Raw genomic sequence first — 144,179 nt, 5'->3', positions numbered from 1 at the left:
TAGATGCTTTCAGCAACATCCAGATAAAAATATTTGCAACATACGTCTAGACCAGATAAAACATTTGGAACATACACTTGAAACATATGTGTATAACAATTGCAACATATGTAACATCCATCTGAAACGCTTGCAACATAACTCTAAAACATCTGAAACACTTGAAACATACGCTTTCAGCAAAACCTAGCAAGCAGGCGAGCAGAGCACTTCACAGCGGGATCCGGTTATGCAGTCATGGTGGAGAACGAGGATGGCAACGGGCGGGCGGCTGCGCGGCCCATGGTGAGCGGCTGCGCTGCCCTCGGCGGTAGGGGGGTGTGCAGTGCCCTCGGCGAGCGGTGCCCGCGGTAGAGGCGACAACAACAGTCAGGTGGGTGCGGCCTCGCGCGGCGAGGCGACAACGCTGTGTGGTCATGGGGGGAGCATGCCGCGGTGATGCGGGCGCGATGGTGGTGGAGAGGAAGGCCGGCAGGAGGCGCAGTGGAGAGGAAGGCCGGCGGGAGGCACAGTGGAGAGGAAGGCGTATGGGAGGTGCGGTGTAGCCTGGTCGCGGCTATGCGCTGCGGTGACTGGAGGGGAGCGGATAGGAACGAACAGAAAGGATAGCCTTTTGGACGTCGGGGTCCAGCAGCAGGGATGTCCACGCGCGGACGGACGTCTGGGTCCTAGCATTACCGCAACTAAAAGGCCTTCATTTATTCCTCGTTCTCATGCAACTCTTGCTCATTAGTGGGTTCAAAGCCCAATTCAGGTCAAAACCAGTAGCCCAATTGTTTTTCTAGGTAAAGCCTCAGCCACTGGCGGAACAAGGGGGCCAGCAGGAGTAGTGGCCCCCAACACTGTAGAAAAAAATTTAATACCCTTAAAAAATTTCAATTTATAGCACATAAAATCATCAATTCACCTATTTTTCATCACGAGATTATGATTTTTCATTATTAATACTAACTGCACATGTAAAAACACTTGAAAAGTTCTTGAAACATACACTTATACGTATATTTATCATACTTAGAGGTGTCATCATATTTGTTCAGCTCCACTTAATCAAAATCGTTGGTTCCACCTCTGGCAGCACTTGGTGGTTGTGGCCTTGTAGGCTCGCTTGCTGCCCAACAAGCCTCAACCCTTCTTTTCTTCTAGTAATTTTTTGAATACACCCTTGTGAATGTAAGTATTCCTAAACGAGCCCTAACCATTGTCTCTGAACAACTCAGGAAGTCAGGATCCAACCTTTGAACAAAATAATTATCATCAAGTGCAATGATTTGCGTCAAAGAGAAAATACATGCTTACAAAGTAATGTAATTTAGTTGATTCCTTTATATTAACTATAAGGACTTCGACCATAGTCGCGTCCCCTAAAAATGTCAAATAATATATCACGTCACGTCATTTATATAAATAAAAAAGGTATTGTTAATACTCATGTGACCTACTCAAAGTGGACACTTTCCATTAACACTGGAGTAGGCAAAATGTATACACATGTTTTTGGAGAAAAAATATCATGTATTTTTAATTTAACATTGTTCCTTTCAACCCACACCATCTATAGATTGCACCAATGATAATATCATCCACATTAGTAGGCTATCAATGATATATTCCGATAATAGTGAATAAGGTCATTTACAAACATATATTCATCCTTAGCCAAATAATACATCGGTTACAAGGTTAATTACCGAGGGAAAATATAATAAAACTAGTAGCCATGTTAGCTATCATGGCATGCCACAATTTGGTTATGCCATATATTCTGCAATGTGATAAAGTCGTATCGACTAGAGATCTAGCAAGCCAAGATGAAAGACTAGACAAGGTGTTTGGCTTGCATTGCAATGTGCAACAGTCACCTTGATTAGTGACTTTTCGCGAAGTGGGAGTAGCTTGTAGAAGTAACGTATGCTTGTTTTGAGTTTCGACAAAAAACAGGAACGCCCATCTAAGCACATATTGTGGTCAGAAGCTACGATATGTGACAGGTCTGGACCACGGGAGTCTCTTACGAAGAGAGATGAATGGGAGTTAGCAGAAGGCACTTTTGTAATTTTGTTTGGGGCGAAGAACCATATGCCCATGTAGCGACATGAGATATGTTTTTGTGTTGGATGAGATATTTTTTCGTGTCGGATGATCAATGGCTTCACAACTCCCCTAGCTACATGGCATGCCACTCTATTTGGAGACAAATATTTTAATTATCGCCTTGCATGAGAGAAAATGTGCTAGAACTTAGTGGTTGCTTGATTTAGTTTTTCACAGTACCTCTCTCATGGACAAAGAACTGTGTGGTGAATGAGCCCAAATATTATTGTATCCTTACCCTATCTCAAGTCAAAATGTTGCTAATATATTATGAATTAGCGGTGGGAGATAACATATAAGAAATGATACAAATGTAATTTAGTACACGTACGCATATGTTTCGATGTGCTCCCTTATAATTCTTATAGTTGGAAATGACTTTATCCAGAGCTTTTGTTTTATTCTCATGAATTTTCATGTCTTTCTATGACCATAACACACACCATGTTTATAAATTTAAAGTAAGTGTAACCATAGGATATATTTATACCTTCAGACAAAATATAAGATGACTACGAACGATTAGTGGTGAAAAAAAGAGTGACATATCTTGTCACTTTTTTTTCTAACGACTAGTGGTAAGAAATTGACATATCTTGTCAAATTTTTTTCCTTTTCTTTTCTACCGTCCATGACAAGCTCTTTGAATATGATCTCTACGTGATTCTAGCATGACTCAACTTTTAACATATAACCAAAAATAGCATGGCGAGAGCTAACCACGCCTTATAAATCTCAACTTTAAAGATTTGATTTGAAATCATATTTTGAGTTATTGACCATACTACCAAACTGGCAAACTCAACCTTGATGATGAAGGAAGCTCCCTCCATCCCTTGATTAGAGGAGGAAGTTTTGGGCGTGGTTAAACTTAAATTAAACCCCCACACCTCACCTTGGTAGCGAAGGAACTCGATTGAGAGTATCAAAGACACGAGGAAATTAGCGGAATAATGGAGGAGTAATGAGCTAAAGCATCGTGTCCACATGGGACGCCCACTAAACTAAATTCCCCGGCGTCTCGTGCTCTCTTCTTTTTCCCTTCCCCGCACCGCTGGCTGTGCTGGTTCGTTCCGTCGCGGCCCCTCCTCAGATCAGATCTCTCCCTCTCCCTCTCCCTCTCCTTGTCCACCGAGCGGAGGCACCGCGCGACGCCGCCTCCGCGCTCCAGACTAGCCGGGAGAGATCTCGTCACCGCCGCCCGTCGCCATGGCGGCGGCCAACGCCCCCATCGCCATGAGCGAGGCGCTCACGGTAACACCACCACCCCCTCCCTCTCATGCAGATCTCTCCCGCTTCGCCTCCACTGATCATTCGTTGCTTGTCCTCCGCAGCTCACCAGCCTGGGCATCGCGCCGCAGTTCGTCACCTTCACCCACGTCACCATGGAGTCGGAGAAGTACATCTGCGTCCGCGAGACCTCCCCGCAGAACAGCGTCGTCATCATCGACATGGCCATGCCCATGCAGCCGCTCCGACGCCCCATCACCGCCGACTCCGCCCTCATGAACCCCAACACCAGGATCCTCGCCCTCAAAGGTTCGGACTTGCTCTACCTACCGCCCGCACCTCCTGGATCTAGCCCATTCGCCTCACTCCACTGCGCGGGATCTCATCATGCCATACCAAGCTTCTGCTGCCCACATGAGATTTCCCCTTGCGCCCATACTAGTCAAAGTCCTTGTTGAATAGTCGCCTCCCTATGAACTGGGCAGCGATCTAAGCTTCTGGTTCCTTACTAGGCATCTGAATTTGCACTAGTGAGTGACATCAAGCCTTTGCTTGAGATCTGTGCAGTAACTGCTTACAGAGTTTTGTGTATACTGCCCTGTTTGTCTGATCTTGTGCAAGTCATGTATGTGGTGCTATAATTCTAGCCTCATATATGCCATTCATATATATAATCATCACTGCAACGAGTCAAATTCACTTCAGTTCAGCATACATGAAACCATTAGGATTCTAAAACCCATGTCTGTTTTAGTCTTCAGTGTTGCTGCTCATATTGGATTGATGGCTTTCTACCTGCTTATTACTGGGCATTGCTTGCTTAACTTATGTTCGAGTATATATTTTGTTAAATAAAGTTCTTACTTGTCAGCATTGCTGTTGGCTGGGGTACTTTACTGAATTGGGATTTAGTTCACTCACTTCATCTTTTACATAACATGCTTTGTTACCACCTTCAGATTGATGCTAGTACTTGCAATTGCAAATCAAATGACTGGGTCAGACATTGAGTTGCTATATATAGCCGCTTAACGTGTAGTTTGAGAATAGTTGAAACAATGTTAAACATCTGCTGTTTTTGCAGCCCAAATACCTGGAACAACACAGGATCACCTTCAAATATTTAATATTGAGGCTAAGACTAAGATCAAGTCTCATCAGATGCCCGAGCAGGTACAAAACACTTTACAATATTGTTGCATATGACGTTTTTTTCCTAGCTGTCAATGAGATGTATTTGAAGTAGCATGTTCCATATATTTACTTTTCAACTGCAGGTTGTATTTTGGAAATGGATCACTCCCAAATTGCTGGGTTTGGTGACACAAACATCTGTTTACCACTGGTCGATTGAAGGTGATTCTGAGCCCACCAAGATGTTTGATAGGACAGCTAATTTGGCAAACAATCAGGTCATCAACTATCGATGTGACCCAGCGGAGAAGTGGCTTGTACTTATTGGAATTGCACCTGGAGCCCCAGAGGTATGCTCTTACCGAAATTTATTTCTAGTTACATCATTAGACAGATCGCATGTCAAATGAGTGTTGAAAACTAATATTACCGTTGCCCCCCTTCTTGCTGATTTTGTTCCAAATTCCAATCCTCTTATGATAAAAAACACTGTCTCTGTAAAACTCAGTCATTCTGTACTTGAACAAAGAGCAGTTTCTGTAGGTAGTAATTAGTTCTTACATAGTACTTTGTCGTATGTGCTTCTCATATTGTTGTGCCCTCCTTTTCATGCAATCAGAGGCCACAACTGGTGAAGGGAAATATGCAACTTTTTTCTGTTGATCAACAGCGTAGCCAGGCACTTGAAGCCCATGCAGCATCTTTTGCAACATTTAAGGTACCCTTTCAGTTACTTATACCTTATATTCTTGTTTTATTTCTAGTATTTAGTAATTTACCAACCTTTCTTTGTCTAATCTGTCCAGGTTGTTGGTAATGAGAATCCATCAACCCTTATTTGTTTCGCCTCAAAGACAATCTAATGCTGGACAGATCACTTCAAAGTTGCATGTTATTGAACTGGGTGCACAGCCAGGTTTGTATTTAAAAATCATCAAATTGATTTGTGTTTTCTATTCTTTCTAGTGCTACATCTCAAACTTCTCGTATTGCAGTGGCTATGTTTCTCTGTGGGCTTCATTTTTCTTTTGAAAGACATTGCAGTATACTGGTATCACCATTGTTCTTATTGATTGTTTGGTTGTAGGGAAACCTGGTTTTTCTAAGAAACAAGCCGACCTCTTCTTCCCCCCAGATTTCCAGGATGATTTTCCTGTAGCTATGCAGGTGAGCATCTTATGGAAAAAATGTGCACTTTGTAGGGGAAAGATGTGCAATTGTTAGAACATCACATGATGGATCTAATATGTTTTTATTCCATTTTTGCTGCAGGTTTCACAAAAGTATGGGCTTATCTATGTAATTACAAAGCTTGGCCTTTTGTTTGTATATGACTTGGAAACTGCCGCGGCAGTTTACAGAAATAGAATCAGTTCAGATCCTATATTCTTGACGGCAGAATCTTCTTCTACTGGTGGATTTTATGCCATCAACAGAAGAGGGCAGGTTTTACATGCCACAGTTAATGATGCAACTGTTGTACCTTTTGTCAGCGGCCAAGTATGTTCTTCGACACTTTCTGGACTTCCTTTCCTGATCTATACATTAGGTAATTCTTTTAACACAACTTCGATATGCAGTTAAACAACCTTGAGCTTGCTGTGAATCTGGCCAAGAGAGCTAACCTTCCTGGTGCAGAGAACTTGGTAAGCTCTATTACTAATGACTTACTTGGATGCTGTTATGTTGGTGGTATGCCTTGGCTGCATTGATGCTTGTTTGCTTGCTTAGTTTCTCTGCGCCGCCTTTTTTCTGTCTACTAATACATTTTCTCCTGTAAACTACAGTACTGTTCCTTGCTTTTTTTTTCCTAAAAAAACACAGGAGAGCTGAGCATCATTATATTAAGAAGTAACTTGCTATACCACTGAACCTATGTGGCCCTAATTTTCTTGAGAGTCAGGAGGGGCAAGTCTCTATTGATTGATTATTATATATTTATAATGAAAAAGTGGAAGCAAACTAACAAAGTTTTGTGCAGTAAGGCAAAAGTAGCAACTGGAACCTAATTTATTTGAATTTGATATCTTGTGAAAATGTTTGCTTCATCAGTTCGTATAGCAGGTTTCAGTCCCAGATTTATTTATATAGTTTGAAACACCAATAATTGAACATTGTGGGGGGGGGGGGGGGATGGAAATAGCTGTTTTTTTCTTCATTGACATTGCTGGACGGGTGCTTGTGGCTTATGCTGCTTGGTGAAATGGTGGTTCCCAAGAGCTATATGCACATACCAAATTCTTTTTACCAAAGCTTCAGAAGTGCCCTCATGGATTTATAAATGTACACACAATTTTTTTTTCATTTTCTCTCTTGTAAACTACCACCTCCATTTGTCTTTAGTAAGCATGTTAAGATCTGAAGAAGTCTTTAGAGACATACTTGATCACCAATTTATCTTACAATATATCATCAATTGCTACAAAATCAATGTTGTAGTGAAAGATATTTGAAATATGAACCTCCATCAACTTTTATGAACTAAGCATGCACATAACTTGACTTATTTTCAGTCAACTTTATGAAGTTTGACTTATTGTTGGTCAAATTTATGAAGTTTGACTTTTTAAAATTTAACATGCCTAGTAAATAAAAATGAACTGAGGGAGGATCTCTGAAAAATTGGAGCTTCAAAATCATGTACTAGATGTTCCTTAGCTTTTCATCAAAACTACTTTTCATACATATTATGTTCCCAAACTTCTTTTACCATTGTCCTTGCAACCATTCAAATCTTGATGCCCTATACTGTTTGTGGAGGTTACAAATTGTGTAGTCGAACTTATGTGTCAAGTTTGTAAGGGTTTTCATGGAATTCTGAATTGTATTGCAGGTTGTGCAAAGATTCCAGGAATTGTTTGCACAGACAAAATACAAGGAAGCAGCCGAGCTGGCTGCGGAATCTCCCCAGGGTCTCCTGAGAACGCCTGAGACCGTGGCAAAATTTCAGGTGAGTTTTATACCTCCTTTCAGCAGCTGCAACCTCTGCACATTTTTGTAAAACACATTTAATTCAGTGAATTAACTACTGTGCTATAATCTTGATAAAATTGTGGGGCCTTGTTGATTAAAGTGATTAGTTTTGTATACTTTGGAAGAGAAACCTTTGGTGCGTACTGCTCACTTATTAGTATTATTAGGTAATAGGTACAGATGAGAAGTACAATGGTTAATTTTATCACATGCCTCTCCTGCTATCAGGATTGATCTATACACATACAGTTACTCAACTTCCAGTCTAGGGTCCTTAACTTGATTGAATTGTTATGCTTGTTAAAAATTGCAGAGTGTTCCTGTGCAAGCTGGGCAAACGCCCCCACTCTTGCAGTACTTTGGCACATTGCTAACTCGAGGGAAGCTCAACGCCTTTGAGTCTCTTGAGCTATCTCGACTTGTCGTCAATCAGAACAAAAAGAATCTTCTAGAAAATTGGTTGGCAGAAGACAAGCTGGAGTGTAGTGAAGAACTAGGAGATCTTGTCAAGGTAAGATGGATATCATACTGTGTTTGTTGATTGCAGGGATCTTACTGTACTTTGCCAAATTACATTCACTTGTGTCTTGGTTGTTCGCTAACCATGTATTGTACACTTTTATTTAGACTGTGGACAATGATCTTGCACTGAAAATATACATAAAGGCTAGGGCAACCCCTAAAGTTGTTGCTGCTTTTGCTGAAAGGAGGGAGTTTGACAAGATCCTGATATACTCAAAGCAGGTTTGTTATTTGGTTTTATTGATTCTGTTTTCAGTTGTTACTTGTCATACCTCATTCGAGCTTTGAATTTTATTTCTACAACTTGGTTCCAGGTCGGGTACACTCCAGATTATCTCTTCCTCCTCCAGACCATCTTGCGTACAGATCCACAGGTGATTGATTGTTTAAACAAAATGGGTCATTTATTAGACACCCACATTCGATACTTGGTTGTGGCATCATTAACCTTATCATTCCATTTCTCACTGTCTTTAATACCAGGGAGCTGTGAACTTTGCTCTCATGATGTCACAAATGGAGGGTGGCTGCCCAGTAGATTATAATACAATAACTGATCTTTTCCTTCAGGTATGCTTTATATTCGTAAATAACTGTTTGTTGTCTATTAACATTCCTTGGCTATTCGAGTCTCTTCCTTTTTGAATTTGGTTGCATGCCTTCACTTACATGCTTCTGTTAACAGAGAAATATGATACGGGAGGCAACAGCTTTTCTGTTGGATGTTCTGAAGCCAAACTTGCCAGAGCATGCTTTTCTTCAAACCAAGGTTATCATCTTTCCCCTTTGAACATGAATGGTTGTGCTTGGATGTGTACATTATTATTTTTTCTCAGGAGCTTCTGTTTGTATGAATTGTAGGTTTTGGAGATAAACTTAGTGACCTACCCGAATGTTGCTGATGCCATTCTTGCTAATGGTATGTTCAGTCATTACGACCGCCCTCGTATTGCTCAGCTGTGTGAAAAGGCTGGTTTGTACTTGCGAGCCCTCCAGGTTAGTGCCTTTGCATTGGTGCAGCTGATACCTCCGCTTCGCTTTCCTGTTTAACTAATCTTACATTTTGTGATGCAGCATTACTCAGAGTTGCCTGATATCAAGCGTGTCATTGTAAATACCCATGCCATTGAACCACAGGTTTGTAGACTTCAGTTATTTTCAGATATCTTCTTTTATTGTTTTGCCCATTAACAACTTTCTTGGACAGGCACTTGTTGAGTTCTTTGGCACCTTGTCAAGAGAGTGGGCTTTGGAGTGCATGAAAGACCTTCTACTGGTCAATCTGAGGGGAAATCTTCAGATTGTTGTGCAGGTATTCCTGTTCAGTTTCCTATGACCCCCTCCCCTTCTCGACCAACCCACTGGCATTTCTTTTCTTCCTTGTTGGTTCTAATTATTGTGAAATCTTGGGGGCATCTGCAGGCTGCGAAAGAATACTTTGAGCAGCTAGGGGTTGACGCTTGCATCAAATTATTTGAGCAATTCAAATCTTATGAGGGCCTTTACTTTTTCTTGGGATCCTATCTGAGCTCCAGGTAATTTCTCCTGATGTCTGACATTCGAATGCCTTTCTCAAGATTTGCATGTCTTCCTCAAAATGCAACACACCTGAGGTTTCTTTACATGCAACAGCGAGGACCCGGATATCCATTTCAAGTACATAGAAGCAGCTGCAAGGACTGGACAGATCAAAGAAGTTGAACGTGTAACCAGAGAGTCAAACTTCTATGATGCTGAGAAGACAAAGAACTTTTTGATGGAAGCAAAACTACCTGATGCCCGTCCACTGATTAATGTTTGTGACCGCTTTGGTTTTGTGCCAGATCTCACTCACTATCTGTACACAAACAACATGCTTCGATATATCGAAGGCTATGTTCAGAAGGTAATTATGTCTTTCGACTCGGTGTTAATTCGGGCGCCGTTCCTCGTAATATGTTGAGTGTGGGAATGATTAATTCCTTTCTCTGGTTTCCAGGTGAATCCTGGGAATGCTCCATTGGTAGTGGGGCAACTACTTGATGATGAGTGCCCTGAAGATTTTATCAAGGGTTTGATTCTCTCTGTTCGTTCTCTCCTTCCTGTTGAGCCACTGGTTGATGAGTGTGAGAAGAGGTTTGTTTTTCGTATCCCTCCAGTTTGCTTAGTCACATGGTTCACGCCCCCCTCCTTTTTCCCCCACCTTTTTTGTTGGTCTCATTGTTTGATATGTGAACCAGGAACCGCCTACGTTTGCTCACTCAATTCTTGGAGCACTTAGTGAGTGAAGGTAGCCAAGATGTGCATGTCCATAATGCTCTTGGGAAAATCATCATTGACAGCAACAACAATCCTGAGCATTTCCTTACTACCAACCCATTTTATGACTCTCGTGTTGTCGGTAAATATTGTGAAAAGCGGGATCCTACACTTGCCGTTGTTGCTTACAGACGTGGGCAGTGTGATGATGAACTTATTAATGTCACTAACAAAAACTCATTATTCAAGCTGCAAGCTAGGTATGTAATATTTTTGTTGCTGTGACTTGTGACACCTGTTTCGAGACCTCCACATCAATGTCTGATGGCTTACATGTTCATATTGCATTTATTTAAATTGCCAGGTATGTGGTTGAGAGAATGGATGGTGATCTGTGGGATAAAGTTCTTCAGCCTGAGAATGAATATAGAAGGCAAGCTCATTGACCAAGTGGTTTCGACTGCATTACCTGAGAGCAAGAGCCCTGAGCAAGTGTCTGCTGCTGTTAAGGCTTTCATGACTGCTGACCTGCCACATGAATTGATTGAGCTTCTTGAAAAGATTGTTCTTCAGAATTCTGCTTTCAGTGGAAATTTCAATCTGCAGAATCCTGCTCATCTTGACTGCTATCAAGGCAGATCCATCCAGAGTCATGGACTATGTGAACAGACTTGATAACTTTTGATGGGCCTGCTGTTGGAGAAGTTGCTGTTGAAGCACAACTGTATGAGGAGGCTTTTGCTATATTCAAGAAGTTTCAACTTAAATGTGCAGGCTGTCAATGTTCTCTTGGACAACATCCGGAGCATAGAAAGAGCTGAGGAATTTGCTTTCCGTGTTGAAGAAGATGCTGTTTGGAGCCAGGTTGCCAAAGCCCAGTTACGTGAAGGTCTGGTCAGTGAAGCAATTGAGTCCTTCATTCGCGCAGATGATGCTGCACACTTCCTTGATGTCATCCGTGCTGCCGAGGAAGCTAATGTGTACAATGATTTAGTGAAGTACCTTCTGATGGTAAGGCAAAAGGCACGGGAACCCAAAGTCGATGGAGAACTCATCTTTGCATATGCCTAAGATTGACAGGCTCAGTGACATTGAGGAATTCATTCTTATGCCAAATGTTGCCAACCTTCAAAACTGTTGGTGACCGTCTGTATGATGAAGAACTATATGAAGCTGCAAAGATAATCTATGCTTTCATCTCAAACTGGGCTAAGCTGGCTGTTCACCCTAGGTTAAACTGAAGCAGTTCCAAGGTGCTGTGGATGCTGCTCGCAAGGCTAACAGTGCCAAAACATGGAAGGAGGTCTGCTTTGCTTGTGTTGACGCTGAAGGAGTTCCGTCCTTGCTACAAATATGTGGTCTCAATATTATTGTTCCAGGTATACAAGTAGGAGCGCATACTTGATAATTTTTTCTAGTCTACTGCTTTATAACAAAGCTTCTATGATCTATTTCATTCTGACATACCTGCTTTTGTATGTTTGTTTAGGTTGATGACTTGGAAGAAGTAAGTGAATACTACCAGAATAGAGGATGCTTCAGTGAACTTATTGCTCTCATGGAGAGTGGTCTTGGACTTGAACGTGCACACATGGGCATCTTCACAGAATTGGGAGTTCTATATGCTAGATACCGCTCTGAGAAGCTTATGGAGCACATCAAACTTTTCTCCACCCGTCTGAATATTCCCTAAGCTTATCAGAGCTTGTGATGAACAGCAGCACTGGGAAGAACTTACCTACCTGTACATACAGTATGATGAATTTGACAATGCTGCCACCACTATTATGAACCACTCTCCAGATGCATGGGATCATATGCAGTTCAAGGATGTCTGTGTTAAAGTTGCAAATGTCGAGCTATATTACAAGGCAGTTCACTTCTATTTGCAAGAGCATCCTGATCTCATCAATGATATGTTAAATGTGCTTGCACTTCGGTTAGATCATACCAGAGTTGTAGACATAATGCGCAAGGTTTGCATCTGAATGAAAAATTATTTCCTTTGTACACTTCGCAGTTCTGTTTCGAATTCCTTCCAAAAAATCTGACTGTCTTGTCGCCCTTTGTACAGGCTGGTCAATTGCATCTTGTGAAACCATATATGGTTGCAGTTCAGAGTAACAATGTCTCTGCTGTGAATGAAGCCTTGAATGAGCTTTATGTTGAAGAGGAAGACTATGAGAGACTCCGTGAATCAGTTGACATGCATGACAACTTTGACCAGATAGGTCTTGCCCAGAAGGTAAAAAATAGCTAGATAATCGTGCAATGCAAATTGTTACTGCCTTTAATTTAATAACCTGTGTTCATTTATTGAGCAGCTTGAGAAGCATGAATTGCTGGAGATGAGGAGGATAGCTGCCTACATTTACAAGAAGGCTGGCAGGTGGAAGCAATCAATTGCTCTATCCAAGAAAGACAACATGTACAAGGATTGCATGGAGACATGCTCACAATCTGGTGACCGTGAACTGTCAGAGGACTTGCTTGTCTATTTCATCGAGCAGGTTTGGTTCAAACCCATTCTATTGACTGATCATATGAGACTAGTGATAAGCTAATTCAATACTATGCACCATAAGGCCTAGTCTGTCTACTTGGCATTGCATTCTGATTAGTAAACACATCCAATCATGTAATGCAGGGTAAGAAAGAATGCTTTGCTTCCTGCCTCTTCATTTGCTACGACTTGATCCGGCCGGATGTCGCTCTTGAGCTTGCTTGGATGAACAACATGTTGGACTTTGCCTTCCCATACCTGTTGCAGGTAACTTATTTCGGTCCATTTCTTTGCTGATGTTTATTTACATACAGTTTACTCTAGTAACATCCATGCTGTGTGTGCAGTTTATCCGTGAATACACTAGCAAGGTGGATGATTTAGTGAAGGACAAAATTGAGTCACAGAATGAAGAAAGAGCCAAAGAAAAGGAGGAGAAAGGTCTTGTGGCTCAGCAGGTAACCTAAACCTGCTCTCACATGTTTTGTTTGTGTAATCAATCATCTCATGCTGAGGCATTGACATGACAAGTTGCATTCCGTTGTGCTGTGCAGAACATGTATGCGCAACTGCTTCCTCTTGCTTTGCCCGCTCCGCCAATGCCTGGCATGGGCGGTCCTCCACCTCCGATGGGTGGGATGGGCATGCCTCCAATGGGTGGAATGGGTATGCCGCCAATGGGCCCTGGTCCGATGCCAGCATTCGGGATGCCACCGATGGGAAGCTACTGAGTTGTTTTTGCATAGAGCTTAGATGATCTGAATTGTTCCTGTGTAAGCAAAAGTGGAACTTCTTTGGAACTGTAGATGATTACAGTTTGGAATCAATATTCTTTATGGTACCAGGAAATTTTTGGCGAGTGAAATCTTAGCCAGAGTTTGAGGATTGCAATCTGTTATACCGTACGATGGGATAGGATGAGGATGACTACGGTTGAGCATGAGCTGTTGAAAGCTGGTACCATTGTATAGTGTGATAAAATCTTTTCAGACACATTTTGCTTGTATGATACTTGTCGGCACAGTCAAGGGCAAACAAATGTATGTTGCCTTGTTACGTCCTGTTGATTGCAGTTGTTAGTATGTGTTTTCATGAATAATACAGTAACATTTGATCTTGTGTCATGTTGGTTCCTATTGCAATACTTCATAGGCTAAAATGGAAAGATATATTGCCGAGTAGTATTAGTATATAAGATGTGTCGAAGAATAATATGTTAAATTTTATACCGTTAGCATCCAGCATGTTAGTTTCTCTCTCGTGACCAATAAATGATGTTTTTTTTTTAAAACAGCTTCACGAGCAACTTCACCGCTCACGAGTGAGAGAGCTAGGATAAACTACTATTTTTAGTTTTAGCCTAACTCATGTCTTCGTGAGAGGGAGAGAAATGTTTGACAAAAAAAAAACAGCTGTGCCAAGCAGGTCCAATATCTTGTTTATGTAAAGAATTATGCCACTTTTAAAATTTTATTTTTATTAATCATATATATATATATATATATATATATATATATATATATATATATATATATAAAGATCTTTAGTTTCTCAGACAGGTTTTCTGCTGCTGCATTGCTTATCTACAGTCTTCCCATCCTAACCGTCCATCTGTCCATCCGACGCACCAGCCGTCCTCACCCGACGTCCACCTTCCGTCTTGGCTTACCGCCGCCGGTACTGCTCTGTGCGTGCGCGTGCGTCTCCGGCTAAGGTGCCAACCGAGGGGCCAAGTCGACGGCGCCGCGTGCGGCGCGCCGGCGATGCCACCAGCAGACCCCGCGCGGTTCTCGTCGCCGACGTCGGCTCTGTGTGGGAGCAGATGGAAGGGACGGAGGCATGTGGGGGCCGCAGATGGAGCGCCGGCTCTGTGTGGGAGCAGATGGAAGGGACGGAGGCATGTGGGGGCGGCAGATGGACTGCTCCCACACAGAGCCGACGTCGGCGACGAGAACCGCGTGGGGTCTGCTGGTGGCGCCGTCGACTTGGCCCCTCGGTTGGCACCCTTAGCCGGAGACGCACGCGCACGCACAGGACAGTACCGGTGGCGCGTCTCCCTGATTGTGGCCAGTGGCCACCTTGCGCATGGCCAGTAGGGCCAAGGTCGAGTTCCTCGTCGTCTTAACGTGGGTAAATAGTCATTAATTCTTTGCCTTAGGGTTAGGGATGTAGTAAGATTTAGGGATTTTGATTTCTACGGTTCGGATTTTGGGGAAGAACAAGCCCTTCACTCTAGTTCTCCGTCTTCTCCTGTGCTCGATTTGATTTGCTACCGACGGCGCCTCCCCTGTGCGGCGCAGACGCACGAGCGGGCCCTGGCTGTGGCCGCTTCCTCGTGGACGCGTCTAGGCTCGCCAATAAGGGCGGAGTGCCGCCGCGCGGTGTCTGACGGACTCAGACTGTCAGCAAACCTCACCCTGGGGACCCGTCGGCGGCACCAAGGCCTAAGAGGAAGAAAGTTAGCAACGTCAAATTGGCTGGGCCGGAATGGGCTTGCGTATCTTGCAACGAGAAGCCCGAGTCGGCCTAAAGACCACTCCGTCGGCCCACTGGCTCGAAGCCGAGAAGAGTGAATTGAAGCTTGTATATCTGTTCGGCAGGGAGAGGAAGAGGGCATGAAATGAGTTCTGTATTATCTTTGCTGTAGCGAACAAGTACTTCTTCCAATACACATCGTAGATTCTATAAACTCATCCCTGAGTCCGGCCGCCTGCTATCGGCGAGTCTGACACTGGTACCAGAGCCATCAACCTCCGATCACCGCGTGTGCTGGAGATCCTCCCACCCGCCCATCCCCACTTCACCCGTCTTCAACGCTCCCACGATGCCATGGATCCCGTCGTCCGCCAGATGTTCGACGATTTAATTCACCGCTTCGACGCCTTCTGCTCCGAGTTCGATGACCTCGGTGCCCGTCTGGATCGACGCTTCACCGAGTCAGAGGCCGTCCACTCCGAGCACGACTCCGCCGTCGACAGCCGCCTCGCCTCCTTGGAGCAGTTCGCCTCCGCCTAGTACACCACCGCCATCGTCGCTGACAACTGAGGCGGCCACTTCTCCGAACGCATCAGCGAGCTGGAGGGGCGCGTACATGATCTGGAGATGGTGCGCTACGTCGAGATCCAGGACGAGCGCGACGAGCGGGTTTCCGCCCTAGAATCCACCTCAGAGGCGTTCGCCGCCTGGCGACCCCGGATCGAGAGCTCCCTCTTCACCATTCGCTCGGAGGTGGATCGGCTGTCCAAGCTCTGGGATCGATCCAACGTTGCTCCTAAGGGTGGATCTCCCGGCCCCAACGGTATTCTGGAGTTGGTCGCCGGGCGCGCACCTGCCGGAGCAACGACCGACTGGTCCAGTGGGCACGGCGTCGCCTCACCACCACGGGATGCGGGGTATGGCTCAGTCACGACCATAGCCCCGTTCCCGGCCAATGGTACGTTACCCGCACCTAATCCTCCTCCGCCGCTGTTACAGTTCTCTTCTCCTCCTCCTCCACCACCATATCCTCCCCCTCCGCCTCTGCTTCCGTACCCTCCCCAGCCTCCTCCACCACCGCCGAACCCATACCCATCACCATACTACCAGCCGTCTCCGTTTCCAACTCCACAATATTCTCCCCCTTCCAATCCCCAACTCATAGCTCCTCACCCTAATTCCCAGCAGCCTAATTACTTTCCCCATTAAGCTAATCCCAATTTAGGCCACCTCCCTAAGATGTTGTTTCCTCAATTCGATGGGGATAATCCTAAGTTGTGGCTATCCCGTGCTCGTTCCCACTTCGAAATGTACTCGGTTCATCCAGCGATCTGGGTTCGCGTGGCCACTCACCATTTCACCCATGCCGCAGCTCGCTGGCTTCAGTCTGTCGAGTCTGAAGTTCAGAACATATCCTGGGAATCATTCTCTAACCTCATCCATGAGCGCTTTAGCCGTGATCAGCACGAGCTGCTCTTACGCCAACTTTTCACATTAAACACACTTCCACCGTGTCTGATTATATCGAAAAATTCACTGATCTTTTTGAACAGCTCAAAGCCTACAATCCTCACCCTGATAAACTCTACTTTACAACTCGCTTCGTTGATGGTTTACGCGAAGATATTCGCTCTGTTGTTATGGTTGCTCAACCCCAAAACCTCGATACTGCTTGTACTCTCGCCTTGTTATAGGAAAAGGCACTGGACCAAGGTATCCGCAAGGAATTCAAATGCTCAGAAGCGTCCCCGTTCGCTCGCACGGCAACAATCAAGGGTGCTCTTCCCTTGCCTCTTCCACCCCGGCGTCCCCAAGCTGTGTAAGATCCGGTTCCTAAGAAGCGAGTTCCAACCAAGTCTACTTCCATCGACGACAAGCTGTCCACCCTGCGGAATTACCGGCGAGCACGTGGACTCTGTGTTCGCTGCGGCGACAAGTGGGCTACAGGCCATCGGTGTGCCCTAGTTCCACAAGTTCATGCTCTTCAAGAAGTCTGGGACATGTGCTCCGAGGCATTCCAGGAAGCTGCCGACAGTCCAATCCAAGATGCTGATCAGCCTACTGATGTTCATGCTTTCCTGATGCTATCCTCTGCTACGGCCTCTGGTTCAGCTGCTCCCAGAACAATGCAATTCAAGGGATCATTGCTTGGTTGTGACGTCGTCATTTTGGTGGATTCCGGAAGCAGCCATTCCTTCTTGAGTTCCTGCATTGCATCCGGTCTGCCCAATCTGAGTCCTCTTCCTAAACCAATGACAGTTAGAGTGGCTGATGGGGGCTCTCTTCTCTACTCTGCCAAAGTCAGCTGTGCTGAATGGTCAGTTCAAGGTTACACTTTCCACTCTACCCTGCGCATCCTACAGTTGGGCTCTTATGACATGATTGTCGGTATGGATTGGTTAGAGGCCTTCTCGCCTATGAGGGTTGATTGGCAACATAAATGGATGAGCATTCCTTATGGCCAGCACCATGTCGTCCTTCAGGGCCTGTTGTCGGATTCTGATCAGCATAGTATCATGCAACTCTGTCACATTGCTGCTCCTGCTACTTCACCTGGGCCCTCCTGAGCTTCCTCCAGTCATCCAGCATCTCATTGACGAATTTTCTGAACTATTCCAAGAACCATCTGATCTGCCACCTCAGCCGCCAATGCGACCATCATATCCCATTGGTTCCCGGTGCTCCACCAGTGGCTCTCCGTCAGTACCGTTACAAGCCGGTGCTCAAGGATGAGATTGAAAAACAAGTTTCTAGATGCTACAGTCAGGCATGGTGCAACCAAGCTCGAGTGCTTTCTCTTCCCCGGTGCTCTTGGTCCGCAAGAAGGATGGTTCATGGCGGTTCTTGCATTGACTACAGGATGCTCAACGCCTTGACCATCAAGAGCAAATTTCCTATCCCAGTGGTGGATGAGCTGTTGGATGAGTTGGCCCACGCCCGCTGGTTTTCTTGCTTGGATCTCTGGGCTGGCTTTAATCAGATTCATCTGGCACCCGGTGAAGAACATAAAACAGCCTTCCAAACACATTGGGGTCAGTTTGAGTTTACTGTCATGGCCTTCGGATTGACCGGCGCACCAAATACCTTCCAAGGCGCCATGAATACCACTCTCTACCCTTTGTTGCGTAAGTGTGCTTTGGTTTTCTTCGACGACATCTTGTGTACAGCCGTACTCTCGAAGACCATATTCAACACCTTCGCTAGGTTTTTACCCTATTAGCAAGAGATCAATGGAAAGTTAAGATCTCCAAATGTCGTTTTGCACAACAGTCCATTTCATACCTTGGACACATTGTTAGCCATAATGGTGTGTCCACAGACCCCAGCAAGATCGAGTCTGTCCAGCAGTGGCCTCCACCTCAGAATATCAAAGAGCTCCGCAGCTTCTTGGGGTTAGCCGGCTACTACCGTAAGTTTGTGCAGCACTTCGCTACATTGGCTAGACCTCTGACTGATCTGCTCAAGAAGGGATCTATATTCATTTGGACTCCATCTCACCAAGCTGCTATGGATGCTTTGAAGTCTGCCCTTGTTTCAGCTCCGGTGCTCGCCCTGCCGACTTTAGTAAGCCATTTCAGCTGCAGACTGATGCCAGCGACTTGGGGGTTGGAGCAGTCCTATTACAAGATGGCCACCCTCTTGCTTTTGTTAGCAAAGCACTTGGCCCCCGAACTAGAGCTCTGTCTACTTATGAAAAGGAGTTCCTGGCAATCATAGTGGCAGTCGAGCAGTGGCGTTCATATCTCCAGCACAAGCGAATTTACCATCTTTACTGACCAACACAGCCTCATGCACTTCACTGATCAGCGCCTGCAGACCCAGTGGCAGCTCAAGATGCACACCAAACTGGCCGGTCTTCAGTACAGGGTAGTCTACAAGCCCGGCAAGTCCAATTCTGCAGCCGATGCCCTGTCTCGTCATCCAAACCCACCATATCAACTACAAGCTCTATCCATTTCCACTCCGGCTTGGCTTGCAGATGTTACCGTAGGTTATGCATCTGACCCTGAGTCTTCCAAGTTGCTCTAGGAGCTGTCTGTCAACTCTCACAGCCATCCACCCTTCACCTTGCATCATGGAGTCATTCGCCACTCAGGCCGCATTTGAGCTGGCAACAACCATCAACTGCAGCAACAAATTATCTCAGCTCTTCATGACAGCGCGCTGGGAGGTCATTCCTGGTTTCTAGTCACTTACAGCCGCATTAAGAAGCTATTTTTCTGGCGCGGTATGAAGCAGTCCATCAAAACTTTTGTTGCTGCTTGCTCAGTTTGCCACCAGGCCAAACCAGATCGTGCCCACTATCCGGGTCTTCTTTCTCCTCTTCCAGTTCCTACCGAAGCCTGGCAAATGGTTTCCATGGACTTCATCGATGGCTTACCACCTTCTGGCCATGCTAACTGCATCATGGTGGTTGTGGATAAGCTAAGTAAATTCGCACATTTCATTCCATTACATCATCCTTATACAGCCCAAAGAGTAGCACAAGCCTTCCTCGACTAACATCTTCAAAATTCATGGCTTGCCTACTCATATCATCTCCAATCGTGATCCCATCTTTACCAGCCAGTTTTGGCGCGAGCTCTTTCGTCTTGCCCAAGTCACTTTGGCTATGAGTTCAGCCTACCATCCTCAGTCTGACTGGCCAGACCGAACGTGTCAACCAATGCCTCGAAACTTACCTGCGGTGCTTTGTTCATTCATGCCCAAGACAGTGGTTGAAGTGGCTGCCACTTGCCGAGTACTGGTACAATACCAGTTCACACTCAGCTTAGGGAAAATCTCCATTTGAGGTACTGTTCGGTCGATCTCCTCGTCATTTTGGTATTACTGAACTTGCTGCTTCCCCCGTGCCTGGACTGTCGCCTCCATGCTGGCGGAGCGCACCACCATGCTGGCCTCTGTCCATCAGCATCTACTTCAAGCCCAGCAGCGCATGAAGCACCAGGCGGACAAGAAGCGCTCCGAGTGTTCGTTCTAGGCTGGCAACTTCGTCTACCTCCGTTTGCAGCCTTACGTGCAGTCGTCGTTGGCGCCGCGCTCCCACCACAAGCTATGCTTCAAGTACTTTGGTCCCTTCAAGGTGCTATCCAAGATCGGCGCAGTGGCGTACAAGCTAGAGCTACCACCGACGTCTTCAATACACCCGGTGTTCCACGTCTCGCTGTTGAAGCCGGCGTCGTCCGCTATTCTGGCTGTCTCCTCCAGGCTCCCCGATCTCGACAACAACATGCAAGTCCCGGAGCATGTGCTGTAGTCCAGACTTCATCAACGTGGAACCCACTCCGTCAAGCAGTTTCTGATCAAGTGGTCCGGCCTCGACGATGACCTTGCTACATGGGAGGACACCGACGCTGTCATGCAGCGCTTCCTTGGTGCTCCGGCATGGGGACATGCCGGCACTCAAGGGGGGAGGGATGTCAGCAAACCTCACCCTGGGGACCCGTCGGCGGCATCAAGGCCCAAGAGGAAGAAAGTCAGCAACGTCAAATTGGCTAGGCCGGAATGGGCTTGTGTATCTTGCAACGAGAAGCCCGAGTCGGCCTAAAGACCACTCCATTGGCCCACTGGCTCGAAGCCGAGAAGAGTGAATCGAAGCTTGTATATCTGTTCGGCAGGGAGAGGAAGAGGGCATGAAATGAGTTCTGTATTATCTTTGCTGTAGCGAACAAGTTCTTCTTCCAATACACATCGTAGATTCTGTAAACTCATCCCTGAGTCCGGCCGCCTGCTACCGGCGAGTCTGACATAGACCGCTCGGCTACGACACCTGCAAGTCGCGGTGGGACAAGGCCGTGCCTACCCTGCAGGTATTTGGTGCGGTTCGGTACAGCATATCCTTGCCGTGCGGCCTCAGATGAAACTGCAAGTTTGTTTGGGTTAGTACTTTACTTGTGCTTACTTCACTGTGACCAAATATGTCCTACTGCCTTTGCTTTTCAATTTGTTTGTCTGGATCTCACCGTTCCCTATTTGTTTTACCTTTAGGAAAGGATGCAATAGTGAGGCACCACGACCTTGTCGTGCTGCTGCAGTGAGAACAATCACAAGACAGCTAAGCCCTGCAATGATCCAACACATGAACAACGTTTACCCTAAACGCAAAGGATCAGGTATGCTGCTGTTATTATATCTTTCATCTAAAAATGTTGTTCCATTGAGTTTGTTCTTGAGGCTGTTTAGTGTTCAGGTGACATCATGGGTGACAAGGATAAATGACCAACCCTTTCCTTGCAATAGAACAGATCTATTTGCTTATGGATGCTCCTGATAGACTGCATGCCGCTTCTATAATTTATTTATGCTTTTTTTCTCCTTCTATGGTCTGATCAAGCAGATGCCTTGGAAGCTAAAAACAATCAGCTGATCTTGCCTACATCTGTCTTCATATGAAGAAGAGGTATAACATGCAGGTGAATGCATACTCACGTGTTGTGTCTTGTTTTTTTTGTGGTACCTGACCATGAAATTTAATCTGTAAGTGCAGTCTGTGGGTCATTGGAACACAAATCAGAAAAGGGAAGATGTGAAGCCATCTCGTGGATGAGCGAAACATCACAGCTGAACCCCACAAAGTACCAGGTATGCCACACCCATTTTACTCCATTACTGAGTACAGGTTCACCTTTGTTTTGTCTGTACAAATTTGTAAATTCCACTATCCTTTTTCTTACTATGCTCACTATGGTTCACGTGATTTATTATTGGTATAAGTATCTGTCCTTCATAAGCCAGAATGGTGTGTCATATGTATTTATTGGTCTGCTCAGAAGAGAGGGCCGCCGCATTACTAATGTGTTGCAAACATTTAGTTGTTGCAATGAAGTTTCATATTTTACTACTTTGTAAAAGTACTTTGAGTAGAATTATGAAACACCGCTGTCCCAGCAAAATGTCTCCTTTACCTGACTTTTTTTCCCACCTTATGTGATGGATAAGTCTGGCTGGTCTGGTCTTTGTGGGGCTGCTAGCTATTGCTGTCACTAGGACAGCATCTTAGAGGACAACATCTTAGAGGACAGCATCTTAGCATCTTAGACTAGCATCTTAGCATCTTAGACTAGCATCTTGGCATATGCTTGGCTGAGAAGCAGCCTATAAATATGTATCCACAACCCCTCAGGTTGGCATGACATTTGAAAATAAACTAGAAAATTGCCCCAACTCCTAGTGTCATCCTCTCTCGATGAGAGTAAGAATTCTGCTACTACCAAGAGTAAGAATTCAGCGACTAACAACTGGTATCAGAGCTGTACTATCCTGTAGCTTGAGCATCTCCTGCTCATCTCCTTTCCTAGCCGCGCAATAGCCCCAGCTGGGAGCAGCAACAGCTCCGGCCGCTCCTGCTCACTCCTCTCCCTCTACACAGCTCGTCTGAAGCAGCCCTCTCCCCACGCAGCAGCCCCCCGGTAGCACGCCATGTCCACAGGGCAGTCTCAGCGCTCGGTCGCCTCAAGCACGCGGCGTCGGCAGGAGGCCGAACTTGCCGCGGCAGAGGAACGCGGGCGAGCGGTGGCAGAGACCGCTGCGGCGGCGTTAGAGACCGCTACGGCGGTGGCAAGGGCGTCGAGGCTAGCAGCGGCGGAGCTGGCAGCAGCCAGAGCGGAGGCGAAAGTGGCGGCGACAGAGGCAGCGTGAGCGTGAGCGGCGCAGTGGGTAGCCGCGCATGCCCACGAGCGCGGCGGCAGCCTAGACAGACGCGGACGCGCTGGTGGCGCCCTTAGAGGAGGCGCGCACGACGGTGGCGCTCCTAGAGGAGGCGCGCACGACGGTGGCGCTCCTGGAGGAGGCGCGCACGGCGGTGGCGCTCCAGGAGGAGGCGCGCACGGCAACGGTGGCGGACGGGTCGATGGAGAGCGCGGCCTTCATAGGCAGCGTGGCTCTCTCTCTCTCCGAATCGGTACCGTGGTTACCACGGGCTCTAGGCTGTTGTCAGGGACGTCGGCCCCGACGATGGGTGGCCTACCCTCACTAAGACCAACTACGTCGAGTGGGCTGCAGTGATGAGGGTAAAGCTCCAGGTGCGGCACATGTGGGAGGTAGTCCGGTACGGCGACGTCAAATACGACCAGGATCGACGGGCGCTGGATGCCCTCATCGCTACAGTCCCATCCGAGATGCAGTTCTCGCTTACCAACAAGCGAACTGCCAAGGAGGCTTGGGACGCCATCGTTGTGGCATGCATCGGTAGCGACCGCACCCGCAAGTCCACACTGTAGGCACTTCACAAGGAGTGGGAGAACCTGGCCTTCAAGCCAGGTGAGGATGTTGATGACTTTGCTCTCCGTCTCGACACTCTGTTGCAGAAGATGGTGCAGTTCGGCGATGACACCTACGGTGAGGAGAGAGCTGTCGAAAAGCTCTTCCGCTGCGTCCCCGAGAAGTATAAGCAGATGGCTCGCTCGATCAAGTCCCTGCTGGATCTCTCCATGATGTCGATCGAGGAGGCGATAGGTCGCCTCAAGGTCGTCGACAGCGATGAGCCATAGTCTCTCTCAAGGCCCATCACCACTGGCGGGAAGCTCCTTCTCACTCGGGAGCAGTGGGATGCCTGCCAAGGTGACCAAAAGAAGGGGGAGCCTTCTTCCGCGACTGGCAGCCGCAAGCGTGGCAAGCCGCGCAAGGCACGCAGAGACGCCCGGGCCGGGGCGCGAGGACGTGCCAAGGGTGATGCCCGCAGATGCACCCAGGGCGACGCCGCTGGTAAGCACAAGCCAGCACGAGACGACGCCTGCCGCAACTGTGGCCAGCTTGGCCATTGGGCCAAGGACTATCGATAGCCACGACGCGGCCAGGCCCACGTTGCATAGGCAGAGGAGGAGGAGCCAGCTCTGTTCATGGCACATGCAAGCATTGAGCTACCTCCAGCGGCACCGGCCGCAGCGGCTCTCCTCCACCTTGACGAGCCAAAAGCACACGCCCTCCTCGACGATGGCTCCAGCAACGACAAGATGACGGGTGGTGCCTCGACACCAGCGCCACCCATCACATGACCAGTCGATGGGAGTTCTTCACCGAGCTTGACTCTAGCGTCCAAGGCTCCGTCAAGTTTGGGGATGCCTCCGGCATGGAGATCAAGGGCGTCGGCTCCGTCATCTTCACCGCTGTGTCTAGTGAGCACAGGCTGCTCACCGGAGTCTACTACATCCCCGCATTGAGGAACTCCATCATCAGCTTGGGACAGCTGGTGTAACACCCCAGGTGTTTGGCTTCCACATTTGCACTTGCATTTCATGAACATGAGCATCATGCATCCATTCATGAGCTTATATTGCATGAAACATGTCTTCAAAACCTTGCAACATATCGTTATATTTCATGTGTGCTTGTTTTATGAAATGAATAGTGTGCAACACTCAAGTGCAACATGTGCAACTCACTTTAGTGAAACAGGGTTAGTTAGTACTATGCAACAAAATCATGAAACATGTGAAACATGACTATGAAACAAAGGTAACATTTCATTGGTTTTTCCTTGTTTCAGTACATGCAATGCTTGATTTTGGTGTGACCAATGTGTGGTGTGGCTAATAATTCTCTTAAGCAACTTAGTTATACTTAGAATGTCATTTGGAACATTGTTCATGTTGATCATGTTGCCTAATTATGATTTCAAGTAGTGGTTTGACTAGTTTTGACCCCTGAACTCTTTTGTTTGACTGTTTAAAAAGTACAACTTAGAGTGTTTGCATGTCTGAGCAACCTAAAGCAAAGTTGTAGCAAATTTTATAAGGAACAAACTTTGTTTAGAAGCCAAGTCATGAAAATGTGCACAACATGCTCAAAAAGGGCCCACAAGTCAGTGTTGAGGGCTGATTCAACACTTAGAAAATTTTCTAAGTCTGGATTGCAATTTCAGTTTGATTGAGCTGACTTTGGCTTGATGTAACTCGTGATCCTTTGAGAATTAGCTGATGATTTCTAAAACATTGTTATAGTCCTATCATAGCTCTACAACTTTCATGTACACGGTTTTCGCTAATGATCAACGGTTTAGTCGTTTCAACACGATGAAGATTCATTGTCAGGCTTGGATTGGAACTCTGAATCGAAGCTACAGTAACTGATCGGTTTCAGAAAACGAACGCCGCGTGGAGGCCACCCGTCGCCGGCCGCCTGACCGCACAGGCCACATGCCGAGGCCGGCCTAGTGCCGCTGTCCACTGCTTGAACCCGCGCCCTTCTACCCGACCTGCTCTCATTCCCATTCCTTGCTCTTCCTTTGCTTCCCACCATAGCCGAAGCGCTGCACCGCCCGCCATTGCTACCGAGCGAGTTCCGCCGTCGCCTAGCTCACTCGCCGCCGCAAAATCGACGCCTCCATCTAGCCCACAGCTCCGCCGTGTCCTCCTCTACCTCGTCGGCCTTCTAGCCGAGCCAGCCAAACCGTAGGTGAGGGCCATTGGCCATTTTTCCGACGCCGTCTCCATGGTCGTACCTTGCCGGAGCGGAGCTCACCGCGGCCAACCACCACCGGAGTCCTCTCGTCCTCCCTTTTCTTCTTTGTTAGCTCCATGGTGACCTCGTGAAGCTCGTACCGAGCTCGGAGGAGGCATTGGGGGCTCGCCGTCGTCAGTACCCCGCACCGGAGCTCTGCCGTGCCGCCTTAGCCGGCGACGAGCTATCTCCGGTTAGCTCTAGGTCTTGCCGGTAGCATCATTCGACGCGGCTCGTCACGTAGATCATGTAGGTGCCGACCATCTCGCCGGAATCCTCGTCGTCGGCGAGCTATGCCGCTGCCGCGCCGTCGCAAGCGCCGTCCCCTGTTTCCTTTCGCTGACCGGTGGGGTCGGCTGACACGTAGGTCCCACGCGTCAGTGACCGTTTAGCTGTAGGATAGTTCAAATTTGCAGATCTGAATGCTGTTTTGTGAATTTTGTATCTCCAAATTGGTAGATCCAAATGGTGTGATTCCAATTTTGTTAGGATCATAGGGAAGTCTAGTATTTAGGAAAAATATGACATGAACTCTTGAAGTGAAAATTTTGGATGAATTAAATAGGAACTTGAAATGTGTTTTTAAATGCATGCAAACTTGTTTAAATTATATCTTGAGTTTCTGTGCTCCAAAAATTGTGCAATTTTGTGGGTAAGCTATTCTTGCTTAGTAGAAGCTCTGGTAAAAATTTGAGAGTCATTTCATGTATGGTTTTTGAGTTATAGATTTTTCTTTTATCATTGATTGATACTTGTGTGAATTTTTGTAAATTATCTAGGAATCCTATGACCATGAAATTTTGTGGAGAGTATCCTAGTACCTAAAGGATGCTAGGAAAAATATAAAATATGTTGCTTGACACTTTTCACTAAGGTTTCCTAATTATATCATTTTAAGCCATTATGCCTTATCATTTTTGTGTAGGCTGTTATACTTGCTCAAATGGTATGAAATTTTTATAGTAGCCTACTTAGAGCATGTAGTACCTACTGTAATTTTTGTAGATTTAATGGTGTAGTTTTCATATATATTTACCATTTCCCCTAATTAATTAAATAAATTAAGAAATGTATTAAAAGAAATGATTTGGTGATGAACACCTTACTTTCTGGTGTTCTTGTGATATGTGTAATGAGTGAGTAAAGTTAGTTTTGTCCAATTATGTGTTTACAACATAAGTTAATAATTATTTTGTTTGTATTATGTCCTTCTGGACAGTTCTGGGGACTTTATAAAGTTCCCCATGATAATTTGATTTGCTGTGAATGTGGTGATACAAAAGTTGTAGATAACTTATGTATCTAGCTCCTATCAAAATTTGGTGGCATTTGGCCAAGTCGTTTAGGAGTTACAGTCGTTTAAAGTTGGGTCACAGCTTTGCCTGCTCTCTGTCTTGTGAAGACAGATTTCTGTTGATTAAAGAATTCGACCTGGTAAAGGTTGGAATCATGCTTTGAGGTCTGAAAATGAATTGTAGACAATTTCATAAGCTTTCTAAATTGTCTTGTTTCATATCATTTGGATCTCTAAATCTCCAGTTATGACCAGTTTACTGTACCGCTATATAGTTCCTATTTTGCTGAAAAACAGATGCTTGTGTGTATGCTTTGTTGCAATGTCCTTATTGATTGTTTAGGGGCTAGCCTAACTTGAGAACATGCTTAGGTGCAGGTGCTAGGTCCTTAACTGAATATGAGCAATTATACATTAGGTTGTATAAACTTGGTAAGTTAAAGTGATTCGAATAGAGCTTAAGTTGGAATATACGGACTGCAGTGAGCATGTGCATTTCCCGAGCATCCCTCACTTCGTTCATGTGCATCTATGATATTTATCGTGCGCATACATGAAATAGGTGTGCCGAAGGGAGTGACACTGCTAGAGTTCGAGGGAGCCAACCAGGAGGAGGAGCCCGAGGTGCAGGAAATCGACGAAGCAGCCGCTGAGGAGGAGTTGCTCGAGTGCCCTGACCACCGTCCGTCCTCTTTCCTGAAAGGCAAGCCCTGGAGCATATTAAGTCTCCCATGTTTTTACAAATACCTTGAGTATCTTTTGTTCGTTGATGATGCATTAAGTATAGGAATTGGTTGGAACCAATTGTTGCATTATATATCCATCCTTGTCCAGATATCGCACTGGAATCCTATTTAAGTTCAGGAACAGGTTAAATGCTTAGCCATGCTTAGTGCGGTAGAAGTCAGGTGATTTCCTGTCACCTACGAGCTTTAGGATGAGGTGGATCACGGTTGGCTATATTTGCTATCGTGGAAAAGAACCATGTTAATAATGAATTAAGACCGGGCGGAGTCTTGTGTAGGTTTGGACATAGTGACTCTGTCTGTGTCGTTTAAGGACCGATACGCTGTAGGCCCTTATGTCATGTTGAACGCAGCCTAACACTTAGCTGGCCGGATAAGTCGTTCCGACCGCGAAGCCTAGTAGCTCGACTCAGGCCGGGGACACGAGTAGTGGCGTGCATTCTGGAGGTAGTAAGGATGTGCGGAGAGCCATTGGCATAAGTCCAAGGTAGGTTAAAGTCCCGAACAACCTTGGCAGAGTGGTTCTCTGAGAATGTCGATTTTTTCGGACTCACGACTCCTGAATCGTACCAAAGGTGACTCGTTTGTGACCCTAACGGGGGAAGCAGAGTTTGTGTTTAGGAATACCCCTCCAGCTGGATAGGAATCGATTCGAATCACCGTCTCTCCCGGATAGTGAGAACTTGACTGAGCAGCGGCAACGTAGATTCAATTAATTTAACGATATGGTTAAATGGATGATGATGATAATGTTGCCACGATTTATACCTGATATGGTTATTAATGTTTGCATCTTAATCAAATGATTGCTTAGTACAGGTGCTAATATAGATGACATGTTAATGGCTAAAAGTCACTGCTAGTTCAGGTTAAGAGTTGATCATTATTACTTATGCTTTTCCGCAAAAAGAAAGTGTCAGCCAGATCCACTAAATTAAGCTATGCATAATCCTTGGTGTCATTTGTTTTGGTTTCCGACGGGTAAGTCTAGCTGAGTACATTCTCGTACTCAGGGTTTATTCTCTCTTGTTGCAGATGACCTTCTATATCAGGGATTCTATAAGTATTGTCTCCACCCGGCGGGTGATGAAGACTAGATCATGGGCATGATCTCTGTTTCTCTTATCTGTATGCTTTTGCGGGTTGTGATCAGCAAACTAGTATTTGTATTTGAACTCAGGTGTGTAAGTTAAACTATTTGCTTCCGCGTACTTTACAAGACTTGTTTTGTAATAACAATGACTCTGAGGTGTTGTAACCTATTTGCAACCGTCTGTGAAATGTTGTAACATACGATATGTTATGTTGAATTACTGTGATCTTGGTTGTATGCAAGTTGGTCTAAAATCCTTCGAGGTTTCAGTTGACTACCGGGTTTATATGGGCTCAAGTGTGAGAATTTGATCGTTTCGGCGATTGTTTTTGTACTTGTGCTCTTATAAATTGGTCGGTTCCGTGACAGCTGGCATCAGAGCTAGATTCAACACTAAACATGTCATACGGGTATTTAAAACAAAAGCTTTTGTTGTGAAAATGGTTTTCCAACTTATAGTTATATATAAGTGTTCAAAAATAAAAAAATTTATGGTGTACTGGTGATCACATCCCTTGTAGCCCACTTAAGGACTTCTAGGTGGCTTATATATAATTACTAACTTGGGGGAAATTGATTGTTTCTATTTCGTCGTCCATGCGGCGTGATATTGCATGGGTGCCATTCGCTTGAATGGTAATGTATGGATCAATTGCCTCTACGCTAAGGTAAGTGTGAGTTGTGAGAGCATGACCGTCCAACCGTCGCTCTAGGGGAGAGATAGTTGTGGTTACTGGAGTATTTACATGTTGCATACATGTATATATGAAGGTACTTAATTGTGGGTACATCTGTTGGGTAGCTTGGATACCGAAGTATATATATTTGGGGATGTATATATGGAGAGTATCTTAGTTACTACTTTTGTTATTAGCATTATATCTTATTGGGTTGGGCCGCAATGAAGTTTTCTGCAGGTACGCTAACAACACACCGTGTAGATCGACTAATTATCACTAATTGAGAGAACGTATGTATGCCACCGTATATTCCGTTAAAACTTAAATTTCCTTAGGTTTGTGAGGACGTACGGAATGAGCATGCATCATATTCACTCATGTCATTCATATTGCATTACTCCCTCCCTTATAATTGCTTATCCCAAGTATTAAATTCAATCTCTCAGCAAAATAATCCTCTCACGTGAGTTGCATCCCTTTTTGATACAGATGGCCGGGCCCGTGTTTCCTACTGGTAGCAGCACCTTTTTGGACCAGTTCAGTACTCCCACCTTACTCTAGAGGGTGCTTAGTTCAGTTGGGTACCCGGAGGCACCCCGCTACACGTGGAGGCAGGCGGTACCATTGGGGGGCGTACCTTGGTATGTTGTGACCTTTATAGTGCCGCAAAACCCCACAAGGCCGTTGTGGCATGGGTGGAGCATTGAGACTGATGGGCAAAGCCCATGGGAAGCTGCTCAAGTTGCTGCCCTTGATGTGCTTATGGATATAGCACAGAGCTTCGGGGATGAGCTAGTGGGTGGACCAGCTTCATCCATTCCTCGAGTGGCTCCTACTGAGGCTGAGTGGACTCAAGAGGTTGGTGAAAGCTCTAGTTTGGTTTTGGTGAATTGATGAAACCCTAAGTGCTAACCTAGTTTATCAAGTGATCATGAGATAGGTAGCACACTTCAAGTAGAGAAGCTAATGAATATCATAGCATGACAATGGTGATGGCATGGAGATGATCAAGGACTTAAACTTGAAAAGAAGAAAGAGAAAAACAAAAGGCTCAAGGCAAAGGTATAACTTGTAGGAGCTATTTTGTTTTGGTGATCAAGACACTTAGAGAGTGTGATCACATTTAGGTTTGATAGCCGTACTATTAAGAGGAGTGAAACTCATATCGGAATGCGGTTATCAAAGTGCCACTAGATGCTCTAACTCATTGCATATGCATTTAGGATCTAGTGGAATGCTAACACCCTTGAAAATATTTGTGAAAATATGCTAACACATGTGCACAAGGTGATACACTTGGTGGTTGGCACGTTGGAGCAAGGGTGAAGAAGTTAGAAGTGAAAATGAGTTGGTCGCGAAGACGCTGGCGTCAGTCAACTGACCGGACGCTGGGTCTGAAAGCACCGGATGCGGGCAGCGTGCGTCTGGTTGAACTAGTTGGTCGGCACAGTACCTAGGGTATTGCACCGGACGCTGGTCTGTGTCTGGTCAAGGTGGACCGGACGCGTCCGGTCGAAGAAATACACCTCGGGGAGCTTACTGGAAATGACCGGACGCTGAGGCTTCAGCGTCCGGTCAGTTTTGTCGGTGCGTCTGGTCAGTTTTGCCGGTGCGTCCGGTCAGTTTTGCCGGTGCCTCCGGTCAGTTTTACCGGAGCGTCCGGTCAGCTTCGTAGCCGTTGAAATCTAACGAATAGCATTTAAAGCTGGTGATGCGTGGCATCCATCGGGCGACCGGACGCTGAGGAGCAGCATCCGGTCAGTTGGACCGGTGCGTCCGGTCGACCCGTGTTATGCCCAGTGAAGGGGCATAATGGCTCTATTCCATGGGGGCTTCTATTTAAGCCCCATGGCCGGCTGTAGCTCATATCTTTGGCCATTTTCATTGACATAGCAACTTTGTGAGCTAAGCCAAAGTCCTCTCACTCATCTCCACATTGATTCATCATCATAGTGAGATTGGGAGTGATCCAAGTGCATTGCTTGAGTGATTGCATCTAGAGGCACTTGGTGTTCATGTTTCGCTGTGGATTTCGCTTGTTACTCTTGGTGGTTGCCGCCACCTAGATGGCTTGGAGCAGCGAGGATCGTTGAGCGGAGGGTGGTGATTGTCTCCGGCTCCGATCGTGGTGATTGTGAGGGGTTCTTGACATTTCCCCGGCGGAGCGCCAAAAGGTACTCTAGTGGATTGATCATGGTTTGTGTGATTCTCATCTTGTGTTGGTTGTGCGGCACCCTATTGAGGGTTTGGCGTGTGAAGCCAATTAGCGCGTGAACCTCCAAGTGAGTGTATCGCCACAACGAGGACTAGCTTGCCGGCAAGCAAGTGAACCTCGGTAAAAATCATTGTGTTCATCATTGATTCCGAGGTGATTGGTCTTTATTGTTATTCATCCACGTGATTGATTGGGTCATTCATCTACACGACGGTATAACCATCTTAATCACTCTCTTTACTTTACCGCAAACTAGTTGACAAGCTCTTTAGTGTAGCTAGTTGTGAGAGCTTGATTGCTTGGTTGGTGTGGCTCATTAGTTAGCTTTTGAGAGCACTCTAACATAGGGTAGTGTCATAGCTCTTGTGTGAATTGACACTACCTAAACTATAATTGTGGTAGGTGGCTTGCATTTTAAGTAGGCTAACGCAACACTTGGTTCGCCTCATAATTGTCTAACCTTTTGTTGAGTGTTGTTGTAGAATTTTATTAGGCTATTCACCCCCCTCTAGCCATTAGGACCTTTCAAGTGGTATCAGAGCCGAGGTCACCGTTATTTGAGGCTTAACAACCTTCGGTGTTAAAATGGCTCAAATCAACAACACCAAGAAGCCACCCCAATTTGATGGCTCCAACTATCCCTATTGGAAGGCCAAGATGACAACTTATATCAAGTCAATCAATAGGAAGGTTTGGAAGGTGGTAGAAACAAAAATTGAGATTGAAGATCTGGAGAATCTCACCGTGGCCGAAGATGTACTTCTCCAAAACAATGACATTGCTCTAAGTGCTATTCATGATGCAATTGATGAAAGAACATTTGAGCAAATCAAGAATATTAAGATGGCTCATGAAGCTTGGAAGAAATTGGAAGAATCATTTGAGGGCACTCAAGCCATGAAGGGTGCAAAGGCATACATTCTCAAAGAGAAGTTTGCAAGCTTCAAGATGAAAGAAGATGAGAGTGTGCCGGACATGTTCCATCGGATGGAAGTGATTGTAAATGATCTCAAGTCACTTGGTGAGAAGATAGAGGACAAGGACTTCTCCAATAAGTTCTTGAGATGTTTGCCCACAAGATTTGGCATGTTGGTCACCTTACTAGTGAGGACCGATTTGAACATAATGACACCAAACCAAATCTTGGGAGATATCATGACCGATGATGCTTATAGAGATGATGATGAGAAGGAAGAAAAGAGGGAGAAGAAAGATGACAAGAAAGATGACAAGAAGAAGGGCTTGGCATTCAAAGCCACATCATCCAAGGGCAAAGCAAAGCAAGAAACTTCAAGTGAAGAAGATGAATCTTAGGATGATGATGATGATGAGAAGATGGCTCTATTTGTCAAGAGATTTGGCAAGTTCATGGTGAAGAAGGGCTATCGTGCTAGAAGAAAGAAGTCTTCATTCAAGAACAAAGAAGAGTCAAGAAGGTGCTTCAAGTGTGGAAGTAAAGATCATCTTGTTGCTCAATGCCCATACAATAGTGAAAATGATGATGACAACAAGAAGAATAAAAAGAAAGGCAAGAAGGAAAAGAAAGAGAAGAAGGACAAGATGGCCTTCAAGAAGAAGAAGGGTGGTTCATATGTAGTCACTTGGGATAGTGATGCTTCCTCAAGTGATGATGATGATGATAGTGATGATCACAAGACCACCAAGAAGAAGGCTCTTGCAAGTATTGCCATTAATGAGAAGCCTTCTCTCTTTGAATCTTCATCATGCTTCATGGCTAAGGCCACTAAGGTGCAATCTTGTGATGATGAAAGTGATGAAGAACACGTTGATGATAATGAACATGAAAGTGAAAATGATAGTGATAGTGATGATGATGAACCTACTAAAGATGAATTATTTGACATGCTAGAAGATGCTAAAGAACATTTTGACATTAAGAGAAGAGAATGCAAGAGCTTGAATAAGGAGGTAAAAGCCCTTAAGCAAGCCCTTGATGAGCTCAAAGCAACTCATGAGAAGCTAGAGGAAGCCCATGAGAAGCTTGGCAAAGCTCACAAAAAGCTTGAAAAAGCTCATTCTTCTTCGCTTAAAGAGCAAAATAAAAAGAAGCATGTTAAAACTTATAATGTAGGTTTAACTTGTGATATAATTGATACATCACCATCTATGCCTATCATTGTTGCTCCTACTAACCCTTCTTGTAGCACTTCCACTTCTACCTCATCTAGTAGTGATGGTTTTACTTGTGATGCCTCACTAGTGGTTGAGAATGAGAACCTCAAGAAGGAGGTCACTAAGCTCACTCACAACCTAGCTAAGGCTTATGGTGGTGAGGACCACTTGCTTATGTGCTTGGGTAGCCAAAGAGCTTCTCTCTACAAAGAGGGATTGGGCTATATCCCCAAGAAAGGCAAAGCGGCCTTTGCTCCTCACAAGACTAGTTTTGTGAAGAACAATGGTCGGTTTTGCACTAGTTGCAAGCAAGTTGGTCATAAAGAGAAAGAATGCAAAAACAAGAGCAAAAATGCTAATGTATCCTCCATTAAGCTTGATTCATGCTATATGCTTACTAAGGGTACAAATGGTGTAAAGGCTAAGTTCATTGGTAAACCATGGATGGGCTCAAAGAAGAAAGTCATTTGGGTACCAAAGAGCCTAGTGACTAACCTTCAAGGACCCAAGCAAGTTTGGGTACCTAAAAGGAATTGATCTTCTTTTGTAGGTCAATTATAAAGCCAGAGGGATGCATTGTGTGCTTGATAGTGGGTGCACTCAACACATGACCGGTGATGCAAGAATGTTCAACTCAATCAACACCAATGGCAATGATGGTTATGATAGTATCACATTTGGTGACAATGGCAAAGGCAAGGTCAAAGGGCTTGGTAAGATTGCAATATCCAATGACATGAGCATTTCCAATGTGTTGCTAGTAGAGAGCTTGAACTTCAATTTACTATCCATGGCTCAATTGTGTGATCTTGGATTCAAATGCATATTTGGAATAGATGATGTAGAGATCATAAGTGTAGATGGCTCTAACTTGATCTTCAAAGGCTTTAGATATGAGAATCTATACTTGGTTGATTTCAATGCTAGTGAAGCTAGATTGTCTACATGCTTGTTCACTAAGTCTAGCATGGGTTGGTTATGGCATAGAAGGCTTGGTCATATTGGGATGAAACAATTGAATAGATTGGTTAAGCATGACTTGGTTAGAGGCTTGAAAGATGTTGTGTTTGAAAAGGATAAGCTTTGTAACTCTTGTCAAGCCGGCAAACAAGTTGGAAACACCCATCCTAAGAAAAGCATGATGAGCACTAGTAAAGCATTTGAGTTATTGCACATGGACTTGTTTGGGCCAACACAATACACTAGTATCGGTGGAAATAAATATGGCTTTGTGATAGTGGATGACTACGCTAGATACACATGGGTATTCTTTCTAGTGGACAAAAGTGATGTATTTGCAACATTCAAATCATTTGTCAAAGGCATTCACAATGAGTTTGAAACAACCATCAAGAGAGTTAGAAGTGACAATGGTAGTGAGTTCAAGAATACTAGAATTGATGAGTTATGTGATGAATTTGGAATTAGACATCAATTCTCGGCCAAATACACTCCACAATCAAATGGCCTTGTTGAGAGGAAGAATAGAACACTCATTGATATGGCAAGGTCTATGCTTAGTGAGTACAATGTGAGTCAATCTTTTTGGGCCGAAGCTATCAACACGGCTTGCTATTGTAGCAACCGCCTCTATTGTCACCGATTGAAAGAGAAGACACCATATGAGCTCTTGAATGGTAGAAAGCCCAACATTGCTTATTTTCGGATCTTTGGTTGCAAATGCTATATCTTGAAGAAAGGCACAAGATTGGGCAAGTTTGACAAGAAATGTGATGAAGGATTCCTACTTGGTTACTCCACTACAAGTAAAGCATATAGAGTTTGGAATTTGGATAGTGGTACTCTTGAGGAAGTTCATGATGTTGAATTTGATGAAACCAAGGGTTTACAAGTAGAAGATGAGAACTTAGAAGATGTTAGAGGCATTCAACTTTCAAATGCCATAAAGAACATGGATATTGGTGAATTGAGGCCTAGGCAAGTGAATGATGATGAAGATGATCAAGTGCAAGTGCTCTCTAACTCAAATGTGCGAGATGATACAAATCAAGCTAGTGCAAGTGACTCTCATGACATTAATCAAGATCAAGTGGCTAGTACATCATCTCAACCCAATGATCTAGCAAGTGCAAGCAATCAAGTTCCATTGCTCCAACCAACAAGTATTGCAAGAGATCATCCTTTGGATACAATCATTGGTGATATTTCTAGAGGTGTACAAACAAGATCAAGATTGGCATCATTTTGTGAACACTTCTCATTTGTGTCATCCATTGAACCAAAGAAGATAGATGAAGCTTTGAAGGATGTTGATTGGGTTAATGCTATGCATGAAGAGCTAAACAACTTCACAAGAAATCAAGTATGGGAGTTGGTAGAAAGACCAAAGGGACACAATGTGATTGGAACCAAATGGGTCTTTAGAAACAAGCAAGATCAAGATGGGATAGTCGTAAGGAACAAAGCAAGATTGGTAGCACAAGGCTATACTCAAGTTGAAGGTCTTGACTTTGGAGAAACATATGCCCCGGTTGCTAGATTGGAAGCAATTAGAATCTTGCTAGCCTATGCTTGTGCCCACAACATCAAGCTCTATCAAATGGATGTCAAGAGTGCATTTCTCAATGGTTATATCAATGAAGAAGTATATGTTGAGCAACCTCCTGGTTTTGAAGATGACAAGAAGCCCAACCATGTGTACAAGTTAAAGAAGGCATTATATGGCTTGAAGCAAGCACCTAGAGCATGATATGAGAGATTGAGAGATTTTCTACTCTCTAAAGGGTTCACAATGGGCAAGGTTGACACCACTCTCTTCATCAAGAAGATTGGAAAAGATCTATTTGTTTTGTAAATCTATGTAGATGACATCATATTTGAATCAACAAATCAAGAATTTTGTGATGAGTTTGGAAAGATGATGGCTAATGAGTTTGAAATGTCCATGATTGGAGAGTTGAGTTACTTCCTTGGTCTTTAAATCAAGCAATTGAAGAATGGTACATTTGTGAGTCAAGGCAAGTACATCAAGGACATGATCAAGAAGTTTGGCATGATTGATAGCAAAGTCATTAGCACACCAATGGGAACCAATGGCAACTTGGATAGTGATGCAAGTGGCAATATGGTAGATCAAAAGTTGTATCGGTCTATGATTGGAAGCCTACTCTATGTGACCGCATCAAGGCCGGATGTTATGTTTAGTGTATGCATGTGTGCAAGATTTCAAGCCTCACTAAGAGAAAGTCATTCGTAGGCTACAAAGAGGATATTGAGGTACTTGAAGCATACACCAAATGTTGGTTTATGGTATCCCAAAGGAGCAAAGTTTGAGCTAGTTGAGTACTCCGACTCGGATTATGCGGGATGCAAGGTTGAAAGGAAAAGCACATCGGGCACATGTCAATTGTTGGGAAGATCACTTGTTTCATGGTCTTCAAAGAAGCAAAATAGTATTGCATTATCAACCGCCGAAGCCGAATACATATCCGCCGGTAGTTGTTGTGCACAAGTACTTTGGATGAAGGCCACCTTGAGTGATTTTGGAATCAAGTTCAAGAAAGTGCCATTGCTATGTGACAATGAGAGTGCAATCAAGTTGACAAACAATCCGGTTCAACATGCAAGAACAAAGCACATTGATGTCCGCCACCATTTCATAAGAGATCACCAACAAAAAGGGGACATTTGCATTGAGAGTGTAGGCACCGAAGATCAACTTGCTGATATATTCACCAAGCCATTGGATGAGAAAAGGTTTTGCGAGCTAAGGAATGAGTTGAACATATTGGATTTCTCAAATATGTGTTGATGCACCCCCCACTCATATGTCATGCCTCTCCTTCGAGCAATCCAAGGTAAAAGTTGATTGGCATGACATACATCCTTGCTAAGGACATGTTTAGTGCATCTAGCCATATTTTCAATCTTATTAGGACCTTTCAAGTGGTTCTATTTTATTAGGCTCATTCATGAAAATCAAATGATTCTTGATGTCTATATGGTATCACTATTGCTTCTATGCTTGACTTGATCTAGTGATGGCATATAACATGTTTATGGGCTTGTAAACCTAGTGTTTAATCTAGAAAATGAACTATAAGTGTTTAACTCAACATGGTACAAGATAACCCTTATTTGAGGTGTGAAGAAGCTTGTCCTTGGATCAAACCGAGTTAAATATCTTTGGCAAATAATCTAGATTGGACCAAATTTAGGAAAATGATCCTCACCCCATTGATTAACATTGATAATCTCGACCCTACAAGTAATACTATCTACATTTAGACCTTTGTGGTCATTGATGACAAAGGGGGAGAGAAACAAAGATAGTGAAAAAGGGAGATCCGAAACATAAAGATATCTTGATATATGACATAGGGGGGGAGATATGAAAAAGGAAAGGGATCAACTAAAATTTTGAGCACACAAGTAGGGGGAGCAAGCTCATGAACTTGTATGGTGCATTTGAATGTGCATTTCATATGTTTGCTTGCATGTCACAAGTATTAAATTTAAACATCCATGCTTGTGTGATGAATGTTAGTTGTAAGAGTGCATGATGAAATAAAATCACTAGATAACTTTCATTTTCCAAGCAAGTTTTTACAAGTGGTATCATTTCAAGCATTGTTTCCAAGTGATATAGAACTAACCATGGTGCTAAGGATGGTATATTGGTGCACTCCGATTGGTATCACGCTTCAAAGGTCCATCTTTTATACCTTAGCATCATTTGGTAGACATTGACTCCTACATTTCCTATCTAAGCATATGTGCAAGCTACAATTCAAACTCTTAGCACATATGTAGGGGGAGCAATTGCTACCATTTGGGGTTCATGAAACTTGTCCATATCCTTTTACACATAGTAAATATGCTTGGCCAAGCAACATGGATTCAATTGAATTTCAATTCATATCTTTGTATAAGGGTTGTCATCAATTACCAAAAAGGGGGAGATTGAAAGCTCTAGTTTGGTTTTGGTGAATTGATGAAACCCTAAGTGCTAACCTAGTTTATCAAGTGATCATGAGATAGGTAGCACACTTCAAGTAGAGAAGCTAATGAAGATCATAGCATGACAATGGTATGGCATGGAGATGATCAAGGGCTTAAACTTGAAAAGAAGAAAGAGAAAAACAAAAGGCTCAAGGCAAAGGTATAACTTGTAGGAGCTATTTTGTTTTGGTGATCAAGACACTTAGAGAGTGTGATCACATTTAGGTTTGATAGCCGTACTATTAAGAGGAGTGAAACTCGTATCAGAATGCGGTTATCAAAGTGCCACTAGATGCTCTAACTCATTGCATATGCATTTAGGATCTAGTGGAATGCTAACACCCTTGAAAATATTTGTGAAAATATGCTAACACATGTGCACAAGGTGATACACTTGGTGGTTGGCACGTTGGAGAAATGGTGAAGAAGTTAGAAGTGAAAACGAGTTGGTCGCGAAGACACTGGCGTCGGTCAACTGACTGGACGCTGGGTCTGAAAGCACCGGACGCTGGCAGCGTGCGTCCGGTCGAACTGGTCGGTCAGTATAGTACCTAGGGTATTGCACCGGACGCTGGTCTGTGTCCGATCAAGGTGGACCGGACGCGTTCGGTCGAAGAAATACACCTCGGGGAGCTTACTGGAAACGACCGGACGCTGAGGCTTCAGCGTCCGATCAGTTTTGCCGGTGCGTCCGATCAGTTTTGCCGGTGCGTCCGGTCAGTTTTACCGGAGCATCCGGTCAGCTTCGTAGCCGTTGAAATCTGACGAACAAGATTTGAAGCTGGTGACGCGTGGCGTCCATCGGGCGACTGGACGCTGAGGAGCAGCGTCCGGTTAGTTGGACCGGTGCGTCTGGTCGGCCCATGTTATGCCCAGTGAAGGGGCATAACGGCTCTATTCCATGGGGGCTTCTATTTAAGCCCCATGGCCGGCTGTAGCTCATATCTTTGGCCATTTTCATTGACATAGCAACCTTGTGAGCTAAGCCAAAGTCCTCCCACTCATCTCCATCATTGATTCATTATCATAGTGAGATTGGGAGTGATCCAAGTGCATTGCTTGAGTGATTGCATCTAGAGGCACTTGGTGTTCATGTTTCGCTGCGGATTTTGCTTGTTACTCTTGGTGGTTGCCGCCACCTAGACGGCTTGGAGCAGCGAGGATCGTTGAGCGGAGGGTGGTGATTGTCTCCGGCTCCGATCATGGTGATTGTGAGGGGTTCTTGACCTTTCCCCGGCGGAGCACCAAAAGGTACTCTAGTGGATTGCTCATGGCTTGTGTGATCCTCATCTTGTGTTGGTTGTGCGGCACCCTATTGAGGGTTTGGCGTATGAAGCCAATTAGCGCGTGAACCTCCAAGTGAGTGTATCGCCACAACGAGGACTAGCTTGCCGGCAAGCAAGTGAACCTCGGTAAAAATCATTGTGTTCATCATTGATTCCGAGGTGATTGGTCTTCATTGTTATTCATCCATGTGATTGATTGGGTCATTCATCTACACGGCGGTATAACCATCTTAATCACTCTCTTTACTTTACCGCAAACTAGTTGACAAGCTCTTTAGTGTAGCTAGTTGTGAGAGCTTGATTGCTTGGTTGGTGTGGCTCTTTAGTTAGCTTTTGAGAGCACACTAACATAGGATAGTGTCATAGCTCTTGTGTGAATCGACACTACCTAAACTAGAATTGTGATAGGTGGCTTGCATTTTAAGTAGGCTAGCGCAACACTTGCTTTGCCTCATAATTGTCTAACCTTTTGTTGAGTGTTGTTGTAGAATTTTATTAGGCTATTCACCCCCCCTCTAGCCATTAGGACCTTTCAGTTGGCCAGGCCTTGGTTCGAGGCCGTGGCGAATGTGTGCAGAGCGACAATGCTGTAATGAGTGCTATGATGGCAGTCTTGAAGCTTTATCGAGTCAGGCAAGACACCCTTTCTAGTGTGCTAGATGAAGCTGGCAAGGCAATGGCAGCCTAGCACAAGTTCAGGTTGTGTGCCCGCAAATATCGCCGTAGGGTAGATGCATGTGGTCGAGCTCAGCAAGAAGTAGATGAGATTCGCGGTATTGCAAATTATCGCCTGCAATAGTGGGGTCAAACAGCACGCGAGAGAGACGAGCTTCATAACCAGCTGATGAACCTCACTATAGAGAGAGATGCGGTAGCACAAGAGTTGGATCGTGTGACCCGTCACAGAGATGCAGCCTTAGAGTTAGCAAAAGAAAGACGTCAGGGTTGGATTATGGCTAACCAAAATGCTTTCCAAAGGGAGCAAGAACTCCAAGAACGGCTTGAAGAGCTTCAGGTTGAGCACCATCAACTGAACAACCGTCTGTTTCCTATTCCTCACCCCATACCAAGGTATCCTAATGTGGGTGGACCTCAAGTGATTGAGGCCGATGAGGAAGAAGAGGACGTGCAGATGGATGACAATGCAGCTGAACCTGCAGATGAAGAAGAAGAGGAAGATCCAGAAGAAGTCCAAGGTGTCTCCGATGTGGACAGCGATCACTTCGATGAGTAGTTACTAGTTAAGCTTTTGCAGTCATTGATGTAATGGACTTAAGTACGATGACTGATGTTGGATGTACCTTTTTTAATTCGAACTTGGCATGTAATGTACTTTAATTCGCTCCCTTCGGGATGCGTATCGTGTTGGTTAAGTTTAAAACTTGTCATGTTGGGATGCACTGCGTATGACGCTAGTAATCTAATTGATGATGTGGTGATTGGGGAATGAATTATTGCCTCTGTTTATTGTATGAATTTTTCATTCTCTCTAGTAAATTTAGTTTGGCGTAATTTCATTGTTCCTCTCCAATGTGCTGACATCACCAATAATTGCTGGTTGCGCATTGTTGCAGATGCCTCGTACTCGTTCCACTGGTGCGGCTAGTGATGACGATGACCTTCCACCGCCACCACCACCCACACCAATGGAATTGATGGCAATTCTTGTGGAAGGACATTGCACTATGGCTGAGGATCTCCGCACGATTGCAAATCATGATGGTCATGGTGCACGCCAAGGACCAGAACCAAATCAATATAGTGACTTCAAAGATTTCCTTGACACAAAACCCCCGATCTTCAAGGAGGCTGAGGAGCCCCTATAAGCTGATGAGTGGTTGAACACTCTCGAGCAGAAGTTCCATCTGCTTTGCTTGACTGAGGTGCTGAAGACTGAGTATGCATCTCACCAACTGCATGGGCTAGCTGGTATTTGGTGGAGTCATCATCGGTCCACTATGCCCGCTAATGCCCAAATCACTTGGGAACAGTTCAAGTCTGCTTTCAGGGGAAATTATATTCCTCCTGGTCTCATGGCAATCAAGCATACAGAGTTCATGAAGCTAACCCAGGGAAACAAGAGCTTGAATGAATACCTATAGGCTTTCAATAACCTTGCAAGGTATGCTACTGAGTTTGTTGCACTGATGCCAAAAAGATCGCTAGTTTCAAGTGGGGACTTAGCCCCAAATTGATGAAGACCATGAGAAATTGCAAGTGTGCTCATTTTAATGAGTTTGTGAGTGATGCTTTATCACAAGAGAACAACAATGCTGTGCATGCTGCTTCGAAAAGTCGTAAGAGGGCCTATGAGGCGGGTGCCTCGCAATCCAAGGCTCCAGTCACCCAAAGGGCTCCATTCCGCCCTCCAGCATCAGCTGCTAAATTCCGTCCACCGTAGAAGAAGAATCCAGGCAGGACTGGATTTCGCAAGGCCTTTATAGTTGCTCTTCCCAAGGGCACTACCAGTCAAGGCAGTTCCAAGGCTCCTCCAAGCAACATGCCGTGCTGGAACTGCAACAAGACATGCTACTAGGCAAGGGAGTGTCCTTACCCTAAGAAGAATAACTACCAAGGTGGCCGTTAGGGACAGGTGAACCACACTAATATTGTTGATATTCTGGCAGGAGAGGTGGTAACGGCTGGTAAGTTTCTGGTGGATCAACACCCCATAGTTGTACTATTTGATTCAGGCGCTTTGCATTCTTTCATTAGTCCCGCATTTGCATCCATGTTTATGCAGAAAACATACACTGTTGAGGGTGAGGGTTATTATATTAGGGCTACCAGTGGTACTATCCCAACTAAGCTTGTAGTTGGGGACGTACAATTTGAGATAGAGGGGCAAAGTTATCAGGTTGATCTAGTAGTTTTACCGGGGCTGGGTATCGATGTGATATTGGGAATGAACTGGATGAGCAGTCATGGAGTGCTTATTGATACATCGACTAGAGTAGTCATGCTCAGAGATCCTGGTAATCGGGAGGGTTTTCTAGTACAGTTACCCAGGGACATCAATCTTTCTTGTACAACTACTGCGGTTCAAGTAAAGGCTATGGCAGATATCCCTGTCGTGTGTGATTATCTGGATGTTTTTCCTGATGATTTGCCTAGATTGCCCCCGGATCGAGACATGGAGTTCAAGATAGAGTTACTACCTGGTACAGCGCCCATCTCTAGAAGGCCATATAGGATGCCTCCCAATGAACTAGCCAAACTTAAGACCCAGTTGAATGAACTTCTAAGGAAAGGCCTTATCCATCCTAGTTCATCACCATGGGGGTGCCCGGCTATCTTTGTAAAGAAGAAGGATCAATCACTACGCATGTGTGTAGATTATAGACCTTTGAATGTAGTTACAATCAAGAATAAGTACCCTCTGCCACGCATAGATATCTTATTTGATCAGTTGTCTAAAGCAAAAGTCTTTTCTAAGATTGATTTGAGATCTGGTTTTCATCAAATCAAAATTCGGCCTGAGGATGTTCCAAAAACTGCATTCTCTATAAGATATGGTTTGTATGAGTATCTTGTTATGTCTTTTGGATTGACCAATGCCCCCTCACACTTCATGTATTTGATGAATTCGGTGTTTATGCCCTAGTTGGACAAATTTGTGGTGGTATTTATAGATGATATCCTGGTTTATTCTGAGAATGAAGAAGATCACGTTGAACATTTGTGAGTGGTTCTCACTAGATTGCGGGAACACCAGCTTTATGCAAAGTTCAGCAAATGTGAATTCTGGCTTCGTGAGGTACCTTTTCTTGGACACGTGTTGTCCGATGGTGGAATTATGGTGGATCCCACCAAGGTGCAAGAAGTGTTGGACTGGAAGGCTCCAATCTCAGTGCATGAGGTTTGGAGTTTTCTAGGGTTGGCTGGCTATTATCGTCGCTTCATCCCAGACTTCTCTAAAATAGCCAAGCCTATGACTCGGTTGCTGCAAAAAGACATGAAGTTTGTTTGGACTTCTGAGTGTGATGCGGCTTTCCACACCCTGCAAACTCTTCTAACTTTGGCTCTGGTTTTGGCACAACCGGATATCGAGAAACCTTTTGATGTGTTCTGCGATGCATCAGGTACAGGTTTAGGAGATGTTCTTATGCAAGAGGGTAGAGTCATTGCTTATACCTCTCGCCAACTTCGAAAACATGAGGTGAACTATCCGACGCATGACTTGGAACTCGCTACCGTTGTTCATGCTTTGAAGGCATGGAGACATTATTTGCTCGGCAATGTGTGCAACATCTACACTGATCATAAAAGTCTTAAGTACATCTTCACTCAACCAGAATTGAATATGCGTCAGAGAAGATGGCTCGAGTTGATCAAGGATTATAACCTCCAAGTGCACTATCACCCTGGCAAGGCAAACATCGTCGCGGATGCCTTAAGCAGGAAATCTCATTGCCACTCTTTGATTGAAAGTGACTTCCATTTGTCAAAACTCCTTCATCCTGCAGTCCTTTACAACATCACTGTCAGTTGTACTCTACAGAGTCAAATTATCGAGCTACAGAAGATAGATTTAGGTGTGTTCCACATCAAGCGTAAGATGAAAGAGCAAGAAACCAAACATTTTCGTGTAGATGAGAATGATGTGTTATGGTTCAAGGATAGGTTGGTGGTTCCGAAGGATAGAGAGCTTAGAAATCAAATCATATCCAAAACCCATTCCTCTAAGTTATCTATTGATCCTGGTAGTAGCAAAATGTATCATGATTTGAAGCCTCGCTTTTGGTGGACCAAAATGAAGAAAGAGATAGCCGCTTATGTGGCTAGGTGTGACACTTGTTGTCGAGTCAAAGCTGTGCACATGAAAGCTGGATTGCTTCAGCCACTCTCTATTCCAGGTTGGAAATGGGAGGAGATAAGTATGGATTTTATTGTTGGACTCCCCACTACTCAGAGGAATTTTAACTCCATTTGGGTGATTGTAGACCGTCTAACCAAGTCTGCACACTTCATTCCTGTCCGCGTAGATTTACGTCCGACTGACTATGCGGAGTTGTATTTTAATCAGATAGTCCGACTTCATGGGATACCTCATACTATTGTCTCAGATAGAGGACCACAGTTCACTGCTCGCTTTTGGGAGCACTTACACGGATTATTAGGAACTAAGTTAGTAAGAAGTTCTGCCTATCATCCTCAAACCAATGGACAAACTGAACGAGTGAATCAAATCTTAGAAGATATGTTGAGAGCATGTGTCATCTCGGCTAAGGGTTCATGTGAAAAGTGGTTGCCCCTAGCTGAATTCTCGTACAATAATAGTTATCAAGAGAGTATCAAGATGACACCGTTTGAAGCTTTGTATGGCCGAAAGTGTAGAACCCCGTTGAATTGGGTAGAAGCCGGTGAAAGGAGATATTATGGAATTGATTTTGTTCAAGAAGCCGAAGAACAAGTCCACACTATCCAAACCCATATGGCCGCAGCTCAAGCTAGGCAGAAAAGTTATGCTGATCGACGTAGAAAACCTATTGAGTTCGAAGTTGGAGACTTCGTTTATCTGAAAGTCTCACCCATGAAGAGTGTCCAACGCTTTGGTGTGAAGTGAAAGCTTGCACCGAGATATGTTGGTCCGTTTGAAATCATTGGACAAAGTGGTAAGGTAGCGTACAAGATCCAATTACCTCCTGAGATGAGTGCTATCTTCAATGTCTTTCATGTATCCCAATTGAAGAAATGTCTTTGCGTCCCTGAAGAGAGAGTTCCACTGGGGGATATCGAGTTAAAATCTGATTTGACCTTTGAAGAAAAGCCGGTCCGAGTAATTGACACTCGTGAGCGAGTGACTCAGAGTCGGGTGGTCCATTCATGAGCTTATATTGCATAAAACATGTCTTCAAAACCTTGCAACATATCATTATATTTCATGTGTGCTTGTTTTATGAAATGAATAGTGTGCAACACTCAAGTGCAACATGTGCAACTCACTTTAGTGAAACAGGGTTAGTTAGTACTATGCAACAAAATCATGAAACATGTAAAACATGACTATGAAACAAAGGTAACATTTCATTGGTTTTTCCTTGTTTCAGTACATGCAATGCTTGATTTTGGTGTGACCAATGTGTGGTGTGGCTAATAATTCTCTTAAGCAACTTAGTTATACTTAGAATGTCATTTGGAACATTGTTCATGTTGATCATGTTGCCTAATTATGATTTCAAGTAGTGGTTTGACTTGTTTTGACCCCTGAACTCTTTTGTTTGACTGTTTAAAAAGTACAACTTAGAGTGTTTGCATGTCTGAGCAACCTAAAGTAAAGTTGTAGCAAATTTTATAAGGAACAAACTTTGTTTAGAAGCCAAGTCATGAAAATGTGCACAACATGCTAAAAAAGGGCACACAAGTCAGTGTTGAAGGCTGATTCAACACTTAGAAAATTTTCTAAGTCTGGATTGCAATTTTAGTTTGATTGAGCTGACTTTGGCTTGATGTTGAAAGGATCAAGATGCCCAAGAGGGGGGGGGGGTGAATTGGGCTAATTCTAAATTTTCTTGCAATAATCAAATCCTACGGATAGCCCAATTAACCCCTTGTGCCTAAAAAGTGTTTATATCAAACTAATGCACAACAACCTCGCAACCAACGTTCCAAACTTACTCTAGCAAGCAATTCTATGGATGTAAGACAAGTATTGAAATGCTCAAAGTAAATACTCAAAGTAAGTGCTCAACGTAAATAGAGAGAGAAAGGAACGCGGCGATGTTTTGCCGAGGTATCGGAGAGTCGCCACTCCCCACTAGTCCTCGTTGGAGCACCCGCGCAAGGGTGTAGCTCCCCCTTGATCCGCGCAAGGATCAAGTGCTCTCTACGGGTTGATTCTTCGACACTCCGTCGCGGTGAATCACCCAAAACCGCTCACAACTTGAGTTGGGTCACCCACAAGCTCCGCCGGGTGAACACCAAACTCTCAATCACCACCAAGCCGTCTAGGTGATGGCGATCACCAAGAGTAACAAGCACGAACTCTCACTTGACCACGCGAAGCCTAATGAGAAGATGGATGCACACTTTGCTACTCTTGATTTGCTAGTGAGGCTACTCTCTTGGATTCTCAAATCACAAACACCTCACTAGGACCTTGCTCTTCTTGGCACTCACAAACGTGTTTCTCAGCTGTTGGAATGAGCAAAAGATACTCCACTCACGAGTGGACCTTCTATTTATAAGCCAGCCTGAAAAACGAACCGTTATGAGCTTCTGCGGGACGACCGGACGCTCTGATCGTGATGACCGGACGCTCCGGTCAGTTCAACCCGCGAACCAGTATTAAAGAGTCGACCGGACGCTGGCAGGGTCCGGTCGCATAAAACCCTTACTGGAACCTTACTGGACTCGACCGAACGCTGAACCCTCAGGGTCCGGTTAGCACTGATCGGACGCGTCCGGTCACTCTTTCCTAAGTCTGGACCCTTACTGGAGTCGACCGGACGCTGAACCCTCAGGGTCCGGTCAGCACTGACCGGACGCGTCCGGTCACTCTTTCCCAAGTCTGGACCCTTACTGGAGTCGACCGGACGCTGGTCCTCAACGTCCGGTCACATGACCTTCCAGCGTCCGGTCACATCAGACTTGATCACCTCAGTCAAATGAACTGACCGGACCCTACGGCCAGCGTCCGGTCGCACCGGAGCCAGCGTCCGGTCAGTGTTTGACCCTCCATTCACTTCCAACTTCCGAATATATGTGAATGAATTTTGCTCCAAAAGATCTTAGGCATTCATAGGAGCTACCTAGAGCTAGTTTAAACAAGTGTGCACCACACCTAACTCACTAGACTTAACTAGGTCAAGCTACCCGTTCATACCCCCCTTCATAGTACGGCCAAAGGAAAAAAAACAAAGTCCTAAACTACTCTAAGTGTCTCTCCAACTTCAATTTGACACTTAGAACTAGTTATCCTTAACCTTGTCGTCCATCCTTTGAAAACCGAAACGATTTCCATTGTAGGGGCATGACAACCTCAATTGCCCAATCGATCTCCATTACCATGACCTAACTTAATTGCCTCTGCAAAACACACGTTAGTCATAGTAATCTTGTATTGACATCAATCACCGAAATCCAACTAGGGGCCTAGATGCTTTCAATCTCCCCCTTTTTGGTGATTGATGACAACACCACCTCGAGTATGTTATGGAGTGAGGTTTTTGACGGGCTTGGTTCATATAAGCTTTTGTCAATAAGAACAAAAGAGTTAGTCAAGCTTATATGACCCAAGCCAACACAATGTACTCAAAGAATATGGATTAAGCATGAGTACAAATAACAAAGCTCATTTGCTTCAAAGTATAAACGCGGAAGCAAGATCAAATGAGCATCACACAAGTGATATGACATATAGATAAAGCAAAGTAGAAGTCACACATGTCAAATATCACAATCAAAATGAGCATCACACAAGTGATATGACATATAGATAAAGCAAAGTAGAAGTCACACATGTCAAATATCACAATCACGTAGATAGCACTATCACATATAAATAATAGTATGCATGAAAGTAAACACACGAATGCATAAGTAATAGTGTATCACACAAATAAAAGTCCAAAAGTATATAATAAGCTAATACTAGATAACTAGCTCCCCCTAAAACTCGCTCCCCCTAAGTCTACATACTCAAACCCTCTCCCCCTTTGGCGTCAAACACCAAAACCTAGGGGTCGGACGGCGGGACTGCAGCGGACAAGTCGGGCGCTGAAGTACGTGGAGCAAGATGGAACCGGGCACCATCATCATCTGACCCTGAGCTCTGAACTGATTGACCCTCTGAAGCAGGAAGTGTCGCTGAAACGGTCTGGGTCTGAGCTGGGGCTGGTGCTGCCTATGAAGCTGCAAGTATGTCTGTCGTAGGATCTGACGAGGCGACAGACGAGGGGAGCCTCTGAGTAGTCATGATAGCTGGAGGTGCTGTAGACGGACCGGCAGCATGCATGTGAGGCGGAGTAGGCATGCCGGTCAACTCACTGAATGATGCTCCAAGACTCCTAGAGACTGACGACTCAGGCACGAATAGTGAGGAAGTCTGCTCTGGTGAGAAACCCGTGTGATAAGGAGTGAACTGCGGGGCTACACCAGGTGAGGCTAACCACTGGGACACCTGTACAGGAGGTGAAGGAAACTGAGCAGGAGGCTGTCCCTGACTCTGAAGCCCACTGGGCTGTACCGCTGGAGTCGTCGAAGTGGTGGGAGGCTATGCAAGCTGGGGCGAAGGCTGTGGCAGTGGGACCCCAATAGCTGTCACTACATGCTGCATGAATCCCATGAGCTGCTGCTGCATAAGTAACTGCTGGTGCTGAAGAAGCTGCTGCTGCCGCTGAAACTCGTCCTGACGAGCCTGAAACTGTGCGAAGTTGGCAGCTGTCTCCTGTGCCTATCGTGTCTGATCCTGCTGCATCCGCTCAATAATAGCAATGAGAGCGGGGTCTATCTGTGGAGCAGGTGGAGCAGAACTGGAGCTACCTACCTCTGCATCGTGTCTGCGTGGAGGCATCTGAGGTATAGGCTGGTAGTCGTCGTCAGAGCTGTCACTGTACTCACTCACCTCCTGCTGTGCCTCTAGCTCCTCCTCCTCAGTGGCTGCAATCCCTCTGATTATCTCATCCTGCTGAGCTGCAGACTCTGGCACGTCGGGGCGACGGCCAGGCTGACTGGGTGCCTGAGGAGTGGCGTGTCTGATCCTCTGTGACAGGTTGTAGGTTGGGAACTCTGTAGTGGCACCTGTATACTCATCCATCATGCCAGGGGGCTTATCAAGCACTATTCTGCGGATGAGGAATGTGATCCAGTGAGCATAGGGAAGCTGCCTGCGACCCTTGAATCCCTCAGCTATAGTATCCTCCATCTCTGAAAGAAGGAGGTCCCAGATGTCAAACACTGTCATCTGCATGATGGCATTGAGAAGCCAGAGCTGTAAGCGAGTCAGGCCCTCCATGTGTCCCAACCTGGGAAGCAGTGTCCTCCTGATGATGGCCTCTAGTATCCTTGCTGTAGGAGTCAAGTCACTGGGGTTCCTGCTCGACCCCTCTCCAAACGGCTCCTTGAAGCAATGCCGCACTAAATCTGTAGGGGGCACCTGCCCTCCATGAGGACGCCTGGGAGGCTCCTGATGTCCATAGCACACCTCATGCATCTTTACAGGCTGCTCCTGTAGTCTCAGTATCTCCTTGACTCTGCCACTAGTCACTCTGTAGTCTTTGCCTTTGAAAGCAAAGTGAATGAATCTGTGATGAGGATCAATGTAGAGCGAGGCATAAAACTGATGGACCCAAGAAGGTACATATATGCCCGTCTGTCCAATCAAATCTGTCAGTCCTGGCAAATATGACAAGTATTGCCGAATGCCCTCTCCGGCTGCTGCCACAATGGACTCTATCTGACAGACCCTCTGTGATCTAAACACTGCCCCACTGTTAAGATATGCATTGTAGAAATCCTCATGCAGTGGCATGTAGAACCCCTCAGCTGCTCTCTCATCCCTCCTCGGAGGAAACCAAACCTCAAACTCAACAAACCGCAGCTGCTGAACCTGCCTGGCTGTAGCGGCCCTCAAGTCGAGGTGAACCACTGGAGGCGGACCCTGTGGTCTGGGCGGAGGGCGAGAACCCCTACGCTGTGTAACTGGCCTAGGTGGAACTGCAGCACTAGTACGACTCGAGCGGCGTAGCTGAGGTGCCGGCTCGGTCTCCTGACTCTCCTGAGTCTCCTGGGCTGGCTGAGGCTCTGCTGGTGGGGGCTGCTGCTGTGCTGACGGACCCTCCTCAATGGCGACCCATCGTCCTGCAAACGTGGCAGTCCCAGCTGGACTACCGTGACGACGCTCAACCTCCTCAATCGCAGCTCTGAGTGCTGGTGAAACCGGCTGATCTGCAATGACAACTCCGCTGTGGGCACCTCCTCTCTCGGCACGCTCTGCAGCCTCTGCAACAGCTGCTGCTCTCGCTGTCTCTGCGTCGGGGTACTTCCGCTTCTTGGATGTCACCTGCTTGGTTGCCTTGCCCTTCGATCCGGCTGGCTGGCGAGGCAGGGGCCTCCGATCATCATTACCTGGGCCACCACCAACGTTCTTGGTGCGAGCCATCTGAACAGACAAGATGGTGAACTGCCACTGATGAAGATCAACTGTCAAACTGCCGCTTTCGAGGCTTGGCCTCGATCCTTACTCGCGAGCTTAGCTCCGAGAAGACTGCCAACTTCCAGACGAAACACAACGGAACCGACTTGCTGCACGATAGAATAGATAGATATACAAATAAATACCATATTGCTAATAGATGCAAAACCCTAGTAGAGAAAGCAATGTAGATGCGAAATTGAATCGAATGGCTTTCTACCTGACGATCAGCGAACCGAGAAGAGATAAGATGTCACGCGGGGGATCCTTGGAACCGGGCTAGGGTTAGGTCAAATGCCCTGAAAGCAATGGGGAATCAGTGCATTTAGAATTTGATCTAGGTCACAATTGGAGATCAAGATTGAAACACAAAACTTGCCATACCAATCAATGGGAGGACAGGGCAAGAGCACTTGGCGAAGACCGGCAGCCTTGGCAACGATTGACCGGCGGAGCTTGGGCGCGAGGAGGCCGGCGAGATGCTGAGCAGGCGTGGTGGCTCGGCTGCGGGCTTGGCTGGAGCGCGGCTAGGCAGTGGCGGCTGCTCAAGCTAGGGCACGGCGGCGCGGGCGTGAGATTGGGCCCGAGGAGGTGGCGGCGCTGGTTAGGTCAAAGAAGAGGAACACGGCTCGGATAAATAATCCCCCAAACGCGACAGAAAAGGAAACCGAAAAGAGATGAAGTCGCGCGAGATCCACTGACCGGACGCTCCGGTGGTAGCGACCGGACGCTACCACCCAGCGTCCGGTCGATTCCAGAGAGGTCCAAATCCTCTGGAATCGGGACCGGACGCGTCCGGTGGTCCATGACCGGACGCAGGCAGGGTCCGGTCAAAATAACTTGTCCTTCCTTGATCGACCGGACGCTGAACCCTTCCTGACCGGACGCACAGACGCAGCGTCCGGTCACTCCTTCATCAGCAGTTCACCTCCTGTGAACTGACCGGACGCTGGACAGCAGCGTCCGGTGCAGCGTCCGGTGCACCTTTTCCAGTAAACCTTCAACCTTCCTTCGCGCTGCCTGTTCCCAATCAAGTCCCAACTTGAATAAGATCCAAATAAACACCAATTGGGACTGATGTGAGTGACCTCTCTCAAACCCTCATATTTTTCAAAATATTTTGCCTTAGGCTATAATTCTTTTTGAGGAAATAGGCAACAAAAGGGCAAATGGAACAAAACGACAAAAACAACATTCATGCATATGTAATACTTGTAAGCAAATCTAGTTGCTTGTCAAGTTTGATCCAAGGTTAAGCTTCTTCACACGCTTTTCGGCGGTTATCTTAACCATGTTAGACAAGCCCTATATGCATTGCCACAAATTAAACATGTTGTATATTACAATGAATGCAAGGGACAACACAAGCTCAATTTTTAGTGAAGTTACTAAAATCAAGTACATTGAGCTCATTCCGCAATCTACAAAATGTAGCCTCATCTAGCGGTTTAGTGAAGATATCCGCTAATTGATCTTCGGATCTTACACCTTCTAGTGATATATCATTTTTAGCTACATGATCTCTTAGAAAGTGATGGCGGATATCTATATGCTTGGTGCGAGAGTGTTGAACCGGATTATTTGCAAGTTTTACCGCACTTTCATTATCGCACAGAAGAGGAACTCTCTCTAGAACTACTCCATAGTCTAGTAAAGTTTGTTTCATGTATAATATTTGTGCACAACAAGCACCCGCGGCAATGTATTCCGCTTCGGCGGTGGACAAAGCCACACTATTTTGTTTCTTGGAGGACCAAGACACAAGAGATCTACCAAGCAAATGGCACCCTCCGGATGTGCTCTTTCTATCAACTTTGCATCCGGCGTAGTCCGAATCGGAATAGCCAATTAATTCAAATAAAGCTCCTTTGGGATACCAAAGGCCAATGCTTGGTGTGTGCTTAAGATACCTAAGGATTCTTTTTACGGCAATTAAATGTGTTTCCTTAGGACTAGCTTGAAATCTAGCACACATACACACACTAAACATGATGTCGGGCCTAGATGCGGTTAAATATAACAAGCTACCAATCATAGAACGGTAGAGAGTTTGATCAACCGAGTTACCTCCCTCATCTAGGTCGAGATGTCCATTGGTAGGCATTGGGGTCTTGATTGCCTTACATTCATCCATCTTGAATCTCTTGAGAAGATCTTTTGTGTATTTCTCTTGAGAGATGAAGATGCCTTCCTTCATTTGCTTGACTTGAAAACCAAGAAAGAATGTAAGCTCACCAATCATTGACATCTCGAACTCCTTAGACATCAATTCACCAAATTCTTTGCATGAGTCTTCATTTGATGATCCAAAGATGATATCATCAACATATACTTGACAAATGAAGATATGCCCATCAAGCTTCTTGGTGAATAGTGTGGTGTCGACCTTCCCAATGGTGAAGCCATTCTCAATAAGGAAATCCCGAAGGCGCTCATACCAAGCTCTTGGGGCTTGCTTAAGCCCATATAGTGCCTTGGACAACCTATAAACATGATTAGGATATCTAGGGTCTTCAAACCCGGGAGGTTGATTAACATAGACTAGTTCATTAATAAAGCCATTTAAGAATGCACTTTTCACATCCATTTGATATAGTTTCATTTCATGATGTGATGCATATGCAAGAAGGATACGGATGGCTTCTAATCTTGCAACCGGTGCAAAGGTTTCTCCAAAATCTAAACCTTCAACTTGAGAGAACCCCTTTGCTACTAGTCTTGCCTTGTTCCTCACAACAACACCTTGATCATCTTGCTTGTTGCGGAACACCCACTTTGTTCCAATGACTCTTGCACCTCTTGGTCGCTCTTCAAGATTCCAAACTTCATTGTGTTTGAAGTTGTTCAACTCTTCATGCATGGCATTGATCCAATCCGAATCTTTAAGAGCTTCTTCTACTTTGGTAGGCTCATAGCAAGAGACAAAAGAGTGATGAGCAATAAATGAAGTAAGTTTTTGGGATCGAGTCATCACTCCCTTTGTTGGACTCCCTATGATGTGATCTTGAGGATGATCTTGTAGGAGATGTGTATTTCTTCTATTGACCACTTGAGGAGGAGGTTGTGGAGCATCAACATCTTGTGCTTGTACCACCATTTGCTCATGGGAGATATGAGTATCTTCATTTTCTACTCTCCCAACTTTTTCACCATCTTGTGGTACATTTGATGAAGAGGGTTGGTTAGTGACTTGTACACCATCTTCATCATCTTTTGGCTTGATGTCTCCCACCGGAATATTCTTCATAGCCTCCCTCAATGGTTCATCACCTACATCATCAAGATTCTCATGTGCTCCTTGGGAGCCGTTAGATTCATCAAATTCCACATCATATGTTTCTTCAACCAAGCCGGTGGCATGATTAAATACTCTATATGCTTTGGACTTCAATGAGTAACCAACAAGAAAACCTATATCACAACGCCTTTGAAACTTCCCTAGGTGTTGCCGCTTCTTGTAGATGTAGCACTTGCAACCAAACACCCTAAAGAAGGAGACGTCCGGCTTCTTCCCATTGAGCAACTCATATGGTGTCTTGACAAGGAACTTTTGAAGAAATAGGCGGTTGGATGCATAACATGCGGTGTTGATTGCTTCCGCCCATAGAGCTTCGGGGGTGTTGTACTCATCTAGCATTGTCCTTGCAAGAGTGATTAAAGTCCGGTTCTTCCTCTCAACTACACCATTTTGTTGAGGAGTATAGGTTGCGGAGACTTCATGTTTGATTCCAACTTCATCACAATAAGCTTCTATGTTTGTGTTGTCAAACTCTTTGCCATTGTCACTTCTTATCTTCTTGAGCTTCACTTCAAATTCATTTTGAGCTCTCTTGGCAAACTTCTTGAAACAAGATGCAACTTCGGATTTGTCATGAAGGAAGAACACCCATGTATATCTTGAATAGTCATCCACAATCACAAGACAATAGAGATTTCCTCCCAAACTCTTGTATGTTGTTGGTCCAAATAAATCCATGTGTAGAAGTTCTAGCACTCTTGTGGTTGACATGAAAGCTTTGGTTGGATGAGTGTTTGCAACTTGCTTGCCGGCTTGACATGCACTACAAAGCTTGTCCTTTTCAAACTTCACATCCTTCAACCCTCTCACCAAATCATTCTTCATAAGCTTCTTGAGTGAGCTCATTCCAACATGAGCAAGTCTTCTATGCCATAGCCACCCAAGTGTTGTTTTGGTGAATAGGCAAGTCTTCAAGTTTGCATCTTCGGAGGTGAAGTCAACTAGATATAAGTTGTTGTATCTAAATCCATTGAATATCACTTGATTGTCATCTAATTTGGATACAACAACCTCCTTTTCGGTGAATAGGCATTGAAAGCCAAGATCACACAATTGCCCAACGGATAGCAAGTTGAAGCTCAATGAAGCAACATAGAGCACATTGGAGATGGAATGATCATTTGATATTGCCACTTTGCCCAATCCTTTAACCTTGCCCTTTGAATTATCTCCAAATGTTATTTTCTCTTGTCCATCTACCTCTTCATCTAGTGAGGTGAACATACGAGGATCACCGGTCATATGTTGAGTGCAACCACTATCAATAACCCAATGACTTCCACCGGTCTTGTAGTTCACCTACACACAAGAGATTCAAGCTTTAGGGATCCAAGCTTGTTGAGGGCCCTTCACCTTCTCAACAAGTGACTTAGCCACCCAAATTTTCTTAGGCCTACTCTTGTTGGGAGGACCTAAGAACATGACTTTCATCTTTCCACTCGAATCTTTTCTAAGCATGTAGTGAGCATTGAAAGCAAAGGGTCTAGCATGCTTGGGCAAGGGTTGTGGTGGTGGAGTTTGACACTCATGAGCAAAGTGGCCTTCTTGTCCACATTCAAAGCATCTCTTTGGCTTTGGCTTTGGCTTTGATTGTTGGTGTTGAGCTTGAGCCTTCTTCTTCTCTACACTTGCCATATATCCAATGCCACTTCTATCCATCTTCATGACGGTATTCATGAGTAGCTCACTTTGGAGATGCTTGCCTCTAGCAAACTTGCTCAATCCCACCTTGAGATGCTCTTTCTCCATCTTGAGCTTCTTGTTCTCTTCCTTGAGAAGATCATTGTTCTTCTCCTCCTTGAGTTTCTTGATTTCTTCTTTTAACTTCTCATTCTCAAGGATCACCTCTTTGTCATGATCAAGAGTTTCTAGCACAATGGTGTTGTGACTTTTCATCTCTTCAAGATCTTTCATGAGCTTCTCATTGTTACTCTTGAGCTTGACATACTCATCATAGTCATTGCACTCAACCACTTGCTTGCCCTTGCTACTAGATTCATGCTCAATGCTTTCATCAATTAAGTCATCACATGAGGTAGCTATATCAATCTTAACAACATGGTTAGTAGCATCATGTGGCTCATTTGGTAAGAATTCTTGTGCAATAATAAGGGTATCATAATTGATCTTTAGAGTTGCATATTCATCTTTTAGCTTATTGTGACTAGTGATAAGCTCATTGTGCACCCACTCAAGTTTATCATTTTTATCTTTAAGCTCTTTCTTAGAAGATTTTAGCTCCTTGAGTTTGGATGATATAGAATCATTTGTTTCTTTGAGCTCATCATTAGCCTTTTCTAATGTATCACACTTAGCTAAGAGTGAATCATTTTTAGCATCAAGTTTTTCATTTGTAGCTCTACTCTTTCTAATGATCTTAGTATATTTTCTTAGTATTTTGACAAGATCATCATAAGTAGGTGAGTCATCATCATCGCTATCACTATCATCATCACTAGCATGTTCATCATCACTACTATCATCACTCTTAGTTACCTTGCGTTCGCCTTTGGCCATAAGGCATAGGTGTGTAGATGATGATGGCGATGGTGGTGGTGAAGATGCAAGATCAATAGCAATGGCGGCCACCTTTTCATCGTCACTATCATCATAGGATGATCCACTTGATGAATCTATGTCCGTGAGCCAATCACCGACAATATAGGCCTTGCCACTCTTCTTCTTCTTGTAGAACTCCCTCTTTTTGCCATCTCTCTTCTTGTATGGCTTGTTCTTCTTCTTTTCATCTTCATCACTTGAATCATCTTTCTTGCCCTTGTTCTTGAACTTGTCTTTCTTAGGCTTTGTGCATTGATGAGCTAGATGACCAAGTTCGCCACAATTGTAGCAATCCATCTCGGAGATTGGCTTTCTTCTTGAGCTAGTGAAGAACTTCTTCTTCTTGCCGTCGAACTTGATGCCACTCTTGTTTAGCCTTTTTAGCATCTTGGTGGTCTTCTTTACCATGAGGGCAAGGCTTTCTTCATCATCTTCATCACTTGAGCTCTCATACTCAAGTCTTGTTTTGCCCTTGTCTTGGCTAGCTTTGAATGCTAAGTCCTTCTCTTTCTTCTTTGTAGAGGATGAGCCATCTTGTGGTGTGATGTGCATGTACATCTCATGAGCATTGATCTTTCCCAAGATTTGTGTTGGTGTAGCGGCGGAAAGATCACCTTGATGTAGCACGGTCACAATGTGCCCATATTTGTCAATGGGGAGGACACTCAAGATTTTTCTCACAACGTCGGATGGTGACATTTGAGTGAGTCCAAGCCCATTGACTTCCTCTACAAGAACATTTAATCGAGAATACATCTCATTAGCACTTTCTTTGGGAAACATCTCAAAAGAATTTAGCTTTTTAATCACAAGATGATAGCGTTCCTCACGCTCACTCTTGGTTCCCTCATGGAGCGCACAAACGTCCGACCATAGTGCATGGGCGTCTTTGTGGTTCCTTACACGATTGAACACATCTTTGTAAAGGCCTCTAAAGATGGTGTTGCGAGCCTTTGCATTCCATTTTTCATAATTCACTTCATCGCCTTGAAGTTGTGCGGCATTCCTAGGTGCTGGGAACCCTTGAGAGGCGGCTCTAAGAATTCCAACATCTAGAGCTTCTAAGTAAGCCTCCATGCGAATTTTCCAATATGGAAAATCATCTCCCTCAAAGATAGGAGGAGGTCCATCCCCGTGAGACATCTTGCTCTAAGCGATTAAGCTTAAAAACGTGAGCATGAGGCTCTGATACCAATTGAAAGGATCAAGATGCCCAAGAGGGGGGGGGGGTGAATTGGGCTAATTCTAAATTTTCTTGCAATAATCAAATCCTACGGATAGCCCAATTAACCCCTTGTGCCTAAAAAGTGTTTATATCAAACTAATGCACAACAACCTCGCAACCAACGTTCCAAACTTACTCTAGCAAGCAATTCTATGGATGTAAGACAAGTATTGAAATGCTCAAAGTAAATACTCAAAGTAAGTGCTCAACGTAAATAGAGAGAGAAAGGAACGCGGCGATGTTTTGCCGAGGTATCGGAGAGTCGCCACTCCCCACTAGTCCTCGTTGGAGCACCCGCGCAAGGGTGTAGCTCCCCCTTGATCCGCGCAAGGATCAAGTGCTCTCTACGGGTTGATTCTTCGACACTCCGTCGCGGCGAATCACCCAAAACCGCTCACAACTTGAGTTGGGTCACCCACAAGCTCCGCCGGGTGAACACCAAACTCCCAATCACCACCAAGCCGTCTAGGTGATGGCGATCACCAAGAGTAACAAGCACGAACTCTCACTTGACCACGCGAAGCCTAATGAGAAGATGGATGCACACTTTGCTACTCTTGATTTGCTAGTGAGGCTACTCTCTTGGATTCTCAAATCACAAACACCTCACTAGGACCTTGCTCTTCTTGGCACTCACAAACGTGTTTCTCAGCTGTTGGAATGAGCAAAAGATACTCCACTCACGAGTGGACCTTCTATTTATAAGCCAGCCTGAAAAACGAACCGTTATGAGCTTCTGCGGGACGACCGGACGCTCCGATCGTGATGACCGGACGCTCCGGTCAGTTCAACCCGCGAACCAGTATTAAAGAGTCGACCGGACGCTGGCAGGGTCTGGTCTGCACTGACCGGACGCGTCCGGTCGCATAAAACCCTTACTGGAACCTTACTGGACTCGACCGGACGCTGAACCCTCAGGGTCCGGTCAGCACTGACCGGACGCGTCCGGTCACTCTTTCCCAAGTATGGACCCTTACTGGAGTCGACCGGACGCTGAACCCTCAGGGTCCGGTCAGCACTGACCGGACGCGTCCAGTCACTCTTTCCCAAGTCTGGACCCTTACTGGAGTCGACCGGACGCTGGTCCTCAGCGTCCGGTCACATGACCTTCCAGCGTCCGATCACATCAGACTTGATCACCTCAGTCAAATGAACTGACCGGACCCTGCGGCCAGCGTCCGGTCGCACCGGAGCCAGCGTCCGGTCAGTGTTTGACCCTCCATTCACTTCCAACTTCCGAATATATGTGAATGAATTTTGCTCCAAAAGATCTTAGGCATTCATAGGAGCTACCTAGAGCTAGTTTAAACAAGTGTGCACCACACCTAACTCACTAGACTTAACTAGGTCAAGCTACCCGTTCATACCCCCCTTCATAGTACGGCCAAAGGAAAAAAAACAAAGTCCTAAACTACTCTAAGTGTCTCTCCAACTTCAATTTGACACTTAGAACTAGTTATCCTTAACCTTGTCGTCCATCCTTTGAAAACCGAAATGATTTCCATTGTAGGGGCATGACAACCTCAATTGCCCAATCGATCTCCATTACCATGACCTAACTTAATTGCCTCTACAAAATACACGTTAGTCATAGTAATCTTGTATTGACATCAATCACCGAAATCCAACTAGGGGCCTAGATGCTTTCAGATGTAACTCATGATCCTTTGAGAATTAGCTGATGATTTCTAAAACATTGTTGTAGTCCTATCATAGCTCTACAACTTTCATGTACACGGTTTTCGCTAATGATCAACGGTTTAGTCGTTTCAACACGATGAAGATTCACTGTCAGGCTTGGATTGGAACTCTGAATCGAAGCTACAGTAACTGACCGGTTTCAGAAAACGAACGCCGCGTGGAGGCCACCCGTCGCCGACCACCTGACCGCGCAGGCCACGCGCAGAGGCCGGCTGAAAGGTCCTTGTTGGTTTTGGTAATTGAGTGACAACCTAGGTGGACTAATTATGTTTATGTGAGATACACAGGTGATTAGTCCATAGGTACATGTGTGTGAGCAACATATGCCATGAAGGTGAAAATGGCTTGGAGATGTTGCAAAGCTCACACATGTGATGATGAAGGAGCTTATTGCACATGAGACATGACATTGAGTCATGTGATCAAGGTGGAGAAGATCAAGACATGACTTGGCTTGATGGACCGGTTGCAAGCGTGAAGGGCAAGTCGAAGGCTTTGGAGTGATGGACCGCGTGGCGGTGAAGCTTGAGCAAGACTTGGCGCCGATGGACGATGGCAACGGTGAAGAGCAAGTGGAGTCAAGATCGATGAACCAATATGATCATGTGATGATATGAAGTGGATCATATCATTGTTGATCGTGTTGGTGCATGTGTTGCATCGACATTGAAGGAGATGGAATGGAATGCGCAAGGCAAAGGTATAACCTAGGGCATTTCATTTCACCGGTCATAGGTGTGTAGAGAAGTTTATGACCGGGTTTAGGATAGATGGCCGTACTATCAAGAGGAGCAAACTTGTTTGCATATCGGTCATCTAGTGCCACTCGAGTGATCTAACTTTGCATTGTTGCTAGGATCAAGTGGCGTGGCAAGTTGAGTGGCTAACATCCTTTGGGAAATGATTGTGAAAATGCTAACACACATATACATGGTGGTGTACACTTGGTGGTGTTGGCACATTTACAAAGGAGGTGGTGTTTGCAGGGGTGAGATGGCTAACATCCTTTGGGAAATGATTGTGAAAATGCTAACACACATATACATGGTGGTGTACACTTGGTGGTGCAACACACATATACATCGGGAAAATAGAATGCCTATTTTCTATTGCGCCGGATGCAAGTTCTTATGGTTAGCACACTTGAGCAAGGGTGAAGAAAATGGAGGAGATGCCAGCGTTGGTCAAGTGACCGGACGCTGGATCCAAATGCACCGGATGCTGACTGCCTGTGTCCGGTCACGCTGACGTGGAGTATAGCAGTAGCTGGAGAGTGACCGGACGCTGGTGCTGCGTCCGATCGCGTTCGACCGGACGCGTCCGGTCATGCTCGGGAGCTTACTGGAAACAACCGGACGCTGAGGGTCCAGCATCTGGTCAGTTGAAGCTGCTGCGTCCGGTCAGGTCAAGTGACCGTTGGAATCGGGACACGTGGTCGTCTGCGAGCGACCGGACGCTGAGGTCCAGCGTCCGGTCAACACGACCGGAGCGTCCGGTTGGCCCGACCGTTGCCCAGTGAAGGGGTAACGGCTAGTTTAGCCCTTGGGGCTATAAATAGAAGTGGCCTTCAGCCATGGCTGGTGTGGAGCACCTCAAGGGACTTAGTGTCCATGCTTGTGAGTGCTTGGGAGCCCTCCATCACTCATATACTTGATAGTGATCATTCGATTATGTGAGTGAGCGATTCTAGTGCGATTGCATCATGAGGTTGCATCGAGTGGCACTAGGTGATCGAGTTGCAAGCCGATGGTGCTTGTTACTCTTGGAGGTTGCCACCTCCTAGACGGCTTGGTGGTGGTCTCCGTCGAAGCGCGCAAGAAGCTTGTGTGGCGCTCCGGAGAAGTGCTTGTGAGGGGCACTTGTGCTCGCCCCGCGGGAGTCGCGAAGAGCAACATTAGTAAAGCATGTCATTGAGCTACCCTCACTCAAGGGGTAGGTTCTTGCGGCGCCCGACGTGCGGGCTTGGCAGGTGATGCCAATTTGCCGCCGAACCACCAAGTGAGCGGTCGACACAACGGGGACTAGCGTGTTGGCAAACACGTGAACCTCGGGAGAAAAATCATCGTGTCAACCTTGTTCTTCCCGTTGGTTTGCATCTCCGTTACATAAGCTTGCGTTTACTTTCATATACATTAAGCTTGTGTTGTTGCTTTTGTAATTAGTTAGCTTGTGTAGCTTGCTAGTTACCTTCATGCTTGTGTAGCATAGAAGTAGCTCTCTTGCGTGGCTAATTTGGTTTATGTAACCTTGTTAGTCACATTACTTAGTTTGTGTAGCTAAGTAATTGCGCTCTCTAATTAGGCATTGGTTGCCTTGTTATTGAGCATTGCTAGTGAGCATCGTTAGCTTTGTGCTTTTGCTTACTAGCATGTGTAGGAGCTCTCTTGTTGCTTAAAATACTAGTGGCATAGGTTTGTGTAACCTTGCTCTTAGAATTGTTTGGGAGAGCTCTAGCTAGCCCGGCACCTTTGTTGCATAATTGTTATCTTTGCAAGGTGCTAGTGAACATATATAGTGGGGTATAGTCTTGGCTAGACCGATAGTTTTAATTCCGCATTTGTATCGGTTTGCCGACGCGATTAAGTTTTAGTAAAGACTATTCACCCCCCCTCTAGTCGCCATCTCGACCCTTCACCGGCCTAGCATCGCTGTCCACTACTTGAACCCGCGCCCTTCTGCCCGACCTACTCTCATTCCCATTCCTTGCTCTTCTTTTGCTTCCCACCGCAGCCGAAGCGCAGCACCGCCCGCCATTGCTGCCGAGCGAGCTTCGCCATCGCCTAGCTCACTCGTCGCCGCAAAATCGACGCCTCCATCTAGCCCACGGCTCTGCCGCGTCCTCCTCTACCTCGTTGGCCTTCTAGCCGAGCCAGCCGAACCGTAGGTGAGGGCCATTGGCCGTTTTTTCCGACGCCGTCTCCATGGCCGTACCTCGCCGGAGCGGAGCTCACCGCGGCCAACCACCACCGGAGTCCTCTCGTCCTCCCTTTTCTTCTTTGTTAGATCCGTGGTGACCTCGTGAAGCTCGTACCGAGCTCGGAGGAGGCATTGGGGGCTCGCCGTCGTCAGTACCCCGCACCGGAGCTCCGCCGTGCCGCCTTAGCCGGTGACGAGCTATCTCCGGTTAGCTCTAGGTCTTGCCGGTAGCATCATTCGACGTGGCTCGTCACGTAGATCATGTAGGTGCCGACCATCTCGCCAGAATCCTCGCCGTCGGTGAGCTATGCCGCTGCCGCGCCGTCGCAAGCGCCGTCCCCTGTTTCCTTTCGCTGACCGGTGGGGTCGGCTGACACGCAGGTCCCACGCGTCAGTGACCGTTTAGCTGTAGGATAGTTCAAATTTGCAGATTTGAATGCTGTTTTGTGAATTTTGTATCTCCAAATTGGTAGATCCAAATGGTGTGATTCCAATTTTGTTAGGATCATAGGGAAGTCTAGTATTTAGGAAAAATATGACATAAAATCTTGAAGTAAAATTTTTGGATGAATTAAATAGGAACTTGAAATGTGTTTTAAATGCATGCAAACTTGTTTAAATTATATCTTGAGTTTCTGTGCTCCAAAAATTATGAACTTTTGTGGGTAAGCTATTCTTGCTTAGTAGAAGCTCTGGTAAAAATTTGAGAGTCATTACATGTATGGTTTTTGAGTTATAGATTTTTCTTTTATCATTGATTGATACTTGTGTGAATTTTTGTAAATTATCTAGGAATCCTATGACCATGAAATTTTGTGGGGAGTATCCTAGTACCTAAAGGATGCTAGAAAAAATATAAAATCTGTTACTTGACACTTTTCACTAAGGTTTCCTAATTATGTCATTTTAAGCCATTATGCCTTATCATTTTTGTGTAGGCTGTTATACTTGCTTAAATGGTGTGAAATTTTTATAGTAGCCTACTTAGAGCATGTAGTACCTACTGTAATTTTTGAAGATTTAATGGTGTAGTTTTCATATATATTTACCATTTCCCCTAATTAATTAAATATATTAAGAAAGGTATTAAAAGAAATGATTTGGTGATGAACACCTTACTTTCTGGTGTTCTTGTGATATGTGTAATGAGTTAGTAAAGTTAGTTTTGTCCAATTATGTGTTTACAACATAAGTTAATAATTATTTTGTTTGCATTATGTCTTTCTGGACAGTTCTGGGGACTTTATAAAGTTCCCCATGATAATTTGGTTTGCTATGAATGTGGTGAATACAAAAGTTGTATATAACTTATGTATCTAGCTCCTGTCAAAATTTGGTGGTATTTGGCCTAGTAGTTTAGGAGTTACAGTCGTTTAAAGTTGGGTCACAGCTTTGCCTGCTCTCTGTCTTGTGAAGACAGATTTCTGTTGATTAAAGAATTCGACCAGGTAAAGTTTGGAATCATGCTTTGAGGTCTGAAAATGAATTGTAGACAATTTCATAATCTTTCCAAATTGTCTTGTTGCATGTTATTTAGATCTCTAAATCTCCAGTTATGACCAGTTTACTATACCGCTATATAGTTCCTATTTTGCTGAAAAACAGATGCTTGTGTGTATGCTTTGTTGCAATGTCCTTGTTGATTGTTTAGGGGCTAGCCTAACTTGAGAACATGCTTAGGTGCAGGTGCTAGGTCCTTAACGGAAGATGAGCAATTATACATTAGGTTGTATAAACTTGGTAAGTTAAAGTGATTCGAATAGAGCTTAAGTTGGAATATACGGACTGCAGTGAGCATGTGCATTTCCCGAGCATCCCTCACTTCATTCATGTGCATCCATGATATTTATCGTGCGCATACATGCAATAGGTGTGCCGGAGGGAGTGACGCTGCTGGAGTTTGAGGGAGCCAACCAAGAGGAGGAGCCCGAGGTGTAGGAAATCGACGAAGCAGCCGCCGAGGAGGAGTTGCCCAAGTGCCCTGACCACCGTCCGTCCTCTTTCCTGAAAGACAAGCCCCGGAACATATTAAGTCTCCCATGTTTTTACAAATACCTTGTGTATCTTTTGTTCGTTGATGATGCATTAAGTATAGGAATTGGTTGGAACCAATTGTTGCATTATATATCCATCCTTGTCCAGATCTCGCACTGGAATCCTATTTAAGTTCAGGAACGGGTTAAATGCTTAGCCATGCTTAGTGCGGTAGAAGTCAGGTGATTTCCTGTCACCTGCGAGCTTTAGGATGAGGTGGATCAAGGTTGGCTATATTTGCTATCGTGGAAAAGAACTATGTTAATAATGAATTAAGACCGGGCGGAGTCTTGTGTAGCTTTGGACATAGTGACTCTGTCTGTGTCGTTTAAGGACCGATACGCTGTACGTCCTTATGTCATGTTGAACGCAGCCTAACAATTAGCTGGCCGGATAAGTCGCTCCGACCGCGAAGCCTAGTAGCTCGAATCAGGCCGGGGACGTGAGCAGTGGCGTGCATTCTGGAGGTAGTAAGGATGTGCGGAGAGCCATTGGCATGAGTCCAAGACGGGTTAGAGTCCCGAACAACCTTGACAGAGTGGTTCTCTGAGAATGTCGATCTGTTCAGACTCGTGACTCCTGAATCATACCAAAGGTGACTCGTTTGCGACCCTGACGGGGGAAGCAGGGTTTGTGTTTCGGAATACCCCTCCAGCTGGATAGGAATCGATTCGAATCGCCGTCTCTCTCTGATAGTGAGAACTTGACTGAGCAGCGGCAACGTAGATTCAATTAATTTAATGATATGGTTAAATGGATGATGATGATAATGTTGCCACGATTTATACCTGATATGGTTATTAATGTTTGCATCTTAATCAAATGATTGCTTAGTACAAGTGCTAATATAGATGACAGGTTAATGGCTAAAAGTCACTGCTAGTTCAGGTTAAGAGTTGATCATTATTACTTATGCTTTTCCGCAAAAAGAAAGTGTTAGCCAGATCCACTAAATTAAGCTATGCATAATCCTTGGTGTTATTTGTTTTGGTTTCCGACGGGTAAGTCTAGCTGAGTACATTCTCGTACTCAGGGTTTATTCCCTCTTGTTGCAGGTGACCTTCTATATCAGGGATTCTATAAGTATTGTCTCCACCCGGCGGGTGATGAAGACTAGATCATGGGCATGATCTCTGTTTGTCTTATCTGTATGCTTTTGCGGGTTGTGATCAGCAAACCAGTATTTGTATTTGAACTCGGGTGTGTAAGTTAAACTATTTGCTTTCGCGTACTTTACAAGACTTGTTTTGTAATAACGATGACTCTGAGGTGTTGTAACCTATTTTCAACCGTCTATGAAATGTTGTAACGTATGATATGTTATGTTGAATTACTGTGATCTTGGTTGTATGCAAGTTGGTCTGAAATCCTTCGAGGTTTCAGTTGACTACCGGTTTATATGGGCTCAAGTGTGAGAATTTGATCGTTTCGGCGATTGTTTTTGTACTTGTGCTCTTATAAATTGGTCGGTTCTGTGACAGCTGGATGAGAATGGCTCGCGCATGGTGGTTGAGGATGGAGTCATGAGGATTTGGGATCGCCATCGTCGCCTTCTTGCCAAGGTATCCAGAAGCGCAAATCTACTGTACGTCCTTAACGTGCAGGTGGCACAACCCCTCTGTCTCGCTGTTCGTCGGGACGACGAGGCATGGCAGTGGCACGAGCGTTTCGGGAACCTTCACTTCGAGGCCCTGAAGCGGCTCAGTGCCACGAAGATGGTGCGAGGCCTGCCGTGCCTCGACCATGTGGAGCAGCTCTGCGATGTCTGCGTGTTGACAAAGCAGAGGCGACTCCCCTTTCCCCAGCGGGCGAGCTTTTGAGCCAAGGAGAGGCTCGAGCTTGTGCACAGGGACTTGTGTGGCCCGGTGACACCGGCCACACCGGGAGGACGACGCTACTTCCTACTGCTCGTAGACGACCTCTCCCGCTACATGTGGGTGATGGTCCTTGGCAGCAAGGGAGAGGACACGGACGCCATCAGGCGCTCGCAGGCTGCTGCGGAGGCGGAGTGCGGCCGTAAGCTGCGCGTGCTGCGCACCGACAACGGCGGTGAATTCACGGCGGCTAAATTCATGTCGTACTGCGCTGATGAGGGCATTCAGCGCCACTACACCACGCCGTACAGCCCACAGCAGAATAGCGTCGTCGAGCGCCGCAACCAGACGGTTGTGGGGATGGCTCGGGCCCTTCTCAAGCAGAGGGGGATGCCGGCTATCTTTTGGGGAGAGGCGGTGGTGTCGGTCGTCTACATCCTCAACCGCTCACCTACCAAGGCACTCGACGGCAGGACGTTGTACGAGGCTTGGCATGGGCGCAAGCCGACGGTCTCCCACTTGCGGGTCTTCGGCTGCCTTGCGTTCACCAAGGAGCTTGGCCACATCAGCAAGCTCAACGACAGGAGCACTCCGGGAGTGTTCATCGGCTACGCGGAGGGCTCGAAGGCCTACCGCATCCTTGACCCGAAGACACAGCGTGTGCGCACGGCGCACGATGTTGTGTTCGACGAAGGGCGAGGATGGGTGTGGGACAAGGCGGTGGACGATGGCTCGGCTCCGACGTACGACGACTTCACTGTCGAGTACGTCCACTTCGAGGGAGCTGTGGGAGTAGGCAGCTCTTCTTCGGCGAGCGCGTCTACCCCAGTCTCGGAGCCTCCACCGACCCTGACACATGTTACTCCGATAGCACCACGCTCTCCAGCCAGGACCTCAGTTGTGATGAGTCCTTCGCCGGCTCCACCACAGCCGGCACCGCCACACACTCCAGCACCGATAGGCACCTCTTTGGGCACGTCTACTCCAACACCAGCTCGTGTCGAGCATAGCTCGGTTGAGCTCGCTACTCCGCTCTCTCACGACGAGGAGCGCATCGACGCGTACCACGATGGTGAGCCGTTGCGGTACCGTACGATGGAGAACCTTCTCGGTGAGTAGCCATTGCCGGGACCGGTGCCTCATGACCTAGAGGCGCAGTTGCACCTTGCGTGTGACGACAGCGAGCCTCGGTCGTTTGCAGAGGCCGAGAGACACGCGGCATGGCACGCCACGATGCAGTTGGAGATGGATGCGGTCGAGAAGAACCGCACCTAGGAGCTTGCTGACCTTTCTTGTGGTCATCGCGCGATCACCCTTAAGTGGGTGTACATGCTGAAGAGGGATGAAGCCGGCGCCATCGTCAAGCACAAGGCTCGCTTGGTGGCATGAGGTTTCGTGCAGCAGGAGGGAGTCGACTTCGACGACGCCTTTGCTCCTGTGGCACGGATGGAGTCCGTACGACTCCTCCTTGCGCTAGCTACCCAGGAGGGCTGGCGTGTTCATCACATGGACGTCAAGTTGGCGTTCCTTAACGGCGACTTGAAGGAGGAGGTTTACGTGCACCAGCCGCCGGGATTTGCGATCCCTGGCAAGGAGGGCAAGGTGCTCCGCCTGCGCAAGGCCCTCTATGGCTTGTGGCAGGCACTGAGGGCGTGGAATGCCAAGTTGGATTCCACGCTAAAGGGGATGATCTTCGAGCAAAGCCCGCACGAGGCGGCCATCTACCGACGGGGCAGTGGAGGAAATGCTCTGCTGGTGGGTGTCTACGTCGACGACTTGGTGATCACCGGCACCAAGGATGCGGAGGTGGCGACATTCAAGGAAGAGATGAAGGCCACCTTCCAGATGAGTGACCTGGGGCCTCTCTCCTTCTACCTGGGAATCGAGGTGCACCAGGATGACTCCGGGATCACGCTTCGACAGACCGCCTACGCCAAGCGCGTCGTTGAGCTAGCTGGGCTCATCGACTGCAACCCAGCTCTCACTCCGATGGAGGAGAGGCTGAAGCTGAGCCGCGATAGCACGACGGAGGAGGTGGACGCTACACAGTACCGGCGTCTTGTGGGGAGCCTTCGCTACCTCGCCCACACACGGCCGGACTTGGCATTCTCCGTCGGCTACGTTAGTCGGTTCATGTAGCGACCGACGACGGAGCACCAGTAGGCTATGAAGAGGATCATCCGCTACATTGCGGGGACTCTTGATCACGGTCTCTACTACCCTAGGTGTCCTGGGACGGCACACTTCGTCGGGTACAGCGACAGCGACCACGTCGGCGACATCGACACCAGCAAGAGCACGAGCGGGATCCTCTTCTTCCTCGGCAAGTGCCTCGTTAGCTAGCAGTCGGTCAAGCAGCAGGTGGTGGCCCTGTCCAACTGTGAGGCCGAGTACATAGCGGCCTCCACCGCTTCGACTCAGGCGCTCTGGCTCGCTCGACTGCTTGGTGATCTCCTCAGCAGAGACACTAGAGCGGTCGAGCTCAGGGTGGACAACAAGTCCGCTCTGGCCCTGGCAAAGAACCCCGTTTTCCATGAACGCAGCAAGCATATCCGGGTGAGGTACCACTTCATCCGAGGCTGTTTGGAGGAAGGAAGCATCAAGGCGAGCTACATCAACACCAAGGACCAGCTTGCGGACCTGCTCACCAAGCCCCTTGGGAGGATCAAGTTCCTTGAGCTCTGCTCGAGGACCGGGATGGTTCAACTTTCTCACAAGACGACGCACAAGACTTAGGGGGAGAATGATGGATAAGTCTGGCTGGTCTGGTCTTTGTGGGGGCTACTGGCTGTTGCTGCCACTAGGACAGCATCTTAGAGGACAACATCTTAGAGGACAACATCTTAGCATCTTAGACTAGCATCTTAGCATCTTAGACTAGCATCTTAGACTAGCATCTTGGCATATGCTTGGCTGGCTAGCAGCATACAAATATGTATCCCCAACCCCTCAGGTTGGCATGGCATTTGGAAATAAACCAGAAAATTGCCCCAACTCCTAGTGTCATCCTCTCTCGATGAGAGTAAGAATTCAGCGACTATGAATGTTGCACCTGACTGCCCTTTGGTCCAAATCTACCTTATTTTTATCCTGCACTGAATATTATTTTACATACTCAGATAAGAGGCTACCAGTGATTATTGTTACTAACCATGGGGGTCCAAGAAGATAAACACTCCAATAGTGGACCTAACAACGATGTCTTATGTCGCAACTTCTCCAGATCAAGTTTGTGATTGTTTCATGTCCCCCTTTTCTTATGTGCTTTGAGTTTAACACTGACTTGGTCCTAAAGCTCAAATGTCTGCTAATAGACCCTGTGAGAGTTATTTTTAATCTCAATTCAGAGTAAGAGCCATACTTGTGCATTGTTCCAAATCCCAAAGGAGGAATTTGTGGGCTGCCTAGGATCTTCCCTCTGGATTTTCTATAGTCCATTCGGTATCTTTGCTCTGAATTTTGGAGTTTGGCCCCTCTCTGCACCAATTATACTAAATTCACGATGTCACAATAGCCACTACAAAGAATACCTGCAGTTCATCTACGTTTACGTATGCATGTAAAAATGTTTATTCCTGCAAAATTCTAACCAGAGGCAGCTAAACATGATGAATCGGTATGACTAATATTTATCCCTACAATGTTTTATCTGTGTGCTGATATTGATAACTGGATAGTGTTCAATATACTAGATTAAGGTTCACTCTAATGGTTCACATTCATGGTAAGGTTTTGGTTTTGTTACTATACTTCTCTATCTACTTGGTTCGCCTCTTATTTCTGCAGGGTTTTGCCATTTCCTCCCTGCTTATATCGCTGCTAGGGTGCATCAGCTGTACTCAAGCGCTGCCCCCTTCACCCGCCTCCCTCTTCCCTGTGCGTGCACCCCCCTCGGCCACCGTCTAGGTCCTGAAGAAGATGACCCAATCTTACTACTTCGCCAAAACAAGAGTAGGTCAGTTACAACAATTTCCTGATCCTGCTAAGATCACACATTTCGGTTCAGCCTCAATGCACGCTAATTCCTATTCCCATGTCCATGAGTCAGATCATGTTGCCTTTTATGCCCATGCCCAACCTGAGGACGACGACTTAAATTCATTTTTCTTCTGAAGAATATAATACTTCTATGCCTGCAGTTACCACCAAGGAGTACTGCTTGAATGCTTCTGCCAAGGGTCTTTCCTTTGGAAATTACGCGGACCAGTTTCTTGTAGATAAAATTACGCAGACCAGTTGGAACGTTATTTAACTTATGAACTCTTCGGTGCTTCTGGAAATATCGTATATTATCTAAGTTACCACAACTACCTATTCTTTGCTACCTAAGACAAATGTTCATTACCTGACATGATGTACCAAACTTATAAATGTGTCGTCATAAAAGTTTTTTTAGCTTATTTTATTTCGCTTCGCTTCTCTTTACTATCACATTCGCAGTCTGTACCTTGCTGATCCTACGCTAATCAGAACTACTACTCCCAATTGTAATAAATTGCTTAAAGTGCCGTTTTTAGTTCAAATGATATTTTACTTCATGCAAATCTATTGATCCCAAGACCATTGTTGCATCAATATTGAATACAGTGAGTTCAAAAATGTTCTCCGCTGTTTATGATACCACTCTAAGTTCAGATGTCCTACCTCCGTCTAGTATAGAATTAAGACGCAACCAAGTGTTTTGTATTATTTAATTAGTTATTTAGCCCGGTTAAATCAGTATCAATCCATCAGTGTATCTGGGCCACGTTAAGTCCGTCGCCCCCGTGGGTTGGGCTGCAAACTAGCAGCCCCGGCAAAGGAGGGAGGAGACCTTAAAATCTCGGCACACCTTCGAAAGAAGGTAGGTTGTCGGTCCTTCCTTCCGCTTTGCTGGTTTCTTCGCTTGGCTTCAATTATGCAATTTCCGATCTGCAATTTATGTTTCGGATCGGTGGTGGATTGGAAGTAGCGGGTTAGGGTTTTCGGAATTCGGTGGTGAATTGGAAGTAGAGGGGAGACGCATGGGTCTGAGGGCGGCTACGTTTTGCCCCGATCTGCTTTCAGCCGCATATGCCATGCCAGGAACGGACCTGCGCCTGTATAGTACTGCGAGCCCTCATCTCTCCTACTCCTAGTTTGATCTAGCCCCTTTGCTAATGTTGTTTCAGATTGGGCTTTTTATCAATCAATTGATATCAATTTCTACCTACTAATGTTAATGCACTCTGTATATCCATTAAGAGTATCAGTGTCAGCGAAGGAAAAATTATCGTATATCGATCATGAGTATCAATGTATCAGTGTGAGCAAATAAAATTTAAAAACAAATCAGCCAATAGGTGTCTACAAGTGTCTGGTCCCAACACACTAGATGTTTTTGTTTCTAGAGACTAGAGATTGCTATTTCTGCCCTTAGGCTCAACCTCCAGTGAGGTCATTGTTCGATTTATAATGGTTGCGACATGGTATTTTCTACTGTGTGACCTTCACTTGCATGCTTGTGTTTTTCAGGTCTGTGCTGCAGAAGTGGTACCACCAAAGTTCAGTGTGGTACTTATCAATCCACATTGTTTTTTTTTTCATCTGATGATGATGATGCCTTCCGAAAATGCTTTAACTTAGCTCTTTTTTTTGTGCAGTTTTCGAAGAGGTCCTTCCACAATAGGACAGGTATTTGGATTGCTGACTCATCAGGTCTCAATAGGACTGACTCACCTGGCCTCAACAACATACCGCTTGCTCATGGTTTCTGTGGCCAATATCCATCTATCAAGTTTCAGGTATCTAGGATAATCATCCTGATCACTAAGGGAATGCTGTAGCCTGCAAGACACCAGCACAATTCAGTTTTCTATGTATCATTATATTATATCCCTTAAATATAAATCCATCGTGTGCCATATAGTTGTTTGAACAGTGAAATTTATTACTGAAGAAATGTCTCACCTCAGCATTTCCATAAGATCACCAAATGCCCGTGCACATTTAACAGAAACAGGTCTAGCTTCTTTGACAATAAAAATTAAAATGCTAATTTGCATAACTATCCGGAAAAAACACAGGGATTAGTATAATCATGGATGCTGCGTAAAATAAAACAGTAACATATATTTATCAATATATATTCACGAAAACAAACATGTCAAATCACATTCATAAGTCGTAGTTGTCATCATTGACAATAGCAACTATAGAAAATTATCTTGAAAGTAGAACTGCATTGGAAGTAACATGCTACAGGGAGGATTCATATTGCAAGGGAAGATACTAATCTGCTTTTGTACAATAAGATATGACATCATAGTACTTTCTTTTCTTTCTAAAAGGATAGCATTCCAAATATACGTACAAGAATAAAAAAGAAACAAGGAAAAACTGCCTCAGCAAAATGTTTCATTCATAAATGGCTAAGCTAGCTCCGAATCTAAATAGTAGTAGATCGATTCACTCACCAACAGTAACCAGCAGTGTAATCAACTGATGTGATTAATGGGTGGCCATTCATTTGCTGTATCCATTAGTGTACCATTAGTCGTCAGCCTGCGAATGGCGAGACACGCAGGGGCAGGGCTGGCGGCGGCGAGGAGAAGAGAGCGAAGGGGCAGGCCGGGGAGCTAGGGCCTGGGATGGGAGAGGGGGTCCTCCGCAAAATGTTACGGGATAGTTTCTGTGAAAAATCAGATCTCAAACTTTTTCTTCTTGATGTTGAAATAAATTTTAGACGAAGGGTCTATACATAAAATATGTGAACACATGTACTATGCATGCCCGGTTGGATGGACTGTGGGTTGGTCTAATGCTATTCTGATCACACTTTTATAGGTTCAAGGCAACAGTCCCAATTTCAGATTAATTGCAAGCACAAGATTCAACTTAGGGAGTTCTAGATCAGTCACGACTAATGGAAAGGTATGTTTCATGTGGCTCGAGGATTGAGAGGGAGAGAGTTGAGGGAGAGGCGGCGACGGTCGGGCTACAGTACCCATGGCGCTACATTGAAGTGGGCACTGTTCACGACCATAATTGTGGCGGTTGGGCTGCGAGAGAGGCTGGAGGCCGGCCGGGGGCCTTGCCCACGGCCGAGCAAGAGGGAAAGGGTTTCCTTCTTAATTCTTGCTTGATTAGATCGATACATCTCCTCTCCTTATATAGAGAGGTTTACTTGACTCCCAAGCAAGACTTACTTGACCCTTAAGTAAGCGACCCTTATCTCTAATTAACCTTAACACTAATGGGCTATACAGCCAACCCAGGCCCAATAGGCCCCTGACGTACTGTAACAGTGACACTCTGATATTTTGGCCGTATTTTGATCCATTTGTCTTTTTATAGTGTGCATATCAATTGTCTTTAAACACTGTTAATAACCTCTGCATACATATTTCTTAACAATGTTGTTTTCTTAGTTATTATATAACGTTTTTCAATTAATGGGCACAACTGCTGAAGAGCCAAGAGCTGAAGCGCCATTTCAAAGCTTTTTACTTCCACACAAAATGGCATTCTAACATTCAAATGCATACTTGCCCACCAAAAAAAAATTAATTTTCAAACAGCATAGCTTTTATAGCTTTATTGCAAAGGAATATGCCAATATCAATATTAACCACTCTTATATAAGGCCAACTAACCTGACTAAGCACTGGCTGTCAGCCTCCCACAGTCCCACTGTCATGTACGGTCAAACGTACACTAGACGCCGGCGAGCGCGTGACGTCCGGCGTGCAGCACAACGCGCGGTGGCGCGCTCAGAGCTGGACCAAGCCAGGCAGGCAGCAGACCAAGGCGCTGGTCAGCCTCTGATGGGAAGTGGCTAAGATTAGGAAAGTAGAGTCGTAGAGTCTTTTGGAAAGTCCTAAAATCAAGGAGACCTCTCCATTTGTAATGGCCATTGGCCTTATATTCCTGATACCCGTGACTAGCAAAGGAAAGAAAAGAATTAAGCCTTCTCCTACCTCTATTCTCCTAAGCCTGCGGATTGGGGGGCATAACCCCAACCGGAGAAGACGGCCGACGGCTACGAGTTACGTAGCCGAGGTCCGGCGAGTCAGGGGTTCCACGTCCTTGACAGCTTGGTATCACGAGTCCGGCGATCTTCGCCTTCCTCATCGCTGCCTGAAACCCCCACCACCACCGCACCACCATCACCAGCCGCTTCCACCACCTCCATCAACATGTCTGAGCCAACCCTCGCCGACGTCATCAAGATGATGAAGGACATGCAAGACGACATCTCCAAGTTGAAGGAGAAGTCCGAGTCGTCGTCCTCCAGCGGCGCCATTCCTGAACGCCCTCGCGACACCGACCGCCCGCCGAAGTTCCAGAAATGGGATTTCCCGCGGTTTGATGGCAAGACCGATCCTCTCCTCTTCATCAACAAGTGCGAGTCATACTTTCGCCAACATCGTTCCTCAGCGGAGGAGCAAGTGTGGATGGCCTCGTACAATCTCGAGGGCATCGCGCAGCACTGGTACATCCAGCTTCAAGAAGATGACGGCACCCCGTCGTGGCGCCGGTTCAAGGAGCAGCTCAACCTGCGCTTCGGGCCGAACAGCCGGTCCGCGCCTTTCTTCGAGCTCACCGAGTGCCGCCGCACCGGCTCGGTCGAAGAGTACTCCAACCGGTTCCAGGAACTCCTACCCCATGCCGGTCGAATGGAGGAGACGCAGCGTGTCCAACTCTACACGGGGGGGTTGCTGCCGCCGCTCAGCCACTCGGTGCGGCTCCTACACCCTCCCACTCTCAGCGCCGCGATGAGCCTGGCGCGGGAGGTGGAACAACTGGAGATCGCCCGCGTCCAGGCAGCGGCACGACCGGCGGCGCGCGGTCTTCTGCCGGCGCCCCCTCCTCGTCCAGCACTGCCGGCACCGCCAGCACTACCGGCCCCAGGGGCTCTGCCTGCGCTGCCTGCACCACCGGCGGGTGCTCCCCAGGCCCGAGCAGACGGCAACAGGCGCCTATCGCCTAAGGAGATGGCCGATCGACGTCGTCAAGGCCTTTGCTTTAACTGTAACGAAAAATACTCTCGTGGCCACAATCGCTTTTGCAGGCGTATCTTCTTTGTGGATGGCGTGGAGATCGACGAGGCCGGGGAGGTGGCAGACCAGGAAGGAGCAGGGGCCGACGCTCCCTGTTTCTCCCTACAGGCCGTCGCCGGGGTTGCGCCGGCGGACACAATGCAGATCGCCGTCACCCTCGGCCCGGTCTCCCTGGTGGCGCTCCTTGATTCGGGGAGCACCCACAATTTTATCTCCGCGACGGCGGCGCACCAGTCGGGCGTCCCCATCCAGCGCCGCCCACGCCTCACGGCCATGGTGGCCAACGGTGAGCGGATCACCTGCGCCGGCGTTCTTCGCAACGCGCCGCTCTACGTCGAGGGCGAACCCTACCCGGCTGATCTCTTCGTCATGCCATTAGCCGGGTACGATGTCGTCCTCGGCACGCGCTGGCTCGGGGCGCTCGGGCCAATTGTGTGGGACCTCGCAAGTCGCCGGATGACGTTCCAGCGCCTGGGGCGCTCCATCTCCTGGACAGGCGCGCCCAGCGCCAAGGAGCCCGCGGTACGCGCCACCACAGGGGGGGACGCGCTCCTGGAGGCCCTCCTGGACTCGTTTGGGGGGATCTTCGCTACCCCTACGGGTCTGCCCCCCAAGCGCGCCCATGATCACCGCATCCTCCTCAAGCCCGACGCGCCGCCGGTGGCTGTCCGGCCGTACCGTTACCCGGCCGCCCACAAGGACGAGTTGGAGCGGCAATGCGCCGCCATGATCGCGCAAGGGATCGTGCGGCGCAGCGACTCCCCGTTCTCGTCGCCGGTACTGCTGGTCAAGAAGCCCGATGGCTCCTGGCGCTTCTGCGTCGACTACAGAGCCTTGAACGCCCTCACCATAAAAGACGCCTTCCCGATCCCGGTGGTTGAGGAGCTGCTCGACGAGCTCCACGGCGCCAAGTTCTTTACCAAACTTGATCTGCGGTCGGGCTACCATCAGGTGCGGATGCGGCCGGAGGACGTGCACAAGACCGCCTTCCGCACCCACGACGGCCTGTACGAGTTCCTCGTCATGGCGTTTGGGCTTTGCAACGCCCCCGCCACGTTCCAGGCGTTGATGAACGACGTGCTCCGGCCCTTCCTCCGTCGGTTCGTCCTGGTATTTTTTGATGACATACTTATTTACAGCAAGACGTGGGCCGATCACCTCCGTCACCTCCGAGCCGTCCTCGACGAACTACAGCGCCACCAGCTCTTCATCAAGCGCTCCAAGTGCTCGTTCGGTGCGCCATCAGTCGCGTACCTCGGCCACATCATCTCCGCCGCTGGTGTGGCCATGGACCCGGCCAAGGTGGCTGCCATCCACGACTGGCCGCAACCTCGCTCCGTCCGCGCCGTCCGGGGGTTCCTCGGCCTCGCCGGATACTACCGCCGCTTCGTGCACAACTACGGCACGGTGGCTGCCCCTTTGACGGCCCTCCTCAAGAAGGACGGCTTCGTCTGGGATGACGCGGCTATGGCCGCCTTCACGGCGCTCAAGGCGGCTGTCTCGTCCGCACCGATCCTCGCCATGCCCGATTTCAGCAAGCCCTTCGTGGTGGAGTGCGACGCGTCCTCCACGGGGTTCGGCGGGGTGCTGGTACAGGAGGGGCACCCGGTCGCTTTCTTCAGCAGGCCCATCGCGCCTCGCCACCGCTCCCTCGCGGCCTACGAGCGCGAGCTCATCGGCCTGGTCCAGGCCGTCCGGCACTGGAGGCCGTACCTGTGGGGGCGGCACTTCGTCGTCAAGACAGATCATTTCAGCCTCAAGTACCTCTTGGACCAGCGGCTTGCCACGATCCCCCAACACCATTGGGTTGGCAAGCTGTTGGGCTTCGACTTCGAGGTCGAGTATCGCTCGGGCGCCACGAACACCGTCGCCGACGCCTTGTCCCGTCGGGACACGGAGGAGGGCGCGCTGATGGCCATATCAGCGCCCAGGTTCGACTTCATTGAGCGGCTGCGGCAGGCCCAAGCAACGGAGCCGGCTCTCGTCGCCATCTATGACGACATACGCGTGGGCACACGCGCTGCCCATGGTCGCTGGTGGGCGGGATGATCGCCTGGGAGGGGCGTCTGTACATTCCGCCCGCCTCGCCGCTGCTGCAGGAGATTGTGGCAGCCGTCCACAACGACGGCCATGAGGGCGTTCACCGCACCCTGCATCGCCTGCGCCGAGATTTTCATTTTCCCAACATGCGTCGTGTGGTGCAGGACTTCATCAAGGCTTGCGGCACGTGCCAGAAGTTCAAGTCTGATCACCTGCGGCCGGCTGGTCTTCTACAGCCCCTCCCAATTCCCTCGGGGGTGTGGTCAGATATCGCCATCGACTTCATCGAGGCGCTGCCTCGCGCTCAGGGCAAGACGGTCATCCTCACGGTGGTCGACCGCTTCAGCAAGTACTGCCACTTCATCCCGCTCGCCCATCCGTACACGGCGGAGTCGGTGGCGCAAGCGTTCTTCGCTGAGGTGGTACGCTTGCACGGCGTTCCGCAGTCCATTGTGTCGGACCGCGACCCCGTCTTCACGTCAGCCTTCTGGACCGAGCTGATGACGCTGACAGGCTCCAAGCTGTTCATGTCCTCCGCCTTCCACCCCCAAACTGACGGGCAATCGGAGGCGGCCAACCGGGTGATCGCCATGTATCTCCGCTGCTTCACCGGAGATCGCCCACGACACTGGCTCCGGTGGCTCCCGTGGGCTGAGTACACGTACAACACGGCATATCAGTCTTCGCTCCGAGAGACGCCGTTCCGGGTGGTGTACGGCCGCGACCCGCCCACCATCCGTTCCTACGAAGCCGGCGATGCACGCGTGCCAGCAGTGGCGCAAGAGATGGAGGAGCGGGCTGTCTTCCTCGACGACGTCCGCTACCGGCTCCACCAAGCTCAGGAGTCCCAGAAGCGCGCCTATGACCAGCACCACCGCCAGGTCACGTACCAGGTCGGCGACTGGGCGCTCTTCCGCCTTCGGCAGCGGCCGTCGGCATCACTGCCGCGTTCTACAGCGGGCAAGCTCAAGCCCCGCTACGTGGGGCCCTACCGCGTCGAGGAGATCATAAACGACGTGGCGGTGCGGCTCCAGCTTCCCCCCGGCGCAAGAATCCACGACGTCTTCCACGTGGGCGTACTCAAGAAGTTTGTGGGCGCCCCACCCTCCGAGCCCCCCGTTCTGCCGGCTACGCTGAATGGGGCAGCGGTGTCCGCCCCTGATCGCGTCCTGGCGGGTCGCCTGTCCAGAGGAGTCCGCCAAGTCCTCGTTCAGTGGCAAGGTGAGCAGGCGACGGCGGCGACATGGGAGGATTTCGACGATTTCCGCGCCAGCTTCCCCACATTCCAGCTCGAGGACGAGCTGGCTTTCGAGGCCGGGAGAGATGTCATGTACGGTCAAACGTACACTAGACGCCGGCGAGCGCGTGACGTCCGGCGTGCAGCACAACGCGCGGTGGCGCGCTCAGAGCTGGACCAAGCCAGGCAGGCAGCAGACCAAGGCGCTGGTCAGCCTCTGATGGGAAGTGGCTAAGATTAGGAAAGTAGAGTCGTAGAGTCTTTTGGAAAGTCCTAAAATCAAGGAGACCTCTCCATTTGTAATGGCCATTGGCCTTATATTCCTGATACCCGTGACTAGCAAAGGAAAGAAAAGAATTAAGCCTTCTCCTACCTCTATTCTCCTAAGCCTGCGGATTGGGGGGCATAACCCCAACCGGAGAAGACGGCCGACGGCTACGAGTTACGTAGCCGAGGTCCGGCGAGTCAGGGGTTCCACGTCCTTGACACCCACCGTGCCTACTAATTGCCACCTATGCATATGCCTAACCCTGATCAAGAACTAGGAGTCCATTGGCAACCTACATCCTAACCCTTTTGATATATAATCCTGTGAAAAATAAATGTACACTAAGTTCCAGTACAAAGCTATTCTTAGCAGAAAAAAAAGAAAGGTAGCAAAAGGCTTAAAGTTACTCAACTGAAATGGACACAGAATCTGATAAGTCGATAGCTACCAAACAAAATTCGCTTTCTTTTGTATAGTGTCTAATGTGCACTCATAACACCAATAGTTAGCAGGAGTTAACAGAGGAACAGAGTACATGGGCAAATCTTGTAGTATGATGAGCTAACATTCTCCTGCAATTATTGGTGTAAGAAAATAAGGTACAAGCATTATTAATTTGTACTGGGCAAACAGCCAAACATGATCTACTGGGCAAAGGTTGTATTCAACAAACAATAGGAGTCCATACATCGTAAGTCCATACTATTTTTACTCACAGAACTGATTTTCCCTCATTAGCAACAAAGCACACAACGTGACCATACTGTATATAATAAGAGATGTACAGAATCTCACACATGAACACACAAACAGTGCATCCACTGGGCCAGCGGTAATCACAGTACCTTGTCTTATCTAGCTGTGATTAATCTAGCAGCACAATTAAAACAGCTAAGAAAATCATGTAACATCCTTCAGGCAGCGAGCTGAGGCTCTCAGAGGGCTCTTAGATAATACATGTGGTTTGGTGGATTTGTCTTCTGGAATTTGTGTGGAAGAAATGGGCTGCAGGCTGCCTGTCTGTTTGATGCAGTTGCAGTTGCAGCTGCAGGCTGCCTGTCTGATGAAACACCTTTACTCTGAGAGGGGTCGACCGGCGATGCAGGTGCTTCAGTTCAGAGTAGAAATGAAATATGTAGCAGGTGCTTCAGTTCAGAGTTGAAACGAAATAATAATATATACAATGTGTGTGCCACGCTCTGATCTGGAAAATATTAAAAAGAGTGCAAGTTTGTTTTCTCAATAATACTGGTGATTCTTGGTTGACTTTGCTCATTAACTTTTGTAACTCTCAGTTGGGAACAGAATAGTAGGCTAGATCAAATGTTAAACAATTCATCAATGCATGTTCTAAAGGGCGTACCCAGTGCAGAGAGCTCCCGCTCTGTGCGGGGTCTGGGGAAGGGTGTCAGTGGCAAGCCTTACCCTCGCCTGTGCAATGCGAGGAGACTGCGACTCGAACCCGGGACCTTCCGGTCACAGGCGGTAAGACTCTACCGCTTGCACCAGGCCCGCCCTTCTCATCAATGCATGTTCTACCTCGATCAAATGTTCTATCTAGAAAACAGTAGGCAACAATTAGCATTAGAAACTGAGTTTCATTCAATTTGCTCCATTTTTTTTAAAAAAAAAAGAAAGAAAAAGATGGCGTGGTTTGTATTACAGTGCAGAATTTACCAGACATAGGAGTAAAATTCAACTCAGTCTTGTATTGTACTCCTATTCAATCCAAAACGGGTTAAGTCCGTTTGGATTATGGATGATCCAAATCCCCTTCCAGGTCTACCCGTCAGCCTCCCACCTATGCATATGCCTAACCCTGATCAGGAACTAGGAGACACTCCATTGGCAACCTAGATCCTAACCTTTTTGATATATAATCCCATGAAAAATAAATGTACAATAAGTTCTAGTACAAAGCTATTCTCAGCAGAAAAAAAAGAAAAAGGTAGCAAAGGCTTGAAGTTACTCAACAAAAATGAAAATGGGCACAGATTCTGATAAGTCGATAGCTACCAAACAAAATTCGCGTTCTTTTGTAAATCGTATACAACTTAATTTTTCTGTAGTACCTTTTCTTGCTGGGTCTAATGCCATTTTGATCAATCATTTTTCCAGATTCAGGGCAACAGTCCCAGGATGATTGTTAGACCCATCACTACTAATGAAAAGGTTTTTTCTTCTTCTTTTAGTCCACTAATAAATGACAGTGACACTCATAGTTGATTAGTTTGTGTGTGTGTAGTATGCATCTTAGCTGTCCAATTTGTATAGTTGATTAATTTGTATGCATCTCAGCTGTCTTCCAACATTGTTCACACCGGCTCCACCCCAAGGTACATCAAAGCTAAAGCACTTGTAGATAAGATTGTCTTCAGACTGTGGATCAATTTTTGGAAAAGGTTATTGAAACTATGACTGTTATATATTTTTTTCAGTTGCATTTATGTAACATGTTATTGAGACTATATCACTAAATTTTCAGCCTGGAGGAGGATTTCCTTAAAAAGATGGGGCAGTATGTGGGCGGCGGGCTTGCGGTAAGCTTAGCTTGGTTTTCTTATACCCTCATGTTGGCACTTGGACTGGACGTTGGAATTCTGGACAAACTCAGAGGTCATGAAAGGGTGCAAAGCGAAGAAAATAAGATTGCACTAAAGATTTTGGCCGAGATACTTGAGCGTAAGGACAGGAGATTGAAACAGCTCGAGGAGGAAAATAAGAAGATCCGTGAAGAATCACAGAGGGCAAGAAAAGCGCACAAGAAGGAAGTAGGTGATTTGGAAGAAGAGGTGAGGGATTTGAAGGCGGCAATCCAGGCTCTGGAAGAACGTGAACGTGGAAATAAGACAAAGGAAGGCTTTGAGAAGGTCTGTCTATCATATTATTAGCAGATTTGTGTCTGGAATTGTTTGATTGTTGAGCTGTCATCACATAGTAGATATGTGTGACACACTGGGAAACGCTATTGCTAGCTTACATATGGCATGTGTGCATTGTGCAGGATGAGCAATCTGAGCCCAGGACTTCGTCTTGAGGAAGCTGGAAAGTGTGCATACGGACTGGTGATGTTACGACCTGATACAGCCTAACGAATGGGATAGTCATAGTACAGTTTGGCTTCGTTGTGGAGTTAAGAGACATAGTTTCGCCTTGGGTTACCAGATTTTGGGTTGGCAGAGTGAGACTTCCGTGGTGATGTTCATGTTGTGGCCAAGGGTGGCCGCAGTTTCGCCCGGGACACACTTTGGTATGCGCGGCTTACGATCCCTTGCTAGATGATAGTAGTATAGATATCAGATTTATGTATGTTTGCTATGCTGGTACCTGAACCTGATGCGGCGTAGTTAGCGTTGGCACAGTGAGATTCATTCTATGACACAGATCGATCTTGTACTGAATGGAATGGTGGCTGTGTCGACACACAGTTTTGCATGCCCAGTCATACATTGAATGAATGAATGGTAGAGAGAAGAGAAAGAGATGCCTACTGGTTACATTTATTTGTCCTTGTTTGCTGGTATGCAGTGGCGGATGCACGATGCGGGATAAGGGGGGGCTAAAACAATGGAGATGTTGATTTGCATGAAGATTTAATGGTGAAATCAAGCTTTTGCTACAGTGATTAGGCTTGAAATCAAGACATTAGGAGGGGCTGGAGCCCCCAGCCCCCCCTTTGGATCCGCCACTGCTGGTATGTATGGTACGGTGGTACCTAAGCTGAGTGAGATGAAGTTGTGCATGCCGCCCTTTTATTCTGCTCTCGTCACAAATGGTTGGACCCGGATTTGCTGTTTGCGTGGCGAGAGGAAGAATGGGGACTGCCGTTTGCGTGGCTGTTTGCATGGCGAGAGAGAGGAAGAATGGACTGCCACGCCACCCTGCAAAACATCGACAACGCAACAACCACCACCGCAACCAGGCCAGCCACAAGTGAGTGATACGGACTGTCGCCTGCTGGCACGGCTTTCACCCATGGTCTGGAGTTCACCTGGAAGCTGGGCTAGGCTGGGCTGGCAAGGAAGACCGTTGGACAGAGGGCAGCGCTCCCTACTCCAGTCCTCCTAGACCACTCCCTCGGTCGTTCTTGGGTTCGGCTGTGTCTGAGTTCTGAATCAAAAATACATTCTTCTTTGAAGTGCTGAGCCAGGGGTCATCGGCGACACTATCTGCGCTGCTGTCAAGGTGTGTCATTGTTTCTTTGATTTCCCACCTGTCCCGTTAATTCCATCCAACTCGCCTGGATCATCGATTCGGTAGCAACCAACGGCCTCCTTTGGAAGCCTCAATCCACGGGCGTTTTCCCCGGGTTGACACTTGACTCCCCGCGTGGAATCTGTCCCCGGCCCCCGGCGCCCGGGTAGCAACGCAGGTGAAGCATGGAGTACTATACCCCTCCTATCACCTAACCTGAATTCTTTTGGATTCACTAAAAAGGTGTGAGAAACGTTTCATTTTTCAGCACGACCGGTTTCTGCTCTTTTGCTCAAAAGGCAATAACTTGTTAGTTGATCTCCACCAACGGCCTATTGGACCCTTGCCTCTGCGCCCTGATCGGGGGTGCCCAACCCTAACTGGTTGGTGGGCCCCTGTCGCACAGCACATAAAAGGAAGGTATGGATGAGGGCTCGGACTACGAGGTTGACTGAAGCCGCCACACCCACCTACAGAGAAACCCTAAACCGATCTACGGCGTGCTGCCAGCGACGAGATGTCCCACCACCGCCGCTGCCTCTGCAGGGTCTCCACAGCGCCACTGGTGATCGTCTCCATCGCGCTGGACGTCTTCTACACCGCGACACCGGCGTCTCCCCGCTGCGGTGCATCTACTGAGAAGGCGAGGAGCCTTCACCGCATCTACGGTTACACACAGAGAGGTACACATTCGATTCCTAACAATGGTATCAGAGCTAGGTTGCCTCTGTGTAACCCTAACCCTAACCGGGTAAAAGAAGAAAGAGAGACCGGGGCGGCGGACGTCACTGTCTACCGGTCACCACCGCCACCGCTCGGGGGAAAAGAAGCCGCACCGTTCGACGACGCACGGCAAAGAACAGAAAAGATCAAATCCAGTTCAGATCTGACAAGAAAGAGGGTTCTTCCCAACTCTAACCCTAACTCGCGTGGGAAAGAGAGAAGAGAAATCCAAATCATAGAAGGGGAAAAAGGGGAAGGTCGGATTCCGAACCCTAGATCTGAACCCTTGTTCGGATAAGAGAAAAGGAGATCCAAATCCGAAGGGGGAAGGGAAGAGATTCGGATGAACTCCGAAAAGAAAAGAAATTAAAAGAAAACGAATCCCTAACCCTAGATCCCCAATTTCGGATGAACTCTGAAACGAGAAGAAAGAAAGGAAATCCAAAGAAAGAAAAAGAACAGGGGTCGGAACCGAACCCTAACCCCAGATCCCCATTTGGATGAACGAAAAGAAAAGAAATCAAAAGAACAGAAAACCGAATCGAATCGAAAAGTGAAACCCTAACCCTAATTTTGACCCCATCCCCACCACGGGTTAATCCCAGAAGAGAGAAGGGGACGGGGAAGAAGGGAAAAGGGGAACGGACCCACCTTCGCCGGCGCGGGAGAAGAAGAGCCAAGCCGGCCCTTCGTCGGCGCGGAAGAAGAAGAGCTCGGCCAAGGGAGCGCCGCGGCCAGGCCACTCGACGGCGGCGCACTCACCCGCTGGGGAACGCGCACACCGGCGAGGGGCCGGCGACGACGTCGTGGCTCGCTGCTCCATCGCCTTTGCTCGCTCTCGGTTGCGCTCGCCTCGCTGCTGTGTGAGGAGAGAAGAGAGAGAGCGGTGAAGAAGAGCGAGAAAGGAAAGAGCCGAATGACTCTAGGGTTTTGGGGACCGCGGCCGGAGTCAGTTTTTATTCGGCCGAGATGAATGGATGGCTGTCGGATGAGATCTGACGACGATGGAAGCACGGGCCGTCTTTCAGCCTAGGCGGGCGCGAGCGGCAGGCTGCTTTGCCGGCCCAGGCCCAGGTTGCGGCCTGGGTCAGCGTGGCGCACGCGCGCGAGAGTGAGAAAGAATGATGGGCCGGGCCACTGTGGCAGTTCCAGCCCAATCAAAGAACAGTGAGAAATTGTTTTTTCATTTTCCAATAAATAAGTTTTTATTTCCTGGAAAATGAATGAATGGCTCAAAAGAAAATAGAAAAAGTAATTTTTCCCTATGGGTAAAATTCAAGAAATTGAGCATACGTTTTCTGCTGCTAAAGAAAAAGTATATTCTCCAGTGATTTTAAACCGACATGATATTTAACTGGAGAAAAGAAAAGTTTTCCAGTAAATCTTTATTTCCTAGAAATTGATTAATGGATTAAAGGAAATAGAAAATAAAATTTTCCCTGTGGGTAAAATTCAAGGAAAAGAGAGTTTTTCCACAGCCAAAGAAAAGTTGTTTATACTCCAATTAGTTTGAACCAATGTGGTATTTAATTGGAGAAAAAGATATATTTTTCGCTGCTAAAGAAATTGTTGATTCTCCAGTTATTTTGAACCAATGTGGTATTTAATTGGAGAAAAAGAGTTTTGATATGATTATAATGTTGTTATTTTCTGATCAACGTTGTTAATAACAATATCGTAATGTTAATGATTTATGCATTAATTCTACTTCTGCCCAACGGTGATGTAGAATTAGTGTATAAGAACAGATGTTAATTTTAATGATTTATGCATTAATTCTATTTCTGTCCAACGGTGATGTAGAATTAGTGTGTAAGAACAGTTGTGAAAGTTAATGATTTATGCATTAATTATATTTCTGTCCAACGGTGATGTAGAATTAGTGTATACGAATAATTGTATGTTTTGATTTTGACCAACGTTGGAATCAAGACATGCAAATGATGTTACTTTTATGTTAAGAAAAGTTTTGACATGGTTTTCATCTTGTCTAAGGTGGACTGGGTAGTTACCTCACCGTGTTCCACTGAGTTTATGGCACCGGTGAGGGAGACAAAAGAGAATGATGCCGATTAGGCAACTAAAGAGAGGGATTTTGAATCCCAAAAGATAGTCCTATGACTTTTGTGCATAGGAAGTGGATCACTGCCAACAAGAAATATTTGGCTGTGATAAAAAACATGATTGAACCTGTGAAAGGACCTAGGATGCCGCCTAGAGGGGGGGTGAATAGGCGTTTCTGAAAATTAACACCTTTAAATGCGAAAATAATTAGAAAGGGGAGTTTCCAAAATGGAAACTCCAAATTAAGAGTACTACCACCCCTCACAAGTTAGCCACAAAGTAAACAAGGTATAAAGAATATATCTAGAAGCTACAACCCTGCAACACCAAGTTAGAACAGAGAATAAATATTTTCAGTGCAGGCAGGAAATACCGGACGTGTCCGGTATGAATACCGGACGTGTCCGGTATACACGATTTCTGCAGATCGGCCCCGAACTTGCTCCTTTCGATTTCTATCTTCAAACCAAAATGCAGGCACCTAGTGGAGATGACAATATACACAGAGAACCTGCAGAACAGCTAGAGCAACACAAATATCAAATGAAATGCGAATTTAGACACGATATTTGTTTTACCAAAGTTCGGACTCGTTCGAGTCCTACTCTCCGTTGAGGGGGCTGCGGGCGACCCAGCGAAGGTCAGCCCTAGAGGGTACCACGAAGGTCACTCTAGCTGGAGTCTTTTCCAACTCCTTTTCCTCCTTCCACTAATTTGATTCCGAGGCGGCGGAATCGACCGTTACAAACTTTCCGAAGCAACCACAATCTCTCGGTTGCTCTCCGGCGACGCCTAGCCGTCTAGGACCGAAGAGTCCAAGAGTAACAAATGCGAATCACGAGATTGGCAATATGCACAAGTGCTCAAGTGGTGGCTTCCTCTCTTTTTCAAATTCTCTCTTAACCCACAAATTGATTTTGCAATTTGGATCACACACTCACTAAGAGAGGGTTTAGGAGAGTTGGCAAGGCTCAAAAACGTGTGTCTATCTTAGCAGAATCAGCAGCATCCAAAGGTGGAGGCTTGGGGGTATTTATAGCCCCCTTGAAAAACTAGCCGTTTTATAGCCGTTGCAATACCAGACACGTCCGGTAAGTCCGGTATGACTCACATTGCGCTAACGGTAACTAAGTTACAGTGATGTTGTGAGGCGTCGGAACTCCCGAAGTATGCCGGGACTTCCGACCGTCGGAACTCCTGACTCAAGTCGGAACCCCCGACCCTCAGCAATTTTGAAAAACATGTAACTGAGTTAAAGTTAGTGAGGTGTCGGAACTCCCGACGTATGTCGGAACTCCCGATCGTCGGAACTCCCGACTCACGTCGGAACTCCCGACCCTCAAGGCTTTTGAAAACTAGCCGTTGGCTTCTGGTCATCCATACCGGACACGTCCGGTATGAATACCGGACACGTCTGGTATGACCAGGACAGTGAAACCTCCAAGTCTGTTGAAGTGCGAGACGTCGGAACTCCCGACCCATGCCGAGACTCCCGACCGTCGGAACTCCCGACGAACCAACCCGAGAACAACAATTTTACAACTGCTGGACAAATACCGGACACGTCCGGTATGAATACCGGACACGTCCGGTATTGCCAGACCAGCAAGAAATCAGTTAGCACTTTTGTCGCTCAAATAATCAAACCTCACATGGGTTGGCTTGAGCACTTATGAAACATTATCTATCAACATGATGCATCCCTCTTAATAGTACGGCATACCTATTAAACTCAAGATCAAAGGAAAAATGAATTTATACCACTTGAGTTGATTTCTTTTGAATTGATGCCGTCCCTTCCAATCTTCATCAAGTAAGGGTGCTAACAAGTTGATGTTGATCTTTTCACTTGAGCATAGCCATCTTGAGCATGTGACTTGATTCCATTCATCAAATTTGAATAACCCCAAATGTATCAAGTCACTTCCATCAAATACTTCATTATAGATTTGATTCTTCACATCAATATGACCATCTTAGCTTGATTAGTACCTCAACTAAATGCAAGTACTTTCTTCTTCACCCTAGCTAGGTTCTTCGGCCGCCAAGCCGTCGCTTGCCCTTCACCCTTGCTTAGTACCTCGAAGCCTTTCCTTGCTATCTTCACCATCTCAAGCCATCAAGTCACATCTTGTGTTGAATCATCCATTCATATGTATTGTTATCTTTTTCATTTTAATTTAGCAAGCTTCAAATATGAGACCATTCCATATGCAATCCCTCATGTCTCATTAACTAATAATCATGAGCTTGCTTTCACATAGTACATGGAAATCCCACAAGAAATAAGCCTTCACATGAATTCCATTTGCATTGTTGTCTTGTGCTTGAACTAGATTGTTTATACAACAACACATCATTTTGGCTTTCATTAAGTACCTGTGAGATAACCTATTACCTATTCACACTTAGCAAACGGGTTAGTCCTTTAATCACGTTGTCATTCAATCATCCAAAACCCACTAAAGGGCTAGATGCACTTTCAATCTCCCCCTTTTTGGTGATTGATGACAACTTGATTAAAGCTTACAAAATGATATAAATATTTAAACTTTTGGGTTCAATGATTTATGAGAGGCTCCCCCTTAATATGTGCTTATGATTAGAATTCACAAAATGACCTCAAATGTCAATTTGCACATACTAAAACAAATAGGAGACTCCCCCTAAATCATTGCATCCGTGGGGTGCATGTGTGTGTGACAAAGAGAAACCATGATGCATATGACAAGATATATCATACAAGAATAAATATAAAGGCATCACATCAAATATTTTCATTCTAGCATGCATAGTCCTTATGAAAATAAATATGGCACATGTAATTCACACATAGCACTCATTACAAATTTTCTCAAGTCCAGAAACCACTGATATATATAGATAAAGATCATGTCTCAAGAGATACAAGATAAAGCATAAGTCTCATCTCTCACAAGATATAATCAATGAAGCTCAAAAACAAACTACAGCCTGCAGTACATATCTTCAGGTACAAAGATAAGCAAAAGAAACTATCCTGAAGCTTTAATCAGTCTCTCTCCCCCTTTGTCATCTATCACCACAAAGGTCCAACAATGACATACTAAGGACAAAGGGGCTACAAGCTGTCACTAATCTCTGGCATCACTCATCATCATCATCATCATCTCTCCCAGCATCTTCGTCATCAGAGCGGGTAACACCAGCCGGACGAGAACCACCGGCACCAGATGGGTCGTAGCCACCAGAGCCATAGTAGCCGCCACCACCTGTCAAGTCACTCCACCAATCTGTAGCATAGTCGTCGGCAGTGCTGGGACGTGGCTGAGAGTGAGTAGGCACACGAGCCTAAAGTGGCAGAGTGTCAGGGTGCTCAGGTGCCTGCTGCTGCTGCTGTCGCTGTATGAACTCAACATACTCTCTATCATATCTAGCCTGCTGCTGCTCCTCGGTCTCAGGCTCACTAGCTGCCTCATTTGATAGAGGAGATCTAGGAGGATCAAGCTCAAGATTAGAAGCAATTTGCTTCAAAGTCCGAGTGTCCTTCCTCCTAGCCTCCCTCTCCTTCTGCTGCCTAGTCTGGATGTCACGGCACATCCCAAATATGGAGCTAAAAAGCCTGCGGATAGGCGAGGGAGGACTGCCACGGCATGAAGTAGAATGTGAAGGAGCACGTGGTGAAGGTGAAGCTCCTGCTGGTGCACCACTCCGAGGTGCATCTGCCTCTGGTGCTGCTGCTGCTCCTCCTGGTCCTGCTGGAGGTAACCCTGTCTTAGGCAGATCTGCAATAATCTTCAGGGCCTTGTGAATCTTATCATACTCGAAAGTGTGCCCAGTCACCTGCTCAATCATATGCATGATATAAGGAGCAAAACCACAGCCCTTGAGGGGCCTCTCTCCAACACTCCTGATCTCGGACCAAATAAAATCAAACACGCTGAAGGGCCGAGCATCAGGTGCCATCCTGTGGAGTAGGTTCCTGGAATAATCTGCAATGTTGCCCTTGTCTCCACCCTTGCAGTCAATAGTCTTCCTGAACATCCTATCCAGGTATCTATAGGTAGGGTGAAGACCTAGAACCTTCCCCACAGCTCCTCTCTCACCACCAGGAGGATACATATATGCGAGCTGCTCAGGGGGTAACACCTGCTCGGTGTGGATCCTGTCCCTCTGGAGATTATCCTCTAAGAAGCCAAGGTGGGCGGCAAAAACATCATAGTCAACACTGTACCACTGGCCCTCAAGCATCCAGTGCATCCGCCGCTCATCCTCCTCAACAAATAGAGTAGCATAGAACTGAGCTACTACCTCTGTGTTCCAGTCATGCTGGAACTCCATGATCTCATAAACCCCAGTGCGCTGGCAAATGGCAATGGCATGATCAACTGAGGCCTTCTGCAACTCTGTAACGTACTGCCAGTCAATCCACTGAGACCTAGCAATCACAGGGTTCCTGGTGAGAATCACACTGGAGTAGAAGTCCAGGTGAAAGGCTGTCTGGAAGCGGTGATCGTACTGAACCTTAGGTAAGCCCCTCGGATCAACCCTTCGCTCATCTCTAGCTCTCCTGGTCATACCCTTTCCTCTGTAATCAACTCTAGGAACATAGGAGGGCACATTGGGCAGACGTGTCTCAAGAAGACCATAATGCATCCCCTGATCAGGCTGGTGCTGAACTGGAGGAACTGACTCCTCCTCCTCAATCTCCTGCTCCTCATCTGAGCTGTCACCATCTGATCCTCTATCAGTGCTCTTCCTCTTTCTTTCATCTCTAGACTCCACTCTAAACTCATTAGTGTCTGTGTCAGAAGAAGAGCTCCCGGACCCCTCTGCATACTGAGCTGCTGCACTAGAGGCAGCCCTGGTGGACCTCCTACTGGTCGGCTGAAATCCAAGATGCATATCCTGTCTCGCCTTCTTGTACTTCTCAAGTGCTGGATCATGCCTGTGCTTGGACCTCGGCTCCTGTCGTCCACTCATGGCTGCTGTCCTGTATCCAAAGATTTCCAAAGAATTTTAGATACATGCCCATAGCTTATTCTTGAATTGTAATTAGACATAGATTCTTTTATCCAAGGTTTTACAATCACCTCGACACACCATTGTCACAAGGTTTGCAAAACATAGATACAGAAGAAACTGTGCCTAATAAACAATTGTAGGATAGCATTGAATCAAAGGAAGCAGAGAGCCTGCTCTGCTGGGTCATACCGGACACGTCCGGTAGCATACCGGACACGTCCGGTATGGGCGACCAGCAACCCTAACCAGGGTTCCTTGATTCAAACCAACACGGATTAATACCAAACTTTGGGCATTGCTTCTCCATCACCAATGCAGCATATTGACCGAAGGAATTTTCAAATCATGTATTGACCAAGTAGATCGGACGAGGTCCGTGATTAGGGTACCTTGAGAGGAGAGAAGAGAGAGCGATGTGAAATCCAAATCCACGGGCCTTCAATCCTTGATCCAAGACTTCTCCAATGCAATCTCCCTCTCTCTCTTTTCCTTGGTGAAATCCTTGGTCGCCCTAGGTGGGAAGAAGGGCGTCGGCTGGTTGGTTTGGAGGAGGCAAGTCTGTTTGGGCCGAAAGGGTACGCTCTGTTTTTATAGTACCGCTCATACCGGACACGTCCGGTATTCATACCGGACACGTCTGGTATACGCGGGCTGGCCCAAATTATTCCACAGGGTGATTTCTCTCTTCCAATCCCCTTTCTCTGTTGTTTCTCAGTCCAAAAAGGTGTATGACATTGATCCAAACCGAGTACTATCACTTTTCTTATCCAATGCCTATCAATTTATTGTCTCTTTTCCAAATATATGGCATAATCAATAATTTGCTTGCTTGAGAGAGATAAAGTGAGACAGAGTAGATTGTGGACTTAAGAAAACCATGTCATGTGTGATTAGCCGATCAAACAATCAAGGAGAGCTATAATCACCACATGATAGGGCTAGGTCGCAAAGACCAAGATTCAACTAGTTTTTCAAATTCACACTTCCTACTCATGCTAGTTAGGGGTTTTTGAAACACATCTCTCCTATGTCACACAAATGCACATTCTAACATATAAAGGGCCTTAGATGCACTTATAATGCATATATGTAAAAACATACCTTTGCCTTGAGCCCACAATAATACCACTAAGAAGATACATGGCATTATGATCTTTATGTTGACCTTGATTGCCAAATAACCATGCTAGATACATTTTCATCCAAAGAACTACAGAAAATGCTAGATAAATTTGTTAGTTCACAATGGTGCAAAAATAGAAATTTAGCTCTCCCTAAATAAGTGCTTCAAGTAATTTGAATAACTTTCAACAAGCACTTTATTCTTTAAGAATTGGGAGTCCAATTTTCTATTTTGACCATAAACAGAATAAGATTGCCATATTTAAAAGTGAGTTTAGGAGATGCTCACAATCCACTTAGATTTAATAAATCACAAGCTTCTTTGTGAATTAGTGATATATGAACATATATGAATCAAATACTCAGTTGGAATCACAATTAGTGTTCTGGTTCCTATGCAATACCGGACACGTCCGGTAGATATACCGGACATGTCCGGAATACACAGAACAGAAGCACTGACTTTCTGTCCCTGGCCATACCGGACATGTCCGATAGTAATACCGGACACGTCCGATAGGTTCAGGACAGAACCAATTAATTCACTGCTTGTAATTTTAGCTCTAGTATTTATTGTAAACTTGCATCTCAACAAATGAATTGCTTTACTAGAGAGCCGTTAAAAGCATCATATGGCAAAGTAGAATTCCTTTTAATTGAATCTTATTAGCCACTTTCATTATTTCACAAATGTACCTATTTGTGAACTATAGAACACGAAACAAATAAAGTGGCTATCCTACAAGGTTTAGGTACTTGTTACCAATGGTGAGGATGAAATATATGATATGTTCATTGAATTATCTTCGGGTCAACCATATAAGGGATTATGATAAGAATTGGTTGATAGATTGAGTGAATATAGTCAAATTGCTTGCTCAACCACCCCGAAGCCTTCATCCCATCACCAAGTACCTACATCATTAACCTAAGCACACTTTGGTAGCCAACTCTTGTTGGGTCCTTTTGAGTTAGTCAACAAGTGCTTAGGCACCCAAATGGCTTTAGCATTAGTTAGTGGTGAACACATCACCTTACTAGTGCTAACTCCATTTGTGGTTTTCCTAAGCATATCATTATAAACAAATGTGTTTGGCTTAGGAGTTTTACCATTTGGGCATTCATAGCTTAGATGCCCCTTTCTTCTACAAGCATAGCATATGCGGCCTTTGTGTGCTCTATGCTTGCTTTGTTTGTATGGACATCTATCAACCTTGTGGCCCATCTCATTGCACCCATAGCATCTTCTAGTTGCAACTTGGGCTTCCTTTCTTGCTTCTTTGTACATTGGGCATTTCTTGGTAAGATGCCCCAATTTCTTGCTCATGAGACAAGCACTTTGTCCATGACTCTTCACTTGCTTGGCCTCCTTGGTAGAAGCCTTTTGATTGGCGGCTTCAACCTTGTTGGCCCAACTCTTGTGTGGACACATAGCCCACTCATATCCATACAATCCACAACCATAGCACATCCTTTTTCCATGTTTCTTGCTCTTGGTTGTGTTGGCCTTGCTTGAGATGTGATTCTTTTGTTGGGCTTTGGAGGAAGCAAGGTTTGAACCCTTCTCAAGCTTCTTCACCATGTTATCACGGTTATCTTGAGAAGGTTGTGCTTTCTCCTTACCCTTCAACCAAATCACATCTTTCTTTAATCTTTGCACTTCTTCTTTGAGCTTTATGTTTTCTATAAGATTTAGCTCAATCAAAGATTGGCTTGCTTGAGGAGCACATTCATTAGTACAAGAAATATTTAATTGAGATGGTGTACTAGTGAGCGGATGTGTGAGAGGTTGAGAGAATTTTACCGATGTAATCACAACCTCATGAGCCACCTCAAGCATGATGCTTGATTCTACTACTTCCTCATGAGAGCACTTTAGATGAACATAATTTGCTTGTAGCTCATTATACTTGCTTGATAGTTCATCTAGCCTTGCCTTGAGCTCGAAGTTTTCCTTCTCTAGTTGTGAAACACTAGAAGAGGAGTTAGTAACTAAAGCATGCTCAATTGACAATCTTTCATACCTCTCATTTATTGCCTTTAGCTCTTGCAATTTGGAGATGAGAAACTTTTCTTGATTTTGAAGCGATTGCTCTTGCTTCTCAATCTCTTCTTCAAGCTCATCATTCTTTTCAACTATCTTCATGATGATGAACTTGTCTTTATGGTTGAGATGATCAAGGTTGTAGTTGTCTTCAACTTCAATATCACTCTTATCTTGATCATCCACTTGAGCCTTCTCCTTTTCTTGATCTTTCTTGTTACTCTTCTTCTTGCTTTTCTTGGCCATGAGACACAAGTGATGAGTATCATGAGATATTGAGGTTGACTCATCACTTGTTCGCCACCGGGCTTGAGCATCGTTGCAAATAGCAGCTTGCTGGTCTGCTGCCTCGGCCATACCGGACACGTCCGGTATGTGCAGGCAGACAGCTTGTCATGCGCTGCTTGTACTTCTTGCTCCGGCTCGGTGCTCTTGAGGTCTTGTGAGGCTTCTTCGCTGTATGATGACACAATGGACATACTTTCCATTGACTTGATCTCAAGTGCATCATCACATTTGGATTTTCCATACAAATCAAAAAGTCTAGTCCAAATGAGATGAGCACTCTCCGGAGGTGGTTGTCCATTGAAGATTGCCTCATCTTGAACCTCTACACTCAATGTACTCAAAATAATATTAATAGCTTGAGCATTGAGTTGCACGCATATCTCTTCCTCTTTTGATAAATTTTTGTAGTTGCTCCAATCAACTATAGAAAGAGGTATGCTTGCATCCACAATATGCTCAACAAGAGGACTAATATCTCTAAAAGCATTGAGTACATGTATTGACCAAGGTAGAAAGTTTGAACCATCATTTTGGAGAAGCACCGGCTCCAACTCGATAGGCGTCGACATCCTTTTCTCACGGCGGTGAAGCTTTAGGTGAGAACCTCGCTCTGATACCAATTGAAAGGACCTAGGATGCCGCCTAGAGGGGGGTGAATAGGCGTTTCTGAAAATTAACACCTTTAAATGCGGAAACAATTAGAAAGGGGAGTTTCCAAAATGGAAACTCCAAATTAAGAGTACTACCACCCCTCACAAGTTAGCCACAAAGTAAACAAGGTATAAAGAATATATCTAGAAGCTACAACCCTGCAACACCAAGTTAGAACAGAGAATAAATATTTTCAGTGCAGGCAGGAAATACCGGACGTGTCCGGTATGAATACCGGACGTGTCCGGTATACACGATTTCTGCAGATCGGCCCCGAACTTGCTCCTTTCGATTTCTATCTTCAAACCAAAATGCAGACACCTAGTGGAGATGACAATATACACAGAGAACCTGCAGAACAGCTAGAGCAACACAAATATCAAATGAAATGCGAATTTAGACACGATATTTGTTTTACCAAAGTTCGGACTCGTTCGAGTCCTACTCTCCGTTGAGGGGGCTGCGGGCGACCCAGCGAAGGTCAGCCCTAGAGGGTACCACGAAGGTCACTCTAGCTGGAGTCTTTTCCAACTCCTTTTCCTCCTTCCACTAATTTGATTCCGAGGCGGCAGAATCGACCGTTACAAACTTTCCGAAGCAACCACAATCTCTCGGTTGCTCTCCGGCGACGCCTAGCCGTCTAGGACCAAAGAGTCCAAGAGTAACAAATGCGAATCACGAGATTGGCAATATGCACAAGTGCTCAAGTGGTGGCTTCCTCTCTTTTTCAAATTCTCTCTTAACCCACAAATTGATTTTGCAATTTGGATCACACACTCACTAAGAGAGGGTTTAGGAGAGTTGGCAAGGCTCAAAAACGTGTGTCTATCTTAGCAGAATCAGCAGCATCCAAAGGTGGAGGCTTGGGGGTATTTATAGCCCCCTTGAAAAACTAGCCGTTTTATAGCCGTTGCAATACCAGACACGTCCGGTAAGTCCGGTATGACTCACATTGCGCTAACGGTAACTAAGTTACAGTGATGTTGTGAGGCGTCGGAACTCCCGAAGTATGCCGGGACTTCCGACCGTCGGAACTCCCGACTCAAGTCGGAACCCCCGACCCTCAGCAATTTTGAAAAACATGTAACTGAGTTAAAGTTAGTGAGGTGTCGGAACTCCCGACGTATGTCGGAACTCCCGATCGTCGGAACTCCCGACTCACGTCGGAACTCCCGACCCTCAAGGCTTTTGAAAACTAGCCGTTGGCTTCTGGTCATCCATACCGGACACGTCCGGTATGAATACCGGACACGTCTGGTATGACCAGGACAGTGAAACCTCCAAGTCTGTTGAAGTGCGAGACGTCGGAACTCCCGACCCATGCCGAGACTCCCGACCGTCGGAACTCCCGATGAACCAACCCGAGAACAACAATTTTACAGCTGCTGGACAAATACCGGACACGTCCGGTATGAATACCGGACACGTCCGGTATTGCCAGACCAGCAAGAAATCAGTTAGCACTTTTGTCGCTCAAATAATCAAACCTCACATGGGTTGGCTTGAGCACTTATGAAACATTATCTATCAACATGATGCATCCCTCTTAATAGTACGGCATACCTATTAAACTCAAGATCAAAGGAAAAATGAATTTATACCACTTGAGTTGATTTCTTTTGAATTGATGCCGTCCCTTCCAATCTTCATCAAGTAAGGGTGCTAACAAGTTGATGTTGATCTTTTCACTTGAGCATAGCCATCTTGAGCATGTGACTTGATTCCATTCATCAAATTTGAATAACCCCAAATGTATCAAGTCACTTCCATCAAATACTTCATTATAGATTTGATTCTTCACATCAATATGACCATCTTAGCTTGATTAGTACCTCAACTAAATGCAAGTACTTTCTTCTTCACCCTAGCTAGGTTCTTCGGCCGCCAAGCCGTCGCTTGCCCTTCACCCTTGCTTAGTACCTCGAAGCCTTTCCTTGCTATCTTCACCATCTCAAGCCATCAAGTCACATCTTGTGTTGAATCATCCATTCATATGTATTGTTATCTTTTTCATTTTAATTTAGCAAGCTTCAAATATGAGACCATTCCATATGCAATCCCTCATGTCTCATTAACTAATAATCATGAGCTTGCTTTCACATAGTACATGGAAATCCCACAAGAAATAAGCCTTCACATGAATTCTATTTGCATTGTTGTCTTGTGCTTGAACTAGATTGTTTATACAACAACACATCATTTTGGCTTTCATTAAGTACCTGTGAGATAACCTATTACCTATTCACACTTAGCAAACGGGTTAGTCCTTTAATCACGTTGTCATTCAATCATCCAAAACCCACTAAAGGGCTAGATGCACTTTCAACCTGCAATTATGGGCTCAATCCCAGAGTGTGACACGGTCACCGAGTACCTCGATAGAATAAAGAGTCAGTTCACTGGCTCTTCAAAGACATATAAAGAGTCAGTTCACTGGCTCTTCAAAGACATATGCTACCCAGCTGATAAAGCAGCTGGTGATAGAATGTTACTCTGATAATGGTGGCATAAGAGAGCTCATGATGCGTTGTCAAAATTATGACACTGTCGTTTAGGCCATATTTCGAGGGGGAGAATAGAAAGACAAGTTAAGAATGATATTCTTCCTCCATTAGAGCTCTCAGATTAAGAACAATGCAGGGAATACATAAAAGGAAAGTATGTAAAGAAGATTAAGAAAAATGCCAAATGAAGTGCAGGAATTTTATAGATTATTCACATAGACATCTGTGGTCAGCTTTCCTGTAAAGAGTGTGGATGGTTATGATTCGTTCATAACATTCACAGATGATTACTCCCATTATGGCTATATTTATCCAATTAAAGAAAGAAAAGATGTATTGGATAAATTTAAGATATTAAAGATTAAGATAGTTAGATCTGACCATGGGGGAGTACTATGGTCAGCATACCCTAAAAGAATGACATAGTAGCCCAGTATTCTACACCGGACGAACCTCAGCAGAATAGAGTAGCTAAAAGAATCAATCATACTCTGATGGATATGGTGGGCAGTATGATAAGTTACTTCATCTTACAGTTGAGCCTGTGAATGGAGGCGTTAAAACCGCCATTCATATTCTCAATAGAGTATCAAGAAAGTCGGTGCCCAAAACACCGTATGAGTTGTGGATAGAAAGAGTACCCTCACTAAACCACTTGCGTGTGTGTGGGGGAGCCCTGCTGAGGCTAAAGTATTTAACCCAAATATTGAGAAGTTAGATCCCAAAACAGTAAGTTGCCATTTGTTTGGCTACCCAGAAAAGTGAAAAGGTTTTCATTTTCTACTGTTCAGAGAGACATACAAAGTTTGTGGAAACGAGACACGCTATCTTCCTAGAGGATGAATTAATGAGGGGGAGCATGGTAGCTCGAGAAATTGACCTTGAAGTGAAGCGGGTGTATGCGTCCACTCCAATGATTCATGAGCCATTTTTCTCACTACCTGCTGTCGCTGCGCCGATAGTGCTAGATACTGTGGTGCCAGCACCTGTTGTTATCCCACCTGTGGCAACAATGAATAATAATGAGGAACCTGTTCTTCAGGATCCTATAGAACCTATTGTCACACATGAGGGGGAGCAACAACAGCCTCAAACAGAAGATGTGCCAAATGTGAATGCCCCTAGAAGGTCTCAAAGAGTTAGAAAATCAGCTATTCCTGCTGATTATGAAGTGTACAATACTGAGGAATTTCAAATGGAGGATAATCCCACCTCATTTGAAGAAGCCATGAGAAGTGATCATTCATCAAAGTGGCTTGAGGCCATGGAAGCTGAAATGAAATAAATGAATGCCAATAAAGTTTGGGATTTGGAAATAATTCCTAAAGGAACCAAAACAGTAGGCTGTAAATGGGTCTACAGAACAAAACTTGACTCTCAAGAAAATATAAAGAGATATAAAGCGAGACTTGTGGCAAAAGGCTTTACGCAAAGAGAAGGGATTGATTACAATGAAAACTTTTCTCCAGTCTCATGTAAGGTTTCCTTTAGAATCATAATGGCACTAGTGGCACATTATAATTTAGAATTATATCAGATGGATGTAAAGACGGCATTTCTCAATGAAAACTTAGAGGATAATGTTTACGTGGCACAACCGAAAGGTTTTATCATGGAAAGAAAAGAACGAATGGGATGCCGCCTAAAGAAATCCATTTATGGATTAAAACAAGCTTCAAGACAGTGGTACTTGAAGTTTGATCAGACAATAAAGAATTTTGGGTTTTAAAGAGAATGTAGAGGACAATTGTGTCTATACAAGAATTAAGAATGGGAAGTTTATCTTCCTTGTCCTGTATGTGGATGATATCTTACTTGCTAGTAGTGATGTCAGTCTACTACTGGAGACAAAGAAGTTTTGTCCTCAAAATTTAATATGAAAGATCTTGGTGAACCTTCATTCGTTCTAGGGATCGAGATTCACCGAGATAGAAGTAAAGGGGTATTAGGACTGTCACAAAAGACATACATGGAAAAGATCTTAAAGAAATTCAGTATGCACAAATGTAGTCCCTCACCTGCTCCTATAGTCAAGGGCGACAGATATGAAGATTTTCAATGCTCTAGGAACCAATATGAGCTCAATCGATAAAGTGAAAGTGGTTCCATATGCTTCAGCTGTCGGAAGCTTGCAACATGCTCAAGTATGTACGCGCCCTAACTTGACATTTGTTACCGGGTTTTACTTGGCAGATTCTAGAGCAATTCTGAAATAGAACACTGAAATTAGTAAAGAAAGTCTTGCATTATTTGCAAGGAACGAAAGGCCTCATGATGACATATAGAAGATCTGATTCATTTCATATAGTGGGATATTTAGATTCTGATTATGCGAGAGTGAATACATATCCAGACGTGAATTTTCTATCATCTCGCAAAGGGGGAGCTATTTCATGGAAAAGCTCAAATGCAAACCGTCACTACATCGTCCACAATGTATGACAGTTTGTAGCGTGGTATCAGGCAACAGGGCAGGTGAACTGACTAAAGAAGTTCATACCCGGTTTGAAGGTGGTTGACGATATCTATAGACCACTTAAGTTATACTGCAATTATAATCTGGCAGTACAGTATGCTCACAACATAAGTCAAGTGGTGCTGCCAAACACATTGATATAGAGTATTATATTGTGAAAGATAAAGTTCGGGATCAAGTCATAAGTCTTGAGCATATAAGTACAGAAAGAATGCTCGCGGATCCGCTTACAAAAGGCTTACCTCCCAACATGTTCAGAGAACATGGTGTTCTGAGGACATGTAGCTAGCATGGGTTTAAGGGGAAGCCTAAAATTCCTAGACAAAAGAAGGCCCAAAGATAAGTATCTATTTCAGAACAGAGTAGCGTGTTGTAGCTGTTAAATCTATCGGCAATGGACCGTGACGATGAGACATGCTCTATGCGCTAATCTGTAATGGAATAAACAAAAGTAAATGATATAAAATTGAAAGATGGAATGAGATCAAGGGGGAGAATGTTAGTTGATCTCCACCGGCCTATTGGGCTCTTGCCTCTGCGCCCTGATCGGGGGCGCCCAACCCTAACTGGTTGGTGGGCCCCTGTCGCACAGCACATAAAAGGAAGGTAGGGATGAGGGCTTGGACTACGAGGTTGACTGGAGCCGCCACACCCACCTACAGAGAAACCCTAAACCGATCTGCGGCGTGCTACCAGCGACGGGATGTCCCACCACCGCCGCTGCCTCTACAGGGTCTCCATAGCGCCACTGGTGATCGTCTCCACCGCGCTAGACGTCTTCTACACCACGGCACCAGCGTCTCCCCGCTACGGTGCATCTACTGAGAAGGCGAGGAGCCTTCACCGCATCTACGGTTACACACAGAGAGGTACACATTCGATTCCTAACATAACTAACCAATAAAGTGAGCTTTTTTGTTGGTTACAAAATAAAACAATTTACAACTGAAATTGCTACTAATATGTGGTCATCATTATCCTAATTATCGCTTACTTTTCAGAACCAACACAGGATGCTACAGTAATACATCTCTGGCTGGCACAGTAGGAAGAAGAAGTCAGAGATGCCTGGTACAGTAGCTGGTCATTATAATGACGCAAACACCATTCGATTGCGGTGTTGTCCGCTATGTATCATCTATGGAATTACACTATCTGCTATGTAGCATCTATCAAATTGCGCTGCTAACTTAACTGTAATAAGGTTCTCTATGCTGAAATGCTGATTGTTGCAATCAAATACTAATGTATGTCAAGTAATAAGGCCTTGTAGTTAGTAGTGACCCCATGTACAAAGGTTTGGCTTCAGTATGCCAGCATACATGTTTCTTATATGTCTACAACGTCTGTACAGGGACAGGAGCTTTGATTGCTCCTACTAACTATGCTCAAAATGCGCTTTCTAAGGACAGAGGAAAACCAGAAGAAATAGCTCTAGGATGACTTTTGTTTGGGCTCAGTTAGATGCTTCGGGTAGACAGATAGATAACTACTTCATTTCAATCTTGTATATTTCAGGTTACAGATTGTCATAGTACCTTAACTTTGAGGGTCATTTGTTTTCAGAAAAAATAAGGTACATGGCAGGCATATATTTGTTAACATAGATCAGTAGGTGTAGATTGTAGAAGCTTAACACATGTTGCTGTCACTTTTTTATTGGCCAGGGTACTTGTAGGGCGGTAGTACTTGGCCAGAAAAGCTTGTAAACATCAAAAGTTCATGGCGATGGACTTTGATAAACTGCCTTTGGATAATTCGGTGCTACATGCGCTATTATTCCATTGAGTTGCTCTAATTCTTTTGATTACCATGAAACTACTGTAACTCGAGTGTATGGATATTATTGACATTATGTTTATCAATTTCTAAAAAAAAAGACATTATGTTTATCAATTTATCACGGTATTGGTCTTTTTTTTCAGTTCTTTTGGTTGAAATAAGTTTATTGCTATAAGTTTCTCATTGTATTATTTTTTTCTCATCGTTGATCTTTTTTTTTTAAAAAAATGTGCACTTGTTTTCTTTGCTCCCACATCTTCTTTCCTTGTTAAAAAATTTACGGGAAAGCAAGTGCTATAAGTTTGTAGTCAATGGAGTATGGATGAGTTTAGAAAAGCTTTGGAGGAATGGTGGGTGGAGGATCTTGGTTTTGAAGGGGATATTTTCACCTGGAGAAACAATCAATTCCAGGAAGATGGCTTTATTAGAGAACGGCTTGATCGTGCTGTGGCAAACCTGGAATGGAGATGTTTATCCCCTGAAGCACAAGTGGTAAACGGTGACCCACGTCATTCGGATCACCGCCCTCTCATTATCCAGACAAAGCCACCTGAGACGTTGCCTTGCCGCAGCGGTGGTGGCAGTTTTCGTTTTGAGGCAGCCTGGGTTGAGGAGGAAAAATGTAGGGAAGTGATTGAGAGCGCCTGGTTACAGGCCACGACAGGTGGTGGGGGTCTGAAGGTGGCGTCTGCTCTTACTGAGGTGGCAAGCAGCTTGTCCAACTGGAGTGCAAATGCGCTAGGTGATATGGAGAAACGGCGCAAGCGGTTGCAGCAGGAGCTTGAAAGTTGCCGTAGAGGTGTATGGAGTAAGGAGAATGTGGAAAAAGAAGGTGTGCTGTGCTACCGGCTGGAGAAAATAGAGGAACAGATTGATACCTATTGGCGTCAGAGAGCACATACTAAGTGGGTGCAAATGGGAGATAAAAATACAGAGTTCTTTCATGCATCATGCTCGGAGAGAAAGAGGAAGAATAAAATAGGAAAACTAAAAAAGGAGACAGGGGGCTGGGTAGAGGAGGAGGAAGAGAAGAGGAGTTATATTACTAACTATTTTGTAAACCTTTTCAGGTCAGTTGGGAGCCATGATGCCCATCGGCTTCTCAACTGTGTTGTCCCAAGGGTTTCCCAACAAATGAATGAAGATCTCATGAGAGAGGAAATTGTAGCAGCTCTGAAGTCAGATTGGGAACCTCAAAGCACCAGGCCCCGATGGTATGCCATCTCTCTTTTATAAGGAGTATTGGGATATTGTGGGAGATAGTATTGTTGATGAAGTCCTGCAAGTTTTGAATGGGGGGCCAATGCCTGAACATGGAAGTCCTGCAAGTTTTGAATGGGGGGGCCATAGTGTTGATTCCAAAGGTGCGCAAGCTGGAAAATATCAAAGATTTAAGACCAATAAGCCTCTGCAATGTCGTCTACAAACTTGTGTCAAAAGTAATTTCTAATCGTTTGAAGGGAACTCTTCCTGAGGTTGTGTCAGCATCACAAAGTGCTTTTGTCCCTGGACGGCTGATAACTGATAATATCTTGATAGCATATGAAACGACTCATTTCCTGAAGAAACGAAAGAAAGGAAATGTGGGATATGCAGCCATAAAATTGGACATGAGCAAGGCTTATGACAGGATGGAATGGGGCTTTCTGAGGGAGATGTTGTTACGTTTGGGCTTCCATGAAGCTTGGGTAGAGCTGGTGATGAAATGTGTGACTACGGTTAAATATCGAATCCGAGTCAATGGAGAGCTGACAACGGAATTTAGCCCGGAAAGAGGCCTGTGGCAAATAGACCCGATCTCACCATACCTTTTCCTACTGTGTGCTGAGGGTTTTTCTGCTCTGTTGAGGAGAGAAGAAGAGGAAGGCAGACTGCATGGGATCCGAATCTGTAGGGGAGCTCCATCGGTCAGCCATCTTCTTTTTGCTGATGACTCCCTAATCCTTTTTTTTAAAGTAAATAACTCCCTAATCCTATGTAAAGCCGATGCTACTGAGGCCCAGCGGTTGAAACAAGTTCTACAGATTTATGAGGAAGGGTCGGGACAACTGATAAATGCGGATAAATCAGCAGTGATGTTCAGCCCCAATACTAGTGACGATGATAGACAAGGCGTGATGGAAGCACTCAGCATCCGATCAGAAACAATGAATGAAAGATACCTTGGTCTGCCGGTCTTTGTTGGGAGATCAAGGAGTAATGTTTTCTCCTACCTGAAGGATCGAATTTGGCAGAGAATCCAAGGATGGAAAGAAGGATTGTTATCTAGAGCCGGCAAAGAAATCTTAATCAAAGCTGTGGCACAGGCAACCCCAGTCTTTGCAATGGGCTGTTTCGACATTACAAAGGAAATGTGCAATCAAATCAGCTCCATGATGGCTCGGTTCTGGTGGAATAATCAGGATAAAGAAGGCAGCATGCATTGGGTGAGTTGGGAGACTTTAGTTAGTCCGAAAGCTGAAGGAGGATTGGGGTTTAGAGATCTCCATTCTTTTAACATGGCTATGCTTGCCAAGCAAGCCTGGAGACTCTTACAGAATTCCACGTTGCTCTGTGGTCGACTACTGAAAGCAAAATACTACCCAAATTCAGGTGTCCTAGAGGTGCAGGCGAGGCCGGGGTGTTCATATACATGGCGCAGCATCAGTATGGGTATCGAAACTCTGAAATAGGGGGTCATTTGGCGTGTGGGCGATGGACGTAGCATAAAGGTTTGGGAGGATCCATGGTGACCAAGGGGTACCACTAGAAAGCCAATCACGCCGAGAGGAAGAAACATGGTTCGTACTGTTGACGAACTGATTGATCCAAGCACTGAGAAATGGGACTTTGAGCTCTTGAGCCAAACGTTCTGGGAGGATGATGTTCAGATTATCAGAACAATTCCAGTTCACACAGATATGGATGACGTGGTGGGTTGGCATTTGTTCTGGGAGGATGATGTTCAGATTATCAGAACAATTCCAGTTCACACAGATATGGATGACGTGGTGGGTTGGCATTTTGATACAAAGGGTTGCTTCTCTGTGAAGTCAGCTTATAAGGTACACCGAGCAACTGTGATTAGAAACCAGGAAAGGCAGCAGGGATCGAGCTCTGGGGATGACACTGCTGATATAAAGTTTTGGGAATAGCCTGTGGAATCTTGATTGCTAGCCGAAAGTGAAGCACTTTCTCTGGAGACTAAGCCACAACACTTTGGCTATGAGGAGAGTGCTCCAGAGGAGGGGGATGAAGCTTGATACACGCTGTTGCATGTGTGGTAGGCTTGATGAGGATGGAGGCCACCTGCTATTTAAATGTAAAGAAGTAAAGAAAGTTTGGCGGGAGCTGAATTTAGAGCTGGCAAGATGCAGGCTTGCTGAAGCCCAATCGGCCCGACATATGATGGAGATGGTTCTGAAGATGAAGGGGAAGGAGCAACTCACGGTAGTCATGATGCTATGGCTATGGTGGGGAGAGCGGAACAAGTGGAGAGAGGAAAGGAAGGAGAAGAACTGCAGCTGAAATGGCCTATATTACTGCATTCCATACTGATCTGGTGCTAAGACTGACAGCCGGCTATTGTCGGAAAATCGTCAGAAGCGGAGATGGCAAAAGCCGAAGACTGGTGAGCTCAAGCTGAATACTGATGGTGCTTTTAACAGCGATAAGCATGACGGAGGATGGGGTTTCGTACTCCGTGATGATCAGGGGCAGGTTGTGAGTTCAGGAGCTAGGCGAGAAGATTTCCTCCTTGAGGCTTTTCAAGCAGAGTTGTTGGGCTGCCTCGAAGGCCTTCAGGAAGTAGCAAGGATGGGGATTTCACGCATTAATTTAGAAGTGGATGTTGCCCTGGTGAAAGAAGCAATCCTGACGGATGACTACAGACTAGCCTCCTCTGGTGGCGTGATCACGGAGATCAAGCATCTCATTGGAGCCGATTTCATGTCATGTACTGTTTCCGTTTGTAAACGTGATGGTAATAGTGTTGCGTATGCTCTTGCTGCATATGGTTGTAATCTCCCAAGTGGAAGCTATAACACTTGGGAGGTTCCTTGTGTCGTTGAGGAATTGGTGACCAGCAATTTGGATGGGTCAGATGAGTAATAAAAGTCCTGAAAGTTCGAAATAAGTTTGTTGCTATAAGTTTCTCATTGTATTATTATTTTTCTCATCGTTGATATTTTTTTTTAAATGTGCACTTGTTTTCTTTGCTCCCTCATCTTCTTTCCTTGTTAAAAAATTTACGGGAAAGCAAGTACTTTTATTAGCCCAAGGCTGCAGGCGCATTTGTAGTTTATCCGTTCAAATAAACAGACAAACACACCCTGGGCTAATCAGCCCTGCTTCCAAACGACGGGACGGGGAAAGGCCACCCTGGAAAAAACATAGGCCCACTAAAATCCCCGTGCGGGGCTTCTGGAGCCTGAGTTTATCTGGCTCTCCTCCCAAATGAAGCCTCTTGCTTGTGTTGGGCTGGGCCCAAACAGGCAGGCGCGTAGCTGGGCCGACGCGATGCCTACTACACCCGACCCTACTCCCGTATTCCTCCTCTCTTCCTGTCGAGGATTCAGGATCGTCTTGTGAGCGCTGAGGAAAGCCACCGGCGGCCGTCCGGACATCGGAGTCCGATTCATCCCCGTTCCTGTGCCCCCGCCCCCGCCCCTGCCCCCGCCCTATATAGGAGTAGGTAGATAGACAAGGAACTAGGGTAGGAACCACAGATCCCTAATTCGGCCACGCAACGCAGCCTGCCTTTTGCTCCACCCGATTCGATTATTCGTCTCGACGATTCATGGCCGCTGCGGCAGGAACCGCGCTCCTTCGATCTGTGGCGACCAAGATGAGGGGGATGACCGCCGCCCCCCGCGATCCGCACTGTGTCTTGCTTGGTGGCCGCCGGTCTGCCCCAATAGGCTCCCGCCGCCCTTTTAGTTCTTCCTCTCGCCCTAGCGCCATCGACAACAAGGTAAGCTTTGGCTGTTGCTAATTTTTATTTTTTATATATATAATTATTTGGTTTTTTTAGTATATATACAATACATAAAGGAACAATCTTTCTACGAAAAACCCTACTTTTTGTTTTACGAGATATAACAAAAAAAAAGTAATCTGCTGTATTAATAGTGTGTATTTATTCTAACGGGAAAAAGGAAAGAAAATAAAAACTATAGGCTGTTGCTAATTTTTATTTTTTATATAATGATTTGCTTTTTTTTAATATATACACAATGCATAAGAAAAAACCTACTGTTTTATGATGTAACAAAAAAAATCTGCTGTATTAATACTGTATATTTATTCTAACGGGGAAAAGGAAAGAAAACAAAAACCATAGATATATATTACATCTCTGTATGTATTTGGTTTCTTTCGTTAATTATAGGTTGTTTATGTCTTATTTTCTTCTTCTGCTGCTTCATTCAGGATCTCTCTCAGAATAAGAATGTTCCAGGTCAATTGCACAGGTATGGACCCCCGCTCTTTCCTTCCAGGATATGCAATTGTATGAGGAATCACTAACTTGGTGTCCCACTAACTCGGCGCCCCTGCCCCACATGTCATTAATACAAAACCACCAACCGGTTCCCCTTATGGAGCCATAATTTATCATGAATTCTTTCCAATTTTTGGAGCTCCAAATGTTTTCATTATAATTGACAACTTGTTGCTTGCATTTGTGATTTTCAGTGCAAAGTCTGCACCCATGCCAACTGCAACCAAATTTCTTTTCTTGGCTGTTATTGGCTACTCAGCTTTTTTTTACGGTTGGGCGAAACCGAGATTGGAAGCATTGAGCGACGAATTGGTTGCTCTTCGTAGAGAGAGGTCAATCCTGATCAAAGCTGTGGAGGAGTGCCAAAGGACACACATTAAAGCCCGAGATGACTCAATCGATCCTTCTCAAGCCCAAATCACGCAAGCTTTAGGTATTAGTCTTTTACACCATCGGTTCCTTTCTTTTAAGTTGTGCTGAGTTGAATTCATGACTAATAAGCCAACATTTTGGGCCGGGCAAAATTGGGGTGAGCATTTGGGCTGCCCACTTTTGCTTTCAAAATGTTTTGGCCAGCCAAAATTTTCTTTGGGGAAAAAAGTTTGGCCTCCAAACAAATAGTGGCCAAAATTTCTTGGGGACAAGGGGTGACCAAATTTTGTCTTGGTACACTAAGGCCTAGAACCAAACACATCCTTGCTACAAGAAAAGATATGGCACACCCTTCCATGCTACAAGGAAAGATATGACACATTGTATTTGTATTTGAGACTTTTCCTACGTAATCTTGTTAAAAGTACACTACAAGAGTAATTACGAGGACTAGAAGTTAGACCGCGTCGAGTCAAACTGAACATTTCATGTTGAAAATTGGGAGGTAGTATTTACCTTCATTGGTTAACTATGCAATAAGTAAACCAAAATGATATTTCATAGTCGCCAACATTGATGTAGAGCCCATGGGAACCATGTAGGTAGCCAATTGTGAAGTGCTAAACTGACAAAGATGTCTGTATAAACCAACCACACTAACCTTGCAAAAACTTTTCTAATTGCTCTATTACCCTTTCTGTGGTGGTGGTGGGGGGGGGGGGGGGGGGGGGGCATTTTTATAATGTATACTGGTTTCACTAGTCCTAGTCTAGAAATAATACTTGCATCTTAAAAACATTCCAGGAATCATAATCAAGAGAGAGACGGAAAATGTTGAAAGCAGAATCTATCAAGTTCCACAGAATGGTTAATAACTAGGAAAAAAAGAGAATTCCACTATATAGACAGATGACTATGACTAAAAGCATGCCAAAACAATGAAACAGCACATACTATGGTAGAGGTATTTTTGATGCAAAAGTTATAGCCTTCTAGGTAGGCAATTAAGGGCATACAATCATGTTCATGGCAAGCGTGTCAGTTTGCAAATCCATCTTCTTAACAGCACAATTGATCTCTACAGTTATGTAGATATATAGGATTAGAAGTTATTGTGTATAACCAAAAATGTTTCTTTTCCATAAGAAAATAGAGAGCCTTTCTGAAGAAAGATATTGTTCCTTATAGGGACATATCAATGTACTCCTGAAAGCAGGTGAGTATCATAGTTGACATGAGAGGGTTGGAAGCAATGAAGCATAGGTTTTGCATTAGATTCCTGAAGTTTCCTCTGCTTCGTATAAGGATTTGATCCCTAATCTTGCAAAGGAAGTGAACATTCAGCCAAAAATTAAGACTGTTTTATTTAACATGTACACTTGTAAGATCATAAACCCCCAAAAAACTTGACCAACAAATTTGGCATGTAAGGCAATTGATCTGGTGCATTTAAGGTAACAGAGAGTACAACCATCCATTGTTCAAACACTACATTTACAACTGGAATCAGGGAATTTCTCGTGACATGGTTTCAATTGAACCAATAATCTCTACAGGCATTGGTGGGAGTTCCCAAAGGAGTTGAGAGGGGGCCAGTGAGAGTGCAGATTAGCATTGCATACAGCAATTATGTAGTGAAATTCGCTATTGCTTAAACAAGTTTAGGAGGTTATTAGTGGGGGCCATGGCCCTCCTTGGCCTTAAAAGAAGCTCCACCACTCTGTCTACAGATAGAAACTCGCCTTATCACTGCAAACACAATAGAAGCTTGTTGTGAGTCATCGTGAACAGCATAGGCCACAGTTGCTGTATGAAATTTAAAGTCACAACATCTCTCTCTCTCTCTCTCTCTCAGGCACACATATATAATAACATTTATGTTGTGTTGCTCGTTAGAGGCAGGCACACATATATAATAACATTTATGTTGTGTTGCACTCTATCAGTGCAACTAGGCACACATATATAATAACACTTATGTTGTGTTGCACTCTATCAGTGCAACCATTGCTAACTCTAATTGATCTGTGCTACATGCAGGACAAGGTAAGGAGAGTGGTGGACGCGCTTATTAGATGATCCTTGGAGCAATGCAGGAATTGAGGTGAGAGTCAGACTTCACTGTTCCTTTTCTTAAAAAAAAAAAAGACTGGACAATGTCACCTTGGTTAAGCTTTCTATAAAAGCAGGGCCAGGTCCCTTGGTCTAAAAAAAGTGTCACCTTGGTTATGATACTGTGACATGTTTCTTAGTTACTTTATGATGTCACGCTTTGCTATTTTGGCCCTGTTCGCTTGTCTTATGAGCCGTACTATTTCAACGAACGAACAGTGTTTTTCTCTCACAACAAATAGCCATGTCTCTTCAGCAGCTATTTTGGCCCTGTTCGCTTGTCTTATGAGCCGTACTATTTCAATGAACGAACAGTGTTTTTCTCTCACAACAAATAGCCATGTCTTTTCAGCAAAGCGAACAGGGCCTTTGTTAGAGGGTGGCGCCTGTGTTGTCTTGTCTCATCAAGAAGTGGAAGTCCAAACATGTACAGAGAGGTTACTAAGTTACAATCCCATCCGGCGGTTTGCTATTATTGTATTATTATGATTTAGTGATGTCATCAAGTTTTGTCGCCATTATCGATTTTGGTAAGATAAACGCAATCTATAGATCCAGAGAAAAAAGCAATACCAATATGTGCTCGTCAGCTTACTAATAATCTGTAAATACAGTGGTACAGTACTTGTGACAACTGAACAGTCCCAGACATACAGGAGCGTAGCACAATACTCTGTTCCTTGTAAAATGGAATGCAATAAGCAAATGCCTGCACAAGCTTCTGCTAACTAAAGAGATACTCTGTCCTGAACTCCTGATATACGAGGAATCCTGTTTTGTCCTAAGTCAAATTTTACATTAACTTTCACCAAGTTTATAGAAAAGATGAAAAATATGTAGGACTTGAAATTAGCTTAATTAGATACATTATGGATGTTAATATTCTTTGATATAAACTTAGTGAAAGTTACTATAGTTTGACTTAGAACAAAACTAGATTCCTTATATGTTTGACTTAGGAAAAAAAAACTATTCATTGTTGACTTTATGTTATGGCCGGAATAGTATAGAGGAGAAAGAAGAAGCAGAGTGCTGAGTCGAGCAACGTGGGTAGGCCCATGACTGTGGCTGCGGTTAAGCCAGAAGCTTCAGGCACAGGATAGTGAGGTTCAGCTAGGTGTGTCGTGTGTGTCTGTATGATTCTATACCTACTAGTAAAGAGGCAAAATTTTCGATTATTTTTTTCATCCATCTCTCTCTAACTGCCGGTAGTTGAGAGTTTCTTCTATCCAGACTTATATATAGCCTGTGCTCAAACGAATTAGAACTATTGTCTAGCGTAATACGGAGTCCGATTCCAAAAACGTATTGGATCATCTGCAAGAATAGGAGTACGTGAAAGAAAAATTGGAAAGAAAAAAGAAAGTAAAAATAGAGGAACAAAAAACAAGTGGAACACGGAAAAATAAATAAAGAGGAGCATACGGACACGGTAGGGAAAAAATCACGTAAGAGTCTAGGTCATGTGAATTAGGACTCTTTTTGCTAAAAAAATAGAATTCCTTTCTTTGTGGTTTAATATTAAGGAAAGATTTGTCTTATTTTTTCTATTTTCTATTTGAATTAGGATTCCTATTAAGGTTATTTAGAATAACTATTTGGATTAGGAATCCTAACCCTTAAAATTTATATCGAAGTTGTGCATATTTATTCATATAATATAGGAGGGATGAGATAGTTTTCACATTATTTATTATGGGTATAGATAGATATATGGAACGTACGGACACATGGCGTGCTCCCAGTAAAAATTTCATCCAGCCCGATCCGTCTTTGTTTTTCCGTGTCCTTTTCCTCCCCAGCGCCCGATTTTCCTTCTTCTTTTCTTTTTCTTTCCATCTTCCATCTCTGTTTGTCCGTTGATTTGTGCTGTCCGCGTTCATCCATGAATCCCCATGATTGTTTTATTTCTCTCCCGTCCTTTTCCGGTAGGACGTTCCTCCGAGCTGCTGGCGTTTTTGTCGTTTTTTTTGATTGATGAGTATCTCTAATCCAATCTTTTTCTTATATAGAGATAAGCATATAAAAATAAAAAATAAGTATAGTTTCACGATTTTTTGAACCTTGATCCATCCTTCCTAATAAACAAATATTCTCACCACTAAATTATCAATATCGTTTTAATTAGAAATAATCATGATCTATGTCTAAATAAGCTAAGCAGTTTCTCATTCAATCTAATTAAAATAAATATATCTGGAAAATGTATATATATACCAGTGCTATCCTCGACGAGGGCTGCCATGTTGAAATCGAGAGAGGTCTTCGTCGTAAAAGCATCAACCGACAAATCAATTCCTAACACGACGGCAACTAACTTCTTAGTTCTTACTTTAATCAGATATTACAATTACTCCATTCATTCTAAATTATAAAATGTTTTGGTTTTTCTAGGTACATTATTTTTTTATTATGAATTTAGACACTAAGTGCATAGCAAGAGCAATATATCTAGGTGCTATGCACAATTTGATTCCGTAACTTTCGTGCTGCCCCAGATAAAAAAAAGAGAAGGCCATATACATGTGGCTAGGTGTAGTGATGTGGGCAACCATAAAACATGATCGATTTATTTTCGTGCTGCTGTATATACAAGCCAGATAAAAAAAAGGTCATATGTGCCTAGATGTAGTGACGTGGGCAACAATAAAACATGATTGATTTTTTATTATCCAAACCAAAAAATTTAATTATTATATATAAATCTTTCATTTTAATTTTCGTTGCAACGTATGGACATGGTTGCTAGTATGTATAAAGTCCCAAACTCGAGCAGGACAACTCATACGACTGCCCCCCCCCCCCCCCCCCCCCCCCCCCCCCCCCGCGCCTTGTGCCCCCCTGTTGCGCTCTGCGCGTGCCTCTCCCTTAAGCTAGACGGCGCCTGTACGACGGCAGTCGTGGAAGCGAAATAGATGTTACCTTATTTTAAAATCTTTGTAGACATTTGCTTGTATGATACTTGTCGGCACAGTGAAGACAAACAAATGTATGCTACCTTGTTACGTCCTGTTGATTGCAATTGTTAGTATATGTGTTTTCTTGAAGAGGACGTCTTGATAACATTTGATAGATATTTGATGTTTGTTCCCAATAATTGCATTGCGATACTTTCATTGCATAGGGTGGGCAAAGGAGGCTAATAATCGGTGGGCAAAGGAGACTATTAAAATGGAAACGATAATGATACATCACGGACGTCTGTTCGTTCAGACGGACCGACACACCCGCGCCGTGTGCCATGCGTCTAAACCCGTGTCGCGCACCCCCGCCCCACTCCGTGCTCGCTGCTGCCGCCCCACTCCGCCTCGCTCCCTCCCTCCCGTTGCACACGCAGCCTACTCCCACCAGTCGCGCGCACTGCCTGCCCGGCTGAGCCAACAGGTGCTCGCGTGCCGCCGCTGGTGCTGGTGTACGTTGGTGCCGCTCGCGCGCCGCCAGTTCCCACCACGACGCCTAGAATCGACCGGTCCTGGCCTTCCCTATGTTGCAAAACACATGTTTGAAGTATTTCAGATGTTTCAAAGGTATATTTCTGATGTTTTATATGGACGTTGCAATGGTAGTTTTCGGATGTTGCACATGTTACAATGGTTATACGTGTATGTTGTAAGAGTTTGTTCAAAATGTTTCATCTGTTTCAGACGCATGTTGCAAGTGTTTTATCTGGATGTTGCATATGTTGCAATGGCTATGATGCAAATGTATGTTCCAAATATTTTATCTTTCAGACTATGTTGCAATTTTGTTTCATCTGAGTGTTTCAAAAGTAAATCTGGATGTAGGGTTGTTGAGCGGGGAAGAGAGAGGTAGCGTGGGAGCCATGGCGGCATCAATGTGGGGAGGAGGCGCAGGCCACGCAGCGTCGGTGTGGAAGAGACGGGGGAGTCATCCGAGCGGCTTGGAAGAGGTTGGCGCGAAGCAGTGTGGAAGAGACGGGCGAGGCACTGGTGTGGAAGAGACGGGGCCAAGTCATCTGTGCGGTGTGGGCGCAGCGGAGCGGTCCGAACGCGGGCTCGGGCGACGCGTGAATCCGAGAGACCAGGGCAGAGGGCGCGGACGTCCGGGCGCTAGTCTTTCTGAAATGGAAAAGCATATTGTCGAGTAGCATCGAAAAGTATATTGCCATGGAAAAGTATATTGCATATTGCCGATATTTGCCGTGGAAAAGTATATTGCTGAGTAGTAAGATGGGTGTATTTTTATTCTATTTACTAAGGAGCAATATAAAGATCTATGATACTCTTCTATCTATCTACTACTAGAATCATGCCTGTGCGTTGCACGGGAGTCGTGGAGTCGTAAGTATTTGCCAACGCCTGTATGTGGCTGCAGCTTATGTCTGTGATATCTGCCTGTCTCCTTCCACCATACAAGCGGTGGAGGCACTGCTATCTAGACCATGTTGCTGGTTTCAGACCACACCATTGGAGGAAGGTGGCTCGTTGGTGGCATGTTTTTTTTTTTAAAAAAAATCAATTCACACCCAGGCCACAATAATGATTAGTCCACAACGTCTTCTTACATGTCATGTGTCCCTGGACCTGAACTGAAAGAGAAAGGATGTTTATTCTATACTGATTGAAAAGGTTTCTCATGTGATTGTTCTACATTTGTTTCTTCATATCTTGACTTGAAGCTCATAGCTTGTTTCAATCTTCTATCACACTGAAACATAGGGAACAGATGACCAATATAAGCAATTGAACAACAAGATATGGAGGTGCTGGAGGCCTGTAGCACCCAAAGGTACAATAGTATCAACTCTGAAATATTTGCAGTCTCACTTTCTCAATTGACTTTGAGGCTAAGATCTTGCAGATGGCGTGATATCGTTTCTGCATGCACCATTGCCAAGTATACCTATTGACAAGTGTTAAAGCGTGATTAAATTAATCAGTAATTATGAAAGTGCATAGGAATTATTAGAGTCTAATTTTCAGTGCAAATCTGAGGGAGAGAATAGAACCTGTGAGTCACCTTTGCAACCCGGAAGAGAGGAGCCCTGTGCAGGAGAGGCGTCACTGTAGCTACACTGTAGGTACAGTGACGTTTTGTTTTATTTGGTAGTAATTGTCCAAATGTTGACTAATTAGGCTCAAAACGTTCGTCCCGCAAAGTACAACCAAACTGTGCAATTAGTTTTTGATTTCGTCAATATTTAGTACTCCATACATGTACTGCAAGTTTGATGTGACGGGGAATCTTCTTTTTACATAGTGTCAAATTCTGGAATATGGAGGAACTAAACACCCCAACAGAGACAGGCGGGACCCAGAGCTGCCGTAGCCGTTCGCCCTCGTCCTACAGTCCGTGCAGCTGTAGCTGAGCCCGTGCTCGCGCTGCTGCACATAAGGATGAAAACGGAAAGGAAATATCCCGAACCGAACCGTATCGTTTTCTACATTTGACCTGAGCGAATTCGTATTTTCAGACAAAATACGGAATACTAAATTCGAATTCGAAATTCGGAACACCAAATTCGAAATCGGATCGAATTCGGTTTAGGCTTTGTTCGACCGATTTCTACTTTTCTACTTTTAATTCGGAATATCCCAAATTCGAAATTCGGTTTAAACCAAATTTGGCCCACTACAAGTCCAACCTTAGAAAAATTATATCTTTTTTATACGATCTCGGATGAAGATGATTTTTATATGAAAATTGTAGCTCACAACGAGATCTACAACTTTCTAGTTCTTAGTTTTTTCATTTGATGTCTTGAAGATGTTCAAAAAAATTAAACAAAGTCAGCGATATATTAATCGCGTACAAGCGCTTGTTGCCTTAAAAAATCATATCTTTCTTACGTCGTGTCAAATGGAGATACTTTTTAAGAAAGTTGTAGGACTTGTTAATTGTTATGTACTTGTTAATTGTTATGTACTTGGTCCTACGGGTCAATATTCCGTATTGATTTTTCGTATACCGACCGTGTTCGACATAATTCCGCTCGAATTAGTTCGTTTTCGAAATTTTTGATATTCCGTAAGTTCGTGTTCGTTTTCGTGTCCGGCTTTATCGCTTTCGTTTTCGTTTTCATATTCAAAATGTAGAAGTAAAAAACGGTTGAGAGGTTTTCGACCTTTTCTGATCGTTTTCATCCTTAGCTGCACACCAATGCGACCTTAGCCCAGGCCCGTCCCATGGGGGAGGGCAGGCAGTGCGACGCCCGGGGGCCCATGGCACTAGGGGCCTATGAGTATACGTATATGTAGTACATGTATTTGGCTCCATACGGTCACGTCCAGTTCAGTCTGCGGCTCTGCGCGGCAACCATTTCCTATTCGCGACTCCGCGTCAAAGCATGCGTGCTGTTGCGCCGTGGCGGCTGTTCCGGCGTTCCCAAATCCTGAAATCCCGATTTCCGTAATCTGGAATCCCGTGATCCCAGCAGGCGCCCACTAACCCAGCTGCGCTGCAGTCCCTTCATCCCTGTCCCCGACTCTGCGGTAAGTGATTATGGTTTCAGTTCATCAGTATTTATTGTTTGTTCGATCTGAAAACTTCAGTTTCTTTTTTACCTTGCAATCCAATACATACAGGCATCAAGCGATAGTGCAGCGAATTGTTGATCTATTAGTTTAATTATTTAATTCATCAAGGAACTTATGGACATGCCACAGGCAGCAGGCTGTCCATAATTTGTTTTAAATTTTAAGTCATTTCATGGATTTCACCGTTCTTTAAGCTTCTTTGGTGTATTGTCGTTTTTTAACAAACTATATTTTGCGAGTTAACTCTTATTACCAGTAGTACTATATAGTTCAATCTCATGATATTAAAATATTAGATTGTCAGAACTTCATTGTCTTGTTTGCCCAAGAGCCCTAGAAATTATTGGGACGGCCCTGCCTTAGCCAAGCCAGGAGGCAGCCATGGCGAGTTGGAGCGCCCGCGAGCCTGAGCAGCACCACCGGGACGCGGCGATGGCGGCGCTCGCGCATCGAGGCACGCGGGCCGGCGGTCTCCCACGATACACAGCCTGGATCGTGTGGTGGTACGACGGCACTGAGGTTGTTCGCCACCACGGTGCCAAAGCCAATGCATGGAGCGCCGCAGACGATAACCATGGAGATTTTTTAGGTGTAGAGATTACTTAGAAAATAGCAAGGTTATCGCCGGATGAAACTAACCGATCGCCCCGCCTGCGGAGTCTGTGTCTGTCGGGTGCAAACACAGGCTCAGGTGCCACCTCGCAGTTTATTTAATCAAAAAGACACGTACGAGCTCACCGGTTTAATTCCAAAAAGAAAAGTTTAATTCCAAAACAACGTATAGGACCAGTTTAATTTGGAAGCACGTCGTAATCTGAAAAATCAAGCTGCGCTCCTTGGTCGTTTCTCTGGACGCCTCCCCCAAGCAACCGTCCAACATCACCTGCTGCTGGCTTTTTGCGTGCTACCTGGCCGCTCCGCGAACAACACTTACTTTCATCAACTCGAATTTGCTATTTTTAGGATTTTGCTAAATATGTTTATCTTTGATAATTATTCTTTTCCACTATGGTCTCCAGGCTATTACGGGTTAATCGAATGGAAAATAATAATTCTCGCGCATAGTAGTGAGATAAAAGACTAACACGTAAAAAACGAAACATCCTTTTACTATATTGCTTGGAGCTCAAAATGGCACTGCGGCAGGCCATAATTCGTCGTATGCATGTCTCTGAGCTACGCAACCTTAGCTGCAACGAGTTTCTGCGCAAGAGAACCAAGTACTACAACCAGGTGTCATTGCCCCGCTGAATGGATTTTAAAATAGTTTAGAGTTCCAAATAAAAAATTATTTATTAACTTTGTATTATTTTGTAAAAAATGATTAAATTTGTCATTGTAGACGTGGGCAAAAATTTATTGGGCATGCATTCTACCTTTTGCCAACTAGGAGTAGCAACTTAACCCTCAATTGCTTAAAAGTTTCTGGCTTGACTCTAGAATATATTTCTAGTTTATTCATGCATGCGTGTGCTTTGTATCAAATATGAATAACTCACCCTTATCGTCTACTCCCTCTGTCCATGAAAGAATGTAATTATGGGATCCGTACTGGTCAAGCTCACTCGAGTTTGACTAAGTTTATAGGAAATAGTATTAACATTTATGTCTCCAAATAAATTTATTATGAAAATATATTCTATAACTAATCTAATGATATTTATTTTATATCATGAATATTAGTAATTTTTTTTATAAACTTTAGAAAAAAATCAATCAGTTTGACTTCTCGAAAAGCGAGAATTGCATTCTTTTGTGAATGGAGGGAGTAATATATAAGCAATGTTGTGTTGTTGGCCATTTTTGTTTGCCAAATTGTAGTATTCAAGATTAAATTTGGATTTCACTAATCATTGAATGCCCAATACGCTCGCGCATACCCTTTGGAAGGAGTCGGGGAGAGTGCGAGCACGCCTGCTGCCACTACTCGGGGCTAGGGGCTCGCCAAGGCCCAGAATGCCGAGCGAAGGTAGCCCGAGCCTGACTCCAACCCAGTGCAGACCTGAGCCAGCACTCGAACGATCGATCGACGTCTCGAGCCACGGGCATCCTACTGGGCATCCGAGGTCTAGAAGGTACGGGATTCCATGGCGCTTGCCCGTTCAATGGGCGCGAGGCGTTGTCGGCCACTCCTTTGACAGGGTCACGCAATCGGCGTGACACAACAAGACAAGTGACTTCACCAACTCCAGGGGCAGCGGGCTCCAGGGCCCACTCATCAGCCCCTAGGCGGCAGCTCTTTCCCATCCAAGCAAGCCTCGAGAAGGTTCAACCGGGGGAGGCTACGCCGCAGCAGACATGCCTTGATGGTCAAGTGCTAGGTGATGGCAGCGGTGTCAGGCGGCGGCCATGTCTCCCTGGGTTTTTGAGTACCCGAGCCACCGGATACCCACACATCAACTTCCAGCGAACAACCACAATGCTTGTCGCGGTTATGAACCTGTGATCGAGGTCATATTGTGTAACATTAATGCCTTGCTAAATGCATGACCACGTGACGCGAGGACATGTCAATGACTCATTTTCCCTTACAAAATAACCGGAGAGATACGATCATATACACGTACATGTATGCAGACCTATAAAAATAATAAATATCAACCGATTGTCTCATTCAATCCGTGGCACCGTACAACGCACGAGCATATATCTAGTCAATATATAATTGTGAAAAAATATGTTATAATTGTGAAAAATAATATATAATTATGATACAATAATATATTTCAATTAATAATATTATATCATTTATGTAAATAATTCTTTTTATTTTTCATTATTATATTTGGTTTATTGTATTCCTTCATTTCAATTTATAATATATTATATCATTTATGTAAAGAATTATGACACTTTTAAATTTTAAATATATAATTTAAGAGGGGGGCAAAGTGATTTGTATTATTTAGAGTCCAATGCTCAAGCGGACGGTGTTCATGATTTGTTCGAGCTGATGGCGGTTCTGATCGTCACCATCAGGCCCATTCTCGGCGTGTTCCCTCACCTTAAACCCCTGGCCGTGCCTACCTCAAAATCAAGGCGAGTCCGTGCCCTATAAGAGAAACTCATCTGGTGAGGCAAACTTCCTCCCCCGAGCTGTGATCACGTCCTCGAGATCGCATGCGAGGGTGATGGCGGCGGCTCGGGCTCTGGCGTCGCGCTTATGGAAGATAAATCTTTCTTTCAGCCTTTCCTGTCCTCTACCGTGATTGCGCTTCCGTTAGATCCGCCATTTTCTGTAGCTCACTACGTTTTCCGCTTCCGCGATTACATAAGATCCACAATTTTCTGCGATTTAGGTGTCATTGGTTAGTTTTCTAGTGTAATTGGGGCTAATTTAGCTTTTGGTATAATTGAGGGCTAATTTAGATAAACCCTTTCCGCATGGGGACCTTCCGTTTCTGCTTATTTATGTCATCAAATTTTGTTGTATAATTAATCCTTGATTTATCATTTAATCAATTGCAGGAACTGAAGTATTCTTTTGGCCCAATTCATGTTCTGGTCTGTCAGCAAATTTTGGTTTTGTGCCTATGTATGTCATCAAACTCTGCTTATGTTTCTTCTTTTATGCTTGACTAGGTAGCGTGTCCGTACGTTGCTACGGGATAGCTAACATTTTGTACTAAAAATACACGGATCGCACGATAAGATAACAATACTGTAAAAATTAAATATCAACGTTAAAGGTACGGTTAATCAAAAAGCAAAGTTTGTGAAATTAACAGTCATGGAGAGCGCGACGTCACAGGCTTACAAACTCTACTTTATAGACATTTCCATGATGCGCCTAAGTTAATTCCAAATGTGTTTTTAGACAAGAGTACAATGAAACAACGACATCGTTAAGTGTATCGAGAAGTTACCAGCTGCTGAGAAGTCAAACAACGGTGGCAGTGGCCGTCCACTTGGCAAGCAGACATTGGGATCCCGCATCTCATCAAAGAATGGATGGACAGAAGCATCAACCTGAAAATATAATTAAATATCTTTGATGAGAGAGTACTGAGTTTCAAAGCTCTCGCACTTCTCCAAACATAGAAAGGCCACCGACTCATGTCCATAACAAAACGAACATGAGGAGATACTACTGTTTTATATTACAACCGGCATATAACTGGTTCAACCGAGGGAAAATATAAAGCTTAGTATCAATAGCGACACATCTGGCCTAATTTGGATTCGCTAATTGGTCAGTTATAATATCAAATTAGTTCTTACAGCGGTGCAGCGCACATTTGGTGAGTTCTGAAGTAGCCTTGATACAGGCTCAACAGCCTCAGGTGGCATGCACTTACCAAAAAGCTAGACAGAAAAACAAACGTGGGTGAGCTGATCAACTGAATACAGCTGGAATGAAAAATACCATAGAGATTAGAGATACCTAACATTGTGCCATGGAAGGGCTGCTATCTGAGGGAGCTTGAAGTCAGAATATTTTGGATTGATGAACCTGATCTCTTTTCTAGTTGGAGTACCCAAATTCTTGGATAAAAGAGAAAAGGAGAAACATTCATTGTACAAAGTATCAGCGGTGATTTGATGACATAATTCGTTAGCAGATGCAAACCTTTATTATTTACACCAGCTGACCAAGACCGCTTCCACAGGGAAACAAAGACTGCAATTGGAGGGACCTAGTGGACATCAACAAAACTGTCAACAGATTAAAAGTATCTCAATTAATAGTGAGCTGATCAAATCCTAATGTCCATGAAATCCAAAAATGCAATTTTGTAGTTTATATAGTAATCTTTGACCCCCAAAAAAGACAAAGATTTTACAACGATAAAACAAAATTATTTCCCTCTCAGAAAATGGTTGGCATAATAATCAGTTCGAAGCATGGAGGAAAGGTGAAGCTAGGATTCAGATGATATACCTGACCAATTAGAAGGTCAGCCAATACACAACCAACAGAGCAGATATCAATCACAGCAGTAATACTCCGTAGCTCCAAATATTAGTTCAGGCCCCCTATAATACCGCGAGCAAATGTACGATATGTTAGGCTCGCCATGGAATTGAAATGTATATTTCACTTTATTAAACCCATGAATATATTCAGCAGGAATAAACTAAAAGAGAGAAGTGTACCAATTTGCTAGCAGTCCCAAAATCGCAAATCTTAACCTGATGTGTATGAGAATTGACCAGGAAGGCTAATCAAGATGCAATAAGAAATTTGTTCATCAGTTACCGTAGAACCGAACGAAAAATACCTAATAGATTTAAGCAGACACGTTTTTGGCAAGACGATATGAAAATGCCACAAACCTTTTTTAACATTAAGAGCAACTATAATCGTATATCGAATTTACAAAAAAACATGAGCCATATCGTATATAAAAAAACCGTGAGCAGCTATAATTGTATATCAAATTGAAGATACTCAAAGAAAAAAAGGAAAAGCACAAAGGTGTCAGGAAGACCGCTTCCATGAGGACTGAGAGCATTGGGAGAGGCAGGTCCGGCAAGGAGAGGTGAGGAGAAAGGGGGAGCGGGAGAGGAAGCGAACCTGTGAGCCGACAAAACGACGATCAGCGGTTCTGCGTGGAGCACCTGCACTAGTTCGTGCTGGGGGAGGGTGTAGGGTCGAGATGGCGGACTAGAGGGGGGGGGGTGAATAGTCATTTCTAAAATTAATTGCGTCGGCTAAACGAAACAAGTGCGAAATTATAACTATCGGTCTAGCCAAAACTACACCCCTCTATCTATGTTCTCTAGCACCTTCCAAAGATATTGATTAAGCAACAAAGGTGCCGGGTTAGCTAGAGCTCGCCTAACCAATTCTAGAAGTAAGGTCACACAAACCTATGCCACTAGTACTTTAAACAACAAGAGAGTTCCTATACAAACTAGTAAGCAAAAGCACAAAGCTATCTAAGCTTACTAGCAATGCTCAATAACAAGGCAATCAATGCCAAATTAGGGAGCGCAATTACTTAGCTACACAAATTAAGCAATGTGACTAATAAGGTTACACAAACCACATTAGCCATGCAAGGGAGCTACTTCTATGCTACACAAGCAAGAAGGTAACTAGTAAGTTACACAAGCTAACTAATTACAAGAGCAACTACACAAGCACAATGTATATAAAAGTAATTACAAGCTTGTGTAACGAGAATGCAAACCAACGGGAAGAACAAGGTTGACACGATGATTTTTCTCCCGAGGTTCACATGTTTGCCAACATGCTAGTCCCCGTTGTGTCGACCGCTCACTTGGTGATTCGGCGGCTAATTGGCATCACTCGCCAAGCCCGCACGTCAGGCACCGCAAGAACCTACCCCGAAAGTGAGGGTAGCTCAATGACACGCTCAACTAGAGTTGCTCTTCGCGGCTCCCGCGGGGTGAGCACAATGCCCCTCACAAAGCTCTTCTTCGGAGCACCGCACAAGCTTCTTGCGGGCTTCGACGGAGACCACCACCAAGCCGTCTAGGAGGTGGCAACCTCCAAGAGTAACAAGCACCACCGGCTTGCAACTCGATCACCTAGTGCCCTCGATGCAACCTCACGATGCAATCGCACTAGAATTGCTCTCTCACACAATCGGATGATCACTATCAAGCATATGTGAGATGGAGGGCTCCCAAGCACTCACAAGCATGGACACAAAGTCCCCCGAGGTGCTCAGCCCTAGCCATGGCCGAGGCCACCTTCTATTTATAGCCCCACGGGCTAAACTAGCCGTTACCCCTTCACTGGGCAAAACTCGGGACGACCGGACGCTCCGGTCGTATCGATCGGACGTAGGACCTCAGCGTCCGGTCAACGGATGCTCGCCACGTGTCGCCTCCATTCAACCTCAGTCACTTAATCTCAACGGTCAAGTGATGACCGGACGCAGCTGCTCAAACTGACCGGACGCAGCAACCCCAACGTCTGGTCGTTTCCAGTAAGGTACCAGTCGCGACCGGACGCGTCCGGTCGGTCACGATCGGACGCAACATCAGCGTCCGGTCCTTCTCCAACTTTTCTTCGTTGCCTACGTCACCGTACGTCAGCCTGACCGGACGCACCCTGCCAGCATTCGGTCACTTCCAGCGCCAGCGTCAGGTCGAAGATCGACGCCTGCACGCTCTCGGTAGCCACTGACCGAACGCAGGACCCCAGCGTCCGGTCACCACGTGACCAACGTCCGGTCTACTCTGTGAGTCCCTGTCTTTTCTGTATAGGGCGCCAGTGGCACCGTCGGACTGTCCACACTCTACGGGTGGACACTCCGCCGGTGGAATTTCAAACCCTTCTCGCCTCCGTTTCATCGCCGAGTTGATCCACATCAACTCCAATTTCTTCTCCTTTGCAAATGTGCTAACACCACCAAGTGTACACCACCATGTGTATGTGTGTTAGCATTTTCACAATCATTTCCCAAAGGATTAGCCACTCAACTTGCCACGCCACTTAATCCTAACGATGATGCAAAGTTAGATCACTCGAGTGGCACTTAGATGACCGATATACAAACAAGTTTGCCCCTCTTGATAGTACGGCCATCTATCCTAAACCCGGTCATCAACTTCTCTGCACACCTATGACCGGTGAAATAAAATGCCCTAGGTTATACCTTTGCCTTGCGCATTTCATTTCATCTCCTTCAATGTTGTTGCAACACATGCACCAACATGATCAACAATGATATGATCCACTTCATATCATCACGTGATCATATTGGTTCATCGATCTTGACTTCACTTGCTTTTCACCGTTGCCTTCGTCCATCGGTGCCAAGTCTTGCTTAAGCTTCACCACTATGCGGTCCATCGCTCCAAAGCCTCCGACTTGCCCTTCACGCTTGCAACCGGTCCATCAAGCCAAGTCATGTCTTGATCTTCTCCACCTTGATCACATGACTCAATGTCATGTCTCATTTGCAATGAGCTCCTTCATCATCACATGTGTGAGCTTTGCAACATCTCCAAGCCATTTTCACCTTCATGGCATAGTTGCTCACATATATGTACATGTGGACTAATCACATGTGTATCTTACATAAACACAATTAGTCCACCTAGGTTGTCACTCAATTACCAAAACCACACAAGGACCTTTCAAAGGGGGGGACACCAACCTACATATATCAAATGCATGTAAGAGCCATGCTTGTATGTCCTTAGAAAAACATGGCAACCTAAGCTTTACAGACATTGCAATTTGAACATTCCAAGATTTAGGCCTGCTGACCTTAAAATCAGTTAAAATGCATCAAGGCATATGGTTTCTTCTTCTTTCTTCTCTATGACATGGTCCTCCTGAACTAGGCTAAATAACAATTGCAGAAGTAGCTAGTAATTGTAATTGTAAGTAGAAGTGAAATTCTGCAAGCAGATATGATGATCACTAAACAACAAAATTATAATCCTGAAAATATTCAGGGAATGACCATTATTTCATAAACCTGACTACTTGGCTGTGGGCAGACCGTGCTTTAGTTTCTACTTCTTATGATCGTTGCATGCCAACACTCGATGATTGGTGCATGGATTTAGACGGTGTATCCCCCAAACAAGGTTGGTCCCTGAGATATAACAAAAAAAGAAAGGAAGATGTTGGCAGTACTGACAGAGATAACACTGTAGATATCCAAATGCCTAATAATGGCCTATAGTTGCAGTAGTGGCACAAGCAAGTACTATGTAGTAACTCATTATCTTGGAACTTGAGTACTCACCGATTTGCAGGCTAAAAAATTTGACAACAACCATGTTAGCATTTTGTGCCCTTTTCATTTTTTTCCTACTAAAGACTGGTATTTAATAAATTATGTAATCTTGATTGTTTTGTATTGGTCAATCTGAGATTTCTGAGCTGTATCAAGTTATTCGCATGAAGATAAGCCATGTCACCCAATCCAACATTATAGAAGTAAACAGGGTAATTCATAAAACGAAATTGGAGCAAGTTCAAGCAACCGAGGCTTTCAGTAGTTAAAAAATTTGAGAGAAACTCTGTGGTCGACATCAAATTCGTGTAGCATGTAAATAAAAGAAAAACAAAATAACATCGCAAGATCTAGCAAGAGAGAGGTATCCACATTATGCATTAGGAATTGCAGCAGGAGTCCTGCCCCATGGTCAGGTTTATTAGAATTAGACCATACGACCATAGTGGAAGCATTCATTTTTATAGCCTTAACGATACAATAAAAAATCCATAAAACAGTTCTCGAGGGCTTAGAGAAGAGATATGTGACAGCATTTATATGAGTGATCTAATGGCCGGTGCTGCATGCCAGCCGGCACTTGTGCATGAAACTTATCAGTACAGTAACACACTAATAATTACTCAAGTGTTGCTTGTATGTGTAGAACTCTAAGAAAAAAAAAGCAGACATGATTAGAGAATGTCACAAGCATTCTAATTCACTGTATTTGAGTAATTAGTAGTCAGTGAGTTCACTTCAACTATGTATTTCACATTTGCTTACAACTCAAAATTCAGACCTGAGCAAGAAGACTGTATGCTATAGAAATTCTACTTATGCACCAAATGGCTCCAAAATATCAAATTGCAAATTCAGGTGATTGTACTTAGGCAAGTTCAACAGTTTCATTCAAAACGAAATTACAGAAACAAAGGGTTCATGAAGAATGGTTGTTGCTGTCCTACATGTGCAACACTAATTTGTTTGTTCTCTCTAGATCATTAAAGAAAACCCATCTGAGGATGAGATTGCTAGACTAACAAAAATGTTCAGAACATGGTAAATTCTTAAAATGTTTTTTGTTTTTCAAGGAAGCTTAAGGCAACTTCCTCACACTTCTAAAGTGAAACTAATCAGAGTTAGACATGAATGATTTTCCAATTCCTACGGTCCTGAGATTCAATCAGCCATCAGTTTCCAATGTCAGAGTTTGTTAAATAAGAAACTGCACAGTTGGAAATCAAACTCTTGCCATATAAATTCTTTGCAAGTAGCGAACCCCCCTATTATGAAAAATAAAATTGGTTTCAAAACTAAAGTATTAGGTAACTACACTTAGTAAAAATGTCTGGATCTAAAATGGTATGCACATCAGAAAACATCAGGAAATAAATAAAATGGAGTCCATTAGTGTAGATAGAGATAAAACTGGCATGACATTAAAAATAGAGCATCATTCTTTCTGGAAACTCATTGGTTTCAGTTAAACAGGAATCTCCTAGAAGGAGGACATGGACATATGCACTAACCAATCAATATCGTAAATCACACAAGGAAAAAATGGCATAAAAAGGTCACTGGCCTTCCTGCTCTTTCAATGAATGGACACAATCCATTACGAGGAGATGACAAATCAATGCACAGTAATATATCAAGATTGTACATGTAACCATTTTTACTAACCTAGAGGTATTATTTTGAACACACCAGCAGATTTTAATTCAGATAATAGAAAATAAAATATTAAAGGGAATAAAATCAGCAAAAGCTTTAGAATCTACTGTTCTCAATTGCCATAGAAATTATTGTGAGGATCTGCCGCTCCAAAAAACGCGAGGGAGAGAGGATCTGGGGGAGGAGCCATGGGATGAAGGAGGAGAAGAAGAGGGTGAGTCACCGTCAAATCCAGTCGCCGAGCTTCACCGCCGCCGCCGCCGCCGCACAGGCACCTAGGGTTTCGTCGAGCAAAGGAGCACAAGCTCCCCAGCGGGAGGAGGCGTTGAGGCGGCCGCATGGAGGATGGGGGAGAGGGAGGGGGCCACCGAGCCCCACAGGGGCGCCGTCGCCTGGCACCTGCCGCTGCCTCGCGCCTGCCGTAGCATCGGGAGGGAAGGGGAGAGAGAGGAAGGGGATGGAGAAATGGAGGTGAGAGGCAGGTGAGGGAGGGCGGCGGAGGAGGAGGGCAGCCACCGTTGCTGCCGCACCCGGCTCTCGCCCGTCGCCCCTGCTCGCGTCGGGATGGAGAGGGAGAGACTGATGGGGATAGAGAGAGAGGAGGGACCGTAGTATATACATCCTGTTTGCCTACGCGCGTTATCGCAAGGGAGGTGCGGACCGACGGAGCGATTGTCGCATGGACGGGAGGGAAGAGCGACCCCAAAAAAAGTCGCATGAAAAAATAGTCTTACTTTTGTTCTTTTTAGTTGTAGGAGATTTTGTTCCTTTTTTATGTTTAATTACTTCTAAGTTGACACCAAACTATTCACGTCCTATACAAAGCAAGTCAGGGTTGTGGATCCCCTCTGTGACATTCAATGAGAGTAGACAGCTGAAGACATTCTCAAGAAACAAATGGAATGGTCTCGACCAGAGGTTCGATGCTATTGCAAAAATGACACCCCCATACCTCCCTATAGGTCCACCAATTTCAAGCGGTACCTTGAGTCGCTAAACCCAGCTGGAACTCAAGATCGATTTCAACCATGCTTAATGCATTACTTGGTAGATTTTGTTAAGAAATGCATCGCATGTTATATAAGTAAGTTGCTTTTTTGGAGAGTGATGGAGATAACTTTACAGATTTACTATTTTGTATCAGTTTTTGACCCATTCTTAGTTGTTCTTGTTGAGTCCTTTTATGAGTGTTTCTAATTTTAGGCTGATATGCATTTGTGACTGCAGGGTTAAGGGTACTATCATTGAAGGCCTAGGAAGATGTATCATGCTCACAGTATCAGGTGGTGGTGGGTACTTCTTCACGAGGACAACTTGGGAGAGGCTCTACAAGATGGAAGAAAGTCAAGCTGAGATAAAATAGGAATTGTAGAAGATGATGACTGAGATGGTGGCTAAGATAGCCTACACAAATGACTGCCTTTCGTAGCACAGGGAATAGACGGATCTCAAGTGTAGAAAAGAATAGGGAGATTTTCATATATATAGTCTCAAGGACTTCAGTACAATTATAGTTAGACCCCTAGATATATACATATCTAACACCCCCACAATCATAGTAGGAGGTTCATGGACACATAGACTGGACCAAAAATCAGTTAAATAACTGCACAGGTAGGCCCTTTGTCATGATATTCACGAACTGATGTGAGGACGACACATGCAGAACACGAGCTTCACCAATCGCAACCTTCTCGTGGACGAAGTGAATGTCGATCTCAATGTGCTTGGTCTGGTGATGATGAATGGGGTGAGCTATCATATATACAACACTGACGTTGTCATAGAAGACAACCATGGTAGAGGGTAGCGGTAGATGGAGCTCCTAGAGAAGCTGGCGCAACCAGTAGCACTCAGCAATGGCATGGTACTATTCTTGAGCACTGGAGTGAGAGATAGTGTTCTAACACTTGGACGACCAAGACACCAAGTTGTCGCTGAGGTAGACATAGTAGCCCAACATGGAGCAACGGGAGTTGGGACACCCTATCCAGTCCGCATCTGAGTATGCCGTGAGAGACTGGACATGACCGGTGCCAATGTGTAGACAAGCAGAAAAGATTGCCCTTGACATAGGTGAAAGAACCTTGTTTGGTTTTGGTAATTGAGTGACAACCTTAGGTGGACTAATATGTGTTTGAGTGAGATATAAAGGTGATTAGTCCACAAGTGCATCATGTGTGAGCAACCTATGCCATGGAGGTGAAATGGCTTGGATTTGTTGCAAGGCTCACACATGTGATGAAGGAACTCATTGCATATGAGACATGACATGGAGTCACGTGACTAAGGTGGAGAAGATCAAGACAAGACTTGGCTTGATGGACCGGTTGCAAGCATGAAGGGCAAGTTGAAGGCTTTGGAGTGATGGACCGCATGGCGGTGAAGCTTGAGCAAGACTTGGCGCCGATGGACGAAGGCAACGGTGAAAAGCAAGTGAGGTCAAGATCAATGAACCAATAGCCTAGGGCGGTGGCACCGCCACCCCATAGGCAGTGCACTGCCACTCCTTATATGGTGCACCGCCACCCCCTGCAACGTGCCAATTTCAGCAGCACCACCCTTTCATATTTTGGGCATAACTCTTAGCTCCGATCTCCGATTTTGATGATCTAGGACTTTTTAGAAAGCTAATGAAATGATCTACAAGCTTAAATGGTGGAAATTGATTTGGAGAAAGTTTTGGTCACCAGACCGTCTAGTGACCATGACGGTGTGGCACCGCCCCTTTTTCTAGAGAGGGGGAAAACTCGTCGGGGGGCACCGCCACCCCTAGGGCGGTTCACCGCCCCCCTATGTTCGATGCCAGGGTCCCAACAGCTAGTTTGAAATAGCTGTTGCAATTCGACCATTGGACATTGCCACCCTATGTCCAGTGCCCACACGTTGCTGTCCGGTGACCATGCAGAAATGTGCTACTTGGCTCCAACGGCTCTATTTGGCTTGGGAGCTATAAATAGAGGTGGAGCTTAGGCTTGGCTGAGGCTGAGCACCTTGGGTATGTGTTGCCCTTGTGTGTGCTTGGTTTGAGAGCCCTCTAACTCACTTGTGCTTGCAAGAGTGCGATCCAATTAAGAAGTGAGTGATTTCTAGTGCATTGCATTGAGTGGCACTAGGTGATCGAGTTGTAAGCCGGTGGTGCTTGTTACTCTTGGAGGTTGCCACCTCCTAGATGGCTTGGTGGTAGTCTCCATCGAAGCACGCAAGGAAGATCATGTGGTGCTCTGGAGAAGTGATTGTGAGGGGTATTATGGGGATCTCACCGCGCTAATCCACCTAAATCAAGTGTCATCCACTTGACCAACTCAATTTAAGTGAAATAGCGTTGAGAGGTCACCCAGGAGCGCACGTAGCAACTCCTCTTTAGGATCTTTACACTGAGTTACACACACATACCTGATACAAGGCATACCAAGCAACTCCGCCACTTATACATTCTAGTCTTTGACCATGGTTGAGGTTAAAACATTATTGATAACCAAATATGCTTAAGAATGAGAGGTTACTACTGACTTCAACAATCTAACTAGACTTAACTCTACTCTAGGTTATATCTCTAGTCGCTCATCCATACATTGGGTTACATGCAACTCATCTTGGAGTACGTCCAATCCAAGGTCTGCAGACTTTGCATTATCAGAGCTAGTCTTAGAGATAATGTCTTGACCACCTACAAAACAACTTAACGGCAGCGCCGTGAGTACATTGTGTACTCGTAGGGCTTAATTCCAACATATAATATTTGGTGCATGCATAGGATGATTATCAGGTATTTGTACAAGTACGGAAAGAAATGATGTTCATTAAGAGTATGATATGCTATGCTCAACGTTAGAATTAAAGCATTTACCATTATAACAAAGGTGCTCATAGTCCATCATTCATACTACCATGGGTATAGAAAGAAAGAACAACCGAATAGTTCTGTCCCAAGGGACTTTAGGCTTTTAAGACTCTGTACAACTGTACCCACATGAAAGAACAAGACTAACCACCATACCCTTGCGTGAGAGTAAGGGTTGCCTCACGTCTTCCAACCTTTCCCTAATCTGGCCCAAGTGTCCGATGAAAGGTTCAACTGGGTTCCCGATCAATGTCCAAGACATTCCCGACCGACGCCACCCCCTTGCCAATTTCATGAATAAACAGGTCGCAATTAGTTACTTGACTTGTCAACCCCATCCTCGACATGTGGTCTGTACGGGTCATTACTCGAACTTACATATCCCAATACACGGTCCTTACTGCTCCATGAGATATGTCATCTGAGATCCCACACTCACGACGACCTACCCCTCGCATGAGCAAAATATCTAGGTTATCATCAGGATTATCACATTAGGGATATTATTCCTTAGCTAGAGTAGTAAGGTGAGTCAAGTTGTACCCTCATTGGTTTTAATAGTTAATTATCTAGGCATAACATCCTACATGCACGAGTATGAGTTCCTTTCTCATGCTCGACTTCTACCCTTGCCTAAACAACTAAGCAGTAAGCAATTACGTGTTCCTATTCCCATTGTTGAGGTGAGAGGCTTCTAACAGATTAAGAAGGAACTCTAAGTATAGTGTGAGAGATATCGTTATCCAACTCTACATGCAATGCATAACTCATAATACAACTTGATAAGTATCCAAAGTAGGGTTCATAATAGTGGGGTGCCTGCCTGTTGGTGTTGCCGTTCAGGCATCTAGAAGCTAACGATGATAGTTCGTACACTATGCGATCTTCACTTGGGACGGTCCTAAAAGAATACGAGAGACATGTCTGAGGGGGTACATCGACGATTGAGATAACAAGAAAGGGTGTTGGTGCATAGGCTAACGCTGAGAACTTGGGGAGAAACATCTATCTATGGATCTACCATTGCACCACTTGGAAAAGGGTATACACTAGTACCATTAGCTTCTTGGGTAGGCTTGCTAAACAATCCTATACCCTTTGTGTACTGTCGGACACTCCGTCCTACTGACGGAAGCTCCGCTATGCTGAGTGTCAAGTTGGTTTGGTTTGGTTCAGGTTGATGGATACTCCATGGAGATCATGGATACTCTGGTAGCATCTGGGTATCCTTGGGTTGCTGGGGTGTAGCTCCTTATAAATCATTGGATGTTCTGCCATAGGTGACGGACGCTCCGCTAGGAACTAGGTGCTCTCGGGTTGCTGGGTTACTGCTCTTATAATTCAATGGACACTCCATGGGGTACCACGGACACTCTGGTAGTCCAAATTGGCTATGGGTAAGGTTTCCTAATGGCTCCTTGGGGTTTTGATGGACACTCCATCTAGTTGATGGACACTCCATCAATCGGGCGACAGAACCTATGCTCTTGGGCGATCTTAGGGTTCAAGCTTAGATTTGTGGAGTTGTGTATCATGCATGTGCCAAACATTCCTAGGGTAGCTTACTAGGCTCAAATTAACTAGATTTTGGGCTGGTTATACTAAGTGTAGCTAGAGCTTAGGAATCAAATCAAGACTCATGAGAAAGAGATAAACCTTGAGATTGAGACGAAGATTGTTGGCTTCTGAGATTGAAAGCTTCCACAATAGGAGGTTGAAGATCCGATCCTTCTTCCATCCAAGCTTCCTCCCTTTCCATATGCAAATCATTCCATCCATCATCTTCTCCATGCATGATGGATTCTCTACTAGCAAAACAACTCCAAGCATGAGTGGGTTGAGGATGTTGGTGAGATCAATGGATAGGTGCTAGTGCTCTTCTTCTTCCCCTCCTTTTCTTCCTCTTCTCTTCCTTTCTCTCTCTAGTTCTAGGGTTCTTCCCTTGCTTATGAGGGTTAGAGAGAGAGGGAGAGTATTGCAAATGAATGGATGAGGGAGAGAGTGAGGCTTGAGCTAAGAAATATCTCTTCTAGTTTGAGCTGACATGTGGGTCCCACCCACTTAAGTGGCAAACAACTCATTTCCCATTTTTCTGCTGCTGCTCAGTGTTCATCGATGGTCCGGTAAAATGGTGGGCTGTCCGGTAGTCTTTGTCTTGTGCTGAATTGGTTGAGTCACTGAGCCACGGATGTTGATGCTTATTGTATCACTCCCATAGGTGTTCTTGAGATGTGATCGGTGTTGATGAGGGCAATAGGACGAACTCCAGTCTAGGTCGAGGTTCTCTTCTTCTACGTCGGGTATATCAACGGAGTTTGGTATTTCATGTTGCGTGACATGACATGGATTTCCGATGAAACCATAGTAGTTGGCTCCCCTTGATATCCAAAAATGTTTGCTTTGGTTGTGACGGATCTCGGGTCGTTATAGATATTGTGTTCACCCCATGGGAGCTGCGAAGAGCAACTCTAGTAGAGCGAGATCCTGTGGTAAGCACTCCACATGGGAGAGTGTGACTTGCGGGTCACCACTAGCAAGAGGACTAGCGGCAACCTTAGAGCTTGTCTCAACGGGGACTAGCGTGTTGGCAAACATGTGAACCTCGGGATAAAAATAATCGTATCATCCTTGTCACCCCGTTGGTTTGCATTCCCTTTCACAAGCTTGTAGTTACTTTCTTATACATTGTGCTTGTGTAGTTGCTCTTGTAATTAGTTAGCTTGTGTAGCTTGCTAGTTATCTTCTTGCCTATGTAGCATAGAAGTAGCTCCCTTGCGTGGCTAATTTGGTTTGAGTAACCTTGTTAGTTACTTTGCTTAATTTGTGTAGCTAAGTAATTTTCTAATTTGGCATTAGTTGCCTTGTTATTGAGCATTGCTAGTGAGCTTAGGCTTTGTGCTTTTGCATACTAGTTGTATAGGAGCTCCCCCTGCTTGAAGTACTAGGTGCATAGGTTTGTGTGACCTTGCTCTAAAATTGATTTGGTGAGCTCTAGCCAGCCCGACACCTTTGTTGCCTAATTAGGATCTTTATAAGGTTCTTGTGAACTTAGATAGAGGGGTGTAGTCTTGGCTAGACCGATAGTTTTAATTCCGCATTTGTTTCAATTAGCCGGCATGATTAATTTTAGAAAAGACTATTCACCCCCCTCTAGTCCGCCATCTTGACCCTACACGTGGTATCAGAGCTAGGTCTCTCATTTGTGGTCTTCACCGACCCTAGAGGATGGCGACTTATGGTCTAGATGTTGATTGTCCACACATTTTTTATGGCACACACTTTGCACGGTGGAAAAATCAGATGATATGCAATTTTAAGTTTATTTGCCCTCAAATGTGGTGGATGGTAGATGTAGGCTTTTCTCATGTGTTGGATGAAAATAATCTAACTCAAGCACAAGAGAAATGCCTAGATCTCGACACCCAAGCTATTGACATCATGTATAGATCTTTGGATGATAGCATATTTGGAGAGATCATTGACATGAAGACCGCTCATGAGATTTGGAGTTATCTCAATGAGAAATATGGGACGGTCTCTGACAATAAGGATGAGCCCAAGGAGGAGATGCACGAGTGTGTTGAGCATGACCATAATTTGGTGATTGTGGAAGATTGCTCCACCTCATGGTCAAGTGATGATAATGATGATGATGATTCTACCACAAGATCACTTAACAAGATTGATGGTGATGATGATGGATCATGCTCGGGCTATGAGAGTCATGTTTCTTCAATCTCTCCAACTACATCACATTGCTTCATGTCACAAGGTGACACTAAGGTATCTAATGAAAATGTGATTAATCTTGATTCATATGAGGAGCTTCTAGATAGATATGGTTGCATGATCAAAGCTTTAGAAAAAGAGATGGCTAAAACCGAGAAATTGAAAAATGAAAACTCTTTTCTAAAGACCACATGTGAACAACAAAAGCATCTACTTTATATCACTACTTGTTCACATGAGGAGCTAAAATTAGCTCATGAGGAACTTAGTGTTGCTCATGATAACTTGGTACAAGACCATGCTTTTCTCACTAAAGATCTTTCCAATGAAAAGATTAAAACTAGTGAGAGCTCATCACATGGGTCAATTGATCAATCACATATTGTTGCTAACCCTTGTGATGTAGGCAAGAAGAATGTATCCACCTCTTGTGATGATTTACTAGCTATGCCATGTTCTTCACATATAGATGCTTGTTCTACTTCTATGTCTTGTGAGACTAACCTTTTGAAGGAGAACAATGAGCTCAATGAATAAGTGAAGAAATTAAGCAATAAGTTAGAGAGGTACTACAACTCTCAAGTCACCTTCGAGCATATGTTGAACAACAAAAGAAGCTATGGTGACATGAGTGGCATTGGCTTCAACAAGAGCAAGATCAAGGGCAAGAGATGGGGCAAGAAAATATATGAAAGACAAATGAAGAAGCAAGAACAAGAAAAGCTCTCTTATTTCATGTGCTTCAAATGCCATGAAGTGGGACATCTTGCAAATGGTTGCCCAAATGAAGAAAAGCTCAAGTCAAAGAAAGAAGAAGAGAGGCTAAAGCATGTCAAGTGCTTCAAGTGCCGCACATGGGATCATCTCACCTCTATGTGCCCAACCTAGCAAGTGGTGAAGCAACAAGAGAAGCCTCAACCAAAGCCACAAGTTGAGCAAGAAGAAAAGCCCCAAGTGCAAGACAAGATCAACCATGAAGATGGTGATGATTTGGGGAAGACAAAGAAGAAGAAAACAAGAAGGGGTGGAAAAGCAAGAGAAAGAGTAATGCGTCCATGGATGAATCAAGACGCAAAAAAGTGAGCAAGAACAAAGAAGAAAAGATGAAGATGATTGCACATATCAAGTGCCATAGTTGTGATATATTGGGCCACCTAGCTTCGGGTTGTCCAAACAAGCTTGAGAAGAAGGCTCAAGCAAACAAGGAGAAGCAAGGCAATGGGAAGCATGACATTAGCAAGGAAGAGAAGGCTCAATCAAAAAGAAAGAGAAAGTGCTACTCATGCCGGGAAAGAGGACACATGGCTAACTCATGTCCCCTAGATAATAATTCTAAGCCTATTTCAATTGATGATAATGATGTGCTTAGAAAGAATGGCAATGGTACCTCATTGGTTGCAATTGCAAAATATCCCGCTATTCATACTAAGACTATGCCTAAGTATGTTGCACCTAACTTGAGAGGACCCAAACTAGTTTGGGTACCATCAAAAAGTGGATGAATATTTGTAGATACCATCGGCATTGGAGACTTGGTTTAAGTGGTATTTATTTTGTTGATCACATGATTGAGCCAAGAATTGAAGAGCAATGATCATTATCCCAATGCCATGACAAGTTAGCGAAGTCCAAATGTGCTACAACATATAAGTGCAAAGATCAAGTTGTGATGGTGATTGGATATATTTGATGGTTTGCATATACATGAGTTGAAGCTTGCTAATTGGATGATCATGAGCTAACCAAGGTATATCTCTAGTTGATCTCATTCATTTGGGTGCATATGAGTTGATTGAGTTGGATAAATATGCATATGTTGCATGATATGAGATGTTTGAATGGATTTATTGATTAGTAATCAAGTTTGGATTGATTTGAGTTAGATAAGTTCATGAGATAACTTTTAGTAAGTGGATTGAATGGATATATGTCTTATGAAAGTATTCAAACAAGTTGATTTTAAGTTTGATTCAATTTGAAGAAGTATAGCTCAATTGGTTGAAATCTGTCCTATAATTGAAAAACTGAGCTATCTGTGATCAAGTCTAAGTTTGAGTGACCAAATCTATTTGGATTGGCTTGAAATTTGGTATGAATGCTCCAGACTTATGGCATTAGTTTTTATACAAATTTCATGAGAATTGGATAAGAGATGCTTTAGTTTTGGAGTAGATCTTGTCAGCTATAGTGCAACAGTTTTCAGCATGTAGCAGTAGTGGAAGATTTGAAATCTGGTAGCAATCTAGAAGTCAAATGAAGCTTAAATTTTTATATCTGCTAGATAACATAGTGAAGCAAATATCCACCAAATTTCGTGGCATTTGGGTCTGTACATTGGGAGGTATGTATTTTTCTTTGAAGGGTACAGAATCTGCCAGAAAAATAACAATTATTGGATAAATCAAGAGTCACTTTGATTGAATGGTCCTCAAGTTGGAAACATGTTTATAAGTGTTTGAGGTACCTAAGTTTGATTTTGGATTGAACTAGAAGCATGACAAGTCATGAGTACAAGGTCATTTGATTGTGAAGTGTACTTGGCACATATTTGGTACTCAAATTGAAGATCAAGACCAAGCTCAAGAGGAAGATAAAGTTTAAGTTCTAGTGATAATTGGAAATCATTTGGTAGAAAGAAAATGACTTAAATAAGTAGAAAGAAAAGGACTTAAAGAAGGATTCAAGATTACATATCTAATTAAGTCCATCATATCGATCAATCAATTAAGTCACATTTCAAGTGAGTGTCAAGAATGGTTGTTTGGAGAGGTCACTTCTCCCTATGTGTAGGGGCTTGCCACCTTTGGTAGGTAAACCAAGTGTGATACTTAGAAGGCTAACATGGAAGTAGGTAATCTAACAATATTTGAGATGCTTAGTTGAAGCAATCAAAAGGATTGATCAAGAAAGCAAGCAACACCCAAAAGAGAGCAAATTATTGAAATTCAAATGGTACTCTCATGCAAGCATTGATCAAGAAAAGAAGCAAGCCAACCACAACAAGATAGTATACTTGATCATAAGTGGTATTCATTTTATATTGGTGAAGAATGGAATTCAAATGCTAAGATTGGTCTTCACCAAGCTATAAATTGGACTTTCATGTCGCTATTGCAGAGCATAATTGGAATCTAATGACTATCCTCCTACTCCAAGATAGCAAATGTATCATTAGTAATGTGCATGATCATTTCATTCTTTACTAGTATGCGGTTAATGCATATAGTACATGCTTATTAGGATCATGCATGACAAATGAAAGTTTTAAATTCATAAGCCTACCACTATTACTTGAATGGTTAATTGATCTAGTGGTAGTATATGAGTTTGTTCATGAGCTAGTGAACCCAAGTGCTTGATCTATTTTTAATTGCTAACACGTGACAAGTACAACATTGGCAAGATAACCCTTGTAAGAGGTGTGAAGAAGCTTCTCATTGGTTTAAACCAGACTTGGAAGCTTAGGCAAATCACTTTAGTTCAAGTCAACATTAAAAGCTCATGATAGTGACAAGAGTACAAGAACAAGACAATAATACAAATGAATATCTAGTTTGGTTGTTTCAAGTGGTATGTAGACTCAAAATTTTCAAGAAGTATTCACAAGTGGTGTCTAGATCGACTTACAAGTGATATCCTTGTAATGGTACTCATGAAGATAGCAAATATTCAAGAAATTGTTTTTATTGAGAAATCCAACAAGTGGTTCCATGCTAGTAAATTCTTCCAAGTGGTATCACATTTCTACACGTGGTATCAATCATACAAGACGGTGGTTCCACAAGTGATCCTCAACTTTAAGTGATCATCAAGTGAAACAAGTTCCCTCACATATAAGAGCTCAAGTTTATCAAGTGGATGACCCATGCTATGACATAGGGGGAGGTGCCCCACCAATTGGTATCAAGGTCAAAGATCCTACATGAGGTATCTCAAGGGCTACAAGTGGTGTCATTCCAACATATGTGGTGGTGTCCATAAAAAATGTAAGATTCAAGTGTCAACCATCTACCCCAATGCAATCCTTTGTATCAAAAGAAACACACCTTTTATGGAAATTGATGACAAAGGGGGAGAGATTGAGACAAAGATATTACAAATGGGGATTTGGACATGGACAATGGAAAAAGAGGGAGCAACATTGAGGAATTGAGAAGGATCAAAAGTCTTGGACAAGAGAAGCACACAAGTAGGGAGAGCAAGTTCATGAACTTTGATTGGTTGCATTTGATATGTGCATATTCATGTGCTTGCTTGCATTGTATAAGTTTTTAAATTTGATATGTATGCTTGTGTGGTGTATGCTAGTTCTAGAACTTAAATGATGATTTGATAACTAGCATGCATAGGATGATAACTAGACTTGTATTTTTATAAGTGGTACTAGAACCTTGCTTATAATGTTGATCTCACGGGGTTTCTGGTGTTTTTGTTGTCTAGCTACTCATGATCCTAAGGATGGTGTTAAAAGTGCAACTCCGATTGGTATCACATATCAAAGGTTAATTCTTTACACCTTAGCATCCAAGATAGTAATTACTCTCCCACAATTTCAATCTATGCATATGTGAGAGCTTCAAACCAAACACTCTAGCACATATGTTGGGGGAGCTAATCCTACCACTTAGGGTTTGTGGTACTTGTTCAAAATCATTTACACATGGTAAAATTGCTTGGGCAAGCAACATGAATCCAAAAGAGCTTAATTTCCATATCTTTATAGAGTTGTCATCAATTACCAAAAAGAGGGAGATTGAAAAGTCCTTGTTTAGTTTTGGTAATTGAGTGACAACCTTAGGTGGACTAATATGTGTTTGAGTGAGATATATAGGTGATTAGTCCATAAGTACATCATGTGTGAGATGGCTTGGATTTGTTGCAAGGCTCACACATGTGATGAAGGAGCTCATTGCATATGAGACATGACATGAAGTCATGTGACTAAGGTGGAGAAGATCAAGACAAGACTTGGCTTCATGGACCAGTTGTAAGCGTGAAGGGCAAGTTGGAGGCTTTGGAGCGATGGACCACGTGGCGGTGAAGCTTGAGCAAGACTTGGTGCCGATGGATGAAGGCAACGGTGAAAAGCAAGTGAGGTCAAGATCGATGAACCAACAAGGTCACGTGATGATATGAAGTGGATCATATCATTTGTTATATGGTTGGTGCATGTGTTGCATCAACATTGGAGGAGATGGAATGAAATGCACAAGGCAAAGGTATAACCTATAGGGCATTTTATTTCACCGGTCATAGGTGTGTAGAGAAGTTTATGATCGGGTTTAGGATAGGTGGCCATACTATTAAGAGGAGCAAATTTGTTTGCATATCGGTCATCTAGTGCCACTCGAGTGATCTATCTTTGCATCGTTGCTAGGATCGAGTGGCGTGGTGATTTGAGTGACTAATCCTTTGGAAAATGATTGTGAAAATGCTAACACACTTACATATGATGTTGTTCACTTGGTGGCGTTGTCACATTTGCAAAGGAGAAGTTGTTGGAGTTGATTTGGATCAACTTGGTGAAGTTGGAGAAGAAAAGGAGAAGAAAAGAGCAAGTTTGGATTGTCTGAGGGTCGACAAACACAACCAAACTTGTACCCAATGTGCAGCCCTTCCTAGGGGTGGCACTGCCCTTTCTGGTGTGCAGTGGACAGCCTAGGGCAGTGGCACCGCCACCCCTTGCATGGTGCACTGCCACCCCCTGCAACGTGCCAATTTCAGCAGCACCACCCTATCGTATGTTGGGCATAACTCTTAGCTCTGAACTCCGATTTTAATGATCTAGCACTTTTTGGAAAGCTAATGAAATGATCTACAAGCTTGAATGGTGGAAGTTGATTTGGAGAAAGTTTTGGTCACCAGACTATCTGGTGACCATGACGGTGTGGCACCGGCCCTTTTTTTCCAAAGAGGGGGAAACTCGTCGAGGGCCACCACCACCCCTAGGGTGGTGCACTGCCCCCCTATGTCTGGTGCCAGGGTCCCAACGGCTAGTTTGAAATAGCCATTACAATTCGACCGTTGGACCCCACCACCCTATATCCAGTTCCCACACGTTGATGTCCGGTGACCACGCAGAAATGTGCTACTTGGCTCCAATGGCTCTATTTGGCTTGGGGGCTATAAATAGAGGTGGAGCTTGGGCTTGGCTAAGGCTAAGCACCTTGGGGATGTGTTGCCCTTGTGTGTGCTTGGTTTGAGAGCCCTCTAACTCACTTGTGCTTGCAAGAGTGCGATCCAATTGCGAAGTGAGTGATTTCTAGTGCATTGCATTGAGTGATTGCATTGAGTGGCACTAGGTGATCGAGTTGCAAGCCGGTTGTTGGTATAAATTAATGCACATAGAATAATCCGCAAGCGCATGGATATTATACCAATGTAACACTTCACCGGGAGTACCCAATTTTATATCGAACTCGAGGAAATGTGTGTGATAATAACCAAATCTAACTTATCCCAACTTCACTATCAAGGTTAGATAATAGGAGCATAGAGGAGACTGCTAAGGTCTTCTAGTTCTAACTTCGGTAAGCTTTGTCTTCTATTATTTAATTCTAGGGATATTACTAGAGAAAACACAGGCAGAGTATGTTTCCTATAGTAACAATGTCCTACTAGGCCTACTAACGGGAAGTGGACTACAAAGGATTTAATGAGGATATAAGAGTCATCCTCGCGAGCTACCACCGATCCAGAAAATAGGGTACATCCACAAGTAACCAAGTCTAAGAACCACGCTTACACTATGAATAATACTTTAACCCAGGAGCTACAAGGATTAAAGTACTAAAAAAGAGTCGCAAACCTGAAGAACAATATGAACAAGATGCTTACTTGAATTAGAAGTCGATTACCAGAGAAATATCACAAGCAAGCTCAAGAAGAACTTGATTCTGCTAGGGTACAAGCCATAGAGAGAGCATCGATAGGTCGGGACTCCTCCAAACTCTTCTCTCTCACTGTATCTCACTATCTCTAATACAAGACTAGATCCTATTGAGGACTAATCTTCTCTTGATTGCTGCCCTAATCTTGGTGGACATATGAAATAGAGTTTCTGGTTTCTTAGCTCTTAGGATTAAATGAGGTATCTACCCTGGGGGATGGCAAGGGCTGGTATATATAGCCCAGAGCATCCAACGTTTGCCCTTGGATCAAACCGACTTAAAGAACGGTGGGGATGTAATCCTTAAGGCGATGGAGAACTGACATAACAATGAGACTGACAGGTGGGGCCCATAGGGGCCGAGCGGCCTCCAGGCGGGGCCGAGCGGCCCCACATGTCAAAGACACGTGTCCCACTTCGGTGATTCGCCTTCTGGAGTCTTCTAGAGTCTTCCCATGTCGATTACGCGATGAAATTCTGTGATTTCTTTTAACGAATAGGTCCTCCTTTATGGTTTTCTGATACAATCCTGTTGAAAACACAGATTCATCAAAACTCATGGAATTTGTCAGTTTAAACCTCTAAGTCTACATTGGTGATCTATTTTAGCCATTTATACAACTTATATTGATGGGTTATAATGGTTATTATCTACCGTCAACACCGGTGGTGCTTGTTACTCTTGGAGGTTGCCACCTTCTAGATGGCTTGGTAGTGGTCTCTGTTGAAGAACGCAAGGAAGATTGTATGGTGCTCTGAGAAGTGATTGTGAGGGGTATTGTGCTCACCCCGCGGGAGCCACGAAGAGCAACTCTAGTAGAGCGAGACGCGAAGGGCGACAAGTGGTCCGGCCGTGTCAAGTGCTAGAGCTTGTGGTAAGCACTCCACGTGGGAGAGTGTGACTTACGGGTCACCACTAGCAAGAGGACCGATGACAACCTTGGAGCTTGTCTCAATGGGGACTAGCGTATTGGCAAACAAGTGAACATTGAGATAAAAATCATCGTGTCATCCTTGTCATCCCGTTGGTTTGCATTCCCTTTCATAAGCTTGTAGTTACTTTCTTATACATTGTGCTTGTGTAGTTGCTCTTATAATTAGTTATCTTATGTAGCTTGCTAGTTATCTTCTTGCCTTTGTAGCATAGAAGTAGCTCCCTTGCGTGGCTAATTTGGTTTGAGTAACCTTGTTAGTCACTTTGCTTAGTTTATGTAGCTAAGTAATTTGCGCTCTCTAATTTGGCATTAGTTGCCTTGTTATTGAGCATTGCCAGTGAGCTTAGGTTTTGTGCTTTTGCATACTAGCTGTGTAGGAGCTCTCTCATGCATGAAGTACCAGTTGCATATGTTTGTGTGACCTTGCTCTAGAATTGATTAGGTGAGCTCTAGCTAGCCCGACACCTTTGTTACCTAATTAGGATCTTTATAAGGTGCTTGTGAACTTAGATTGAGGGGTGTAGTCTTGGCTAGACCGATAGTTTTAATTCTGTATTTGTTTTGGTTAGCCAGTGCAATTAATTTTAGAAATGACTATTCACCCCCTCTAGTCCGCCATCTCGACCCTACAATAGGGAAGAATGCGCTTGACAAGAGCAAGGTGTGGCTCCCGGGGATCGTGCATGAAGAGGCACACCTGCTGGACCGCATAGGCTAGGTTGGGGTGGGTGAGAGTAAGGTACTATAGAGCCCCAATGAGGCTACTGTACTCAGACGGGTCGGTGACTGGGGCACCATCTGTAGCTGAGAGCTTAGACTTGGAGTCCACAGGTGTTGCAGTGAGATGACACTTGGACATGCCAGCATGTTGGAGAAGCCTCAATAACTAGACACGAACGCATGAGCTTCGAGGACTTCATATCGGACATGGACACGTGAATCCGGTCTTTGTATTGTAACAGGGTAGGATGCGAATGTGTGAGCTCCGTTTGGAGTATGATTCATATTGTAACCGGGTAGGACGTGGACATGTGAGCTCTGAGCGGAGTATGATTCGTATCGGGTACTGACACGTGAGTAGGGGTCAAGATTTGGTATCACCGGGTAGATGATGACTTTGTGTTTTTTAGTTGTAGAGAAGAGATATGACTGCGATTGGGATATGTGTTGAGTACGGTATGGGGGTTGTATGTAAGCCTAGGCGTTCGGTCTGACCGAACCGAACCAATCGGTTCTTCGGTCATTTTGAAAGTTCGGTCATCTAAAAATGGAGACCGATTGGTTAGTTCTAGAACTTAGGACCGAGCAAGTTTGGTCTCGGTCATGACCGAACTAACCGGACTAGACAAAACAACTACTAAATAGTATAGTTTGTAGCAAATTTTAGCAATACCTTTTATATTTCAAGGCAAAAATAACAATACAACACATAGATTAAACAAACTGATAAGAGTGATGGTTGATATAAACCCACTAAAATGAATATTATATAACTAATAATAGTCTAAAGTACATATTATGTCAGCAAAATCTAAATATTCGGTTAATTCGGTTACCCGAGGCATATAGCCAAACTAACCATAAAAAGTTTAGGTAGTATGGACTCGGGACCAAACTGGTGACCGAAAACTCCGGTCTCGATCACTTCGGTCTTGGTCTCAGTTAGTTCAGTTCGGTCTTCGATCAATTATGCTCAGGGCTACTTGTATGGTACTTAAAAGTTTGGAAGCATGCTAACTATTCAAGTGGGGTTCTCGTACATGTTAATTAATTTTGCCCTTGGTTTTGGTAGATTTATGATTTAGTGATGTCATGGACTTTGTTTGAATCAAGTTTTGTCGCCATCATTGATTATTATGTTGTAAGATAAACGTAGTCCGTAGA

At 45.0% G+C, this 144,179-nt stretch overlaps 4 protein-coding genes and 2 pseudogenes across 5 annotated transcripts; 5 read left to right on the top strand and 1 right to left on the bottom strand.

Annotated features, from left to right (window-relative positions):
* Positions 1 to 3,123: 3,123 nt before the first annotated feature.
* On the top strand, positions 3,124 to 13,811 carry LOC136502867 (clathrin heavy chain 1-like; annotated as a pseudogene).
* A 57,647-nt stretch (positions 13,812 to 71,458) lies between these two features.
* LOC136502862 (uncharacterized) lies at positions 71,459 to 82,646 on the top strand. The gene is made up of 8 exons (XM_066498116.1): positions 71,459 to 71,539; positions 72,190 to 72,228; positions 72,318 to 72,458; positions 73,501 to 73,587; positions 81,380 to 81,433; positions 81,560 to 81,663; positions 81,747 to 82,131; positions 82,266 to 82,646. The coding sequence occupies exons 5-8, from the start codon at positions 81,401 to 81,403 to the stop codon at positions 82,296 to 82,298; spliced, it is 555 nt and encodes a 184-aa protein (XP_066354213.1). The 5' UTR covers positions 71,459 to 71,539; positions 72,190 to 72,228; positions 72,318 to 72,458; positions 73,501 to 73,587; positions 81,380 to 81,400; the 3' UTR covers positions 82,299 to 82,646.
* A 19,785-nt stretch (positions 82,647 to 102,431) lies between these two features.
* LOC136502941 (uncharacterized) lies at positions 102,432 to 103,349 on the top strand. Its single transcript, XM_066498187.1, has one exon. It carries the CDS (start codon positions 102,432 to 102,434, stop codon positions 103,347 to 103,349), a length of 918 nt encoding a protein of 305 aa, XP_066354284.1.
* A 1,541-nt stretch (positions 103,350 to 104,890) lies between these two features.
* LOC136502940 (uncharacterized) lies at positions 104,891 to 106,202 on the top strand. Its single transcript, XM_066498186.1, has 2 exons — positions 104,891 to 105,157; positions 105,663 to 106,202. The coding sequence occupies exons 1-2, from the start codon at positions 104,891 to 104,893 to the stop codon at positions 106,200 to 106,202; spliced, it is 807 nt and encodes a 268-aa protein (XP_066354283.1).
* A 563-nt stretch (positions 106,203 to 106,765) lies between these two features.
* On the top strand, positions 106,766 to 110,727 carry LOC136502863 (uncharacterized). Of its 2 annotated transcripts, none has more exons than XM_066498119.1 (5): positions 106,766 to 107,064; positions 107,523 to 107,563; positions 107,787 to 108,025; positions 110,005 to 110,068; positions 110,415 to 110,727. In XM_066498119.1, exons 1-4 carry the CDS (start codon positions 106,891 to 106,893, stop codon positions 110,037 to 110,039), a joined length of 489 nt encoding a protein of 162 aa, XP_066354216.1. In that variant the 5' UTR covers positions 106,766 to 106,890; the 3' UTR covers positions 110,040 to 110,068; positions 110,415 to 110,727. The 2 variants fall into 2 exon arrangements, with proteins under 2 accessions (XP_066354216.1, XP_066354214.1); XM_066498117.1 differs by having other exon boundaries at positions 110,429 to 110,725.
* Positions 110,728 to 120,357: 9,630 nt separating this feature from the next.
* LOC136502866 (shaggy-related protein kinase gamma-like) lies at positions 120,358 to 124,824 on the bottom strand (annotated as a pseudogene).
* Between the last annotated feature and the right edge of the window lie 19,355 nt (positions 124,825 to 144,179).

This window comes from Miscanthus floridulus, chromosome 14 (assembly GCF_019320115.1).
Source record: "Miscanthus floridulus cultivar M001 chromosome 14, ASM1932011v1, whole genome shotgun sequence".
NCBI lineage: Eukaryota > Viridiplantae > Streptophyta > Magnoliopsida > Poales > Poaceae > Miscanthus > Miscanthus floridulus.
This window is presented reverse-complemented; position numbering and strand designations above follow the sequence as displayed.

Excerpts from the sequence above, each read along its gene's own strand:
- LOC136502941 (XM_066498187.1), top strand. The coding sequence starts at position 102,432 with ATGGATGAGTTTAGAAAAGCTTTGGAGGAATGGTGGGTGGAGGATCTT.
- LOC136502862 (XM_066498116.1), top strand. The coding sequence starts at position 81,401 with ATGATTGTTAGACCCATCACTACTAATGAAAAG. Across the intron at positions 81,434-81,559 it reads CCATCACTACTAATGAAAAG|CTGTCTTCCAACATTGTTCA; the intron begins GTTTTTTCTTCT and ends TATGCATCTCAG. Across the intron at positions 81,664-81,746 it reads TGGATCAATTTTTGGAAAAG|CCTGGAGGAGGATTTCCTTA; the intron begins GTTATTGAAACT and ends CTAAATTTTCAG.
- LOC136502863 (XM_066498119.1), top strand. The coding sequence starts at position 106,891 with ATGGCCGCTGCGGCAGGAACCGCGCTCCTTCGATCTGTGGCGACCAAG. Across the intron at positions 107,065-107,522 it reads CTAGCGCCATCGACAACAAG|GATCTCTCTCAGAATAAGAA; the intron begins GTAAGCTTTGGC and ends TGCTTCATTCAG. Across the intron at positions 108,026-110,004 it reads CCAAATCACGCAAGCTTTAG|GACAAGGTAAGGAGAGTGGT; the intron begins GTATTAGTCTTT and ends TGCTACATGCAG.
- LOC136502940 (XM_066498186.1), top strand. The coding sequence starts at position 104,891 with ATGGTTCGTACTGTTGACGAACTGATTGATCCAAGCACTGAGAAATGG. Across the intron at positions 105,158-105,662 it reads CTGTGAAGTCAGCTTATAAG|ACTGACAGCCGGCTATTGTC; the intron begins GTACACCGAGCA and ends TCTGGTGCTAAG.